The 116,097-nt window shown below is 46.4% G+C and overlaps 1 protein-coding gene across 1 annotated transcript; it reads right to left on the reverse strand.

Moving 5' to 3' along the window:
• Positions 1-3,979: 3,979 nt before the first annotated feature.
• Positions 3,980-68,367, reverse strand: HK2 (hexokinase 2). Its single transcript, XM_045827499.1, is given in 19 exon segments — positions 3,980-6,252; positions 8,019-8,252; positions 9,913-10,068; positions 11,329-11,512; positions 11,612-11,711; positions 12,175-12,270; positions 14,886-15,005; positions 15,253-15,336; positions 15,339-15,403; positions 17,620-17,924; positions 19,278-19,511; positions 20,818-20,973; positions 23,647-23,830; positions 24,119-24,218; positions 25,069-25,164; positions 25,785-25,904; positions 33,038-33,186; positions 51,226-51,388; positions 67,845-68,367. Coding segments are annotated over 19 exon segments (2,754 nt in total). The 5' UTR covers positions 67,908-68,367; the 3' UTR covers positions 3,980-6,107.
• Positions 68,368-116,097: the final 47,730 nt, after the last annotated feature.

Genomic DNA, 116,097 nt, shown 5'->3' on the forward strand with positions numbered 1-116,097 from the left:
CGAAAAGAAGACTTTCCTAGTCAACACAGGCTGCTGCGGACAAAATTAATAGATTGGGAGAAGATACATGCAATATACAATCCCAGCAAGGGGCTGATACCTAGAGCAAGGGACTCTGGAAAGTCAGCAAGGAAAAAGAATTCACTGAAAAATCAGCAAAGAGTATGAACAGGCAATTAACTGAAGAAAACCTAAAAGGCTCAGAAATGTATAGAGATGTTCAAACTCATTGTTACTTAGAGAAATGCACATTATAACAACCATACACAGAGAAAAAGAAAAAGAAGGAAAGAAAAAAAACACACAATCTCACTTTACACCCAGGACATTAACAAAAATTAGAAAGCTAGATGATGCCAGGCACGGCCAGAGATCTGCTGCTGGAGGTGGGGGTTGGGGCAGCCTTTCAGGAGACTCATCTGGCAGGAGGGAGAGGGGTCAGGTTAAGCAAATGCCCAACCCCTGATCCAGCTCTCCCGCCCCTGAGCACATGCTTAGCAAGATTATATCAAAGACAATTAAGGGGCCATGTGCAAAGATGCTCCTGAGGCTATGTTTGTGTAGCCAGAGCTAAGGCAATTCACCTGTCCATCCATGGGAGCATGTGCACAATGGAATATTATGCAGTAACTACAAGCAATGGATTATATGTGCACACAGCAACATCTATGAATCTTTCAAAGCATGATGCTTAATGGGGAAAAAATAACAAGACCTTTAGCCAATAGCATTTTGTAAATTAGAAAACAATATGTAGACAAACAATATATGCCTCACAGAGACACAAATAAATCACACATCAACCCAGCACCATGGCTGCAGATCGTGAATGGAGAATGGGAATGGGAAATGAGGATAAAATGCAATAAGAAAGTAAAAAGGCAAGAACGATCCTTGCAAAAGGTAGAAAATGCCTGAAATTGGGGAGGGGTATGAGTAATTTAGCCTTCTGCACCCCCTGCCCAAACTAAAGAAAACAAAGCAGCAAAGAGAGACTAGAAGGAGCTGAGTGGGCTTGGCAGAAGCTGAAAAAGCTATTTCCAAGATGCAAGCAACTTGGGTGCAGGCTGTCCATTCGTTTGAAGGAAATGGGTCTGCCTTTTGGTGAGGGACCCCACAGAGGTGAGGAATGGGCAGGAAGGTGGCGGCCCAAGGGAGACCCATGAGCACAGGTGGCCCAGAGGCTTTGAGGATCGCTAGTGCAGAAGCTAGTTTAAGTTGTACACTGAGAAAACTCCCTCCAGGGTGTTGTGTCCAACTTGTCCAGTGGTACAACCTGTGGGGCATTAAGCGAAACCAAAGGTCAGGTCTTCATGACTTTGATGAAATTTAGTTTCAAATCTTAGCCCTAGAACACCTACCTCTCTCTCTCAGATACCTACCTAGTCTTTTCCCCCATGTAATCAGCACCCCCTTCCCCCCACCCCTGAAAAAGCAGAAGACAGTAGTTCAAACTGACTAATAAGCACAGGGTCCAGACCTCTGGCAAGTTAAAGATAGCATCTTGACCTAAGTTATGTTTCAGTACCTGAGCCGTAAGGTAGAACCACCCCCTGGCCACTTTCCCACAAGACCAGACAGAGATGCTTGAAAAAAACCTCAGAGCTGTCCTCAAGACCTGAAAAATGATTCATTACCCTTACTTCACCTCCAGCCAACCAGCTCCCGGCACAGCCCAAACCCGTAACCCAGTGTGCTATGATTTTGCCCCATATAATCTGTAACCTGCATGCCATGGGGGTGTCCAGGCTTTTGAGCATTCGCTTCCCATTCTCCTGGATGGTGCATTCATAATAAAATAGCCAGTGTTTCTCCACTGCAATTCTCAGTGTCTAGTGTTGGCTCTGCTGGTGCATGAACCAGCACTAGGTGGATGAACTCTTCTGTTCTGTAACATCAGGGTCTGTGTCCACCAGGGAGCCCCCGTGAGAATGACAGAGCAGCTCTTCCCCAAGGCTCTGCAGTGGTGGCAGCAGTGACCTGGGCGGGCACTACCAAAGCTGCCCCAGACAGCCTCTGGCTGAGGCTGGCAGGCCAGGAGGAGCTGGGTGCTCCAGAGCCCCATGGAGGGTGTCCCACTCCCAGAGGGGACATCTGAAGGGCAGCTGCTGAGGAATGGGGCTGAGGCCATTACCCCCAAGGTGGAGACCTTATTCATGCCCACAGTCCAGGGAAACAGAGGAGACATTCAAGGAAACACATTATACCTCATATGTCATATATTTTAATTAAAAAAAAACCAGGATCATAATATACTGTTCTGTCAGACAGTGTCAGCATGAAGCAGCATGCTTTCTATGATACTAAATATTCTTGGCTTTATAGGATGCCTGCCAATTACTTATTGCTGAGCCCCAGGCCCCTCCCTCCCCTGCTCTGTATCACAAGTACTACCTTTTCCAGGTTCCCTTTGCCAGCTGGCTTCCCACTAGGTTCAGCCAGTGGAGACCCTGCAGAAAACCAGAGGGTGGGGAAGCCAGAGTATTTCAAACCACCCCCCTTCCTGCTCTGTGGTTCCAGCCCCTGCATCCCCTCCCCAGCCTTGGACTTTGGTCCAGCCAGTGGGATAGCAGTGGCTTTTTTGATGTTGCTAATCTCTGGTTTGTTTATCTAGTGTTTGACTTCTCAGCTTTCCCATCACCTGTATAACCAAGCTCCTGTTCTGAAGTGACTGAAGTAACTAGGTGGACCCTGATGCAGGGTGGGCAGACCCATTGTGTAGAGTGCCCCTTTTTTGCTATTATAAGTCATACAGTAGTCAATACCCTTAAAACTAAATCTTAGGCCCCAATTATGTATATTTCTTCTGGATAAATTTCCAGAAATTTATCCAAAACATGCTTTTGATGCATATTGCCTTTTTCCCTCTTAGATGGTTGTACTAATCTGTACTCTCCCCAATAGCATGAGAATGCTCCCACTCTCTCTCCAAATTGGTGTTGGAAAAACAAGGTCCAATTCTAACTTCTTTCACCACTAGTGATGGCGATAGCATTTCGGCTATCTCTAGCCTCCCATGTATAGCCTCCTTGTCAGCTTCCTCCCTGTTATTGTCACTCACGCAGGGCCCTGCCAATGTCAGTGGATATCAGTAGGGACCTGAGAGGAATTAATTTCCCAGGTTTGTGTTTTGCTCATTAAGGAGAGGGGAAAGGCTGGTGGGGAGAGCACAAAGCAAGCGCTTTTTAGATGGGCTTTGTATCTTCAGTGCAAATCACATGTGCCTGCAGAAACCAGCCAGCACCCCCGAGGGTTCTGCTACATCTCAACCAAATTGCTTGAACAGTAGACAGCAGGGCCAGCTGTGGTTCTTCGGTGGCATTTGAAACCCAGGGGCTTAGAAGATGGCCTAGAAAAAGTCGTCTTCCTGTTGCAGTACTGGGTAGCTGGCAAGAGAAGTATCTGGGGTCGAGACATGCCTACGAGGAAAGAGGGAAGAAACTAATTGGAGTCACTAGAGTCAACTACAAAACCACTCGAATCAGAGTGGGCTGAAACGTGAGGAATCAATTTTACATTACTTTCGCCTGAGGACTTAAACTACGGAAATTTTCATCTGTGCATCAATGTCCAGGCGTAATAAATCCTCTGGATAATCCTCAGAGGAAGTTAGGGAAGAATACTCCATTGACCAGAACAATGGGTATCTGGAAAATAACCACCTTGACTCAATCCAGAAGCTAAGAATGAAGAAGTGATTCTTCTAAAAAAATATGCTTTTTATTATAAAAACTCTCAACTTTTTTTCTTCAGAACACTCTAGGTTTTAGGTGTTTGTGTTTTCTGAATTGCAATTCGCTTAAGGCCCTTGAATAAAACTTGTCTTTTACATCTAGTGAAGCCTCCTGACTCACTTGCATAACCGTCAAAGCACACAGTCGAACCGTGGCACCCGCAAACTATTCGCACTGGCCAGGAAGTACGGATGCGCCCAAACCGTGACTGCGCTCTTCACAGTACTCAGGAATCACACGTGGACTATTTTGAAAAATGTTAAAATTTATTAATAGTTAACATCACATAGTTAATTCAACTAGTTCTTTATTGTGTATGACACCACCACTAGACTGAGTGCTCGGGGCTCTGAGATCTGCCATTCAGCACACCCCAGTCCAAGACTGAGATTCCCCGCATCCCATCAGGCAGCGCAGCTTCCGCACAGAGCTGTCAACCGGCGTGGGAACACGGCGGGTCAACTGCGTGCCCGTTCTTCTTCAGAAACCAACAACACGGCATTCACAGCCACACACACAGCTCTACCCTTAAAAAAAAAAATGAGTGATTTCATAGATGGGGCCCCATTGTCAAATCTAAAAAAGTTAAAATTCATCTTTATTTCTTGGGTTTCCTTCAGTTATATACAAATCTAGACACCGTTCTCAGTACAAGTTTGATAAATGTGCAAAAATTGGGTGCTACCGAAGTGTGTCTTCCCATCTTTCTGTTTTGATGCTCGTATCCTACTCAGTCATGTTGCAAGACCATTCCTTCTTTATATTTTAGTGTCCGGGGATGAGATGGGCTTAGGATTCAGAAGTAACTTCATTCCTGAAAAGTAAGGTATGAAAGGTTTTGTGCTGCTTCTCCCCCGCCCTCCCGCCCCGAGCCGTTTAAAATAAATACCGTGTATAAAAATAGCTCAGGCGAGAGGAGCCCTCCACAAGCTTCTTGTAAAACACTTACAAAACCAGTTTTGCTGGGAGGACACAAATCTCTAAAAATGTCCCTGAGGCTTCATTCCTTTGTTTGTTTCATTGTTTTGGTTCACTATCAATGATCACACACATTTTTTAAAAAAATGTTTTTGGTGGCTTCTTTTATCTTGTTAGAGAGCTTTAAAATTATACTGACGGCCTTAAGAATGAAGACTCCTAAGCAATGAGTCCGAGTCCTTTGGTTAACATCCCAGGCCACACTGCCCCAGGAAAGTCTCCACACAGCTCGGCCAGTGGCTGTGGTTTCCTCCACCAACAGGCCCAGCCTCCTTGCCCCTCTCCCCTGCTCTCCGCCTGTCAGAGTCTGCAGGGGAAGAAGGACCTGGGAGGGTGTGCTTGGCCCTTCACTCACCATGAAGAAGCGTCCCTTCGCTTCCCGCAGGCCAGGCGAATGAGGTATTTCTAGTTACCAGTCACCTTCCATCCTTTACCCAGCCTTCCAAAGAAGCCAGGTCTGAGAAGCCCCTGTGCATCTATATACACAACAAACTAACATATAAATACATACACACAACTGATTATGACACACAGTATCCAGATGAAGAAGCACATGTACTTCATGAGCTAAATTTCAAACATAAGTTAAAATGAAAATACAGTGTTTACACTTCTGCAGGAAAAATATTTTAAAAATCAGACCAAAAAGTCCCCCACTCTCTCTTAAAGGTCCAACGCTCTCGATGACTCGTGAGCCCACGAGGAGATGTGACAACTCCACGTGCACGACGTGCCACCTCGTGGCTTTGGTGCTGCGCGCCCAGACCCAGGACGCTTTAATTCCAAGGACAGCGACCCTCCAGGTGATGCGCGTAGATGGGACTGAAGAGGGGCTGCCACACGGCTATCTACGATTTCTCTCCGTCGCCACCCCTCCCCCGCCCCCACGTTCTGCACATGGGAGAATCAGGCTCAAGTTAGCAGAGACCTCTCAGGTCTCTGAGAAACAGCATCAGCCTCCGTGCTGGAGGATGCGTTCCACCTAGAAATGTCACTCCTGAGGTCCAAGGTGAAGAAGCCCAAGTTCAAGGCAAAGCAACTGTATCTTTTCATTAGTGTCCTGCAGGATTATATATGGACATGGAATTCGGCCAGGGGAGTTACTAAAGGTTAACATCTGTTTTAAGTTTTAAGAGAACCAGGGGGAATGGTTGTGATGAGTGTGAACAAATCCTTACTTCGAATTTATCTCAGGAAGGCCGAAGCTTGGGTACCAACATCTACAGTGAGGATACACAGAGACAAAATGCAGCCTGGCAGCGTCCTCTCTGCCAAGGCTCTTCCTTGGCAGAGACTCTTCGAGGGATCCATCTCTGACACAGGGGATGACGTCTTATAATTTAAAAGAGCAGGGAAGAGGGGAACCAGAGGAAGTCCGTCCCAACTTCAGGGGCTCTATCGCTGTCCAGCCTCACGGATGCGACAGGCCACCGCAGTGATGAGAGCCGCCCCCTTCCCGCTGCCGTCCTCTGACTCCAGGAAGGTCACATCACATTTCGGAGCCAGGTCCTTGACCGTCGCTCGCATGACTTTAGCAAAGCTGGAAAAGTTGGGGGGAAGACACAGAATAAAAACTTAGTCATGATCGATTTGTGTCCTCAGAGGTGAGACCCTAAGAAGTGATGCCGGAAACCCAGGAATAATCGAGATGAAGAAAAGAATGACAGCTACCGTGTATTAAACACTTGCTGTGTATTACCTATTAGAAAACGGAGCCTTGGAGCCACTAGCAAAACGCCCAAATTCTATGTCAGAGCAGGTGAGTGGAAAGCTAAGATTCAACTGTCTGAGATGCTGGCAAGTTGTGTTCTTCAAACTCATCAGTGAAAGAGAAGTCCAACAGTCACGCACACCACAGTGTGCCTTGCAGAGTGCACAACCTGGTCACAAACTCTGGGGGGAAGGACCAAGCCCCCACGCGTTCCATTTTCCAGTGGTACTGACTGACATCGACCCAACTGAGTCTAAAATGTCATTAAAGGCAAAAGGAGAAGGCTCCGGGGGTTGCTGTTGGGACATTACAGAGACCAACGTTCCTCATCGGCGAAGCCAAGGACAGAGGCTCCTAACACCAAGCCCCAGTGCTGGCAGCTGGGCTTCTATCCTCTTCCCGATCCTCACCCAGGACTATGGCACCTATTTTCACAGTGATAGTGAACATCAACAAAAGGGACTTGGAACTTCTCAAGGGCCACTCTTTTCACTAACTGCATAAAGTCTGGGCAAGTCTCTCCACTTCTTGAAGCAACCCTGGTGAAAGCAGGGGGCAATGCAATTGACAAGTCTTTCCATCCTCACTCCACCCCACCTACCGTCCTGGCCAAGGGCACTGCTCTATTATTTTAACTTTCAGCTGAAAAGCTTCCAGGGGAGAAGAGCTAGGACATTCCCTGATGTCGAAATAATTTATTCAAAACATATGCAAATGAGTGAGGAAGGGAGGAGAGAAATGGTGATCAGGGTTGAGAAAGCAGGAAATGGAGAAAGACAGGGAAAAGAAAAAATAAAAGGGAAATCAGTGCTTCTATACTTGGAGAGGGTGCAATAGGAAACCTTTCTATAAAGGGTCAGACAGCAGATATACTTTCAGCTCTGTGGGCCATAAGGTCTGTTGTTACTACTCTGCTTTGGTAGCTGAAGGCAGCCACAGAAAAACAATACAAATGAGTGAGAGCGGCTGTGTTCCAATAAAACTTTACTTATAAATAGTCATGGCTGTAGTCTGCCAGCCCCTGCTTTAGACTGTAGAAAAATCTTATACTCCAGAAACCTAGGTTTCAGCACACATGTACTAGAATGTTCACAGCAGCACTGTTTGTGATAGTCAATAGCCCAGTATCCTCTAGCAGTAGAATAGCAACAGTACACTATACAGCTCTGAAATTTAATGAACTACAAAGGTATACTTCGGTGTGGATGCATGGCCAAGCCAGGAACGCTCTGTGGGAAAAGTCAGTCACAAAGGAAGAGATGCCATAGGATGCCCCTACGGCAAGTTCAGACTTAACTAAGACAGTGGAGATGTACACACATAGATACTTACACGGGGAAACGGAAGCAAGGGACTGTGTCGCCACAGCACTGCCCCGGGCTGGACGGGAACTGAGCAACTGGGGAGGGGATCACAGGGGCTTGGGTGGGCAAACTCAGGCTACTTCTGATTATTTATCTTTAATCTATACTATGCACATTACTATGCACATACTATGCACTCTTTGCAATGGCTGGTTGTTTGCTCTAAGGGAAAGCAAGGAAAGAGCAGAGAGAGGGGGAGAAAGATGCACAGGGAGTGTGGAGGTTACTCACTGAGGATGTAGCTTGTAGAGGGTTCCGTCCACACCCACTGTCACTTTCAGAGTGTCCAGCCCACGGTTTTCTCGTATTTTGTCCACCACAGCGGCCATGCCTGCGCCACAGAGCTGGGCCGCCCGCCGTGCCACCACGGTGCACACCTCCTTGACGATGATGCTGTCATCACAGGTGCTCTCAAGCCCCAAGTGGTGCAGGATGGCTCGGACCTGCAGCAGGGCTAGGCAGTCACTGGGGTGGGAGGGAGACAGGAAGTGGTCAGCCATGCACTAAGAGGGGCCAGTGGCCTGTTATTCTAGGAGCCCGGCCACTGGGAGCTGAGTGTAAAGGCCACCGCCCTGCAAGGTGGCTCCTGCTCTGAATGCGGTCCAGGAGCCAGTGCTCATTGCACTGGACCACAGACTCTCCCTGAGTGTGTAGGAGCACGGAGAAACAGCTCCCTACTCCACACCGCCTACGAGAGGTCAGGCAATGCTGATACTCAAAACAAAAGGACATTCACTGTCTAGGTATTCCACTCATTTGGAAATAATAAAGACAAGATATCACTCGTACGTGGCAGTAGTCTTCTGCAAAACTCTCGTGTCTGTTCTCTCAGTGCTGGGCACAGGTCAGCAGGACAAGCACTCGGTCTGTTTCTACTCCCCCACCGGGGGGGTCCGAAACCCATTTGTGGGCTGCTCACGAAACAAATGTAAGTAAAATTGTAGGAAGAAAACAAACCCTATTATAAAGGGCACTGAGAACCCTGGAATCACCTCCTTGCACATAAACAGACACATAAACACGTCCTTTCTATTCACTGGTGCAGACAGCCTCGGGCCCACTCATGTCAGCTCCTGCTTTTCTATTTGCCTGAGAGTAATGACACAGCATTAATTTTTAAAGGGCTCTAAAATTCACCATTCTAATTTGGAGCTGACTTTTCTGCCTTAAGACTGGAGAGGGGAGGCTTCACTTTAATGAGCTGCCTCACGGCATCCTTCTGCATCGCCTGACAAGCTGCCTTCACTCTGTCCTGGTGCCTTATTGCTACAGCCAGCAGTTAGGAAGAACCCTCTGGCCAAGGATGAGTGCTCTAATAGGTTATCTTTCTAACTTTAATATTTTATCTAAAACCCAACATTACTTTGCATGGGCTTATGCCAGTTTAGCATGATTTTTCATGAGACTGTTATATATTTTCCCTTAAAATGACAACTATCTGTAAGATACTTGAAATATACGTGGACGGTAAAGGACAACAAAAAAAGGAATTATTTTCTGGAGGGTGGGCCCCTTGTAGTACAGGTTTCCCCCTCTAGGTTACTATTCTAGGAGCCCGTCTATATCAGTGGACCAGACGCCATTGTTGTGAGAGGCTGAGTTCAGCTTCAGTGAATTTTTTTTTTTGAAGACTCTTTTAATGCGTTTGCCCATTTCACAATGGGTGACTTACAAGCGCACCTGCCCACACAGCAGCTGAGTGGTCAGTAGTTTTTGACCAAAACCAGGCCAATCCTCATGCCCCACCCTCCCTATTCACCTGATCTCACCCTGAGCGACCTTTTTTGTTTTCCCAGTGGAAAAAGTCCTTAAGGGACACATTTTGCCGATGTGGAAGCGGCGAAACAAACCGACGGGCTCTAACACTGTTCTGAGCAGTGGAAAGAAACGTCTCAGTAGATGTGTTGCATCAAGTGGAGAGTACTTCAAAGGTGACTGAAGTTTAAATGTGTAAGAATAAATATACTTTTTTTATCAATTAATACTGGGGTGTTATGGGTCCCCCCTCTTACACCACAGATATGAATGTGTCAGCAACTAAACTGACCTTTGTGTAGGCCACGCCCTGGTCTGACTTGAGCTGAGGAGGACATGGTCCCACCCTCGTCCGGACCTAAATTCTCACCTCTCGATCTGAGACAGGAACTTGGTTTCAAAGATGCCCCTCGTCTTGAGCCTCTCTGAGATGCGGCCGCGGAAGAGCAGCCCACGCTTGGTGAAATCGATGAGAATGTTTCGGACAATCTCGCCCAAGTACATGCCACTGATCATTTTCTCAAACCTGCAGTGTGAGTAACATCCATGGAGATTAAGTAGGAATGTGGTTGGGATGTGTCGAGTCAGCCCCCGCCCCCCCACCCCGGTACACTTGAAAGTAGAAGGCATGCAGAGTCCCCTTGGTGGGAAAGGAAGAGCTACTATGATTCACTTGAGCAGGATCCCTGGTGGTCGGTGATGCCGGCTACAGTGTCCAAGGCCCACACACGGGGTTCCCTGGAACTGACCCCACCTTCTGGGCTCATTTCCAAGGCTTAGTCCTGAGTCCTCGAGAAACAATACCCAAAGCTACCACACTTCCAGGAGAAGGTAGGATTCTTAGTCCTTCACCTCACTAGGCATTTAGCATGCTTTCTCTTAGACCTAATCAGGCACCCAGTCCCAGCCCCCAGAACTGAATGTGACTACTTAGTGACTGAGGGTCTTTTCACCTTCAATAGTGCCTTACAAAAGTCGAAGTCCCCAGTTTCAATCAAGACCCCATCGCTACTCCATCTTGCTTTACCCAAGCCTGTGTCCCTCATTAATGTTGCCTGTGACCTCTATTCTAGACAAATGTTTTATAAAGTATGTTATGCAGTTTTCTGGTCCGAGATTAATTAGTTAAGAAACACTATATCCTCCTAGTGGGAAGCGTGCTGACCTTACACCATTGCCTCTCAGCTCAGACTCCCCCATAGCACAGTGGGGCTTTGTGGGGCCATCCAGTCCCGACCACAGAGGACACTACATCCCAGACAGCGGGAGGAGGAGGAGGAGGAGGAAGCGGTCTGCTCCTGCCCGCCTCACCCCAGCAGTGCTTCTGCTCCTTCACCCTGGTGCCACCCGAGGTTCCCCACCACTGGTGTTCCCCACCGTCCCAGACCTTGGTCCCAACATTCCCTCCTCAGCCTGTCCTGACAGTCCTGGCGTTGGGAGCTGCTCCCTACACACATGAACTCTGTGCTCCTTGTGCCCCCCTTTGTCTTTTCACCCCCCTAGCACCTGTGTGACCAGTCCCCCATGTGAAATTCTCCTTGCAACATACTGTTGTCATTTGTTTTCCCAACCGAGGTTTGAAAGCATCACAGGCCAGCGGGGGGAAAGGACTTGACCCAGAACTTTCCAGATGTATTAGACAAGAAACCCTTTCCAAGGAAATCTCTTCTATTAACATCTCAAGAGAAAGAGTATCGTGGGCTTTGGTGTTATAGAGGATCCGATTACTTGTCATCACCAGTTCTGGGATATGTGCACCGGAGACCACACGCAGCCGGGTGCTCACCTCTGTTTGCCAGGGTTGAGGGAAAGCTCGTCCACAGCCACGTCGAACTCCGTGCGGAAGTCATCCAGGCACCCGTTGTCGCCGAAGGCCCCCCACTCCATGTTGACACACATCCGCCCCTCTTCCCCATCCACCAGCTCCACGTTCCGCATCTCCTCCATGTAGCAGGCGTTGCTGCCCGTGCCTGCCAACCACAGCAACAGCGGGGCCTCACTCAGCACCGTCTCCCGCCACCCACCCGAGGCCGTGTGTCCCCAGGGGGAAGGGCAGCCTAGGTCCTTACCAACAATGAGGCCGACCTCACAGTGAGGGTCTTCATAGCCACAGGTCATCATAGTCCCGACGGTGTCATTCACTACAGCGACCACGTCCAGGTCAAACTCCTGAGAGGGCAAAAGCAGGTCCCCAGGCCACAAGTGAACCACAACATTCTCCCTTCAGGCACTTGCAAGGGAGGTTTACGTGTCTATGAAAGTTGTTCAGCGTGTCTCAGTCACTCTTGTCATTCAGGTCTCTGCGCAAATGTCACCTCCTCAGAGACCTCCCCTGGTTATACTATTTAAAAGAGTGCCCCTTCCCCACCCGGTCTGTCCTTACCCAACTTCACCGTTCTTCACAGCTCCACAGCACTGACATTAGCTCAGGGCTTGGTTCCAAGTGCAGGAGTGTGTTGTGGACATCCCCGAACCCCCAGTGCCCAGGGCAGGGCTCGACACACAGCGGACACCCACGAATTGCTGAAGGACTGAGTTCACGCTCACCCTAACCCACTCAACCCGCTCAACATTGCCCCACTTTCTGAACGCGCAGGCAGGTCATTTCGGGCCCGGGCCGCGCCTCTCCCACCTCACGCCGGTGGATGGCCTCCTTCAGCAGGGTGACCACGTCCTCGCCCTCGCAGCCAGATGCCTTGAAGCCTTTCGTCCACTTGAGGAGGATGCTCTAAAACCACACAGGAGCAGTGATGAGGGTATCAGGAAAGCGTTTCCCTTATTCAGGCCCTACAGGTTCTCTTCAGTACCAATCATCTCACCCACAGTGATTCTAAACTGGCTTCACCCACTTGAATTTCCCGAGTGCCTACAGTGTGCCAGGTAGTAAGCTAAGCACAGCTCATGTGTTACCTCATTTAATCCTCACAGCAACCTTGTGAAGTGTCTCTCATCATCATGCCCATTTTACAGGTAACTGTGGCCCTGAAATAACCTGCCCAAGGCCTGCAGCTTGGAGAAACAGATCAGGACTCACGCCCAAGCCCGCCGACTCCACTGGACGGGCCGCACACAGCACACAACCGCCCCTGGAACTAAGCTCTACATGCTTGTTTCTGTCACTGGGAACGGCAGTTGGCCCTGTCCCCACCCTGTATTTATGTCAGAGGCATCCGTGTGGGTCTCTTAACTTTCAAACTCCAGCGTACAGTGAACAAGGGTCCTGCCCTGAGTTGGGGTGACATCCAGGCTTCACAGCCATCCCTGTGAGGGGAGCAACCTGTTATCCTTGGAGCCCCCCATAAGCCCCCTCACCTTTAATGTGGCCCTTTGCCATGTCACGGGGCCCGCTGGGAGCAGATGACATGGTGGCTTTGAACAAGAGAGACATGTTCAGAAAGAAAGGGTTCCGTTCCCTGGTTCTATCAAAAAACAAAGGTGAAGGACACGCAGGCCCCTCCCACAACGGCCGAATCACAAATGGGGTGTGCGCTCGCCGTGCGCTCCCGCTCGCTGTGCGCAAGGCTCCTCCAGCCTCGCTCGCTTGTCCGTGGTGCCGGTCAGCCGGCACTTCACGGCCCGGGAGTTTGGTGCCGCTAGTCAACCTGAACAGGCCGCACGGCATTCTGATCCGGGGGGCCTTTTCTTAAAAGGATCCTGGGGAACATTTTCTTAAAAAATATATTTTTAGTCTTACCCCCAGTATTTTTCCATACCATTGAAATTTCTCCCAAAAAACTAGTCACTAGCACAAGGTGGTGAATGGCTCATAATTTATTAATTATTTTCTGACCATGGAACAATTAGGTTTCCCATATCTTTGTTATAATAATAAATAATGTTTCATCAAATGTCACAAATATTTATCCACATGTTTGATATTTCCCTTTGCCAAATTAATGCAAATGTGAAGGCTCTGAAAATCCAATGCACTAACACCAAAAAAAAAACAAATGTGTTGACACAAAGACAAAGAAACTGGAAAAGCTAAAAGTAACACTGGAGTAGTTAACACCAGACAGACGTTAACTGTATCGGAGGAAACTGGATTAGGCAGGGCTCTTAATACAAGACGTCCCCAAACCTTAACCATCACAGTGCACATGGTGAATCCAACTCTCAGAGGGGAGCAGTGGGAGGCATTCACAGAACTCGGCTGAGCGACATGAGGGCTGCTGTTCCAGTGACCCTGTGGAGAACGTGGCCTTTCCTTGCCACTGGGCCGAGCTCACTGAACCTGTGGCTATTCCAAACTCCATGCCCTTCTCCACACTGCGGGGCCTGTTTGTCCATCTCCCCTATCGACTCGTTCTTCTGCCAGAGATGATGCAAGGGTCCCTCATGCCCCCACAGATGGGGGGCTCGGAATACGTCACACACCCTCAGGGCTCTCACACTCCACTGGTGCCACATTCCAAAGCAGCTCTGCCTTTTCTGAGCTCACTCCATCAGTCCAGTGTATGTGTGAGAACCTAAAGCAGGAACTGTGCTTTTGGTGCCCTGGCAACCCACCCACAGCACAGTATCCACTTGTGCTCTGCACATAAGCTTCACAACAACAAAGACAAGAACAACTGCTAAATGTCAGTAATGTGACATCTAATGTACCAAGTACGGGCCCTGATCAAGCCCGACAATCACCTACTCAGCTCGGACACCTCTCAGCACACCCACGTCCAGCACATCTGAGAACGCTAGTCTTCGGCACTCACTCCACTCCGTGCATCCCAGGGAACGAACAGCAAAGGTGAGACTAAAGGACAGCGAGGGCATCCCAATGATAGGAGGTGAATGGAAAATGCCCTGAACTTAAAACACAGACCTCAGGAGCAACTGAGCTTAACTGAGAACATGGGCTTAGGTGTTAGAAAACTAGAATTCAAATCACAGCTTAGCCATTCCCGAGCTATCTGAACTGGTCTAGGTCTTGCAACCTAAGAAATGGCAGGTTTTGATAGCTGGCAAATCTCTAAAGGCCTATTTTTCTTTCTGCAAAATGCGTACACAAAACCTACCTTACATGTTGCTGTGAGGTTAAATGAGATAATGCATGGAGGAAGCCTGGCACAGTTATTGGCATAAACTGCTTTAAAATGTTAGCTATTGATTAAAATTTTGGTTAGCATCATCTATGTCATCCCAAAGATTGATCGTTACACTGAGCCAGCCTGTTTAACCTCCACCAGCTCTGACCTAACTCATCCCCACCGAGAGGCCCCTCCTCACAACTGGTCACTTTTGCCCTTCTCTTCCTCCTCTCAGCTCAACTTTCTCACCAGCTCCAAACCCCGGCTGCCATAGAGCCAATAAAGCCCCTACGAGAGCCCTCCAGAAAGGCCCTGTTACCTCATTCAGGCTGTTCTGCTGGCAGGGGAAGGAGAAGGTGAAGCCTAGGGGCAGGGATACGCCCTTCATGCCCATGTACTCGAGGAAGTCGGCGATGCACTGGACGATATGGTCAAAGAGCTGCAGGGAGAAGGTGGGCTCTGAGGGAGGGGGCCCTGACCAGGGCAGGCTTCCCCCAGCAAGGCCTGGGCACAAGTGAGGCCTCCACTCAGGAGAAATACAAGATCAAGTGTAATCCTAAAGCTAGTCCTGGGTCCTGGCCTGCCTAGCCCTCCCCAGGACCATGGTGAGCAGAGAAAGCACTCTTCCCCCAGGCAAAAAGTGGGTGTCTACTGGGGTCCCCTGCCAGGGGCGCCACCTGCCTCACCTCATCCCCTGTGCCATGCATGGCCTCCTGCGGGATGGCGTAGATCTTGTTGTGCATCTCCACCCCACGCCGCTTCCCATTCCCACGACGCGCACCAGCAGGACCCGGAAATTGGTACCCCCGAGGTCCAAGGCCAGGAAATCACCTTTCTCTGGAAAATAAACCCAAGGAGATGATGGCTGGGGCATTACCACTTGACCACATCAGACCGTGACAGGGTCTCAATCACCTTCCCCTAATGGGGAGATCTCCCGGGGGGCCCTAGACAACCTCAGGAGAGATGGGCTGTGAGCTCCACCTAACAGTAAAGAAGATAAGACCCTGGGACCAGAGAGGCCTGCTGGCTCCTTCGTGGCTCTCAAATGAGTTCACGTGGCAGGAACCCAGAAGTCACAGCGAGCTCTGCAGAACAAAGGTCAGGGTAACACAGCACACTCAAAAACATCTAAACCTGCCATTTATTATAAATAAAATGCCACTTTATGTGAGGTTCTAGAATAGAGAAGGAATGGCAGTCCGGCACCTCCTTCACTGGGCAATCACCATGTGCTTCGTGCCTCACACGGTGCTCGGGCAACCATTAGCCAGCCCAGCGGGGGAGGCGCTGCATTCCCCTCTGATGAGGGAGTAACACCTGGCCGAGCTAGGCTGAGTCACTTGCCCAGGGCCACGCAGCCAGAGAGGGCAGAGCTGGGACCAAGTCCCAGACTCTACTGCCTCTGGAACGTGTACCAGTTGCCTTACACTGGCCTGCTCAACGATTGTTTTCTGTGAATTGGACAAAAACTGCCATTTCTTTGGTTGTGTGGCATAGACCCAGAGGTCCGCAATATTTTTCTGTGAAGGGCTGGGTGGTAAACATTTCGGGCCTCAAAAGCGAATCTCTGCTGCAACCACACAGCTCTGCCATGGTAATGCAAAGCAGCCATAAACAATACATAGGCAAACGTGCATGGCTATGTAAAATAAAATTTATTTACAAAAATAGATGGTGGCTGGCTGGCGTAGCTCAGTGGATTGAGCGCGGGCTGGGAACCAAAGTGTCCCAGGTTCGATTCCCAGCCAGGGTACATTCCTGGGTTGCAGGCCATAACCCCCAGCAACTGCACATTGATCGATCTCTCTCTCTCTCTCTCTTTCTCTCTCCCACTCCCTCCCTTCCCTCCCTAAAAATAAATAAATAAAATATTAAAAAAAAAATAGATGGTGGGCCAGATTCAGTCTGTGGGCCTTAGCGTGCCAACCCCTGACCTAGGGCTTAAGAGAACAGGCCCTGGAACCAAAACCCCTGGGATCGAATCAGAGTTCTGCTGTTCTCCAGCCAGGTGAGCCCGGGCAGATTTCTTCATCTCCGTGCCTTCGTTCTGTGTCAGCTGTGACAACTAACCTCTGTTCACAGGCAGAGATTACATGCATTGAAATGTGTTAAATGCTTGGAGAAGTGCTTGGCACTGGGTAAGCATTCAGCAAGTATTTACTATTATCAATGTTCAAATTTTATCAGAGTAAGCTTTGATCAAGCTCCCTCTGATGAATTTCCTGTACACATGGTCCCCAATTTAGGATGGTTTGACTTAATGATTTTTCTTAATCCCCACCTGAGGACATTTTCATTTGCTGTTTTAGAGAGAGGAAGGGAGAGAGAGAAACGTCAATGCGAGAGAAGCAATGATTGGTTGCCTTCATACGCGCGCAGACCGGGGATCTGCGCTGGGCCGGGATCGGAAGCATCCAGAACTGCAAACGCCCATGCCCGGGATGGGGGTGAACTCGCAGCCTAGGCATGTGCCCCGACCTGGGATCATTCCTGCAACCTTTCAGTTACAGGACGATGCTCCAACCACAGAGCCCACGGGCCAGGGCTGACAATGATTTTTTGACTTTGCAAAGGTGTAAAAGCAATTTGCATCCAGTAGAATCCATATCTTGAATTTTTATCTTTTCCTGGGCTAGTGACATATGGTACAATACTCTTGTGACATCAGGAAGCAGTGGTGAGCCCCAGTTCCTAGCGAGCCAGGTGACCACCAAGGTCAACACCCAGCACCCCATGCCGTAATCAATGTGTCTCCGATGATTTTGCCCAGCTCTAGGCTGATGTATGTACGTGTTCTGAGCACATTTAAGGTACGCTAGGTGAAGCTGTGACATTCAGCAGGTTAGGTGTGTTAACTGCATTTTCAACCTATAGTTGAACCCATATTTTATTGGGATGTAACCCTATTAAGCTGAGGAGCATTTGAATTATAGCTGAAGAAATATGTTCTGGAGCAAACATTCGATGCTAAGGCTACAGAGTCCTCCCAGAGAGTCAACACCAGGACAAAGGCCCACAGTGGTGAGCTAGGTGGCAATTCTGCCACGTACCTGTGCCATCAGGGGTGGCGCACACATAGGTGGGTAGCATCTTGACGGTGGCAACGGCATGAGTCTCCTTGCTCAGACCTCGCTCCATCTCTACCTTCATCCTCTTCTTGACTTCCAGCAGCTGCTCTCGGCTCAGCTTCAGAGACTCCAAGATCTTCTGCCGAACTCGGTGCTGGTCAGCCAGCCGGTAGGCCACTGCTGTCACCATGGCTGCCCCCTTGCCACTGCCGTCCTCAGAGCGGAGGAAACGGACGTCACAGTCAGGTACCAGGCGCCGCACGGTCTTGTGAAGACGCTTGGCAAAACTGCAGTCACCGAGATGGAGTGAGAAGTGAGTGTCCACAGCTAGAGTCAATGGCACTAATGGGTGGGGCGTTCGCTCACCACCTCAGTGCAAACACCAAGAGGCGCCTGCAGAAGCAGATGCTGCCCTGAACACCCCCTCCTGTTTCCCAAGGTAGGGGTCACTGTGCAAAAGCTCACATATTCAACTGTGTCCACCCTGGCTGGGTCCTGCCTGGCCTGCTGAAGGGAAAGGACCCTTCTAGGAAGCCATTGCCTCCTGCAGGAAGTCACATGGGCCCCCCCTTCCCACAGGCCACGACTCCTGTGCCCCTTATATCGGCCTCTTTGCTGGAGCAGCACAGTGGAATCAGGTGATTCTGACACCAACTACTATTCATGTATAATCACTAATTTTTCATTAGATGCTGCCTGGGAAAGACCCAAATTGGAAAAAATTGAAATGCCTTTCTGGACTTTGGCCTTTCTTTAGCCAATTCCTGCCAAAGATGCCAACGATGCCTAAGATGCCTGAACAGGTATGCTCAGCAAGAGATTCTTGGGTGGCAGCTGCTCTGAGCCATGGTCTCCAGGACCTCGCCCCTGCGGTCTGTGGGCCCGCAGCACCACTGGGTTGAACCCAGAACTTGTGAATCAGAGCCAGCCTCTCTCCTGGAGAGATGTCCGTGCGATTCGTGCACACTTTAAAGTGTCTGCAGCACTGGACTAGGAGGCCAGGGAGTGGGAGGGCTGAGACCTTCAGCATCAACCAGTTCGGTCAGCGAAGGCCTACTGAGCAGGCAGCCGTAACAGGCGCACGGGATGGGACAAGTGGGCACAACAGAGACAGGTGTCTTCTAGGCCCCAACTGAAATTGGGGCATGTTTGGGCACTTCTGACCTGAGGGATCAGAACGTGAAGGGCAGGGCTGGATCATCCCACACCCAGGTCACCCAGGTCAGCTCAGCCAGGTCACCCACTGGGCTGAGGCGGCCCCTGGCAGAGGACACAGCACCTGAAGGGCCCATCGAGAATCCTGAGTGTCAAAGAAACAAGCAAACACTAACTCCTAAACAAGGGGTGGCAACAAGAGCCCCGAGGGGCCAGGAGAGCTCTGAGTAAACCCCACCCCTGGTGGTCAGGGGGCTTCAGAAATTGCCTCTATTCACGCCAAGAACAACACCCTCCCGCCTCCCACTTCCCGGCTGGGGACTTTCATTCTGCAAAGACGCTCAACTCCACAGCCCATCTCCACCACCCAGAACGCAGAAGGGAGCTGGGCCCCCAGAGCCACCAGGGTCTCCTCTCTCAAGCCTGTCAGGAGCCCCCAAGGGCTCTGGGAGCCCCATCACTATGGATCCCAAACGCTGACTCACTGCGGGTGTTTCTTGTAGACGGAGCCGTCAACCCCAATAGTGGACCGCAGCCGCTCCTCGCCCTTGTTCTCCTTGATGCGCCGGAGCACAGCGGCCAGGGTGGCCGCGCACAGGTTGGCTGAGCGCGTGGACACGATCTGGCAGATCCGGTGAGTGGCTACGCAGTCCTCCTGTGTCGGGTCTACGCCCAGCCGCATCAGGACCTCGCGGGCCTTCCGGATGCCATCCTTGTCCCTAGGAAACAGAAAGACAGGATGTGGGCATGTGTCCAATCCACTGCGGCCACAGTGGGAGAGGGGGGCGTGGACCGACAAGGAAACCCCTCAGCTTCAGCAAACGCCTTCTCTCAGTGAGGGCAGACACCCGCTTCGCTGCTCCGCCCAGTGGGGGAGGGGTGGGGTAAGGGTGGGGGAGGGGTTTGAACAAAGAGGGAGGAAGGAAACCCAAGTAAGGCTCCTCCCCCAGACAGACAGACATACACAACCAGCACTACAGGCGCCTCTCTTTCCTGACCCCATGAGAAAAACTAGTATTTCTCATTCACATACTATGTAAGTCCCTGTTCTCAGGGCTCTATACACAGAGTTGTGTGTGTGCAAGTTTGTGTTTCCTTGTGTCGTGGGGTAGAGAGACTGGTATCCCTGCTGCCCACCACCCCCGACTCTGTGAACCAGCTGTGGAGCCCACCCCACTTTCTAGAAAGCAGTCAGTCTATTGCATTTCACCAGGCAGAGGGCGCGGCTTCAGCTCGTGCTAGTGACTGTGTTGAAGGGCTGTGCTAGGAGAGCGAGTGGCGCTCTTCCTAGGGGAACTATGTGCCTCACAAATTTGAGTACTTTCGTCTCACAACTCCTTCAACAGTTTCCATTTCGGTCATTTGAACTGTTTCACTGCTCCCATGACCCCAAGTCACTCCTCTCCACCGTCTGCCCCTGAACTAACAGGGCCTCCTCAAGCCACTGGTGGGAGTCTCGAGAACAGGAACAAGCCCAGCTCTGGATATTGTTAACCGAAAAACAAAAATTAGGCCACCCTCACTCCCACCCCTGCTGTTCCATGAATTGCAGGCCTCGGCTCAATCCAATGGAACTAGACGGGTATATTTCGGGGCTGACCAAGCAGGGGTCAGGAGCCCTTTCTGAGAATCGCCAATGGAGCTTCAAAGAAGGGAAAGGAAATAGAAGCAAAGCTGTCAGTAAGGACCACTGGGAGCTTCCAGCATTAAGCCAAGCCCCCACTCCCGCCCCAGGCCAAGCAGGAAGGTAAGTGTGATGTCTCCGCATTTGGAGGTCAGTCAGTCGCAGTACCATGAGTCACCCTGGTCAGTACCATGAGTCACCCTGGTTGTCAGGTCAGCACGCTCAAAATAGACAGGAGTGGAGACTATCTGGTAAGTGACATCAAGCCACAGGCCAGCATGGCCCGTGTTGGGCAAGACCCTCTTGCCATCCACATTTGAGGGATCAAGGGCCAGTGCCAAGGGTCATTCTCCAACTTCCTGACCATTCTTCAGTAAACCGCTAGGAACCCAAAAGCTTACCCTTCGATATCCGAAACATCTTTGGTCTCAAAACGGCCCTTGGCGAGGAGTTCGGGGCTGAGCTTCCCCCTGAAAAGCAGCTCCTCCTTGGCCATCTTCACCAGGATCAGCCTCACCAGCTCCCCCATGTACATCCCACTGATCATCTTCTCAAATCTGCAGGAAGACACAGACCAGAAAACAAATGAAGTCCCTGCTGTCCATGAACTCACAAGGTCCCCGTGAAGGCAACTTGCACACATGTAGCACTTCAACGATTATTAGAGGCTGACGCACAATGAAGCACTAACTTGTGTGGCACTGACTGGGAAGGAGATGTGTGAGGTGCCAGCTCGGGACAGGGCTGGAGGAGCTGGGGAGCTCGGGCTGTCTCTGCAGGCAGGTGGCCCTTGAACTATGGGGAAGGATGGGCCATTAGCAGGCATACAAAACATCCCAGAACTATGGGAAATCCTGGAATAGTCTAAATTTTAGGTAAAGTAAGTTACTTGTAATGAGTTCAAAAATTTTTTTTCCTGTAGCAAGGAAGTGTTTTTTGAAAATGAAATTTAATGTAGAATGAACCTCAATATTTATTTATAAGAGAAGTCCACTCTAATTAAATGGGGAGGGGGCTTGTAATGAAGTTACAAGTTACTCATAGCTTGTAGTGAAAGTTACAAATAAATGGCGGTGCAGGCCCAGCAACTCACCACTGCACACTGGCCCTGGCCCCTTGCAGGCGGATTCCCAAGAAAAGTGTGAAAACCACCAGGGGTGGTGGTAGAGGAGGGGTGATGGGGCAAGATTAGAAAGGCAGGTTGGGACAGCTGAGAAGGGGCTCAAAATGTCATGAAGTCTCTCAGGAATATGGGAGTGAGATATGCTGGAAGTTTCTGAGCCAGCAGGTAATAAAATAAAGGCATGTTTAAGAATGGCCAGCCCCAAGCTGAGAGGGCACGCGGGTAATTTATTTCTTCAACACTAGATGGCACTGTTTTCTTTAAAAGACAGTCTTTTCTGTCTCCGAGTTTGTGACAGGAGAAACCAAGTCTTTACCATTCTTTTTGGCAGAGAAGGGTATATCCTTACTTGATATCTCAGAAAGGATCTGGGTCCTGGGGAGACGAGGCCCCCAGGGCCTGCAGACACTAACCAGGCCAGGATTCCTCAAGAAGGCCCACAGCAGGGGTGAGAAAGGGACTCAGTTTTCTCCAGGTGCTATCTGTGAGAAGGGAAGTTGGGCCCTCAGGAAGTGACTTGCTCAAGACCCAAGGTCAAGTATGGCAGAATTAGAGCTAAGTGGAGAGCTGGCTGAACTGCTTGAGCAGAGGGGGCATTTGAAAGGTTCAAGCGCCCACAGCCAGCTAGCTGCCTGGGAGGCAGACCCTTCAATGGCAAGGAACTCGTGCTTCTGTTACAGCGGCTTCTCTGAAATAGGTGGTCCTGTAGGAAGTAGCAGAGGGGTCCAGCAGCGCTCTGAAGTGTGGGCAGTTTTTAAAAGTCTTAATTACAGTTTTTTGGAACACTTTCTTCCTGTCAACATTTGGAAAGTAATTATTTAGAAACATATAAAGAATCAAAAAAGTTCCTACTCAAGCCCCAAAATGTCTTTGGGACTACCACTGGCTTATGTCCCTCCAGCCTTTGATTTGATAGGTGGGTTGCCAAGGCTGGGCTAGCAATTCTGTCTTCTGACACCTCAAAGGGCAAACAGCTTCTTGAAATGGCGTGGGTGTGCCTCATTGATGGAGACAGGCACTGAGGGAGTGACTTTCAGTCCAGAAATTCCTCACCAGCATAGCAGACACAGCCAGTATGTTCCTACAAAAGTTACAAGCAAATGGACTCCCGTTTCCACGTGAGAAAGTTTGTGCCTTAAATAAACCATGTGCCCTTGAGGAAGCAAGGACTGTCTCTGTAAAGAAACAGGAGCCCCTGCCGAGCTGGTTTGTAGGGTTGGGTTTTCCTCTCCAGGCAGAGACCAGCACTGCAAGCTCTTCGCCTAGGCCCAGAAACAAGACCAGAGAGGGCCCGAATTGCTCAAAACATTTTGTAATTGCTCTCAAAGCTTGCAGCAATCCCTATTTCAAGATCTTTAAGGGACATTTAGCAAATGTTTGTGAGAGTGAACCAATGTTTTGTAAGAGCCAAAAGTAACTAAGTACCAAGTCTGGCCAGGGTGGAGAGTATAACATTCAGGGTCCAAATGTTGGAGCCCTTCCTCCAGCTCCTGCCCCCAGGGCCCCAGCTAGGCCATAGGTTCAGGGAAGGAGGCCAAGGAGGCACCTTGGCCAACTTGTCCTTGGGCCTTGGGTCTGGGTACTGCTGGGCTGAGAGGCACTGGGATTCATGGGGTCAGCCCAGCTCCCAGGCAATGCCACTGCTGAGCCAGAGCCTCCGCCAGTCACTGGGGGCTGTCTATCACAGCCTCGGTGTTGTCTGGACCGTGATGGGTGGGAGTTACAAAAGGAGCTTTTGGAGACCCAAATCTCAGCCATCTCCACATTTTCTATGTGGCTCACAAACTGTTTCTAAGGGCAACCTACAAACTACAGGTGGGAAGAAAGAGCAGGGTCATACTTACACTCAGAATATGACCTTCTGAAACTATTGTTCTGAAGGGCAGTCCAAATTATTACCTGGTATGTCTGCTTTTTCTATCTTTCTCAGAGCTTGCTCAGAAATTTGCAGTCACAATGCATGTAATGGGCACAAATCCCCATAACCAACGGGTGCCTTGGCAACCTTTGAGGGGCATAAGTCTATAAAGCAAAAATGAGAACCACCCCCAGCCCTGGTCATGCCCCAACTCAACTCCTGAGCCCACGCCCCAAGCCCTCTGCTCACAGTTGCTTCCCGGGGTTCAGGGAGCCCATGTCGATCTCCTGGTCAAACTCAGTGCGGATGTCATCGAGCACGCCGTCGTCCCCGAAGGCCCCCCACTCCATGTTGATGCACATCCGCCCCTCGTCGCCCTCCACCATGTCAATGTGGCGCATCTCTTCCATGTAGCAGGCGTTGCTGCCCGTGCCTGGCCAAAACAAGGGCTGCTCAGTGCGCACCCACACCGTTCTCTCCCCTTGCCCCCCCATCCTGACACTGCATGGGGTGACTGGGATTCCTCAGAGCAGACTCCTGGGGTATCCACTCTGCTAACACCCCCAACTCCACAAGTACTGGCTTGGTCCTCCAAAGTGACCACACCACTGCCTTCCAATATGAAGTACAAAGGAACACCCGGGCAAGGGACCCTGCTGCCTGTCCAGCCCACGCCCCATGTGCCGACCAGCTCTGGCCCTCACGCCCGGTGCTCACACACCCACAATGAGACCGATCTCGCAGTTCTGGTCATCATAACCACAGGTCATCATGGTCCCAACTGTGTCATTCACCATAGCCACGATATCGATATCAAAGTCCTGCAGGGATAAAAGGAGAGATCTGACCTTCACTATCACACAAAGGTCACAGATGGGAAGATGAAGAGAAAGAGCAGCAAGACACACAGCTCGAGAGTGAAAGGGCTGCCTCCCAACTAGCCCTACTGAAAACCAAGGAAGGTTATTGCTGGAAAGTGGGTCCACAGCCAGTCTAGCAGCTGCGTCTCACTCCCCACCCTGCTTGTCTTCGTCGGGGAGAGCTTCCCAGCAGCAGCCCTGCGCTCCAGCTGATAGTCATCACTGCACTAAGAGCAGCCCATCTTGTCATCATTGTCGTCTTCTCCTGTTTCTTCTTCCTTATCTTTCTCCCCCTGCCCGCCCCCCCGCTCCCTCCCCAAAAGTCATATTCTTCAGTGACCCTTATCTTGTCCTTTCTCCACCCCGTTCCACCCTGATGCCAACAACATCCCAACTTTCTTACTTGAAAATGATATTCAAGTCTTCAGGTTAAGAACTACAGAGTTTTTCTTGAACCAAAGCTAAGAATATTTATTTATCTATCATGATCATCTGGGACCCCAAAAATCTAGTCATTTATAAAATTCTTGGCATAGTAATTATTTTACAATGTATGTGTATCAATTCATTATTCGGTGTATCTTAAACTGATACAGAGCTGTACGTCAATTACATTTCAATAAAACTGTAAAGAATAAATACATTATATTGGGTAAACATAGCAGGGAAGAAGGAAAAAAACACCCCACTTTAAGAACAACAATAGGCCCTCGTGCTGTGTTGAGGACAGACTGGGGAAGACTTCAGAGTGGACCCCAAAGGGCCTCCAGACCCCAAGCTCCTGCCTCCCCACCCGGCCACCCCGACTCACCCCTCTCCTCTGGATGGCCTTCCGGATCAGGGTAACCACGTCTTTGCCTTCCACACCACTGCACTTGAACCCCTTGGTCCATGAGACCAGGAAACTCTGGAAAAGGACCGAGGACTGAACATTAATTCCTCATAAAACTCAGACCACGCTCGTCAAACAACCATAGTGGAGCCCGCTGCCACGGCGCTAAAGTAAAGCCATGATCAAATGTGTATGTTGCTTCCTCACTAGCCCAGGAAGAAGTCCAAGTCCCATCAAAGTCCCAGAAAGGAAGTCAAATGAATGATTTCTTCATGATCAACTGCCCCCAAAAGTGAAAAGGGCAGGCTATAGAGCTGCCAAAATCAGATACTTTAACCTCCGGCTTAACTCCTCAGGTGTCTTTCTTCCGAAGATCTTTGTCATGACACCAGACCAAAGGATTCCTGACTAGTTCCCACTCCTGCTTCCCTGAGAGGGATAAGGGTGACGTGCAACGCATGTGGGGTTGTGTGTCGTCCTTTGAAGGGCGGGGGAGAAAGACCCCCATCTCTGACACTTCCTCACCACCCCCCACACCCACTCCCACAAAAGCACAGAACTCTCAACATTTAAACCTCGTTCACACAACCATCAGAGCCACCTCCGACCCCACAGCAGCAGGCGGCTCAGAGTTCTTCCTCATCCTCCCAGCCCAAACAATGACGAAACGAAAGTGTCTGAAGAACTCATCTTACCTCGTCTAGTTTCGTCTGGATGCAGGGGAACGAGAACGTAAAGCCCAAGGGGAGCTTCTTGTCCTTGATTTGTAGCTTATCCATGAAGTTGGCCAGGCATTCAGTGATGTGGTCAAACAGCTGAGGGCACACAGCACAGGAGGATGAGCAGGGAGGCAGAAGAGGAGAGTGGTTAAGAGCATGGACTTTGGGCTCCGAAAGGAACTGGCTGAATGCATTCGAGGTGTGTTTCCCCTGTGAAGTCCTTATGGGCTCAGTCTATAATGGGGATGCTAATCGTACCTGCCCTCACAGAGTTACCAAAAGTTAAACGAGTCAATATGTATAAAGGCTTAACACTAGTTGGTGCTCATTACATACTGTCTTCCACTTAAACCGTGTGTCCATACCACTATCAAAACATAGCCAGAGCTGAGCAGAAAGTCACTACGTGCCCTAGCAACAGAACCTCCTTTGGTGGCCTTGTTGACATATCCCCACACCGCCCCCCGCACCAACACTGGTGCACAGCTAAAGGGCAGCGCATCTCATGCCACGCAGCATTGTAACAGCCCTGTTTCCTAGGACTGGGGGAGTGGGTGAGACATTCTCTGTTGGCATTCTGTGATTGGACTTAACAAAAACAAGTCACTTCTATATTTTTTCTCCATTCTAGAAAACTAATTGCTTGTGTGTATGTGTGTAAGGGGGTGGGATTCAAAGAAATTATCTTTGCTTTCTAAATTCACAATGGAACACCCAGTGAGTCCATGAAGAGCACTGAAAATGAATAGGATTTTGTGGATGGGCAGCTTCACAACCATGACTATGTTAAGTGGGACTCCCAGGCTTAGGAAAAGTCCTAAACCTAAGAAAAAGCTGTATTCGCACTTGCCCAGGCTTGCGATCAGTCTCAAAGCCCAAGGTTCCACGGCCTTCCTCTCTGAAGCATTCTCAGAAAGAAGTCGGTGGCCTCTCCAGATGCTGAAGGGCTGAGGCCAGGGCTTTCTGGTACAAAAAGTAAGCAGAGACCAAAGAGACCAAGCACATTCCAAGGGCCAGGTTGACCAAATGTCAACATGAAAAGCCCAGGGGCTGAAGCAGAACCATATTCATTTTCTCTCCAGGCAGAAGTGAGGAAAATTCCACTAAACCAGGGGGTCCCAAAGTGTGGTCCTGAACTGGCAGTATCACCACCACCAACACAAATTCTAAGGCCCAAACCAAACCTGCCAAATCGGAAACTGTGGGGGTAGGGCCCTCCAGCCAGTCCTGAAGCCATGGTTAGAAAACCACTGCACTAAACCACAAAGAGCATTTGCATTTATAAAAGAACTGAGAGGCTGGGGAGTGGCAGGCTAGGGAGAGAGGCCCGCTGGCTCCCCAGGTGTCTGGGGCATCTCAGTGGCAGGAATCCCGGAAGACAAGTCCACCCCATCTAGAAGGGGCCAGCTTCCTGCATGGGTCCCATCCCTCTCTCTGTCTGATCACCAGCAAAAGGCACTTCAGCTGATTCTGAAACTCTCAATCTCTAAACCAAAACAATCTCAAGGGCAAAGTCAGGGCCACTTCACCAAAAGATTCACCTGTGCACAAGTGCTAACTCCTTTGAGCATTTTAGTCAAGCATTTTAATATGTAAATAAGGCTTCTAACAGCTATTTAGAAAGTTCTGTTCTCCTGCTGGAAAGTGGATCAGAGACAAAATTTATGATATAGTTAAGCAATCCCCAGCACCTTCTTCCTGGTACTCTAATCAAAATGATCTTAATGCAAATAGTCTTTATCCAAAAAAAAAGTTACAGAGGCTGGGTAGAGGTAAGGTCAATCATCAGAGATGGGGGAGGGGAGCTTTAGAAGAAATCAAAGCAAAACGGCTTCCCCCCACCCAGGCCTGATCACTGCTCCCTTTCCAATTGCTCTGCCAGCAACAGGAGGCAGAAGGAAAAGAGGCAGCGATGAGGCATCAAGTAATGCCCTGCCTGACACAGGAGCCACTGACCATCTGTGACCATTTAGAGTAATTAGAATTCCAAAAATTAAAAATGCACTTCCTCAGTCACACTAGCTACACTTCAAGTGCTCAGTGCCACAAGTGGCTCATGCTACAGTGTTGCACAGGCCGGTAAAGAACAGTCCCACTGCTGCGAAAAGTTCTCTCGGACAGTGCTGGGTTAGGAGAACCTGCCTACACCACTGTGGAAGTGGGAAGGCCGGACCCCGGTGTGGCTCGGTTGTTTGGGCATCGTCCTGCACATGAAAGGTCACCAGGCCGATTCCCGTGAGGGCACGTGACTGGGTTGAGGGCCTGGTCCCTGGTTGGGGTGCATGCGAGAGACAAACACACATTGATGTTTCTCTCCCTTTCTTTCTCCCTCCCTTCCCCCCCACTCTAAAAATAAATAAAGTCTTTTTAAAAAAGTGAAAGTGGTTCACCACTTCTATTCAATATAGTACTGGAAGTTTTAGCCACAGCAATCAAACAAGATAAAGAAATAAAAGGCATCCAAATCGGAAAGGAGGAAACAAAACTGTCACTGTTTGCAGATGACATGATAGTGTACATAGAAAATCCTATAGACTCCACCAAAAAACTGCTTGACCTAATAAATGAATCTGGCAAAACAGCGGGATACAAAGTCAATATCCAGAAATCAAAGGCATTTCTGTATACCAACAATGAAACAGCAGAAGCAGAAATCAAGAAAAAAAAATCCCATTTGAAATAGCAAAAATAAAAATAAAATACCTAGGAATAAACCAAACCAAAGAGGTAAAAGACCTGTATTCAGAAAACTACATAACACTGAGGAAAGAAATCAAGGAAGACACAAACAAATGGAAACATATGCCATGTTCATGGATTGGAAGAATTAATATCATCAAAATGTCCATACTACCCAAAGCAATTTACACATTCAATGCAATTCCCATTAAAGTACCAATGGCTTATTTCACAGACATAGAACAAACACTTCAAAAATTTATATGGAACCATAAACGACCCCAAATAACTGCTGCAATTTTGAGAAAGAAGAGTAAAGCAGGAGGGATCACAATACCTGACACTAAACTATACTACAAGGCCACTATAATCAAAACAGCCTGGTACTGGCATAAAAACAGGCACATGAACCAATGGAACAGAACAGAGAGCCCAGAAATAAACCCAAGTCTATACAGTCAATTAATATTTGACAAAGGAAGCAGCAACATAAAATGGAATAAAAATAGCCTCTTCACAAATGGTGTTGGGAGAACTGGACAGCTACGTGCAAAAAAAATGAAACTCAAGCACCAACTTACACCTTATACAAAAATAAATTCAAGGTGGATAAAAGACTTAAATATAAACCATGACACCATTAAAGTCCTAGAAGAGAACGTAGGTAGGAAAATCTCAGATATTTCACGCAGAAACATTTTTACTGACATGTCTCCTGGAGCAAGGGACATAAAGGAAAGAGTAAACAAATGGGACCTCATCAAAATAAAAAGCTTCTGCACAGCTAAAGAAAACAGTATCAAAATAAAAAGAGAACCAACTGTATGGGAAAACATATTTGCCAATGATACCTCAGACAAGGGTTTAATCTCTAAAATATATAAAGAACTTACACGACTCCACTCTAAAAAGACAAGCAACCCAATTAAAAAATGGGCATAGGACTTGAACAGACACTTCTCCAAGGAGGACATACAGAAGATCCAAAGACACATGAAGCAATGTTCAATATTGCTAGCTATCAGAGAGATGCAAATTAAAACCACAATGAGATACCACTTCACACCAGTCAGAATGGCCATCATAAACAAAGCAACAAACAACAAGTGCTGGTGAGGTTCTGGAGAAAAGGGGACCCTAGTGCACTGTTGGTGGGATTGCAGACTGGTACAACCACTATGGAAAACAGTATGGAACTTCCTCAGAAAACTAAAAATGGATCTGCCTTTTGACCCAGCAATTCCATTGCTGGGACTATATCCTAAGAACACTAAAACACCAATCCAAAAGAACCTTTGCACCCCAATGTTCATAGCAGCACAATTTACAATAGCTAGGTGCTGGAAGCAACCTAGATGCCCATCAGGAAATGAATGGATCAAAAAACTATGGTACATTTACACAATGGAATTCTATGCAGCAGAAAGAAAGAAGGAGCTCCTGCCCTTTGCAACAGCATGGATAGAGCTGGAAAGCATTATGATAAGCAAAACTTGCCAGGCAGTGAAAGACAAATACCATATGATCTCACCTTTAACAGGAAACTAAACAACAAAACAAAGAAAAAGCAAAATATAAGTAAAGTCACTGAAATAGAGGACAGACTGACAGTGACCAGAGGCGAGAGAAGAGGGAATTTCAGGGGAGAATGGGTAGGGTTTAAAGGAACAAATTTAAAGGACACATGGACAAAAACTAGGGGGAGGGTGGTAATGGGAGGGAAGTGGGGAGGGTTGGGTGGGTGGGCTGGAATGGGAGTAAAAGGGAGAAAACTGTACTTGAACAAAGATTAAAATTAAAAAATTTAAAAAAAAGAAAAAGAAAAACTCATGTAATTAAAAAAAAATATGAAAGTGGAAGGAGGGAACATCTGCTTGCTTAATTAAAAGACTATCTCCTCTTTTGTTAGCTGATGACCTAAAGATAAGATCCTGGGAGAAAGAGCCAACACCTTCCTGCCATAAAAAGCTCAAAGGGCATCATTTTATGAAGTTATGAGATGTTTCCTTGTACTTATTGGTCTGAGAATCTGCTCACTTCCCTTCCCATGAGATACACTTAACAAGTCTAAAGTGGCTGCTGTTAGGATTTGTGATTCACTGCTCTCAAGTGGAAGTTCATGCGCTGGAGACAGGCTTTATCCAGGGACCCACACTGCCCAGGTTCACAGATCTTCAGACACCTTTGCAAGTTTTGGGGATGGTGGTTTCATCTTGATTTTGACTAAATTTTGTTTTTAAAACCCATTCGTTTTCCTCCAGTTAAAAGATTGATACCTTCAGTGAAGAGGAGAGGGCACCAGTAATTCCAGCCTTTTCACCACATTGTTTTCTGCAGCTTTTAGACGTATCATTGTCTCCCTTCCTTCAGGTGAAAGAAGCACCGATGCTCTCATTTTCTTTATGTTTCATTTTTTTGTAGCATTTTTCCATTTATGCAAAATGCTTTTCACTTCATAATAGTTTCACAGTTTTTTCCAGGTGGGTCTCACAGATTTTCTTTTTAATTTGGACTAAAACATTGTGTCTATCTATGTCCATTGGACCTAGTGACAACCTCGGTAGCTAAAACGCTCACTGTCCTGGCAGCTCAGCCCCCCTGCCCCAGCCCCAGCATTAAAACAAGGAAAACAGGTTTACCCTCTGGTCACCCCCAAGGACATATTAAGGGTCTAAAAATATCTCCCCCACATGTTCTACTTATAGCCCACAGTTCCTTTCCCAGGAGGTGGCCTGGTGTGGGTAAAACTGGGCACCAGGAGTGAGAAGGTTCCACCTCTTCTGAGCCCCGATTTCACCTCCTCCATTCACTATTTCACTGAGTACACGCAGGCACAAAATACTGCAAGAAGAGCCACCACTCAGGCCAAGAGTGATCCCTATAGCAGTGCCAGTGTGTGGGAATGTCTTCAGTGTTTCCTACCCATGGACAGGGAGCCTCTGGAGAAGGAGCAGAAAAAACATCCCAAGAAGGATTCTGTACAGCAGATGAAAGGGAGGGACACCAGCTTCCCTCGACATTCAGGTGCAGAGAATAATGGCTGGACCTGTGGCTGTCACCCACCATTCAGAAAGATACTTTGGGTGTGGTGGCAGTGAGTGCCCCCTCTGTAAGAGGGCTCTCCTGGGGGAATTCTTGAGGAAGAACCCCCAAAGGGCCTGCCCCACAGGATTTCACGTCTGCAAGGGAACCAGCCCCTTCAGGGGCGCCTCCAGCTCTGGAAGCGCAAGGGGCAGGTAGCCGAGCCCCAGGACCACCGTGTGGCCTAGTTCCACGGAGCGCCCCTCATGTGGACCATGTCAGGCGGCCTACAGAGCAGATGGAGCCACCTGCCACCCCCACCCCCAGAGCTGTGCAAACACAGGCTCTATCATATGGCTCTGGCTTTGTGTCCTGCCTCCAGCCCCTCCCACTTCTGTGATCTAACGCCAGGTCATTCAGTCTTTCGAAGCCCAATCCCAAGTCTATAAAATGGAGATAACAGGCACACCCAGCCTCGTAGGGTTCATCTGAGGATACAATGAGAAGATCCATAAAAGTGTTTTTGCTTAGCCCGATACACATACCAGCTTCTCCCCCTGAGGGTTACTCATCCCCTTCAACACATTATTACTGTTTTCAAGGGGGGACGGGGGGTGCTCCCCTGGTCCAACCAGACTTTAAGCCATGGAACAAAAGAAGCAGGACTTATTTATTTTTAGAGAGAGAGGAAGAGAGGGAGAAAGAGGAGAGAAGTATCAATGTGTAATTACCTCTTGTGTGCCCCCTACTGGGGACCTGGCCTGCAACCCAAGCATGTGCTCTGACTGGGAATCGAACCAACAACCCCAACAACCCTTCCATTCACTTATCTTATTGTGTAGATTCTGAGTACAAAACATGGGCATAGGAGCCACCAAGATATGAGGATGACTAAGCATGATTTGAGGCCAATGTGGAAGCACATAGTGCCCACTGTGATGCCAGGTGGGACAGACTCCCCAAAGCTGGATTTTGATGTTTTCTCAACAGGCTCCTGTCCCTGTGTGCAAAACCCCTTCTGTTTTAGAGCGTCAAGAAGACAGAGCACAAATAACCACAAAGGCAATGAGGCAGGTCTCCTTTTCATACAATACTATGATAACAACTATGAACCAAAGGGGCTACAGAGTGGCCAGTGGCAGTGTCAAACCACAATCAGGGATTCTACTGACTGGCCATTCAGTAGCACCACTAACAACCAGGTGTCCAGGAATGTGGGCCCAGCCTCCCGACAGCGGGCTTTCCTCAATAATCAGCATGTGCAAGCAGACCTCAAAAGAGAGGGCAACTCAAAACTCCTCCTGCTGCTACATGCCCAGACCCCAGCACCTGCTCTCTGGCCCACGTGCATCTCTCCCGATGGAGGCCCCGCCCTCAGCTTCCGGGCATGGCGGGGTTTCACCACACAGAGACAGGTCAGAAAATGCAAGCTTCTGCCGGGGTCCCCTCCCTCCAGACCACAGAGGAGGGGCGGCGCCTACACCTGCAGGGCCCAGACCCCCGAGGCCACTCTGGGATAAGGCTCGGACCTGAGTGCCGCTGCCTCGCATGATGTCCTCGGGGATGGCGTAGATCTGGTTCTCCATCTCGACCTTCTGGAGCCCGTTGTCGGTCACTCTCACCCGGAGCACTCGGAAGTTGGTCCCTCCGAGGTCCAGGGCCAGGAACTCCCCGTGTTCTGCGGACAGGAAGGGCCACTATTAGTTTGGAAAAGACGGGATCAAACTGCTTCACAGAGACCAGGACTGAAAACCCACGAGTCCGGCCATAAGCAAGTCCTTAAAACCCATGAGACCAAAAACAATGGTCGTCTCTGGTAATGGGTGTCCAGTGGGCCTTAATTTCTTCTATGCACATTTACGTGTTGCCTGATTCTTTTTCTTAATGCTAAGCACTTTCATATTACTTTTATAATTCACATAAACAATGAGACAGTTTCACATCCAATGATGGGGCACCCACCCCCTTACAAAACTGTTTCCCAGGGCCTCCCAGCCAAGTCCCCGCCGAGCTCATGGGGCCCGTCCAGCCCCCCACCAGGAGTCCATGCTTCCGTTTTGTTCTTCGTGCCCCCAGGACCCAGCGTGCTGCCACAGGCCTGAAGGCCCCTGGGCCTGCCGCCACATTGTAACCCCTGTATAAAATTCACTTTTAATATTCGCATATAGTGACAGCGATGGGATGGAGTGGACTAGTGTCCAAATGGCTATAAGTTAAGGGGCCTAGCAAATAAACTACACAGGTGCCCCTCAAAAAAAACTTCTAGGCTTATTCAAATGCGGAAGAATGCTGACCCAAGAGTATGTACGACAAGAGTCAGGCCAGTCTCTTCGTTCCTCTCAAACAAGCCCAGAGCTCAGGCAGAGCAAGAGACAGATTCTCCACAGACACAAGCAGATTGAGATCTTCAGGTGCCACCAGGAAGGCAAAGTCCCTTCCCCACAGGAAACAAGCAGTGCAGACAGGAGACATGCAGACTGCAGATGGTAATACAGCTGGCTGCAGGGACAGCTCCGTGCATGCACAGCATGCAAGGGCTGAAGAGACGCCGAGGCCAGAGCCAGGGCTGGGAGAGAAGTTGAGCGCGTCCCCTCAGCAGCCTCCTCCAGTGGCAATGGCTCCGCCAGTCTTCCTCGGCCCTGCTACACATCTACTAGAGGGATACAGGATTATTTCCTTGGGGATTCACTGATTGGCATATTTGTCAACACAGCCCTTCTCCCAATGGTAAACTGTCACTGAAGTGAGGTGAAATGTGTCAGAGAGTCAGGGAAATGCTCTATGTGAATGACATCCAGGGTTCGTTCTGAGCCCAGGTCCCCTCAGCAGCTCCTTCTCAGGCCCTGAGAAAAGCCGTGTCTGCCCGGCTCCCTGAGGGCACTCCCCACACCCGCTAGTCCACAGGGGCAACTTGGGGCGAACGTTGTCCACCCAAGTTTCCGTGGGGACTTGCCTCCATACAACTGTGGGCTGGTGGCCTGACACACAGAGAATGTCAGAACTGGAGCCGACTTTATCTGTGTCAGAACTCTGGCCATGGCAACCTCCTGAGCCTCTGAGCCTCAGCTGCCTCACCTCTAAAATGGGAATGCCATACATTGTGCGGTTGTTGCGAGGAAAAAACTAGGAAACGTGCCTTGGGCACCCAGCCAAGTACTTGAGTTCTCAGTGCCAAGAACTTAGGACACATTCAATAAGTAAAAGAAACTTTCCATCCAGGCTGTAGGCAGACACTGCACGATGCCCACAGTTGAGCCTTCCAGGCCCCATGTTAGGGCTGTCTCTCAGACTGAAAAGCAAAACCAACATCGAGCTCTGGCTGGTGTGGCTTAGTGGATTGAGTGCCGGCTTGCAAACCGAAAGGTTGCTGGTTCAATTCCCGGTGAGGGCACATGTGCCTGGTTTACAGGCCAGGTCCCTATCTGGGGACATGTGAGAAGCAACCAATTAATGTTTCTCTCCTTCTCTTTCTCCTTCCTTTCCCCTCTCTCTGAACATAAACAAAATCTTTTTTCAAAAAAATCAACATTGTTCGGGGGAGACCAAAGAGACCCATCCAAGAAAAGCCTCTGGAATCTACTCCAGTGACTGCAGCATTCCTGTACAGGGACAAACTTTCTGTTCCCTCCCAGGCATCTGGAGACACTCCCCCAACCACCACCACCACCCCGCTCTACTAGCTACAGTTGTTAGAGAGCTGGGACCACCTCAACCCCACCTAGGGTGACTCTGCTCCCCTCATGGTCTTGGGCAACTTTTCCAGGCACTCCAGCTCTGAGGCTCCCCGGATATTGGAACCTCAGCCAGACTGCAGGAAAAGCTATGTGGTGGTTGTCGTAAGGGATTAAAAGGAAAATCAAAGATGAACTGCCTGCATCAGCACTCTGCAGCCCAGGACACATGCAATCCGCTGAATCGGCAGCCACCAGGGACTGAGGCGGCTGAGGCTGCTGCTGGTTCGTCACGATTCCGGGCCAGCCCTGCTCAGTTCACTGGAGAGGCTCAGCTCCATCAAGAATGAAGGTTTTGCAGTAGCATTTCCCAACGGTCTGAAGGGAAACCACAAATAATACACTTCTGCCTATAATTCCGTTCCCAGTATGGAATGTCATCTTTGCTTTTTTCAGACTCCACCAAACAGACATTCCTCTGCACCCCTCCTCCCCAGCACCATCTGCACAAATACATGAGGAACCCCCCAAACCTAATTATCTTCTGGAGGGTGGGCCCCTGGTAGTACAGGCTTCCCCCACTGGGTGAGTGTTCTAGGAACTCATCTGCATCACAGTACCACCTGGCATTGTTGTGAGAGGCTGTGTTTGGCTTCAATGAGTTTCTTTTTTTTTTTGAAGACTCTTTCAATGCATTTGCCTGTTTCATGAAAGGTGATTTACGAGCACACCTGCCCGCACTTCACTGAGTGTTCAGTTTTTGACCAAAAACGGCATGACCCTCAAGCCCCTCCTTATTCACAGGATCTCACACCAGCAACTTTTTTGTTTGTTTTCCCAGATGAAAAAAGTCCTCAAAGGGAAACGTTTTGCCAATGTGGAAGAGGTGAAACAAAAAACAGCAGAAGCACTAAGAGGCATGAAAATCAAAGAGTTCAAAAACTGTTTTGAGCAGTGGGAAAAATGTCTCGAGAGGTGTATTGCATCAAATGGAAAGTACTTTGAAGGTGACTGAAGTTTAAATGTGTAAAGAATAAGTTCACAATTTTTTATAAATAAACCTGGGTTGTGGGGTCCCCACTGGTACACGCGAGCACGACTACCACAGCCAAGAACTGTCTTCTTTCCAAAGTCCATGATCTCTGAGGCAGGCTCAGCACCATGATTCCTGGAATTAAATCTTGAGGTGACTCCTCGGTTCGGTAAACAGATCCCTGCCCTCGTGTTTACCTCCCCGGCACACGTGGAACTGTGGCACACGTGGAACTGTGGCTGCGAGCTGCACCTCAGAGGCTGTGGGGCAGCCTTCGGTTTGAATGCCCGCTCAGCCGCTTCACCCACCCTGTGCTCTCTGAGCACTGTCACCGCACCTGGAGGACGGGGCTCATAATGCTGACCTCTCCTGGGGTCCATGAAGCGTCCGTGAAATACAGAACACGTTACATGTGAATACATGAGTACATCGTAAGTTGTCCATAATTGTCATCATTACTATTCCTTTTCAGGACTATGTAGCTCCCTGTCTAGTTCTTCTCAAACCCTCCAATCCCTACCCACTCCTCCCATCCCTACTCCTGGCTCCAGTGCTGTCTCCCACCCTTCCTGGATACGCCAGGAGCCCAAAGCAGACAGTGAGAGTGTGATGGGGTGTGAAGGAAGATCGCATCTACAGACCCGGGACAGTCACCCTGGACGGGAGGAGCAAGGCTCTGGGGCAGGAAACATGCCTGTAGCAGGTTTCCTAGGAAAGTACAGAGGCACATGGCAGAAAACCCAGGGAGGTCCAGAGAGATCATTCTGCTGAGTGATTACAGTTAGTATTGGAGGACAGTACTAAGAAAACATCTCATATTGCATTTGCTCATTGGCAAACACAATGTAATGCCAATTGTGGGGTTTATATGAGACCCTAAGGTCAGAAGTAAGGTTTCTTCTATCGTTAGCATGCTGCCGGGTTTGGGAAACAATTTTACTTTTAAAAAAATAACAAAATACAAACACCTGATAAGAAAAAGTCTGAATGGTGTGAAGCTGGAAAAAATGAGGCACAAACACCTAGAAAGTAACCACTATTAATGTTTATTGGATATCCTTAGGTATATTTATTTATCAGGACAGGGAAGGCTGTTAACTAATACATTCCAAGAAAAGAGTTTGAATCTCTGGTTCTAAGGATGTGTTTTTAATTTGGAAGATATTATCTTCCAGAAAGTTCTCATCAATTTCCACACAAACCAGCAGGTGGGACTCACTCTCCCCACTGTCCAATGTTAGACAGCACTTCATCTTTGCCAACCTCCTAGGTCAAGTGGTGCCTCCGTTTTTAAACTTGGTTACTTTCTTATTTTCTTTTCTTGTTTTAGATTTATTTATTTATTCCTTTTAAAATTTTTTAGAGAAAGAGGGAAAGGGAAGGAGAAAAAGGGGGAGAGAAACATCAACATGTAAGAGACACATAGGTTGGTTGCCTCTCACATGACCCAACTGGGGACCTGGCTGGCAACCCAGGCATGTGCCCTGACTGGGAATCAAACTGGTGATGCTTTGGTTCACAGGCTAGCATTCAATCCACTGAGCCACACCAGCCAGGGCTGGTTATTTTCTTTCGTATATGGTTAGACATTTTGAATTATTGACTAGCTTTTAAAATCCTTTTTTCTGTGGATTTTCTATTCACAACTTTTGCCTTTAAAAAAGTCATTATTTTCTTAATAACCTAAAAGAGCTCCTTGTATATTAAGGAAAATGGTTTTGTTGGTTGTATATTTGCAATTATTTTTTCTGGTGATATACATCTTTTAATCTTGTTTGTGGTATTTCAGCCATGTAGAAATGTTTAATTTTTACATTATCAAAATATTTATGATTTCTGGGTTTTATGTAGTCTCTCAAGAAATTCTGAAGAATTACATTCATTCAACACTCCCTCGAAATCTCTCTGATTCCTCCTGATGTGGTGGTCACCACCACTGCTAAAATAAAGGATGCAAATTTCACCTTAGGCTTATTTAAAAGATCAAATTCATCTTCTACTTCACGTGACTGTTTTCAAAAACTGAAGCTCGGAATGCTGTCTTCATCTCCCTTGTCTCAGGACAGAGCCAGACTCTTTCAACAGCATCTGGATTCTTGAGATAATTAAACCATGAAGACAGGCAGGTGTGAGGGAGGTTTAGTTAGGGCCCTACACGCAGATTTTAAGGGACGAGAAACTAACATTTGTTAAGTGACGGTCACTTTGTTTATAAACATTATCTCATTAATCTCCAATAACCCTGTTGGGCATTACAATCCCAATTTTATGGGTAAGAAAACCAGTATTCAAATCAAGGTCTGGCTCTCCAGCGACATTGTCCACTGCAGTGAGCAAGGCGGCTGCTAAGTCAAAGTCGTAAACCCTTAAATAAGGGATTCTTGGCTCACGAGGACAAGAGGACAGAACCCAGAGGTTACCAGCAGTCTCCAAGCTGGCCCGGGTGTCAGAGGAAGTCACACTGTGGTTCACTTGTGGTTCACTCAGTTGAGACACTTAGTGAAGGTTATTCAGGGCTCACAACTACTGGCTGACCCCAAACCCCGTGCCTGCCTCTCTGCACCACACCCGCACCTCTCGTGGCCTTGGTTCCTGGAAGCCGAGGGCGGCCTATCGCAGAATCCAGGATGGAAGCAAATAAGCCATAAAGTGGTAAAAGTGAAAACAAAGACACCCTAATCTTTATTGGCAACCACGGCCCATTTGGGTGGCCAAATGCTCCCAGACTTGAGTGGGAGATAGCATACGTACATTCTCTGATTAGAGATGACACGCCCTTCCCAGAGAGATGGACCCAGGACCTACACAAGCTCACTGATGCAAGCTTTTACCATAGTCACAATTAGGTGTCAACTTGTGCAATTTTGCCAAATCTCTGTTCCTGCCTTACTGAAGTCTCCAAGCCCTCTCAGCTGAAGGTCCTTCTAATTAAAAGTATCCCCCTCCAAAAATAGTGAAGAGAAAAAAGGGTGTAAGGAGGATAAATGGCAATGGGAAAAGTACAATAAAAAATAAACTATTAAAAAGAGAGAGAAAAGAAAAAAGGTACCAACTCTTTACTAAAAGGAAACAGGACTCAGAAGGGATGCTGGCCCACAGTGAGGAGGAACTGGCAATAGGAGCATTGCTAGGCCCCCCACCGCCCTCAGGCCACCCAGCAGTTCAGACTCAGGTAGGTAGTTGCTTTGCTGACTCATTTCCCATCCTGATCTACCGCTCTGCCCACTTTCAGTGAGGCTCTTATCAAACCCATAAGGTCAGCAAGATAAAGGGGTTTCCATTTCTCCAGGGAACTCACCTGTCTCTGAGGAAGACTCAAGTGGCATTTGACTGACTGCCTGAACATGACAGTCACCGTCATCTTAGTTGACACAACACCCGTCGTGTATTGGAGCAGGCCACACTCCAGCACCAGCAATATCACTCACTACGAGGTGGCTGGTGCCCAACACTGTGCACAGTTTTTGAAGGGTGAGGGGCAAGGGGCAGTGGAATTTTCTAACAGGGTGTATTTTCAATCATTAGATACTTGCCACTAATTAAAATAGATCTCCACCTGTCCCTCCCATCGGGCACTTGAAGCAGTGTGCCAGCCACGGCTCCAGGAGTGACGTGCGAACAGGTTTGGTTTGGTTTTGTACTTGTCAAGGGCTGGGCCCGTCTGGCGAAGGCAGCTGTGCCCAGAAGGGGCAGTGCTCTGCCTGGCAAAGGTTGGGGCCAGAGCCCAGCCTCTCCCCCCAAGGCTTCTTTAGGTGACTAAATTGACTTCTCCAGAACCACAAGCTCCAGGAGGCTCCTTTTAAATAAGTGGCTTTTATGCAGCATTCCCAGAGTTCTGAGGATCCTTGAAGGTGGTAAGGTCTGCCTTGGTGAAGATCACGGGTGGCCAATTAAGGCACAGCCTCACCTCCCACCTCCTCACTTCCAATCTTATTTCTTTTTCCTGCTCTTAACTATCTTACAGATGGTATTCAACATAAAAGATTTCATTCTGTTTAAAGTTGAGAGTGGAGTTCACTACTTACAAATGTTTTAAAAATCACTATTTTGAGAGTCAAGCACTAATCTGTTCTAGAATGTACCAGCCAAATACTTCCCCCATTCTGTGATTAGTTATTTCGACACTGAGCATTGGAGATAGTTACCTGTCCCTGACTGGACAGGGAGTAAGGGAGCAGTTAGACACACGTGGCAAGTTGAGGAATGGGGGTGTTATAAGAGAGGGCACCCCTCTCCCCCCCAAAAAACAGAATTATCTTCTGGAGGGCGGGCCCCTTGTAGTACAGGCTAACCCCTCTAGGTGAGTATTCTAGGAACCCATCTGTATCAGTGTGCCACCTGGTGTTGTTGTGAGAGGCTGCGTTCAGCTTCAGTGAATTTTTTTTGAAGACTCTTTCAATGCGTTTGCCCATTCCGTGATGGGTGATTTACCAGCACACCTGCTCACACCATGCTGAGTGTTCAGCAGTTTTTGACCAAAAAACAGCATGACCCCTATGCCCCACCCTCCCTATTCACCTGATCTCACCCCAGCAACTTTTTTTTGTTTCCGAGATGAAAAAAGTCTTCAAAGGGAAAGGTTTTACCCATGTGGAAGAGGCGAAACAAAAAATAGCAGAAGCACTGAAAGGCATCAGAATTGATGAGTTCAAACACTGTTTTGAGCAGTGGGAAAAAAGTCTCAATAGGTGTGCTACTTTAAATGGAGAGAACTCTGAAGGTGACTGAAGTTTAAATATGTAAGAATAAATACAAGGTTTTTTATAAATAAATTCCAGAGGTTTGCAGGGGTTCCCCCCTCGTAGAAGGAATGGCTATTTCTGCTCAGATGAGGAAGGCTGCTCTGAGAGCAACAGAGACCGCCAGGCCTTAGTGGATGGGTGTGGAGTTGCCGGAGAGAGAAAAGGAGACACGTACAGGAGTTCGTAGCTTGCTCATGGAATGGCACATCTAGAGTGGCTACAACCCAGAGCTCCTACGACATGGCTACACGGATGCAGTAAATGCCAATGCCAAGGACTTCGGTTTTAAACAGAGGGGCAGGTGTGTGTTTCCAAGCAGACTCCAGTAGCACTGTGGATGGGGGCTATAGAGCCAGGGGCTGGAGGGGGGCTGCCGCGATATAGTCGAGTCAGGCGGTGATGAAGACCAGGCACCCAGGGCTGTGTAGGGTGGCCAACCACTCTGGTGGGCCCCGGATCCACATGGGACTTCAGTGCTGAACTAGGAGACTCCTGGGCAAATTGGATGGCTGGTCACCTGAGAGCCATGTCAGACTCAACCAGCAGGGCATCAGCCCTTCCTTCGCACCCACTGCCCCAGGCATGCAGCCTTGAACTTTGATGTAGGTCAAAGACACACAGCCATCCGTTCAGACTGAGTTCCTGAAGTGACTTTATAAAAACTCAACGTCCCCAAAGGGACCTCCTCCCTATCCTGTAAAATACAAATGTTTCGGTGGGGGCACCAGGAGGCTACAGTGAACATTCTGCTCTTCCTCCACTGGGTGGCTCTGGGTTGAGAGACCTTGTTTATCCTTTAGATTTCCAGTGCCTGCCAGGGCACCTCTATGGACTGTTCTGAGAGTGCACAGCATGGACTCCGATTAAGAGGAGAACTAAAAAAATAAATCTCCTGGTCCTGGGTAGGTAATTCAGCAAAACTAACTTTTCCAGACACAGGTTCCAAGGCACGTGTTTCCCATGCACCTGGACCCGCCATGGTCACTACCACATCTGGCAGCCTCTTCTTAAGCTCCAAGGTCCCCGCTACTTGTTATGATATAATGCCAGTCTCCACTCCATTGTTCAGAAATAAAGTAACTCCATGCTATTAAAGGTATCAAATCGCACAGTCAGTTAATGCTGGCGTCTGCCGCAGTCAAGGAATAGGGAAATCTGATCTTCCCCGTCACTGGTTTCCAAACTATTCTAAGCAACAGGATGCCAAATGCCAAAACGGAGAGAAAGAGACAAACAGAGCTGCTCTGGTTGGAGGAAAGGGCCTGCAGTGCATAAACACGTTGTGAACGCCTCCCCACCCCCTGCCAAAAACATCCACGGCACCATCGGAATGCACCTTCCTGGTACTTCTATATCGGGAAATGTTTCTTAAGCTTAAAATACATGCCAGTCACAGAGAGGTACTTATTCCATTAGCTCCACAGATGTGAAACCATTCTTCAAAGTATTAAAACATGATTATGTTTTAATATTGTGTAGGTGCTGAGTGTGTTAAAATTTTCAGCCAGGCAGAACTGGGTTCAAATCCTGTTTTAACCATATGCTTGGGGTAAGTTATTAGAAATCTAATACACAGATTTCATCATCTGCTAAAAGGGGATAGTAATAACCTAGTCTAGCCAGCACCACCCCCACCACTCCCCAGGACACAGACACACACACACAGACACACACACACACACACACACACACACACACAGAGTTTTTGATCAAGATTCAAGGCAAAGAAAGCATAAGGTGTTTGGCACAATGCCCAGTGCATGTAAATGTTTCATAAACTCTAGCTACTATTATATGGAGGCCATTTATCAATACAATCTCCAGTTCATATTGTAGACACCATATATACCCACTTATTAATTTGTGTGCATGCTACTGATCTATCTCCACTGTCTGGCTGTGGATACAATGCTGAGCGACCGAGATAAGGGCTCCTTTCAGGGTTTTACCAGCATCCACACAATCTATCACCAGGCTAATCTCTCTGTATCCCATCAAGTGCTTGCGTTATGAGACTCATATCACTCTGTAATCACTTTATCTGTGTAGGCCTTATCTTCCCAGCATAATTTTCACTTTTCAAAGGCAAGGCACAAAACAGCTCAGCGCACTGCTGCCACAGAGGACCAGCCTCAGGGGTCTGTACCAAGCAAGCTGAACAGCCAAGACTGCATTACTAAGAGAAAAAGTAATGCCTTGTGTTAGCAGTGGGAGGAAGGGTAGATAAGCTTAAAATACACCACTAGTGGTGTGCCCAAGAGTCCGGGCATTGGCACACAGCTAGCTGGGTTCAAATCCCAACACTTCCTCTTGCTGGCTCTGGGACTTTGGGCAAGTTGCCTAATCCCTCTAAATCTAGTCTTTACATACAATGGGGTTCAAACTGCCTAGTATCGGGTCATTGTGAAAAGTAATGAAATAGCTCAAATGCATTTCTTACCACAGTACCTGGCATTTAAAAAGCCTGCAATTTTCCACTGTCATCACGATCACCATCATCTCTCCCTGCTCCCTAAGCGGGGCTAAGTCCAGCTGGAGGGTGGAGATACACTCACCCGTGAAAATAATTCACAACTGAGGGAACTAGGGAAGTGTCAAATGATTGATACAGCAAAGTCTTCATCTCACTCTTCCTATGAGACATCGTTGTACTTTAAGTGTCAAGACGAGGGTGATAAAGACACTACAAAAAGAATGTATTTCTAAGTTGGAACATGAAGTTAGACTCTTCAAATATTTTCGGTTGGGTTCTTATTACTTGAGCTTATTATAATGGTACGAAGCCAACCCATATTTATGATCTATTTAAAAAGATCATCTGATTTGCTCTAGCAACTCTTGTTCAGCAGCATGAGCCGATGTAAACTACGACTCTTAGGGCCACGGAGTCAGAGCTACCTGTGCTTAAATCTCAACTCTGCCACTAATTGGCCACACATGACCTTGGCACCAACCCTCAATAGCTGTCTCATTGTTAAATTGGGAAATGCCTCTCTTGTAGCTTGCACGGAGGGCAAAACAGATTATTTAGGCAAATAGCCTAGTACAGACATCATGGGTGCTTCTTAAATGGTGTCAAGTATGCCTACATTTCCTCTTAAGATGAAACTGTCCTCTGAAAGCCAGATCCCTGAGCTGTGTGGTGGACCCCTGTGGACTGAGGACTGTGGTTGGGGCTGGCACAACAATCCCATGCACAGCCGTAGCTGAGGTTAGGGCTGCCTAGAGAGAGGTCAGCACAGTGGGATTCCTGGCAAGTACAAAGGAACACTTGACTCAGCCCTGCACTGCCAAAAACAAAAGGGTGGCGGGGTGGGGTGGGAGGGAGCTAGACAACAAATATTGGTGATATGGGGCCAGCGGAACTCTCATACATCATTGGTGGGATTCTAAAATGGTTCAGCCACTTTTGGAAAAGATCTGGAGTTTATTATAAATTAAATATACCCCAAACTCCATGACCCAGCAATTCCACTCCTAGTTGTGGACCCAAGAAAATGAACGCTTGTGTTCACAAAGAGGACATTCTCATGCAAGAATGTTTACAGCGGCTTTAGGCAAAAATTGTATGTCAATATTCATGTCATATAGGATTCCAATCATACTGTGGCATCAGCACCCAACAAAGGAATGAACACACAATCTGGATAAAGCCTAGGTTACAACAGGTAAGTGAAGCCTTCCATAAAGCCAAAATATTGTGTGATTATAGTTACAGAATGTTCTAGGACAAGGAAAGCTAACACGTGGGAAAGCTTAAATAGCGTTTGCTTCTGGGGACAGAGGTTGCTTGGGAAGGGGCAGGAGGGAACTTCCCGGGCTGATGGCAATGTCCTCTTCTATTTAGTGGGGGCGGCATTAAACAGGTCTATGTGTTTGTCAGTTCATCAGATACTTAATATTTGCCATCTCACCATATGCAATTTTGCACCAAAAGAAAAAAAGAGAAAATACTGAACTCTAGTTAATAATGCACATGCTGAAGTTCTAGGGCGGAACTGACTTCTGCAATTACTTTGCAACGGTTCAGACGGAACAACGGAAAGGTGACTAGAAGGATGCAGGAGCGTGAGAAAGCAAGCCTAGTAAATAGTAAACACTAATGTAAAATCTAGGTAGTTTGTATATGGATGTTTGTCACACAGTTCTTCAACATTTTTAAACTTTTTGGTGGGAAAAAAATAGGTATTTTTATTTTATATACATACCCCAGATGACACCAAATTCAGTCATCTGAGTAAGATATTCTTGGACCCTTTATGCATATTTCATTTCCATCGGTACCAACTACATTTGTTCCCACTGAGTGGCCCACACATCTGTGAAGCGTGGGTATTTTGAAATCAGCCCCGACAGGGCTCAGTGGCTGCTGACACTCCCTTCCTTCTCACCAAGAACTCAGCCCATAACAAGGGGTTCATTTTCCTCCAGAGTGATGGAGGCCTCCATCACATACGTGAACAGCCTGACACTTCCTGACGCCTCTCCCACAGGTTCTACCAGGACTTCAATTACCATGAGATGGTTAGGACCTTCCTTCTCACCAGAACTTGAGCCATAACACAGGATTCATTTTCCTTCAGTGTAATGGGCCTGGTCCTCACTCCAAAATGCAGGGTGTCTGGTGATGGGGACGAACCCTCAGACCTGCTCCCTCCAAAAGGACCTCAGGAGGCTCACCGATCCTCTCTCCATAAAACCCATGCTGGGGCGCATCTTGCTGTGGTGAGTGGTGGACAGTTTATATAAAGTCACCTATCTGATTCTCCATTAATTCTCAGTTTAGCCAACCCTCTGATGTTTCCTTTTCACAAATAAGAAAATGGAGGATCAGAGCATAAATGAAATGCTCTAAAGCAGCCAGAATTCAACCCCACCTAAACCTAGAATTCTGATCTTCACCCCGCACCACACGTGGGCCTGAAACCACCTCTCACCCCCGGAAAGAAGTAGCCAATGTTACAGAAGCCCATTCAGGACGAGACTGGGTGGGGCGCACTGAAGGCAGTGACTGGGTAACTGCAAGCTGAAAAACATTTAGTGGGTCATAATTCACAACTTTTCTAAAGACTAGAAGGTAATAGATCTGATTGCATCATATTTAAGAATATATATTGGCCCCTGAAATAAGTACCAGTTGTATACCAGTGTTTAAACATACGCGTTCTTGCTGTGAGTATGTAGTCCAGAAAAGTTAGAGAGCCACTGATTTGAAGATTAGGTCCCTCTAAGATCAGAAATTGAAATCTGAGGTTTAATTTCCCAGATTTAAAAAGTAACGCTGAACAGGAATGGGCTGAGAAAGGTTCTGAGAAAGGCCAGCGTGGAGTCGACATGGGCTGAGCAAGTTCTCCAGCCTTCCTTGGAAGAGAATCTCCAGTGACAGCAGCAGCGCCCAGACTGTGGCTGGGCCAGGAAGCAGGCGACCAGCAAGGCCCACGGGCTGTGTGACCACATCCCGGGGAAAGTCCACGGTTCCCACACACTGTGCTCCTCTCAGCACTTTACCGGAGAACCAACAACAAAAGAGAATTTTTATATTTAAATACAGGATCCCAATATAGAAAACAGATATGAGTGAAGATGTTTTATTAATGGAGGGCACCGGGAAAATCCCTCTCTGGCCCAACTCACAGCCCCAGAGGCACTTCTACTTTATTTGATCTTTCTTTAAGAGCTTTTCAGAATTTTTATTTTTTACAGGCTTTATCTATTGAAGCATCTCTGGTCCTTGATGTCATCTCATAGCTCATCACCCCAGCAAACAAAACAGAAAACTGGAAGCCTTGATGCCGACCACTTTCAGTTACATGCTCTCACGTTCCCCTCCGCAGTTCCCTGTCTCCCCCGAGACGCAACCTCTCTCATGCATCTGGTGTGCGTTTCCCAGTTTAAATAGTCCTATGATGCGTGTATGTCCATGAGCAATGCGTAGCATTGCTCTGAGTGACTTTTTTTCATTGACATTCAACTACCATGCGGTCCGTGGCCTTCTACAATCCATCGCTCCTTGTTTTTGAGATGTGCCCAATTTACACATGCTCACAGATGTGCCATGCTGTATAGCATGCCACCACATGACTCTTCCATAAACTATTCCCAAAATGCTGTCATAAGCAACACCGCTCTGAGCATTCTTGGACACGTCTCCTTGAGTTCGTATGGGAGTCCATTCAAGTTATAGCTGGAATTGCTGAGTTGTCATACACACACATTTCAACTTAACTAGTTATTGCCAGCCTCACATCCCAGGATAACCAGTATCAGTAGTTCAATATACTAGTATCTGCTTGGAACATTATACACCTGTGCACACGCACACGTATACGTGACTCCGCAGAATGTAAATGCAGATAAATCTATCCCATGCCTGGGGGTCAGTTGCAGAGGACTGTTTTCTGCATTAATTGACCAGTGCCTAGTTGGGTTGGACATTCAGGTTTTTCCCTCTTTACAGTATTGCAGAAAACTTTGTGTGTAAATACTCGAGCACTAGTTCTAGTACACGTGCAAGCAGACTGGGTCTGCGGGGTCCACCTCTCACTGTACAAAGGAGAAAAGGTTGAGTCCCAGGGAGTGGAGATAAAGAGCTCAGCCCTGGGCCCTCCCGCCAGTGAAAACCCATGGGGCTGGGTTTCCTGTCATCCAGTCTCCAGTTCTCTAAGGGGCACTTGCTCTGCTTAAGTGAATAAAACATCAATGCACAGTATTCCTTTTACACACCATCTCCATTCGCACTGTAGAATTTGGGATTATAAAGAGGCACTCTGGGTTTCACAAACACCATGTAAAGTCTCACTGTTTCTGCATGGAAAGGTCAGGCAGCCAAATCCTGCCCCAGACCCTTCAACCCCAGACAGACACAGGAGTTGGCCTCTGGCTCCCGTCCTTGATCCAGGCAACTCACGCTCACAGAGGCCAAACGCGTGCCTGCCGCTCCACACTGGGCAGAGGTGGGCACAGATGGGCTCCCGGGACCCCGCCCTGAGACCAGGGAAGGAGACTAATGACCACACAGTGCAGCCACTGGGGCAAACCTCAAGAGACAGAGGTGGGCTCTGCGCCTCCAATCTCAGAAAAGTGACGAGGAGAAAAAAAGCGGGTCCCATACCTTGTTCTCTCCAGCAAACTTATTCACCTGCCTGCACTACAGGTCAGACATTCAAACCCAACCTGATGTGCTGGAGTGCTCTGATCATGCTCATACAACATGATGTCTGACCTTTGACATAGATGAGTTTGAATCTTGACCAGGCCTCTCATTATCTGTGTGGCCTTAGGCAAGTGATTCAAATTCCTCATCTAAAAAAGTATATGTGTGTATGCATGTATATATGTGCGTGTGTGTGTGTGTGCATGTATGTATAAAATTGGTACCCACTTCTTTGTAGGGTTTTGTGAAAGTAAATGAGTGAGTGCATGTTGGAGCTCCAAAAAAGCCCTTACCCATGATATACATTTAGTAAATATTCAGGTACTGGCTTAGTGCTAGGGCATGAAATAAAGACAAGGTCCTTGGCCTTAAGAAACTGGTAGATTTATCAAAATGTCAAATAGAAACAAGCGTGGCCGCCAGTCAGAGGGAGTGGCAGGTACAATAGGTGCCAAACTCCAGGACATACAAGGGACACTGGAGAACTGGGGGAGGCCCCTCACCCCACGGTGCTCTTTGAAGGGCTGAGACACACACGGTCAGAGGACAATCCTGAACAAGGTCACACACGCCCTTGGGTTCAGGCTGGGTCCCAAGTCTTCAACAAACACATACTTACTTTAGGAATCACAGAAAGGTACAAATTCTTGTTAGCCAAACTAGGTCCCTAGCGGCTCTCAGGCAGGTAAGCCTCAAGGACGCAGGCGTGATGGAAATACTGAAGGCGCGTGGCGTGTGAACAAGCCCTGCCCCAGCCCCCACCCCCAGGACTTCTCTGCAGATGCCTCACTAGTGACTGGCTCCTTGGGGCTCTCTCTCCTCCCTCAGGTTCTGGGGCTTCCTGGTTCTTCAGCTGCCCTGGCTCTTGGGCTCCTTCTCCCACCCTCTAGAAGTGGGTGGCTGTCCGACACCCTTCAGCCTTCATGGCCCCACAGCTCCCTCGTCTCCAAAATGCAGGGTGATTGGGAAGGTTAAATGAAACCAGCCGTGTGACACAACTGGCTCCTTTCCCCTCCCTTCCCTCTATCTCTCTCTTAAGATTTTATTTATTTATTTTTTAGAGAGAGGGGGAAAGATGGAGAAAGGGAGAGAAACATCAATGTGTGGTTGTCTCTCAAGCACACCCTACTGAGGACCCGGCCTGCAACCCAAGTGTGTGCCCAGACTGGGACCTGACCCGGTGACACTTTGGTTCACAGGCTGGGACTCAATCCACTGGGCCACACCAGCCAGGTAGACTGTTTCCTTCTCTGAGGATATTGCCACCCCCAGGCAGGCAGCTGGGCTTAACATCCCGGAATCACCATAGAATTCTCTCTCAGCCCTGCCGACCACACACCACCTGGGCCACTGTCCTGTGCTCGTCCACCAGCTGTATCATGCCTCTCCTACTCTGCATATACTGCTGATGATGCCTGTTACACCGAGACAGCTCTCCTCATGACACAGCCACCGACCTGCAGTAACCGCGGAACGCTGTGGATGGCTCGGTGAAACATGAGAAAAACATACACATGGACAAATGAGTCCTGTGGAGAAATAGGGACGGAACAGCCACTCTCTCTAGTGGGGAGCGCCTCAGCACCCTCCCTAGGGGAGAACGTCTCGTTCTCCCACCCAAGCAGGCTTTTATTGGGTTTGTTTGCATAAGAATTCAGGTAAAGCTCATTAAACATTGCCAGGAAGTAAGGGTCAAACAATAAATAATAATGAACTCGGAGGGCCAATTTTGAGTCAGGGTCAGATCTCTAAAGAGCTATAAAACTTTGAGAAACAAACTTACTTCTTGCTTGGACCCTTATCAGGTAATTGAGAGCATTCTAAACAAAGCAGGTTTCACAGGATTTTACATATTCTTTCTTAGACCTTATCACCCGGGGAACCCGATCTTTCCAGCACAGGGCAGCACCACTCTCTGTCATTGTTTCAGACTTAGGTGGAGCAAGGGAAGTAAGGCAGCCAAGAGATTAGGAGATTTCTCGCAGACAATGAGGGGTCAGGCTTGTCAAAGCCGAGGGGCGGGGATCCATCACCCCCTTTTGCTGTAGCCCCCAAAGTCCTTCCTTGGGGGCCTCTCACGTGATCATGCCTGTCTTAGATCATTCCCCCCTTGGGGAATCTTACCCGTCATTGGCTAACTGACCAAGGACTGGGGGCCAGGCAGGGTGAAGTTAAAGGAGCAGAAGCAGTGCTCTTGCCAGGTTGATAAGCTTTTGTCTCTTTAGTGGCTTATGGTCCAAGGTCACTCCCTCAGCCTTAGCCTTGGCGGGGGTTACAGCTTCTGATAACAGGCAGGGCGGTTCCCAACATCCTCATACCCCTCAAAAGCTTTCGGTTATTCGCCAGTGGTTACTGAAGAAAGACTCAAAGTTTTAGGCAGTCATGCAAGGCCTTCTGTGATCTGGCCCCAGTCCACCCTCCAACTTCAGTCTCCACCATGCCCTTTGCTCCATTTTGATTCATCACTTGCCTGGTGGTACACCATGAAATAGGAATGCTGAATCCAAATAATGGGATTAAACAAAGCTTGAAGTTATCGCACAACTTCAGAGCCTTTAATATCTTAATATGCACTGTGATTCTTCGCATTCTCCCAAGTCTATTTGGACATTTAATACTCTTTTTTTTTTTTAATGAGTTCGAGAACAACCTAGGACGATCTGTACCGTACTGTTTCTCCAGTAAGACTATGGAATGTGCTGGTGAGGTGGGCCAGAGGCTGCCATGGCCTGTGGCCATGACCATCTGAGGCACATTTGTTGTTCGTCACCATCACTGAGAGCAATCTCAGCAGAACCGTAAAATCCCAAACTGAGCCAAGCAGCCTTCCTCAGCACAGGAACGGGAACCAGATACCTGACAGCAAGGCCCTGCTCAGCCTGACAAGGATACACTTCTACCTTGACTGCCAACGCAGCCTCTTTGCCAGTCTTCCCGTCTAACCTGCCCCATAGACTTCATTAAATTTAATTCATGCTTAAATTAGCCAGGCTGCAAACCAGAGAACCTTCACTGATATACAGTTCTTTAGGTCCCTGAGCAAAGCCACCCAAGTCTCCCACCAGCAGTGGAGCAGCCAGAGCCATCTCCTCCACCACACTGCCCCACGGTGCAGTACCTGTCCCGTCTGGAGTAGACCTCACAAAGGTGGGCAGCATCTTCACTGAGGCAGTGGGGTGGGTGGTAGCGCCCAGCCCTTTCTCCATCTCCTTGCGAAACCGCTTAGAAATCTCCAGAAGGGTCTCATCAGAAAGACGCATGTGATAGAGATACTGGTCAACCTGCAAAAAGGGGAAAACAAGAGTGGAGGCCTGTAAGTTAAATAAATTATGGTATGTGTCTATATCAGAGAACACCACTCCACCCTTCAAAAGAACAAAATCTGTTATATATAGGTTACATAAGACCATTTAACAAGAATCCATTTGACAAGACTTTGTCGTTTAAAAGAAATTAAGCTAAAAATTAAAATTAGAAAAATAGCCCTGGCTGGTGTAGCTAAGTGGATTGAGTGCCAGCCTTCAAAGGGTAGAGGGTTCAATTCCCAGTCAGGGCACATGCCTGGGTTGCGGGCCAGGTCTCCAGTAGGGGGCGCATGAGGAGAACACACATTGATGTTTCCCTCTCTTTCTCCCTCCCTTCCCTTCTCCAAAAATAAATAAATAAAGCACCTCTGAAAACTTTTGAAAAAGAGGCCTAATTTTAAGACACCCCTTGAACCAAAGTCCATTACTGACCCTCATCTCTTAATCCCTCACATACATCTCACAAGGCCAGTCATGTCAACCCTATTAACCCCTCAACCTACGCCAAGCAGCCGCGACCTCTTACCTGGGCTCACATAGTCCTCAATTCTACTTTTATCTCTTCTACCATTTTCCACCCCCAGCCAGACTCTGCTATTTCCCTGCTTAGAACCTTTCAGTGACTTTCCATTAGAACCAAACCCCTTGGAAATTCTTCCAAGGCCCTGTACTGTCTGGCCTCTCCCCACCTCCTAAACTCAATGTATACTTCTGCGCTTCTATGCAGACTTTACCTTTGGTTCAGTCCCCAACTCACCCAACGCGTCCTTCCACCCCACAGCCTGTTCACAAGGGCCTTACAGCTCCTTACCCCACTCTTCATCTGCCACTGACCACCTGTCATCTGACCTCTTACCAACCCTTCAAGCCTCTCTCCACAGAGGCCTCCCCTGGTCCTTCCCATAAAACAGTCAGTCCTCCTGCTATTCTGAGAACTCAGGCTTTTCCTTCCAAAAAACCATCCACATTTTGGCAATACACATTTATTAGTGTCCAAATATAAGCACCAAGGGTAAAAAGAGCCACGTCTATTTGCTCCCGGCATCCCTGGAGCCTAGCACAGTGCCCGACGCATAACAGAGACCTACACAAACAGTAATGCAACCTATCCTCTCCTCAGAGATGGGGGCAGCTTTCCATAGTTATGTCAGTGATCCTGTTCCCAAAATAAACTTACATCGACTTCTCCCAAACATGATACCAGGAGAAGGAGAAGTATCGGGAGTCCCTCTGAGGCAGTTTCCTCCTTGAAAGTATCCATCTGCCTTGGCCATAAATATTGCCAATTTTCTACTACTAAGAAAAGATCAGATAGCAATCCATCCGAAGAGGCACAGATTTCCCCGTTCTCAACAGCAGTGCCTGTGACAGGGCAGTGTCCATGACAGGGGAGGCTGCTGGTAATGGAGAGTGGGGGTTGAGAGAGTCAGGAGCCTCGGGACCAGGCCCCTGCTGTGCCCTCAAGGTGTGAAGGGACCAGGCCCCTGCTGTGCCCTCAAGGTGTGAAGACCGTGGTCCTCACAGCCCTGTCAGCACACTGAGGGCCCAAAAGGGGCCCTGCTACTCCCAGCTTCAGAACTCCGGGATTTCCAAAGGCAAAGCTCTGCTGATAACCATCGCCACGGTTGTTCCTGAGGGTAACGCAAGTCAGTGCCCACGTGTTCTTTGCCCTTACCGGATTCTGACAAAGAAGTGTACATTTTTATTAGCTTTCCCAGACAAATGTCCTCATTAATATAGCCTATTATATTTTCCAGTCTTTCAGTCAACTCTTATTATATTTTCTTTTAACCAAATGTGTGGCCTAGGATTTCCAAGAAAACAGCAGGAGGAGAATCCCAGTGTCTCCTGCTGTGTCTCCTTCCTCACATCTACTCTCTTCCTGGCTGTGTCCTAACTCTCTGTGGGTTTGGGGCGTGTCCTCTTCGGGCCTATTTCTGCCCCTATAGAATAATGAGATTGGCCCTTTTCAGATCATTTCAAATATCCTGATCAGTACACTCAATCTTTCATCACTCTTGTAAAACCCCAGAAAGTGAAAGATCAGAGTCTGGAGTGAAATGCGGAAAGCAGCTGTGAGCAGGATGGAGTCCGGTGGATCGGCCCAGCCCCCTCCACCACAGCCACATGGTCACCACACAACAAAGCTGGCCACACCATCCACCCACCAGGTGAGGAAGGGGGAGTGGAAGCAGAGAAGTGGTAAAGCCCTAGGCCACTGCTCCTCTGCCCCCACTCCCCGCCAGAGAGACCAGGCTTGCCATGTTGGGTTTCCAATTCACAGAAGTGACGATTTCCCAGAACTCTTTGTTGTCAGCGTTTATTAAAGAGCTTCCCCAGACTGAGCCCACCAGTCTGAAGCAGGAAGAATGAAACAGTCCATTCTGTTTTCTGATTTCAGGTTCCTGGCACCTTACTTGCCTAGAGCCCACCATCTGCCTCAGCCTCCCAGATGGTGGGACACCAAGCCCAGCCCAAGTTGGGTCACTGATGTGGGTTTTCTGCAACATAGGGGGAGCCAGAGTGCTCCCAAGGAGGCCTGGCCTCCCCCACAATGTTGTCTGAGGCTCCCCAAAAGGTCAACAAGTATAGCTTCAGACAAGGCCCCTCTCGGCTGATGCAGTGGGAGACAAATCTCCAGTGACCCCGGCCCAGGGCAACTTTAATCACGGCAGGGGCAGCCTGTTTCAGATCCGAGGACACCTGGGCTGGTCCAAGAAGGCTGCCTCGTGGCTTACGCATCTTGATGTGAATGTACAAAGTCCAGGACCACCAGGCCAGGCTACATCCAGGAATAGCCTGGGATGCCTTGTGGGCAATAGTAATACCAGCAAACCCTCTGTGGCACTGACCTTGTTCTCAAGTTTCACACCCATTAACTCATTTAAATTCTCACAGCAGCCCTGTGAGGCAAGCAGTGTTGTAACCACCTTCTACCAAGAGGGAAAGGAAACGTGCCCCAAAGTCACACAGATACCAAGGACCAAGCCAGGATTAGACTGGACAGCCTGGACCATCTGTGTTCCTGTCCGCTCTGCTAGATGTTCCTGTCCCCTCTTCTGCTGAACAACAGGGTCTATATAGGCCAGATGGCATGGTGGTACACTCAGGTTAGCCATGCCCATCAAAAGGCCATCTTCTCTTCCTGTCAACCCCCAATGCAGACCCGAAGGGCACACTGCGGCAGGCATGGCCCATGGAGCTGACGCGGCAAGGCGTAGGGAAGCAGGGGCAGCAGACATGTCTCTGGCCATCATCATGAGTTTGATACACAGCAAAGTTGAAGCTCCCACGTTACTACTTTTCCAAAGACAGGAGAGGGCTAGAGCCTCACTGCCACCCACTCCCCACTCGGCAGATGGCCCTGAGTGTTGCAAAGAAAGCAGGAAAATACCCACACGGGGCAGCAGAGCCTTCTTAGGAGGTTGTGCCATCACTTCTTGGAGTGTGAGGTCACGTACACGGAAGAGCAAAGGCGGAGTGGAGTGGCCCCAGTTCTGCAGTGGCCATTCTCAGTTTAACTTTGATATTTAAGCTGAGAGAGGCTTGTTGGAAACAATCCAGTTGACAATTCTCATTTTTAACCCTCAAAGATTCTAACAAGTTAAACAGTCGACCTTCACTCTGTCAGATGCCCTTTACCCAATAGATTACAATCATCTTTCAGTGTTCAATGGCAGATGAAAGTGATACTGATAGTTACAGCAGCGAACCTTCTGTCAACCATTTCTTACCTGTAAGACACCAACCTGTGGCTTTACTGACTTCACCCCCACTGTCCTTTCATAACGGGTCACTTGGTGGTGAGGGGTGGAGCTAGAAGGGAGGTGTGTCTGGCTCTAAAGCCAGGCCCTTGGGACCAGCACCCTTGCCTGGCCTTCCAGGTGGGCAGACCTTCCCCACCCTGTGGTTTCTTGGGTGGCCCCAGGGCCTCAGTTTCCTCTCCATCACATGGAACTAAGAGAGGATATGAAATGCAACTCTAGCACCTTGGCCGAAACTTTCTCTCTTACACAGCATAATAGTGTCTCCGCCTTGAGTTTATTAGTGCCATTCAGGAAGGGGTAGTTAATCACCTAATGTCACAAATTCCTAAACACACCACCGGGGCCCCCCACAGCCTTGGCCAGCCCTGCTGTGCTGGGTGAAGGGTGGCCAAGGGAGACAGAAGTCCAAAACGAGAAGCAGCCTCCATACAAAGAAAGTTTTCCTGGAATGGGAAGGAAGTGAATGCACTTTGCAGAATCCTGCCAATTTTACCCACCGTGCCACCAGAGAGAGGGAGGGAAGCCAGGCCCAGAGTCACGGGGGAAAGTCATTTAGGACATGGGACAGTAGGATCATGCCTAAAAATATTCATTCTTAGAAAAGAAAGACCCTTGGGGAAACACACTTAATTCCACTGAACACAGACAACATTCAAGTTTGTCTCTCTCACCGCAATAAGTCATCAGGCCTCAGTTCATTGAATGCTTCCAAGCATGACAGGCTCACTACTTCTCTAAGTTGATTAGCTCCTATTGTTGGTTAGTGCTAGTTGTTAGAAAGCTTTTCTTTAGTCTAAGGTAAAACTATTATTCTGGTAACTTCTGTCTAGTCCCCATTCTGCCCCTCCGGATAAGAGTTACTAACTTGGAGGCACATCAGAATGACATGAGGAATTTTTTTAAGAAAACATTAAGAATTCCAAAGATCCATCCAGACTAATCCAGCTGACACCTTAGGGCAGGGTGATCAAACACCTTCCCCTCTCCTTGGGCTGGTGTCTACCATGCCAACAATGTGATAATGGCGAAAATGTCTGATCAACATTCTTAAAGTCATTTTTACCACTTTCCTGCCTGGGGTCTCTGAAAGTCAATAGTGAAGATATTAGGCTGAGTGTAAAATAATCCTTGGTTGATCCTGGGTGTTGGGAATTGGAAAAACAAACCTTGTACTTAATTGGAAATTATCAAAGCAGAATCATTCAGGCCAATCCTCATTCTGCAGCTGCTAATGGTAAAGGACAGGCTGTGGTACCAGAAAATTCAGTGTTCGAATCCCAGCTCTAGCATTTGCACGGGTGTGTAATAACATCGGATGAATCACTCTGTCTGAGCTCCAGTTTGCTCCCTATGAAACGGGATGAATAGCCCAACACCACAGAGTCATTGGCATAAATGGGGCAATGAAGATAAAGCTCTATAACCCTTCTTTTCTTTGCAGCCCTTCTCTTCTTCTAGGCTGCCCTCTGCCAAGTGACACCCTGGGATTAAGGACATTTCTTAACTCTACTTAGTCACATTCAGGGTTAACAAAACAGAGGCTGTTTCCCCAAATTGTCCCTTCTCTTTCTGCAGCAGGGGAGTAGCCTATCACACTGGGTCACTTCTCTTTAAAAGGGTAAAGGAGGGGTCATTCTAGGCTGGGGAAACACACGCAGGCCAGCAGCAAAGCCTGGGTGAAGTATGGGGAAGCCACCTGCCTGCATGGACAAGAGTGTGTATTAAAGAAAAATAGATAGTAGTTTCAGAGGACACCTATGTAGCAATCTTGAGATTAGAACTTCCTCATTGGGCAATTTTGATCAGTTTCTTTCTCAACACACCACTCAGACATGCCACTTCCTCTACAAAATTATGGGTAGAGGCAGGAGGAGGTCTACAGGGAAATTAACCCCTTACTTTCTATGAAATACAGTAACACCCCAAATGGGAAGCCCATCTCCTTAAGGGTCTACATTTCCCCCCAGACTAGCACTAAAAGGAGAGGAAATCACGTCATAGCAACAATGCAAGGAATGGAGGGAGCAGAGGGTCGCTCTGGTAGAGGGGCTACTTGAAAGTGCACAGTGGACTGGTGGGACAGCCCCAGCCCCAGCCAGGTATGGGGAAGCCCCAAAACGGATGGTCTGGAGGAGAGAGCCGGAAAGGGACCTCAGAGAAACTGAGGCCAGTGAGTAGCCTTGGCCTGGGAGTAGGCCAAGGCCACACACGTGAGACTAGAACTTGGATCCCCAGACACCTTACTCTATTGTCAAAAACAACAAATGGCAATCCCACTACAGGTCGGGAAGGTCCTGTGTCACCTTGCAGTAACTTCTGGTAACTTCCAATTGAATGGCTGGTGGCTACTGCCAAACTAGAGTCCCAGCAGGAGAATGGTCCTGATCAAACTGTTTATGTGTGAGAGAACTATTCCAACTAGACGGTTTGTTATATAAGCACTGCAAGTTCAACCTTGAATATCTTAGGCAGTTTCAAAGGGAAGTGTTAGAAGAACCCTTACATTTCAACATCCAAATCTTATTCATACTATTTAATCCCTGAGTCTCTGACCACTGCTGGGACCCCAGCTTCTCCCATTTTATAGCCTTTATTGAAAACCAGTTTATGCAAAGCACAAACTACGACACAATTTTAAAAGAAATCAATTCTGGAAATGGATAGTGGTGATGGTTGTACAACACACACAATACATCAAAAAAAAAAAAAAAAGAACTAAAGAAATCAAGATTCCTGCTCCCTAGGACTTTGTAAGAGCACAGAAGCCCTGGCTGGCGTAGCTCAGTGGATTGAGCGCAGGCTGCGAACCAAAGCATCACAGGTTCAATTCCCAGTCAGGGCACATGCCTGGGCTGCAGGCCACAGCCCCCAGCAACCACACATTGATGTTTCTCTCTCTCTCTCTCTCTCTCTCTCTCTCTCTCTCTCTCTCTCCTTCCCTTCCCTCTCTAAAAATAAATAAATAAAATCTTAAAAAGAGAAAATATTTCTTAAAAAAAAAAGAGCACAGAACTCAGCTTATACTATTGACCCAATAAATGTCTCTGAGATGAATGGAAAGGATGGGTCTCAGTAGGATCAGAAAGGCAAGCACAATGCCTGGCACCCATGGGAAGTGTCACAAGTGTGAATAAGTGGCCTGTGAGACCAGTATTCAGAGGAACTTGTTTCTGGGCTAAGAACCTATGGTACATATACAAGTCAGGGAATATATGTTAACCTGGAGACATTAGAGAGATCACATGAAAAGGCTCAGGAGGTGTGGGCAAGCCCAAGATCCTGGAAGGAGATTATGAATTCTATGACCAGAAAGCTACTCACCATTGCTACATGACATTACCTCCTAAATGCAGTGCCTTCATAATGAGCATGATTTAATCCTATCGCTTTTAATCAAGGGATCAAGAGAAGGAAGGATAATAAAGATACTCCACTGTCTAAAGTTGCTGCGTTGTTCACTGTTGCTCACCAGTCAATTCTCTGCAGGATTAATGCCAGGAGAAAGTCTGGCTGCCCGGGCGTGCTGTGCTTCCTGCTGCGGGAATTAAAATAACTACTGACTCCAGGAGCGCTGTCCTTTTAGCCTTGGCTGTCAGGAAGCTCAGAGCTCGGTACCCACTCCCATGAACTATCTTTTGTCTTAAATTGTTTGGTAATCATCCCTGCCTGTTCCAAGACTCTTGTCCTAGGGATTATTTCTACCAGAAGCTGAATCATATCACCTAATCCTTTTACTCAGCACACATAAAATACTTGACCGAGCAAACGCTGATTTCTACAGGATACACCCTCCTGGTAGAAGGATGAACTCAAGTGTACTGAGTTCAAAACGGCCAAATCAAATAAGAAAGCAACTCCACAAGTATATAGGCATCAGGGCCAAAGAGACAGAGGCACCACTGAACTTCCTTTCTCCACTCTTTGGGTATCTCTGATTCAATAACTAGAGCCACTCTCCAGGAGGTGCTGGATGAACACTAGCTAATTCCTACCTTTTAGCTTCTTCTAGACCCCAACCAGACCAACTGATTGAATTTCAGTTTTCTCAGTACCCGTGTTCTTGTCCTAAAGATATATATCCAAGCTTCCAACCTAGCTTCCTCAAAATAATTTTAGAAAGCACCATACCCTCTGGTATAGTCTCATCTGCTTTAATTCAACCTGTCAAAACAGGGTTGGAGGTACAGGAAGTACCTGGAGGTACACAGTGATGAGAAGGCATCACTGACCACCACCTGTAACAACATACTTAGGTGAATCTCACAACATAAACTTGTGTGAAAAATCCAGACATGATGGAGACACACCACACTTAAGTCCATTTATATTAAGTACAGAAATAGATCTATGCTGGTACAAGTCAGCATAGTGATTACACTAAGTGATGGTTATTGCTGGTGCTGATTTATTACTGGATCTGGGTGGTGGTTACCTGGTATGTTTGGTTTCCTGCATATATTATACTTCAACTTAAAAATATAGGAAGAAGAAAGGGCAAGGCACTGACTAGGCCCCACTCTGCCCACCATGCACAGTCAGAGAGCCAAAAGAGACCAGAGTTCAAAAGAGGTCAAACCAGAAGGGAGAGCCATAATCTAAATGCCTGCCAGTGACTGGGTGCTCACACCTGCTTGCAACTTAGTTCTGAAAGAATTTCATAGTTTTTGCATTATTCCTTTGCCAGTGTTTTACCACAAATCTTTGATGAGGAAACCAAGGCTTGGAGAAGCTTCCCCAAACCACAAGCCAAGTCCCTGGCAGGACTCACGCATCCGGTGGACGGCTGAATGCCCTAACCTGGAGCACAGGTGTGCCCATCCCAGGAAAGCCAGGTAACTGCTGTCAGTGACTTCATTAATATTAATGCCTTCACAGACTCCTGACAGGACTAAGGCTGTACAAAGAGCAACAAAAGATGCTGGGGAGGAAAAAACAGCAGATCCTGGATTCTTTAAGGCTCTTGTCTTCTGAAACACAGCTAACCAAAGGTAACAGATCTGCCACAACACTTTCTTCAGATGGGACAAGGCAGACCCTGACTGGGGACTAGGGCCCACCAGGCCACCTCAAGGAGATTTCAGCTCTGAAGCACTGTGTACTAACAAGCCTGGGGTGGCAGGTAAGTGTGGGGCTGACAGGCACTCCTCCAGGATCCTGTTGCACCGTTGTGAGTCACAGGGTTTCCTGTTCTTCCAGTTCTTGCTTTCGGCTGCATCAAATTACAGCCAGACAGACCTCAGGCAGCAGGCCTTGTCCGTGGTCCAGAAGATGGGCATTCAGCACACGGGTTCCAGGACCCTCTCATCCTCAAACATTTTGTTCTGTGTGGGGGACAGCAATGCAAAGAACTAATATGTCCCAGATGTGCATGACCCTGGCACAATTCACTTTCCCACACATATTAGATGAAAACTACATTGAATGTGCCAGGGACAGGCACTGAGGATATCGGCATCAAGGAGACCCTGGCCTTGGCCTGCAAAGGGCTCAGTCTATTGGTGGGAGACAAATATGTCAGCAAATCATTCCAAACTGAGGGTAAGGGCAGAGAGCAGGCAGTTTCTTTCACTGTAATAAAATCCTAATTTGTAATAACTAAAATTACACACATCAATACAATTCTGAGGGGTGTTTGTCTTACAAAGGTTAGAAACACGTGTATGTCCTGACCTCATGCCTAGAATGTGCTCTTCCTCTGGCCTAACGAACTCCCACTTGCCTTTTCGGGGCCCAGCACAAATGGTCTCTCCCCGAACGCCTTCCCAAGTGCCCCAGCCATGACGTCAATGCACTTTTGACACCTTGAGTCTCTTCCCTCACTGGTACCAGAGGACTAAAGGCACTGACTGCCTGTTCCCAACTTTGTACGTGTGATGCCAGCAGCTATCTCAGTACTGAGATATAGTAGGTGCTCAAGACAAATTGGTTATGGTTACATACAAGGGGCCACGGAGAGCCAAAGAAAGGAGGAGGGTAACTTGAATGAAGCAGAGGCGCCGGCTGTTCCAGACTGCCCAGGGACTCTGAGCTTGACCTTGTTCTTCAGGGCTGGATCCTTGATGTCCATGATCCTGGCAGCAGCACAGTTTCCTCTCTGTCTACCTGTCTGTCCTGGCCAGTATCCCAGGTCCCCTAGGGATCAGATTCTGCATCCCCTGGACAGCCCCCACTCCTGTCTGGTGCCCACTGTCCACCTGCTGGACCAAATCCCTTTGAGTCTGTGCTTCTGCATCACATTCAGAGTCTGCCCCATCAACCCCATGGTCACGTCCACCACTGGCAGGGCAACCACAGGTCCCGTTTGCCCAAGACAATCTCAGTTTACACTGTCATAGTAGCATAACTAGTAATAGAGCCCCCTTTCACTCTCAAAAGTGGCCGAGTTTGGACAAAAAATTACAGGGTCACCCTAGGTACAGGCCACCAAGCAAACCCTGCCTCTGTTCTCGGGGAGCCCACACCTGAGTGACGGATGAGGAGAGCTCATGCTGCGCCAATGGTGCTGAAAGGAAACGGGATGGGGATCGAGAGACTGGGTTCTTGCTCTGGAGCTGTCCTGTGTAAGCTTCGGCTGGTCCCCAAGGACACAGCACTCAGGGACACTTTTCCTTATCTGTAAAATGAAGGGTTTGGACTAGATAATCCCTAAGGTCTTCCTTCTCAACTGGCACCTGACACATTATTCTGTGAAACTGAAACACAACTGGCCATCTCCGGTTGTCCTGGAGAGCCCCATTTAGGGCCTGGGCTCTGGTGTCAGACAGTCTGGGTGTGAATTCTGACTTGCCCTTGAGTAAGGTGCTGTCACTTTCTGGGTCTTGGTGTCTTCATCTGAATAGCAGGCTAATAATGTCTGCCCTGGAGGGCTGCTCAAGGAGTTATAGGAAAGCCCAGGGACAAGGCCCAGCACTTAGGAAGTAGTTTTAAGATCTTCAGGAAATGCAGGTGAGCGGGGCGGGGGAGGAACTGCTGGGACAAGGCTGGCTGCAGGCTTCATCGGGAAGGGCTGATTCAGGAAAACTAGGGAGGAAGCAGGTAGCTGGAGGGGAAAGTCCCTCAAATGGGAAAAAGAATAAGTGGCAGCTTCAGATGCCCTCACTTAACCCTAATTAAAGCTGCCAGATGGCTTATCTGGCTTCATTCCCTATCAGACAATATGCAGATGCCAGAAGGAAGAGGTTGGGAATGACTTTCAAGAACAGGGACCGCCTCCAGGGAGGGGCTACTGAGCAGAGGGTGCAGAGGGGCAGGAAGGCTGGGTGGGTCAGTGCGTGGGTGCCGTGGGCTCCCGAGGCCAAGTTCTCCGTCCTGATTGAAAGTGCCTTCTAGGAAGCAATGTCAAGGAAATGCCTAGAGATCCACAGGTGAAAGTGCAGAGAGCATAGCCACCACAGAAAGAGGGCAGCGCTCTAGGAGAACGGGGATGCTCTGGCTCCTGTTCCCCAGGGAACAGTCAAGACTCCCGACTTGGTTTGGACAAGACAAGGCTGCACAGGGCTGAGGGGAGTGGGGTGTGGGTTCCACACAAAGGGCCCCCTTGGCTTTGTCAAGAACCCCAGGTATCCCTGATAGGAGGAGCCACAAGGGACAGCCCAGAGCCTCTGTTTGAGGTGCGAACATGTCTCTGCTGAGGCCCAGAATGGCCAGGGACCCTCCACCCAATGTTCCAAAAGAATGTGAGAATGACTGTCCCCTCCAGTGAAACCCTATGGGGTCAGTGAGGCCAAAACCTCCCACAACCTGGACCTGTGACAGCACTGGGCTGCTCAGTCTCTCCCACGGGAAGCCAAACTCTGGGGCAAATGTGAAGAAGAATGAGCCAAGTGTCTCGTTGGCCAACTCCAGCAAAAGTGGCCTCAGCAACTGCCCTGGGAGCCTCTGTCCTTCTGCCCTCTGGGGCAGGTACTGAGGAGGTGACTAGGTTTCTACAGTGAGAAGAGGTTGAACTAATGCTGCAATTCGTCAGTGGAGCTGTGTCTCTCATGGAGGTCGCTTCAGCCTGAGGCACACCAATAACCACTGCATCCCAGAGGCTCCCAGTAGGGGTGGCTAGCTCGTCGGAGGACCAGAAGGAAAGCAGCTGGAGGAAGAGCTCAAAGACAGGTCTCCTCTGTCCACAAAAAAAGGTTTCAGAAATTGAAGGGACAATAAGTACACTTCCTTAATACCTGGGCTTTAGGAACTTTCCACTCTTCCGCCCTCCCTGTCCTCTGCTCCAATCTGGCATCAGAGAGCGTAAATGGGTCAGAACCTCACTCCAATCTGACATCAAACAGTGTAAAATGAGTCACAACCTCTGTGCCCTAAAAGCCCTTGGGAAAAAAGCAGGGTCTCTTTTGCTTCTGCCCCATGAATAGCACAGCAGAGTATCTCAGTATCTTCCTTTATGTACTAATCCTGAACACACAAAGTACTGATCATGTGTCAGGCACAGTCTAAGAGTTTCACATACATTAATGCACTCTTTCATTCTTACACCAACCCCGGTAAGGTGTTATCCAAACACTCTCCATTTTACAAGAGGAAAAAACACGCCTAGAGAGGTTACATTAACCAGCCCAAGTGCACACAGCTGATTCCGCAGTGAGGTAGGATTCAACCCCAGGGAGCCTGGTCTCACACCTCCCCACACAGCCTCTCCCGGTGACTGCTGGACTGTCCTTCACTAGGAATCAGTGGCCCCTCTTTTCTGCTCCCAGCTACGGGAGCTCCTGAGCTCATGTTCATCCAGCACACATGCCTGCCTCGTCAGAAACCTGGCGGATGCCCGGCCTCCATGGAAACACCAGCAACAGCAGGGTGAGACTCTCCTGGGGACAGCTGAGAAGACTTCTCTCCCGCTGGCTTCTTAAAGTGCTTCTGTCGCTCACAATCTTCTGGGTGAGGACAGAAAAACGGTAACCCAGGTAACCCACCCTTCAGCCAGGGGTAATGGACATCCACTGACTGCTGTGGATCTGTAGACCTCACCTTACATTCATCTTCTGTAAAAAGCCACCGTGACTGTCCCATGATGTGGCACACTGAGAGCTACGGTCTGAACTGACCCCTGTAAAACTGAAGGGGAATGGGCCATATTCTTCTAATGCAGTTTCTCAACCTGTACATATTCTGGGCCAGAAAAGTCTGCTGTGGAGGAGCTGCACTATGCACTGCAGGATGTTAGCTGCATCCCTTGCCTCCACTTACTGGATGCAATAACACATCACCACCCACCTACCTTGTGATAACCAAAAATGTCTCCAAATATTATAAATGTCCACTGGGGGGAGGGGAGGATCACTAAGAATTGAAAACTAATTCTCTAAAGGAAGAGTAAAAACAAAAACAAAACAGCTTTTGCCTCTGTAAATTTGGGTCTTTAAGATAGGCTTGGGATAGCCCCTCACATGGGCTAACCCATCCCAAAATGGCAATAGCGCTGAGGTGGAGAGACCTGATTTAGAAGTGAACAGAAACAGCCACTCGTAGTGTAGGGAAGCATGCCCTGTGACCCATGGGGTGTGCTGCTAAGACATAGCCAATGAACTCAGGGATCTGATTTGCCACCGCCCCCCACCCCCACTGCTCTGGGAAGGCAAAGGCAGACAACATACAGTGTTGGAAAACAAACCAAACTTGCTGACTTCAAAACTCAACAATGATAATGAGAAACCCGTTATCAAGAGTTGTCTTTTAAACCAGAAGTATGTGAACAAAGGAAGCCAGTTTTCTGGGGTTCTTGAGTTCTTAGTACATTATATCTCCTTATTCTGACTGCCAGATTTTTCGAGAACACTGTTGTGGTTTGTGTTGTTTTGATTCCCCCTGGAAAAGGGCCCCTAACTGCCCTCAAACTCCTTGGGGTGCTGAAGAAGTTTCACTTTGAAAAATAAAAATGTTTTTTAAAAAAGTTGGCTCTGTCTGAGGAGCCTCTGAGGGAATTTTATTCATTCAGGGTAAAGAAAAAAAAGTGCTTCCCAAGCTGTCTGAAATAGAAGTTCGACAACACAAATCGAATGGTTCGCAAAAGCTACAAAATATTCCTACTACCAACAGTTATATTCTGAGCAGGGAAGAGACAGTGTTAGGATACAAGTTGAACACATGAGACAAATTGTACTTCTTTAACTATGTAATATATCATTTAACTTAAAGTCATAGAGCTTATTATCATTAAGTGAGGACTTGCTATAATCATATCTACTTCAAGGAGCTGTTGGGAATGTTAATGAATTAACGTATGTAAAGAGCTTAAAATAGTTCCTGGTACACAGTAGTTATCATGTGTTTGAGTTTCAAAGTGTCAATGGGCAAAAAGAAACAAATAACCCTTCTTCCTCTTTTAATTGCGCAAAACACTGGGCTTGCACATCAAGAGACAAGTGACTGATGGGGCTAGTTCTGGGCAGGGGAACCTACGCTTTGCACGCCTCAGACTACACCCCAGAAGATGTAAGTGGGGGATTTCTGAAGAAACCAAATCAAGGTCTTTTCAAAAGACTCTAAAATTAAACAGGTGTCTTCCTTCTCTCCTAATTCTTCCTTCTAGCAGCAACGTGAAAAGTTCCAAAATATTCTGATTCTCTTCCTATTTCCTATGTAATTACAGCTGGAATTAGCTGGACTCACCTAAGTCAGGAGACAAAGTCCCAGGTTCTGACACCTGTTGAGCTAAAGGACTGACTCAACTCTGCCCCCATTGGTAATTTGGAGGAAATACACCCAAGTGTCCCCCGTATACTTCACAGAAAGGAAGCTACAAGGGTCAAGAAGCCTATGAGAACACCTTTTCTCATTGCTGTGCTTAATCATCACAACTCCATAAGATGGACAAGGTTGCTACTGTCATCCTTATCCTACAAAAAGAAACCGACAGTCCAAAGAGGCAAAGCGACATGCTCAGGGTCTTGTGTTTTTTGTGTTGTTTTTTTTAAAAGGCCCACAAAACAGAGATTAGAACTCATTTAGAACTCATTTCCAGATACCCTGGCTCATTCTCTTTCCAAAGAGATGGCCCCCTTCCAGGACAAGAGAGTGATACAACTCCACAATTCCCGACCTACCCTCCTTCCTCTGGATTGGGAAAGAGTGAATTTGTAAAATAATAAACTGTCCTGGACCGATACTCACCCAACGGAGAAGACCCTCAGTTTGGATTCAAGATACTATAGTTTTGAATTTGAGAACCTGCCAAGGGATGACAGTCTTCCAAGTGTTAACTCATTTTTTGGGTGGAGAAGCCCAAAGAAGTTGCCAAGATGCTGCCAGCTCAACAGACATGTTCTTAAATAAACTGAAATAAAGTGCACAGCAGGGCTACATCCCAGGAGTGAGAGAGTAACAGCCATGGATAAACAAGAGTAAAAACTGTTCCCTACTCTGAGGCTGGGTAACAAATGCCATGATTCTATCCTTTGCTCTGAGGATCCGCAAAATGGGAGTGCGAGCAGGTTGTCCCACCAAACGAAGCCCAGACATTTTCCGCCAAAAAAAATAAAGTTTCCCAGAAACTTCAAGTATGTAATTGAGCAAAGCTCCGACATTGCCTCACAACACTGGACATCCCCGACCCCTGCCCATCCTCTCTTCTCAAATCCTAGCTGAACCCCGTGGCGGCGCCAATCCCGAAATCCCGAGCTTTTCAGAAAATCCTCCCCAGAGAGAGAGCGCCTCGGGCCCAGCCGGGCCCCACCCCCACCCCATTCCCGGAGGCACAGAGCTAGGCAGCGGGCCGGGCCAGAGGCTCTTTCTTATGTAAATGACCCGGCGGCAGATAGAGCGGGGGCGGGGGGGGGGGGAGAGGAGCTGCTGGAGCGCGGTGGTCACAGACAGGTCAGGGCCAAGGACGTAAAAAGCTCGTTTTCAGAAAGACAAAAATCTCAAGGGAGAAGGGAGGAGCGGGCTTGGGGGGGCGGGGGGGGGGGGGTTGGTCCTGTCCGAGTAACTAGCACGAGTGCCAGAAACCAAATTGCAAATCCGCCCCCCACTTGGAGGCGGTCCCGAGCCCGCGAGGTGGGGGGAGACGAGGTGGGGGGAGACGTACGCCCCTCGCGGAGACTCAGTTCCGGGCACCTCAGTTCCGGGGAGGGGGCGCGGCGGGCGGAGTTTCTCAGTCTCTTTCCCAGCTCCCTCCCAGGTGGGTCTCTCCGCTAGCCCACCTCCGCAAGGCCTGTGGAACTCCACAGGGAACGCACTGCCCCGAAACGCCGTCCTTTAGCGCGGGAACCTCCTCTCCCCACCCCCCGCCCCCACGCGGCAGCGGAGCCTCTTCCCCCAGCCTCCCCACGTGCTCTCTCCGGAACTCGGACGGCTAAGGAGGGGATACTGCCGTGTGGCCCATCAGTCTAAGACTACCAACCAGGTGACCCGCCCCTCAAGGACGCAAGGAAAAAAAAAAAAAAGCGCGAGCGCGCTGGAGTGGCAGGCAGGGAGGGAAAGCGGTGCGGGACTGGAGCCCTAGCGCCTGCACGCGCGCACAAGCCTGCCCCTGCCTAGCGGACGTGGCGCCTCGTACCCACGAGTTTCCCAGCCGCCCAGACTTCTCACCCGTCCTCTCCCCGGAGTGGGGGAGAAGCGTGTCCCCGCTGGGTGAAGGAGAGTTTCGGCTGAGACACAGAGAGAGGGTCAGGGACCACGCCACTTTGTCAGGGGCAAGCCAGCCACCCCGGCCCGCGCTTACTTACCTTCTGCACTTGGTCATGGTTGAGCTCCGTGAAGAAGTAGGCAAGCAGATGAGAGGCGATCATTTTGCCAGGGACCGACGAAGCGGAAACCAAGTTGGGAAACCAAGGCTGGAGCGCGTGTGGGGAAAGGAGGGCGGAGTGGTCAGGCACTTTTTTAACCCGGGTTTGGCGGCGCGACCGGGAGCAGTGAGTCCGAGCGACCCACAAAGAAGTCTAACGGCGATGTTGCGCCCGTCTGAAGGGTCTCGGGTGTCTAGAAACAGGCTTGGGGAGTCACAACTGCCAGAAGGCTCCCAAAAATTACTCCTGGCGACTTGTCGGGTTGCCCGGCTGTCAAGCGCTAACTTCAGCCACAGGATCACTAAGACTCAACTTGGGAACAATCGCAACCAGGCGCCACTTGGGTGATCGGACCTCTCCAGCTCACAGGCACGCTGCTCTCGTCCGCGGATCTTCTGGGTGACTCGTGGTTGCTAGCGGCGGCCGGGGACTCCTGCGCTAGAGTTTCGTGCAACAATGTGGCTTATTGAGGGGCTGCCGGCTCGCGGGCCGCCCAGTCAATGACGCGCGCACACCCATTGGCTGCACGAAGAGGGTGTGTGCGCCCCCGGACCGCCTGCCACCTCAGCTCAGCCAATCAGTGGTCACGGCCCGTGGGCGCGGCGGCTCCGACACCCGAGCCCGCACGCCAGAGGGGCGCGCCCGGGGCTGGGGGCGGGGCGGCAAGGCTGGGATGAGACGTGAGGTCCGTGGCGAGAGGCTAGGGAGGAAAGGCGCATGAGCCGCCGCCGCGTCAGGCTCAGCTATGTATGGGTGGGTGGGGGGGGGGGGGGACGCGTGATTACAGACCCGGTGTGTGGGGCGACTGGAAAGACGGGTCACCGGACCAGCACACGCCCTGTGCGGGGAGAGAGATACTGTCTGACATCTTGCGGTCATGTGAGGGGCCCCACTGGCGGGTCACACTGCTGAAGCATATTAGTTCTCACCTATTGTGACTCAACTATCCTTTCAACGCTGATGCAAAAGGAGACGCCGCAGCTACTGCTTACTTAATTCCAGGCATCGCAAAACGGATAGGATGTGGTTTTACTAACTTCATTTATAGGTGAGGAAACTGAGGCACAGGACCGTTGAGAGATAGGCTTGCCCAAGGTCGCACTGATAATAAGCAGCAGATGGAGGAAAGAACCAGTATACATCTGACTTTGAGGCCCTAATCTTTTCCCTGTTACCCCATCCTGCCACTCTACCAGCCGGGAAAGTAGAAGGAAGGATGAAATGAGCTTTGTCTGCAGCTGTGGAACTGATGCGTGAATGAAACTGGGTGAGTGGTAAGTGGGTAACTGAATGATCCTGGACATGTGTGGGGTGGGGCGGAGTGGCTTACAGATGCTGAGAGTGGCAGGAACCCCAGTCACAGCTACTGCTTGGCACCACACTCCAAATGTTTGCATATGGTGAACGCCAGTAAGAATGAAATAACTGCAGCAGACAAGACATTGGTGCTTGTGAAGAAGAGTGAGCCTGAAGTTGGAGAGTTTGCAGTGGACAGATGAATGTGTGCCTTTTTCTACTAGGAATTTCTCCTTTTCTCATAAGTGCAATGCTATCTGCAATGTGCATGTGATAGAAGTAATAAATGGCCATTGTTGGAAAATAAGAATATAAAAACAGGAAAAGCAAAGGCATCCATGATTCAGCCTCTGAGCAAAACTTCTTGAAAGCTATGTACCCTTGCCAGCTATATTTTCTCACCCCTCCTTCTCTGTACTCCAGTACATTTTGGGTCCCAAAATACTTTTGTCATAGTCACCATAATGACCCACATGCTACCAAATCCTATGTTCTCATCACTTCTCTGCCATTGTCTTCCTCCACCTCTCAGGGTTGCAGTTGACTGCAATCTCCACCTGGACACACCTTCTTCTGTTGGAGCGTGGAAGCTCCACCCTCCTGCTTTCCCTCAAACCTCACTCTCTAGGCACCTCAGCCCAGGTTTTTTCTACTGGTAAGGAGGGCTGTCCTCCACCCTCTTCTCTGATCTAGTTATACTCTCTCCCTGGTAAGTCCTCCCAGCCCCATGACTGTTACATCATCCACACACTGATGACTCACACAGGTGTATCTATAGTGAGGACCTCTCCCAGAGCTCCAAACAAATCTCTCCAACCACCATCTGTCATCTCCACTGAAGTGTCTACCACCTCACACTTAATGTGTCCAAAGTTGAACTCAATTTTTCTTTCCCAAATTCATTCTTTTCCCAATTGTCTCAGCAAAGGGCATCACCATCCACTCTAAGTCATCCTTCCTCCCTGCCACTTACCCTCATATCTAGTCACTGCATCAGCAAGCAGTCAACTTGACCCATAAAATAGATCCTACAATTGGCCACTTTTCTCCATACCCTTGGACACCTCCTAGTCACACTACCGACAGCTCAGCCAGAGCCAATACCACACGGTCCTACCTTGCCCCTTGCATCCATTCATGCCTACTTCTACCCTGACCCCTATAGTCTCTCCTGCATGCAGGAGTCAAAGTGACTCTTTTAGTATATAAACCATTCTATGTCTTTTCCTGACTCAAATTCACTTAATGGTTTCCAATCTTAGAAGAAAACTTAAGCCCCAGACAAGGACCACTAAGTCTTTATATAGAAATTGCCCCTGCCCCATCTTTACCCCATCCCATACTACTTTCCCAGCACTCTGCTTGGCATTCACACTGGCATGTTTTCCTTGAAAATACCAAACTCTTTCTCACCCAAGGGCCTTGACCCTTCATTTTTATTTTTGTCTGAAATGTTATTCTCCAGTTCTGCGTCCAGCTCATTCTCCCTCCTCTCCTAGGTTCAGCTTAAGTAGCACCTCCTCAGAGGACTTTCCCCTGACCAGTTTATCTCAATTAGTTCCCCAAGTCACTATCCCGTGGCCCTGATTGATTGCCTATTGATTTTCTGTATATTCTTTCTCTTCTCAGTAGACTGTGAGCTACAAGAGGGCAGGATCTGTTTCTTTGTTGTCCCCTCACATCTGCAATGCCTAGAATGGTGTCTGTCTCATGGTAGTCTTGCAATATATACTTGTTGGATGAATGAATAGAAAAAAATCTTAGGGATAACCATGTTTCACAGTTTGTTTAATAATACAGAGAGAGTTAGTTTATCATTTTATCTGTTATTTCTCAAGTCTTTTCCTGTTTCTCCATCTACCCTAGTTCACACACCCAACATCTCTCACTTGGCTGCAGCAGCCTCATAACTGGGCTTCCCCCTTTAGCTATAGAAACACCATCAATATATAGATCTAGATATGCAGCAGAGCTCAGAGGAGTGAGGTGATCTTGCTTTTTTTGGAGCAAGAAATGCCTCCATGTGGATGGGAGGAGAAGGTCAGAGACCAGAGGCTGAAGCTATAGGAGAGGACCAGGGCCTGAACCCAGGGGAGGGTGGGATAGGGCATTGGGCTTTGGGTTTAGATATTTTAAAGTATGAGGTAGAATTGATGGCTTTGGTCAGGAATGGTTGATGAAGAAGAGGATTCCTGCTCCCTAATATACTTGGAAACCCAATAGTCCGGTGCTACAACATCTGTTGGACCCAGGAAGGTGGGGCCAAACCAAATAGGTCATGTCAGCTATGATCCCTTCGCCACACAGTAATTTTAGAGTCTCTTCTCCACTTCCTTCTCTGGTCCCATTTCATGTGGACCAGATAATAATCACAATATACTTAAGTGCACATTATGCCTTACAAAGCTCCCAACCCTGTGAGGTGGTTAGAGTCGGTACTGTTTTAGCCCCAATTTACATGTGACAAACTAAGGTGGGTTACTCACACAAGGCTGAGACGTATCCTCAACTTTCCTGGCTCCAAACTTCATGCCTGGAGTTTATTATTTATTGATTCTCAGATCTCTCTCTCTCTCTCTCGTTCTCTCTCTCTTGTTGAAGACTAATGAGACATCCATGCAATTTAGAGTCCACAGCCCCAGGAGAGAAATAAATCAGCAAATATTTATTGAACAAACCCTTACAACATTTAGACAGTCTGCTCAGTACTGTAAAAAATGCAAAAGAAACACAATATGCAGTTCTTGCTCCTCGGGGATTAACTCTTTAATCAGAGATATAAAATCCATACATAAAACAATGATCACAGAATAGAAAAGTCTATCATTGAGAACCAAACTTGTATTTCTCTGTATGTGATGAAGTTTTGCAGGAGGGAAAAACAGAGCCACAGGCCAAAGTCAGCCAAGGATAGTCTGATGAATAAAAATTCTAGCCTTTATACCAGGCTGGGTCCGGCCTCACGTAGGGATGACCTGCACCTGGCAACTAGGCTTCAGGGGGCTGCCCTGGAAAGATGCCTCTTTACTAAGAGACCTCCACCTGCCAAATATTCTTTTTTCTAATTAGGATTTATCAAGTTTGCAGCATCTTATAATTGTGGAATTATGTAGAGAATATGAAGACTAAGGGTGAGCCTACCCTAAATGTAAATACTTAGGACTCCTTACATTATATTGTCTTTAATATTGGGTCTTAATGATCTGCATAATCTCTTGTGCTTCATAGTTTTATTGTATGAATTTCGAAGGATCAGAAAAGAAAGGCATTGAAAAGCAGTTAAAATAGAAAAACAGAAGCCACAGGATAAGGAACAACCTCATTTTATCAGTCAGATTTGCAAATAGAATCCATTCAAGTTGGTTTAAGCAGAAAGGGAGTTTGCTGAAGAATATTTAGTCCTTTTCAGGATCTTCAGGAGAGCCAGAGAATCAGGCTCAGAGGCTAGCTATCCAAGAGTGATGTCTAAATTATACCATTAAACTCCACTAGTGGAAATGCTGGTACTATCGCCACTGGGCTTAGGCATCTCTGCCCACACTCATGATACCGGGCACAGGATTTTATAGCTGGGATATGCTACAGCCTTTAACAGCTGGATTCTGTCTTTGGCATCCTTGCTAGAAGGAATTCTGCACAGCACCTCCTTCTTTATGGTACTTACTTCCCACCTGACATCCTGCAGCTGGTTGTGAGAGGCTGAGCCACATTCTTTTGCCCTAGCTGCAAGGGATGTGGGGACAGCAAGCCCAGGCAACCAGATGTCATACCTTAGAGAAGTCCTCAAATGTAAGAAGGGTGTTCAAAGGTACTGGGCAGGTCAAGAGCTTGACAAACATCTACCACACCCAGTAGTCACTGAATATGCTGCATCAGAAAGTTTAAAGTGCCCTTAGACAAATTGGTTTCCTAAAATTCCAAAATATATCAAAAAGATTTAAAAATAGGACATCTGCCCTCATTGGGAGCTATACTAAAGAGAAAGTAGTCAGTAAGCTAAATGACACCAGGAAAACGTACTATCAATGACTTGACATGGGCTGGATGATTAACCCTCTCCACACACATTCTGCAACCCAGAGCCTGTCCACAGATGTAATCAGTGTCACAGTAAATGAGGAAAACATCACTATGAAATATTGCCAGAAGGCCCCCCTCCAATGCCATTCCAAACACTGAGGGCCATCCTGTCTGATTCTGTCATTCTGGGGGCCACAGGGCCATATAACCCCAAATAGTTTGCTTGAGAAAAGCATTGTGGCATGCTGAGGTTGGCATGGGAACATCGTGTGGCATTGGGCCTTTCTGAGCCCCATTTTCCTCTTCTGCAAAGTGGCGATCATGAGATGAAATACGCAAAACCTTTAGTTCAGAGCCTGGTAGATAATAGACCCTAAATACTAGTTTCCTAAACACTTCATTCATTCATGGGGTCAAGTCTTCTATGCAATAAGAACTCAGTGGTTAAAGAAAATTCCAGGTGTCAGGAAGAGCAAATGCAGAGTCTCAGGGACATGGAAGAGACTGGTTTGTTCCCAATGGCCTACAGTGCTCTGATCTAGAGAGATGATTTCAAGGTAATGGCAGGAGGGAAGATGGGCAGGTAGGCAGGGAAGGCTCAGTGATAAAGAAAGTGACAGAATCACACTAGCACTCACAGGCACAGCGCCTGGGCTGGATGTAATGTGGAGGACAGACTGGTAGGGACTGAGACCAAGTCCTAGAGATGGATGCTGAAGGCCTCTAGTGAAGACTTATGGAAGAAGAACAGAAAAGTGAAAGAAGTGAGGAAAGTAAGAGGTAGCCCACACAGGACTTGTTAAATGTTTGAATGTGAGGGTTGGGGACAGAAAAGACTCCATGACAGTTGTTCTCACCCTTAGCTGTTCTTTGAAAGATTGGTGTACCAAGGGTTAAGGCAGTTGGCCCTGGGTACAAGCTATAAGGAGTGTCTTGCTGTGGAGAAGTTAGAAACAATAATAAAACCTTCAGTTGGCCTGGTTTTTTATTATCACCATGGGCTGGCAATTCTAAACAATGCCAGTGATGAAACAGCCCCTCCTGGACTACAGCCAGAGGTCCTCCCTGCATCCTCCCTTCCTGCCCTTATATATCCACTACGTTAGAATCAGCTGGGAGCTCTCACAAATCCTAGTGCCATATAAACAATCAGGAAATGTTAATGGTATCTTTTCTTCTATTGTAATAGTGAACAAAAAGACAAAATGTCTAGGAACTTAAATGTACAAGGGATCGGATGATGAGAGCAAGTAAGGAGGCTTAACAGTGCTTCACTGAATTTCATTTCTTCTTAGGTAAACCTGTAAGTTTTAAATGTACTCCAACTAAAAATTATGGGTTTAAAAAGGCTGATTCTAACATTAATAGGAAAAGGAAAGACTAGACTATCTTCCCAAATTCTGCAAACCATGGAAAGAACCTGGTTCATTTGCTAAGAAAGACTGAAAACATAAATTTCATAAGAGGCCCATAAAGGAGACTCTATTAAACAAAGTCAAGAGTCAACCTAGACAAAAACATATATCAGATACAAAAGGTTCATTTTCCTACTAGATAAAGAGCTTCTTCAAATTAATAAACAAAAGAAATCAAGGACCCTTCAGTAAGAGATACAGAGAGTTCACAGGAAGAGAACAAATAGCTGTTTCATGTATGGAAAGATGATTAATATCACTCATAACAGTGAAAATGAAAATTTAAAATATACTGACCCAACATTTTTCACTCATGAGCTTGGTAAAATCAAATCATGATAATACACCTTACCTTACCAGGGGGAAAGAAGTACCCTTTCTCCCAGCATATTGTTGATGGAAGAATACAGCCCCCATGAGGTCAGTATGACGCTCTCCATCAATTACAAGTGCACTTGCCTATTGACCCTGAGATCTCATTTTTCTTACAGGTACACCTACGCATCCTGTGTAAGGTGTTCCCTGGGACATTTTTGTCATAGCAAGACTGGGGCCAACCTGAATCCTATCATTTGAGGACTGGTTAAGTAGGGTAAAGCACATCCATACAATGAAATAACTGGGCGGCATGTTTTTTTAAAGCTCTCTAAGTATTAATAGGAAAGATCTGCAAGATACAGTTAAGTCAAAAATGCAAGATATTGAAAAGTGTGCATACAAATCATTATTAGTATATTGACCTGTATCGGTCTTGACATCTAAATCTGACTCTTCTCCTGCTACCAGCTTTCCCCTTGCACTTCTCTGATCTTTGTATCTGTTCCTGGCTCAGCAGCACCTGGTCCTTATTTTTGTAGTGGCCTCCTCCCTCCCCTCTCCACAGCAGGAGCTTGGTTTTCTTTTTCTGACCTTGCCAAAAACCCAACTAACCTTCCTAACCTGCCGGTGATGGGAAATGTATTACAATACTTATAATAAAGAGGGCACTGGTCCTAGCAGGGATGGGGGGGTGGTGCCTGCCTCGCTGTGCCACACTCGCCTGAGGACTTCAGTTCAGAAGGGTTCAGGTGCAAGAAACAGAACACTGCGGCTCCAACAATACAGATAATTGTTGTTTCAAATAAAAAGCTGCCCGGTGGTGGGCCAGGCTCCAGGTTAGGTTCGTCAGGGCTCCGGCCCTACTTTCCTAAGAATCTTCTGGCCCTGCCTTGCTCCTGAGCTGCCTTCATCTTCATGATGATAGTGAGATGGCTAAAACGTGTCTAGATTTCATCCACAAACTATAAGATCCAGAGATAGGAAAAGGAACTACCTCCTCCTGGTTCTCTTCCATAAACAGAAAAAACATTTCCTAAAACTCCCCAGCAGCCTCTTTTCCCTTGATTTCATGTGCCAAATTGTCACTTACCCATTCCAGCAGTTATCTAGAAAGAAGAATGGGATTATCATGGTTGGCTTACACTGTGATTTTCAGCTGGGGGTGATTGCGCCTCCCATGAGACACTTGACAATATCTAGAGACATTTTTGCTTATTTCAAGAGGAGTCAGAGGTGCTACTGGCAGAGATGTGATACAACATCCCATAATACACAAGACACCTCCACAACCAAGAATTATCCAGCCCAAAATGTCAAGAGTGCCAAGGTGGAGACATCCTGCCTTAGACTAATCGCAACTCACTCCTAGGTCTGAGGACAATGTCACCTTCCTCTGGCCATTTGGTGAATCCCAAAAAGTATCAGGTTTTTTTAGGGAGAAGAAGGGATGTGGTAGGCAGCCAACACTGTGCCCTACATTACCGCTTCATGGGAGCTAGGGTCTAGCATCTGCCTCCTGCAGAGTAATCCAGATGGGGCAACTACAAATTGGTAATCCAACCACAATTGATTACATGGATCTATAGTCTCAGATCCCAGTGGGGCTAACATGCTAATTTGATAGTTATATTTCTGCAGGACTAGAAGGCTGGCACTCAAAATGACCATAAGACATTGTTCATTGATCAGTCCAAGAACATTACAAATATGCTTCTCTAAATCTTAATAGAGAGACAAATGTGATATTACTACTGGTAGGATTTTAGCCACCGGGGAAAATGGCAGTTTGGCTGCTCCTGTCTGCAGCATTGGTGGGTCTCTCAAGGATACATGGGAGTTCAGGGAGTGAAGATTAAAGTATCAGCTAAAACATCCAGGAGAACAATATATCCCTGTTCTCTGGTTTTGCTGAGATAACTATTTGCACAATATCTCTTTGGCCTAAAAACAAAACCATTAATTACACAAACCAACTTTTTATGGCAAAAAGCAGGGTCGACATGCCATCCTAGGAACTGCATATCCATAGATTTTCTGGTTACTAGGCCCCTGGGAATATCTTGAAAACCTTCCAGAACATGTACAGATTTTGGTGTCATCAGGACTCAACCCTCCACCTCCCTTGCATGGCAGCTGGTTTCCATGCCAACAGGACTCTGTCCCAGAGTTCCGTGTTAAAATTTAAAGTAGGGTTAATTCACCCTACGGCTCACATTCTTATAAGTTATAGTTACTACTGGTAGTAATCATTAGTTCTAGCCATCAAATATTTCTGGTACTCCTTCTAAGTTCATGGTATGATTGTATAACCCTGTCCCTTTGAATTGAGATGTGGTCATGTGACTCGCTTTGGTCAATGAAAACTCCAGCAAGTATGTACAAACGTTGAGCTTTGGCTGCAGGGAAGCACAGACACAGCCTCTGCAGCCTGGATCCCTAAGTGAGGGTGGCATGGAGCAGAGACTCCATCAACCTGTAACGGACAAGTAGTATAAGCAAGAAATAACCTCTGTAGCAGTTTTAAGCTAAGATTTGGGGGTCATTTATTATAGCAGTATAACGTATTTTATCCTGACTGACACAATTCTCAAACTGCTGGCTTCCCTCCAGTCTTTTGTTTCTTCCCATATCTCCTCCCCATGTTGCTCCAAGTTTGCTCTCCTCCATCTAATTTCCAACTTCTCTTTTCACATCCCAGTATCTACAGTGTGCCTTCTAGAGCCCCAGTTTTGAGTCCAAGAAATTCCCATGCACCATTGGCTTCTCCACAGAACGTGTCCTTCATTCCTGGGCCTTACCTGTGTCCTGGCTCTCCTCTGGAGGTTTCTCCTCCCACTAACCTCCACCCTGACGGCTGGGAGGTGAGACTTGTATGTTCAGGTCAACACTGCTTCTGTCCTTGTGTAAGAGTCCTTTAAGACTCGTGACCTCCATCTGGATCACCCTAGGTCCTTTCTCATTTTACTGACATCTGGTCCCTCCTTCTCTTTCACTGCCCCCGGACACCTGGATCATAGTTTTCCCCTCTTCTTCAAGTCCTGAAGAATCCTGGGCAGCTTCAGTGGCATTGTGGATAACTGCCAAACACCCTGGCCTCACAGCTTCTGAGCCACTCCAAATCCAGTGCCCTTCACCCTCTTTGTACTCTAGCCACTCTCTCTCAGGCTACATCCTAAATCTTGTCACCTTCCCTTCTACAGAACTGCTTCCCTTCTACAGTCAAAGCTATGATAACCACTGTGGAGGGACAATGAGATGGCTGAGTGACCGAACTACACTAGATCCTAAGCAACATTCTACTTCTAAGATTACATATGTCCTAGAGCAGAGGTTCTCAAATTTTAATGATTTATTCTAATCACATGGGGATCTTGTTAAAAGACTGACACTGGTTAGGCAGGTCAGGAGTGAGACCTAGACTCTGCATTTCTAATGGACATGCCTCTAATCCATGGGCTTTACTTTGAATCACAGGAGCTAAGTGTCCATGAGATCTAGCTGCCTTGTGCTTTCTATCGTTCTTATGAGAAGAGCCCACCGCTACCTCTCTGAGTGCTAACCAATCCCCACGGAAGCTGCCCACACCCAGAGTCCTGTCTCAAAGAGTCGAGTGAACTGTGAGTTCTGCCTGGCCTCTTACATTTTGGCATTTAATTGTTTTAAAGGATCTTAGATATAAATGGTTTGCTATTCTTTAATGCATAGCAAATACTCATCCACCCATAAAAGGTCCCTCTACTTGTAGTTTACTTCTTTTCATTTTCATTTTTTAAACCGTTCAACCCTGATTCCTGTACTTTTTTCCTCCCCAGCCCTTGTCATAGGCCAGTGCTCTAATATGTTTGATAAATCTCCTTATATACGCAGGTAGGTATTCACCCTTGTAAAGTGAGGTTTGTATGCTTATGTTTTTAAAGTACATAAATGCTGTGCAATTTGAAAAGAAGAAAAACAAGACCTTCCTATGAGGTCTTGTGTAGCTTCTCTTGACAAGGTGGCTGTGATGCTTGTCTCCTTATTTCTGCAGGAGAACAATGCACCACTTATTATCTGAATCACCCCCAATGAGCCTCTGCTTCTTGCAACCAAAATAACCCAAGGAACTACTCCCTCGTGGGGTGGTTGTGAGGATTAACTGAGAGCAGGATATGGTGTCTAGACGTCTCTGGCCCATTGCTCCATTAAGTGTCAAAACCGCTTTGGTTGTGGTTAGCAAAGGGCTGAATGAAGACTAATATGGGCCAGCATTAAGGATTTAGTCTCCATAATGCCCAGGTCATTTTGCCAGATATCAAGAGCATCCCTAACACTAGCTTAAGATCTTGTGGCAACCCCTTTGACATAATGATAGAAGTTAAAGAGTTTAAAACATGCAGCCAGATTTTACTGGACAGACAGACCAGCAGGCAGAGTAACAGGCTCAGAGACAGACCCAGAGGCACATAGGGGTTTATATACTAAATATGCCAAATGTAGTTTTTCAAACCAGCGAGGAAAAGATGGATTAATAAATGGTGTTGGAACATCAGAGTGGCCACCGAGGAAGAAAAAATAATTTGGATCCTTATCTTATTGCTTATAACAAAATAAACTCCAAATAAGGCAAAACATAATGTGTAAAAGAGTCTAAATTATTTGAAGAAGTCATGGGATACTTTTGGTAATGACCACCAATTAAAGCTTTTTGAAGCATTACACAAAAACCCAGATGACTCCAAGGAAAGATGAATTTAGCTACATTAAAATTTTTTAATTCCTCAAGATAGACCCACCATAAGCAAACTTCCTTAAAACATAACTTTTACAAATCACTAAGAAAAACACCATTGTCCAAATTGGAAAAAAATGGGCAAGAATGTGAAGAGTTCATAGTGAAGAAAATATAAATGCTCTAAACATATAAGAACTCAGAACACCATATAATAAGAAAAATTAAAATTACAATGGCAATACATTGTTCAATTCACAGATGGACAACATTAAAAACCATACTGACAAAAATGTATGGAGACAGGCACTCTCATAAATTTCTCCAGTGGGCAATTGAAAATCTTTATCAAGGGGAAGAGTCATCAAGGAACATGTGTAAAGGACCCACGGACAAAGACAATGCAGGGGAAGGACTGAATGTGGGAGGTGGGGGTGGGTAGTGCAGGGGAGAGTAATGGGGAAAATGGGGACAACTAATTACATAACAATAAAAAATAAATTTAAAATAAACAAGTTAAAAATCTTTTTCAAATTTTAAATGAACATACCATTTGACTTCTAAGAATGTACTCACAAATATATTTAAATATATGTGAAATTACATGTATCATTTCATTAATGTGAATTGTGATGTGTCCAAACAATGCAATACTGTGCAGCTACAAAAAGTTGTAAAGCTTTTAGATTATTGATGCAGAACATATTCAGAGAAAAGAGCTAGATGCAGAACAATGTAAGCTGGGGCCAAAGGACAGTGAAAATGTATGCATGTTTGGAAGTGCCTAGAAGATCTCAGGAAGGTTACACAAGAAACTAACAGAGGGGAAGTGGGGAGAGTGTGGGCATGGGAGGGAGACCTAACATTTCCTGTTTACCTTTTTATACCCATTGAATATTTTAGCATGTACATCATTATGAAGGAGAATAAAAATTTAAATAACAATAATAAATATTATCAAATGCTACCAGTTTTTCTGGCAGAAATGTGATGTCCACTGAGTTATGGTTCTAAATTCTGTTAACTACAAACAAACAAAACAGAAAAGTTTAAAAAAGGAAGTAGAAAGAGACTATAGAGAGAAGGTCTGTTTTCACACAGGGACTTGGTTTTTCTAGGCACTTAGTGATGAAGTAATGCCTGCTTTCTCAAACCACAGGAGCATGAGAAATGGCTCTTCCTCTCTCTTGAGAGAGAGCTACACGCAGCCCTGGAGAGTGGGCATCAGGTCTCCAAGATGACGTACTGATCAGTGAGAGCCAGTGCAGGTTGGGGTCAGGGGCTGGCAGTTGGGGGTCTTTAGCCAAGACAGTCAGCAAGGCCGGGGGAAGGACACGAGCACAGGGGTTGTTGATTCCACAGTCATGTCCCAAGTCAAGGGCCAGAATACCTGAAACCCCTCAGGAACACTGGGACCAAAAAGAAACAGAAGACTTCCAGCATGGAGAAGGGAGCACCCCAAAATAAATGAGGAGCAGAGGCAGAACACATCAGCTTAAAAGGGCAAAGACCAACAGGGTATGGAGTAGGAAAATAAGGGAAGACAGAAAGTCAGCATTTTGGCACGGCTGAGGTAGAGACTACCAGTCTCTCCATATTTTGCCCGTCTGGTAATCACATCAAGAGATAAGGCCTTCAATGAGTACAGCGCAGGTTGAGTTCACATTCAGGGTAATGATAGTGTGTTAATATTTATCCCCACTTAGAGAACACTCAGCACACAGTTCTAAGAGCTTTGACAGATGAGACTTTCAGAGAAACACCCAGCACATCTAGCTTCGATTTTTCTCAATACTGATGCTGTACTACTGTTTAATTCTTCCTTACCCAGCCTTGTATGACCCTGTCCCTTTTTGACATTCATTATTCATTCATTCACTCATTCATTCATTCATTCATTCATTCAATGAGAATTCATGGACTACCTATTATGCCAAGCACCACATCAAGCCCAGAGAGACCGTGGTTAACATGACAGATGTGCAATTCTACTTCCACGGAGCTTATGGTTTAAGGAAAAGACGGATAAAAAGTTATAAATCCAAATAAATATACAATACAAATATGTTTCGTGCTATGAAGGACAAAATCTGCCCTGAGAGTGAGAAGCCAGCAGCTCACTTTAGACCGTGAGGTCAGGAACGAGGGGCACCTCAAGGCACAGCCCCCGGTGCAGGCCTGGCACCCCCAGATGCCAGCCAGGCAGAGTGGGGCTGCAAAGACTTCCAGACGAGGGACAGGCATGCTCAAAGGCACAGGAGTAGGAAACATTTTAGCAAGGAGAAGCCACTGCTAGAAGTACAAACCATAGGCAGCGTAGAGCAAGGGTGAGCGGGGGCGGCAGTGTGAGATGAAGCTCAGATTCCTGGAGAATGTGGAAGGCCGTGAAAGGAAGGTGAGATTTTCATTCTAAATTCAAGGGGAAGATCCAAGTATATTAAGCAGGTGAGTGACATCGTTCAATGTATGCATACATTTAAGACACTGTCTGGAGCATGGATTGGAAGAAGGCAGATTAAGAAGTGGTAACCAGTGAGGAGGCCACTGAGTCAGCCAGGCCAAAAATGAAGGTGGCTTGGCAAATGATGGTGGCTGCAGAAAGAGAAAAAAATGGATGGAGTCAAGACATGTTTGCAGGTAGAACTGACCACAGTTGCTGGTGGATCGGGTGAGAGGGGAGGAATGACTCCAGGTTTCTGGCTTAAGCCAATGGGTAGTAACCTTTATTGGGACAAGGGAATATGGGGAGAACAGATGTCATGGTTAGACCCAGAGTCACATTTTCAACATGCTAAATTGAAATGTTTGTGATAATTTAAGTGCTGATGACAAGTAAACAGCTGGTTCTATGAATTTTTATTGGTATCAGAGATCTGGCTGGAGATAAAATATTGGCGTTGTTGGCATAAGGTTGCATTTAAAGTTCTGGGAAAGGGAGAGGTCCCCAAGTTGTGGGGAGGAGGTGGACAAAGAAGCTTTAGTCTCAAATGTGCCTGACTTTTTTCAGTCTCCACGTGTGTGGACCACACCACACCTCTGTCTCTAGCAGAACAGGCAGCGAAGATAACTTCCCTCTATACCGGCAGATGTTCGTTCGACTAGCTTGGTGTTTGTGGTAGTCCTGGGCCGGAGCAGAACACCTCACTCTCGTGCCCTCGTGGATGTGCAAATCTTTGGTTTATTCTCGACCTCTGATTCTGTGTCTAGGCACGTGTTGATTCAAAGGCCCTTTATTTGTTTCAGGGCATAATAATCTTACACTCTAAATTTCAGGATGGGTTCAGAACAAGGAATGTGAAGACATGCAGGATCTGTTTATTCTTCTTAAGTCTTCAGTTTGTCTGGGTTCCAACATATGCTGGGCTCAAGGAGAACTGAAACACCAACAGTTTTGCTGACTAGGGGTATGCCAGCATCTCTCTGTGGATCTGACATTTGCACTCTTCAGCAGAAAGGATTTGGTTGAGCTTGTTTGTCCCATCCAGTATGGCTCCCCTGTAAGGAGTTAAGTTTTTCCCCAACCCACATCTCAATGGGTTGAACTCCATGATGTCCTATCTATACTTAGCTGCCTTTGGTCTGGATAATGATCCCCTGTTCAGTCAGTCATTGTAATGGAAACAAAGTAAGTTTCACTCAGTGTACAGGCCAGAGACTGTGTGCAACAGGGTGCAGCCTCCTCTGGAGTCCTCTCAGCTCAGAAAGGCTGAGGATACACCCCAACACCCTTAGAGGACTGACTTTGCCTGCTCCCATCTGTGGGGCTGTTACTACAACTTGTCTTCATCTGAAGGTGCCAGAGTGTGAATCTGCAGTCTGGTGAGATTATAAAGTAACAAGACTGGCGACTTAAGAAGGTACCTTCGAGATGTAGAAGCTTACTCTCTTTTACTGCTTCATAAAATCTTTCATCTGAGTATGTCAGCTGCTCTGTTTTATAACTCTTATCTGCAAGCTCTTATATGCATTTTATTTCAAACTTGAGAAAAAATTTTAAGAGAGTTTCTGAACATTCCTCATACATCTCTTAATTATGAGCTCAGCACTTGGGTCCAGTTCAATAAGACTGATCCAGTTTTATAAAATTTCAAGCTAGTAAGGGACCTGAGAACTTTGAGATAAAACAAATCAAAGTAACTTGAAGACCCAGTCAGTGAAGAATCACTAAACCAACCGTGTACACACAAGTCGAACTTCCCTTTAGCACTTTAGATAGCTAGCAGTCAGATTTTTGAGACATTTTTAAAAAGTCAGTATAATAGAAGGTTTGACCTGTTCTATCAGCTGGAGAAGTCACCTGTGCATTAAGGATCCAATGGAGAAAAGAGGGAGTAAAGGAAACTTATCGTCAGAGCCGAGGTCACATTAAGAGGCAATTCTGCACATTTCTTTGGCATATCTTGGAGGCAGACACCACTGTGCCTTTATTCCAGACTACCTTTTCAAGAATGCCATTATAGCAAACAACCTTGGAAGACAGAGATAGTGTATCCCTCCAAATCACTGGCAAGTTTGTTTACTATTTAGTATAATAAAGATAGTGTATCCCTTCAGGCCAAGGTTCATGTAGGCTTACTGAACACTAGAAAAGACTCAAGTTCCCTAAACTTGAGGATTCTCTCTTGTAATGTAACCAACTACTTGTACATGCATTACCTGGCTTTATCTTTGCTTGTTTGTTTTTTAAAGATTTTATTTATTTATTTTTAGAGAGGGCAAGGGAAGAAGAAAGAGAGGGAGGGAAACATCAGTGTGTGGTTGCCTCTTGTGCACTCCTCACTGGGGACCTGACCTGCAACCCAGGCATGAGCCCTGACTGGGAATCAAAAGGATGACCCTTTGTTTGGTTCACCAGCTGGCACTCAGCCCACTGAAGCCACACCAGCCAGGGCACATTACCTGGTTTTTCATGTCACCCCGTGGAAACTGAGGTTTGAGAAACCAATGCAAAAATGATGTCACTCTAACAAAAGTAACATCACTCTGCCATTGGTGTAATAAAGCTGTCCTTTCCCTCCGACACAGGAATCTTGTGTCTTCTGCCAGCATCCATGAGGCAGGGTTACTGGTCTCCAAGTAGGGTAAAAGCTCAAACCCCTCACTATTCTTGACAGTCAAAAACTTCTATAGGTAATTTTAGCTCAGGACTCAAGAGCAGCGGTAGCATTATTAAGAACTGTATTGGAGCTTTCAAACAAAACTAAATTCCCTGATAACCAGATGGAGTTGTTTTACTTCAGATTGTCACATTGTATGAATAAGAGTGTAATATTATAACTTTTATAAGACTAAATTTGGAAGCTTCTTATAGAAGTTCTTCTGCAAAGTCCCAGCACTGAACAAAGTTTCGGGGGACAGGCAGTAATGACCATCTCTGACAATGGCCACACAACCAGACCAGATGTTTTCAAGTTCCTCTCCCTGATGGCAGCCAAAACCCTCACCTCACTACTACTACTGAGAGCTCTCCTTCCTCCCTCCTGACTGAGGTTGAGCTCTTCTCTCCTGTCCCTGTTGTTTCTCCTTCCAAAATCCTTCAAATCTACCTGCTTTCTCATCTCTGTTGTCTCCTCCATAATCCACACACTCCCACCAGCTCTTTCCAACCCTGCTCCCAGCTTCCACCCTCTCCCCTGCTGACCCAGACCCCACACAGCCATCAGAGTGGACAACTTCCTCGTATCCCCAACACTTTCAACAGGGCCTTTTTAAGCCAGGCACACCTGATGGCTGATTTTATCTATTTGCTATACTGGACTTCTGCTAAGATTATTTTGAATGAAGAGTTCTACTGCTTTAAAAGTTTTTTTTTTAATGCTAGCCTGAAGCAAAGCTTTCATTTAAAATGGAAAGGCAGATAAAGTGCTTCTCAGATAAGGTCAAGTTAAAGGAGTTCATCATCACCCAGCCCTTATTATATGAAATGTTAAAGAGATGTATCTAAGAAAAAGAAGATAAAAACTATAAACAATAAAATGACAACAAACTCACAGTTATTAACAACCACTCCTAAAACAAAAACAAAAGCAAACTAAGCAAACAACTAGAACAGGAACAGAACCACAGAGATGGAGATCACATGAGGGTTATCAACAGGGGAGTAGGAGGGGGAGAGAGGGGGTAAAGGTACAGAGAATAAGCAGCATAAATTGTAGGCAGAAAATAGATAGGGGGAGTTTAAGAATAGTATGGGAAATGTAGAAGCCAAAGAATTTATATGTATGACCCACAGACATGAACTAAAGGGGGGAATGTGGGTGGAAGGGGGTGCAGAGCGGATGGGAATAAAAGGGAGGAAATGGGACAGCTGCAATAGCATAATCAATAAAAATACATTTTTTAAAAAACTAAAAAAAAATGCTAGCCTGAAAGATAAATGCCAAGTCTTTAGTTTATCATTCAAAGCCTGCCATAATATTGCCCCAACCACTAATCTCCCCAAGACCCTCAGAAGCTCTACATTTCAGACACTCTTCCTACACCCACACCACCTAAGCCTCATTGCCCACAGGATCAAGTCCAAGTTACTCACCTTTGTGTTCATCGCTCTCCCTGTTTCACACGTCCTAGTCTTCTTCCTGATACACACTGTCCTATCCAGCAAGTTTGGTCTCTTCCTAATGAAACTGGAAACTGGGCCCCCAGGAGCCTTCTCTGAACCTTTGTTTACATTACAGCTGTGCCTTTTTTCTCTGCTGTCCTCCTTCACTCTGGTCTTCCCCTGCCCCAGCACTGCAGACACAGGACACATGTAACTGCACAGGACAATCCCCAGTGTGTGAGCTTGTATGTGTGCGTGTGTGTGTGTCCCAGCCTGTTAACTCTGTGAAGACAAACACACCTCACTGCACCCAGCACTGCACCCTCTCTCCCCTGACACTCACACCCAGGCTTAGAACCTGGCGATAGCAGATTCCCAATGCATACATGTTGCTTTATGGAACTCAAGAATCACTTCTTCTGTCTCCCCTACCTTTCCACTCAATAATATACATTCCTGACATACCACATTGTCTCTGATTCTAAACTAGTGCTATGTGCAACCCCATCAACCTGCTCCCCAACCTGAAATGTCCTGTCCTCTTCTTCCTCTATCACCTACCCAATTCCTGCTTGTTCTTTAAGATGCAGCTCAATTGTTACTTTCTTGTTCAACCCAAGTTGTGTGTCATCCTGCACAACCTCAACCATGTGGTTGACTCATTCTAAGTCTGGACCCAACATTCCTTGATCTTATGGTGGATTTACTAGATTCATATCCAATTTTGTATCTTATAGGCAGATAACACATTGCTTATCATCACTGCAGGCATCACACTGTATCATAAACATCTGCTTTTGTTCCATCTCACTCTGAGGATGGGCTGCTTGGAGGAAAAAAGGGTGGGTTGCATCCATCCTTGTGCTCTCATCACAGAGTCATACTCGGTGTTCACCAAATATTTCCTAAATGGAAAGTTGGGTTTCTCCAGCTGCTCAGCTGTGACATTTAATTTTATGTGTCAATTTGATTAAGCTATGGTCCACAAATATTTGGTCAAATTATTTTTAAAAGTAATATTACACTTGAATCAACAGACTTTGAGTAAATCTCATTACTCTGCCTAATCAATTAAGTGAAGTCCTAAGAGGGAAAACAATGATGTTCTCCTGAGGAGGAAGAATTCTGCCTCTCTGGAGAACCCTGATTAGCCCCTCAGGCACGAGGAAATAGAAGCAAAGACAGAAGCTGGCTAGGCCGATCTGGAGTTGGAGACTGGCAGGACAGTTGAAGCAAAAGGAGAAGGGAAAGGGAGTAGAAATCTGGGGCATAAGAGTGACTGAGGTAATGGATTGCAGAAGCTTCCTCTGGGTGAGAAGGACAGAGAGGGCTGACGGATGGTGAGAAAGTGGCAGGGTGACAGTCCTGGGGCTGTCACTGAGACTGCAGGCACGGGTTTAGACGTAGGTGTGAGAGTCAGAGAGTGGCCTCTGAGGTTCTGTGAGGGCATCGGATTTCAGAGGCAGCGAGGCTCTGACTGGTGACACAGCTCAGATGTGACCACAGATATAGCCAAGTGAAGAATGGAGCAGGAGGGACCTTGTATTTAGTTAGTCAGTGTTCTCCAGGGAAACAGAATCAGTAGGGTGTGTATGTATAAAGTGAGGGATTTATTTTAAGAAATCGGCACAGGCAACAGAAGGGCCGGCAAGTCAGTAACCTGCAGGGCAGGCCAGCAGGCGGCAGACCCAAGGAAGAGTTGATGTTGCATTCCATTGTATTCCATATATACTATGTCAAGTTTTTGCTGTTTTAAGAAGTATTGAAATAAACATCCTCATCTGAATTAGAATCATTTTTTTCTGAGTATTTCACATATATATAACTTTGTATCTTAAAACAATACATTGTCTTTTCTAAAACATGTATCTCTGGACTGTGAGTCAATCAAGTGAATGTTGCAATTGCAGTGCATGATCCCAGGTCTTAGGGTGGAGAGCAAGTCTGCAGGTCATGATGAAGAAAGTCTCACAAAGTTTTTTTTCTTTCTTCTATCTTCTTCCTCTTGACTTGTCATGATGTTTTTAATTTGCTATGGAATGTTGCTCTACATACAGAAAAATCAACATTTTAAATTACTATCAAGGATTTTACTGTTTAATGTTGTACAATGCCAGTTATAAATGCACATAAGAACATTTAACTCATAGGCAGAATCCCTGAAATCACACAGTTTGCATTTTGTAACTGCTATGTGTGTGTGTGTGTGTGTGTGTGTGTGTTTCATTCTTATCATAATAAAACTAATTCGATTGGTTTTTGTTTCACTTCTCTATGCATACACGTGTCTCCCAACACTGTTTGCTGCAGGCTTACTGACGAGTAAGGCAAAACTGAAAGGAAAAGGAGCTATGTCTTGGCCAGTCTTTCCCTTTCCTTCCATGTCATTTTCAGAGTAAGTGGTTGGCTGATACAGTTAGAAAGAATAGGAGAGGCTTCCTTGATTGTTTTTATTTTTTTAATTCCTTCTGCAATTGATACATGTTGTTCACAGAAAAGTGTGGCCTGTGGGGCTACAGATGCCATCACTTATTCAGCCATAGACTTACCACACTTACCTTGTACTGCTTTAAGGTTCACTGAGCTTCTACACAGCATGAGCCCGCCAGAACTCTGGGCTACTGGGCCTCGTAAACGCAGAGCATATGAGGCAGCAAGGAATGGCGGACACACCTGTGGCATGTATCTCCTCTGCTCACAGGCATGCTCCCTTTGTCCCATTGGATTTCTCTTATTAAACCAAGTTCAGGGCTCTTCTGAGTGTGGGCCCCTGTGTGACTACCCAGGTCACATGCCCTTGAACCACAGATGTCAGTGATGAGACCAAGCGGCATCATCAGATGGCATGGTCCTCAAAAGAGTCAGCTTCTGAAAAACAAGAAGCAGTGGAGGAGTGATGTATTAGCAAAGAGTGTTGAGAATAGTGATGACGTCTGCTTCCTGGTAAATATCCCAGGAGTGCTGGAAAATATCGTGTATTCTCTATTTGTAGGACACAAAATTGAATGTAGATCTATTAAATTAATCATGGGATCAGGAAACTCTGAATCCAGGTAAAGAGTGGAGCAGCCTCATGGCTGAAGCTGTCCAGGATAACACAGAACTTGGGCTGGGCAAAAACACTATGATCTGGGTCCTTGGGCATCAGGGACTGGGGAGAAGACCCACAGAGCTTATTGTAAGACGAGCTGGTACTGCCATGAAGGGGAAAGGGTTTTAGAAGAGGGTGGGGAAAACTTGGGGGAAGGAGCAACAAGATGCTACAAGAATTCTGACAACCTTCTCCTACTCCTTAGATGAGAGCTGGTGAATAAACAGCCTAGTGCTCTCCTGAGAGAGCCAAATTTTCTTTGTTTGCTCATTTGTTTTTAAGGAGATTCAGGCTGTAAGGAGGTTTGTTTACTATAACCAGGATTCCAGAGATCTGCTGAAATGGGACTTGAATGCTGAGTGTAACAGGCATTTGAAGTTTTAAATTAGTAGCTTGCATTGTACTGTTCATTTACTTGAAGTTTGGTGGGACTAGCTGGGCTCCGGCCCCAAGGAAGTCTTGCTGTTAGAATTGCCTTGAGACCAGCACAGGCTGAGACTTGGAGATGCTCTGCTGAGACTCTTAGTACTGTCACCTCTACCCCTGCAGGTGCCCCCTAACCAGTTTCCCTACAGTCAGCCCCACTGCACCCCCATCTACCAACTACTCTGCCATCAGTTATTACATTTCCAAAATACAACTCCCGCTGCCTCTGCAGGGCTCACAGGGCCCCTCCAGTGCAGCTGCCCTTCCATCACTCCAGCCTCAGCGCCTACCACTGCCCGGTCAGCCCCTCTCTTGGACAGCCGAGGGCTGGCTTTCCCGAACAAGCCAGGCCCCTCGTGTCAACCTGCCTTGTGTCTTATATTCTCTGCCTAGAATATTCTTCTCTTTCTTCTCTGCCAGGTTAGAATCCACTGACATGCTAGTAAAAGTACACAAATAAGCCCTGATCTGTAGCAGGTGCCAATTTCTACAGTGTGAACACTCCCACCACGGCTGATTTCAAGCAACTGACATAAGGTCACCAAACAGGAAGTTGAGATGAGATGGTCGTAGTCTCCCCTTGGGAGCCAGGACAAACTGCTCCAACACCTGTAAAAATTTCTTTCAGGAAACTGTATATCTAAAGATCACCATTAAATAAAATAAATACCTAAGATAAATCTATGCATTAAAAAACCCTAGAAGGATACCCTAAAGTATTAACCAATGTTTGCTCTAGGTAGCAGAAGCATGGATGATTTATTCTTCTTTCTTTTACCGTCCTATAGTGAGTTGAATAGTGCCCTTCCACAATTCATATCCAGTCGGAACCTCAGAATATGACCTTATTTGAATAAAGGGTCTTTGCAGATGTAATTAAAGATCTTGAGATGAAGCCATCTTGGACTTAGGGTAGGTCCTGAATCCAGTGACCAGTATCCCTATACAAAGAGAAGCCTGCAGCACAGAGTGGAAGGTGGTGCGAAGACATGCAGATATTGGAGTGATGCACCTACAAGCCGAGAAACGCCTCAGACTGCTGGCAGCTGGGAAGCTAGGAGAAGCGAGGAGGGAAGCATCAAATGGTTTCTCCCTCAGACACTCCAAAAGGAACCACTGCCTACGCCTTGATTTTGGACTTCTGGCCTCCTGAGCTACTAGAGAAGAAATCCCTGCTGCTTTAGGCCAGTTTGTGGTTATGTGTTACAGCAGCTCTAGAACTAATATGGTTGCAAGTTTCAAATTTTTCTGTATAAATTATGTGTTGCCATATTTTAACATAAAAGTTGTGTGGCTTTTCTTTTGCCTATGAGTTATTTACTATATTCTTATCTGCCTTCCCAGCCTCACTTCCTACCCCTCCTTACCTCCATGCTTACTCTTACTCTTCTCTAGCAGCAGACCATCTCTCAGTTCCACTAACATCCCACATCTTTACCTGGTCTGTCCCGCAGACCTGGCCTCATGAGTGTGTGACCAGTGCAGTCACACAGGGCTTCACACTCAGAGGGCCCTGTGCTTAGAGTTTAAAATTCTGTGATCACTGTCTTGAAACTCTTCTTTAAAAAACTTTATTTATTTATTTTTAAAGAGAGTGGGTGAGGAAGAAAGGGAAGGAGACAAACATAGATGTTTGGGAGATACATTGATTGGTTGCCTTTCACACGCCCCCAAATGGGGACCTGGTCCACAACTCAGGCATGTGCCCCGACTGGGAATCGAACCAGCAACCTTTTTGTTTGCAGGCTGGCACTTAATCCACTCAGCCACAGCAGCCAGGGCTTGAAATTTTTAATAATTACATATTTGAATCTGCAAGTGAAGTCCAGTGGGACAATGGGTCATGCACTGGGGGCTTGGAGCCTCTGCTCATGTGTGGTCCCACTCCCGCCACCTCCCTGGGCTGAGTTCTTGGCCACCTGCTCCCTGACCTGAGAGTCCAATACCCCTTCCCACTCCATGACAGCTGCTGCCCTCTGCCTCAGTGACAACTGGGTCATTCCTCATTGCCCTCCAGCCCCAGCCAGGACCTGCATGAGTGCGGAGGGTCAGGGTTGGGCAAGCTCCCTATAGGACATGGTGGCAGTCATCCCTGACCTGGGCTGGCACAGTCTTGGTGATGGTCTTCGGCAAGTGACTCAGTGGGGGCTTCTCGCCCACCCCAGTCCATGTCCCTGCACAGAGGTTGCAATCTCTTGGCATCACTCGTCAGACATGGGTTGGGGCAGTGGGCCCGTGGAAAGAGGAGACTGATTTCTTAGCTCCCTAGCCGGGCCTCACATTTCCACTTCACACCAGGCCCCTCAAATTCTGTTCCCTCCTGTTTCCTCAACCTAGGATGCCTTTACCTCTTCTCCCCTGTTTAGCACAAAATAATAACAATGTAAAACTATCATTTATTGAGCTCTGTAGTATATGCTGAGCACTTTAAACTGTAAGGGAGACACGACATACAGGATAGCTGAAATTCCAGGTAGTCTGAGTGTAGGGCACAGGTGGCAAACATGAGGCCCTCAGGCCGAATCCATCCCTCCACTTTGTTTTATCTGCCTCGTGCCTTGTTTCTACCCAATGGCAGTGCCAAGCTCCTTGCCCCCTAGTTAAGGAGTAGTTACATTGATACAGTCCTAAAATGACATTTGGCCCTTTGAAGGTGACCGCGAGGCTGATGTGGCCCCTGGTGAAAATGAGTTTGACACCCCTGGTGTAGAATAAGTGCGGGTGAAGCACAAATGGCTTCTAAGTAAGAGATCTGAGAGTCAGATTCAACGCGCCCTTGGCTTCCTTGTTCTGTGGGATGCCCAGCTGGGAGGCTGTGTCCCTGGATAATGGGAACAAACAGGGACAGCCACAGAGTCAGAAGAACCAGCAGGGCACACTCTGTAACACTCCAGGGCTAGACGCCCCCATGCCTCCTGAGAACCTCTTTTGGATTATTTTCAGATCTTTTTAACCCAGAGAGAAGCAACTAGATTTGAGCCAACACCATGATATCTATCCCTCATAGCCGCTTCTCTGCCTGTAAATAAAATTCCAACTAATCATTGAAGGCAAGTCCTCACCTCACTGCCATTATATCAGAGAGGAGGACTTCTTGTGGGCTTGGAGAACCAGCCCAGTGAACCCCACAGGAGAGGATGGGCTAATAGATAATCGAGGCCCTTTTTTACCAGCTCACTGTGGGCAGAGAGCATTGTCCCAACCTGACAGCACTTTTTTATTATTTTAATTTTTATTTTTAGAGAGAGAGGAAGGGAAGAAGAAAGGGAGAGAAACATCAATTGCCTCTCACATGCACCCTGACCAGGCCCAAACCTGTGACCCAGGCATGTGCCCCAGCTGGTAATCAAACTGATGACCTTTCCTTTGGCAGGACGAAACCCAACCAACTGACCACACTGGTCAGAGCCAACTTGGGAACACTTTAAATCAGTTATTTTCAGGCTTCAATATGCATCAGAGTCACCTGGTGGGCTCATTAAAATAGAGCTGGGCTCTACCCTCCAATTTTCTAATGCAGTATGTCTGGGATAAAATTTTGCATTCCTAACAAGTTCCCAGGTGAGATCAGTGCTGCTGGTCTGGGCACCACACTTTGAGAGCTCAGGCTTTGAACCCAAGCAGAGTGGTTTAATGGCCTTTGATGAAAGGACTCCACAAGCAACACTCCATTATGGCTCTCGTCAAGCTCCTGCCCCATCTCCCACTTCCCCAGGTACCCCACCTTCCAGCAACACCTGACCTCTTCTGGTTTCCCAAACTGTCCCCACTATGTCACGTGTCCATGACTTGGTTATTTTTTTTAATGGAGAACCCTATAAAAATAAACAAGAATCAACTCTAATCTGCTACCTGGAGATAACTGCCACCGACATTTGGATGTGCCTGGTAAGAAAGAATTGACTGAGTTGCCTGCAAGTTACTTTGGAGCAAAGCATGCAAATAAATCTCTCAGGTGTCTGCTTTTAAATGTGCAAGTGTACAACAGCAGCATCCTTCCTCAGGAAGACATTCTCTCATGTTCAAGGATTGCCCCCTTAATGAAAGTTTCCCATTTTCTGTGATAGCATCTTGTTTTTGTGTAGCATTTTACAAAATACCTTGTCATAAACACCTTATTTGAGTTAAATGTTTGCTGAATGAGGGCTCAGGACTTGTTCAAGTTCTAGTAAACAGAATCCTGGGCTTCTGCTGCTGGCTGGCTCTGCTCTTCCAATGCGGTGAGGTTTTCCTACCACAGCCTCGGAGTTGTCACCACGACACGATTGACCACTTCCTGAGGTGGACTCCTGGCCACAGCAATCACACCGTCTACCACTTCTAGCAGCTGTTGTCAAATACTCTGAAGCGGAAACTATAGGGAGCTCAAAATCCTTGCCCCCAGGTCACTCTCTCCAGGTCACCTCTGTTCCCTATTGTCAGTCTGCCTTGCTCCACTGCCCCATTTTTCCCCTCACTCTGAGAGGTGGTCACAAAGGAAATATTCAGAATGAGACTCTTGAATGGCAAAAGGTAGTGGGGTTTTATGGGGCCACCTGGCCCAGAGGAACCTGGAGCTGGAGGCCTGGAAGCCATTCACTTACTCACTGGGTGATTTAGCAAAAAAAACCTGACTTTTTATCTGCGGAATGTGGATGATAATAAGGGTGTGACATGGGGAAGTGAACAGTAGATTTAAGCAACTCTCAGTCTTACAACAGCCAATGAAAACAATGGCAGGCTCCCAAAAGTCCAAGAAGAGATGAGCCTATGGGGCAGGAGAAGCTTTGGTGTCTTAGGGGGTAACTGGCCGAGAAGGAAGTTGGAGCCAAAGAAAATGATTATCAACAATTTTGACAAATGTGTACGATCATGTAAGGACAACCACAATGATACAGAACAGCTCTATCACCACCAGACCCCACACAAAAAAATCATCCAGACTCCTTTATCGTCAATCCCCTTACCTACTCCAGCTCCCGGCAACCACCCGTCTATTTATGTCCTTTTTATATCCAGTTTTATACCCTTTTCTTTGCCTTTCTAAAAATGCCATATAAATAAAAGGAACTTGCGATACATAGCCTTTGGTTTCTAGTTTCTTTCGCTCAGCATAATGCTTTTGAGACTCATCCATGTTGGTGCATGTATCAATAGTTCACTCCTTTTTGCTGCTGAGGACCATTCCATTGTGTAGATGTGCCAAAGCTTGTGCATCCAGTCACCAGGTGAGAGACACTGGGTTGTCTCCAGTTTTGAGATGTTGTTAATAAAGCTGCTATAAACATTCACATACAGGTCTTTCAGTAAATGTTTTTATTTTTCTTGGTTTAATACTTAGAAGTAGAATTGCTAGATCATATGATAAGAGTATATTTAAATCTTATAAGAAACTTCCAAACTGTCTTCCAAAGTGGCTGTATCATTTTGCATTCCCACAAGCAGTGGGTGAGATTTCCATTATTCTGTGTTCCTGTCAACAATTGGTATTGTCAGAGGTTTAAGTAAGCACTATGAAGGCAATAGTTTTTGTCTATTTTGTTCACAGTTGTCTCCACAATGTTAAAATAATGACTGATCCAATAAAGATTTGTTAACTAAGTGAATAAATAATGCAGTAATTTTAGTTCAACAGTTCATTCATTACCCAACTATTTTTTTTCTTTTATTCAGCTATGGCAACTGGTTAAGAATCACAAAGTTGAGCCCTGGCTGGTGTGGCTCAGTGGATTGAGGGCCAGCCTGCGAACCAAAGGGTTGCCAGTTCAATTCCCAGTCAGGGCACATGCCTGTATTGTGGGTCAGGTTCCCAGTAGGGGGCTCTCGAGAGGCAACCACACATTGATGTTTCTCTCCCTCTCTTTCTTCCTCCCTTCCCCCTTCTAAAAATAAATAAATAAAATATTTTAAAAAGAAAAGTCAATCTTTAAAAAAAAGAATCACAAGGTTGAGAGAAATCCCTACATTTCTGTATACCTCGTGCTCTGTTTAAGAAACACTCAGTCTTGAGCAGGCATCCAAATCATGGGAGGGTATGTTAAAACAGATTCCTGAGCCCCACTCCCGGAGTTTCTGATTCAGCGGGTCTGAGCAGGGCCTGAGGTTCCACGTTGCTAACAACCGCCCACGTGGTGCAGACGCTGCCAGACCCAAGGCTGCACTGTAAGTAACAAGTGTCCAGATCAGGAAGATGGACGGTCTAGAAAGCCAGGGCTCTAAATCTCACTGCACAGAGACTACCTGCACTTTCATCACTTTCAGCCCAGGTCACTTTCCATCTTCCCACTGCAGAATCGATTTCACCCTGACCCCACTTAGACCCCTTATTGAGCTTTTCCTGACATGCCCTGGCCAGGCAGGGAGGGCATCAGCAGGTAACAACCAGGTCCTTGGGCCTGCTTTAGTTCCAGCTGAACTGGCTCCCAGATCCTCTGAACAGTGGCTCTTTGCTACTGTCACTGGCCTCTTTAACAGCCTGAGTTACCTCCTAATTCACTCTCCCTCCCTTCCATCTTTTCTTCCTTCCTTCCCCTACCCACTGCTTTTTAGTCACTGGAGTCTTCCTGCCTTCATCACTTACCTGGATTTGCCCAACCAGCTCTTTGGGTCCATGGCTAGTTCAAGTCCAAAGAGCAAGTGGAATAGTCACTGGTCTCAAACAGCCACAGTGAGCACCACTCCAGCCCCACTAAAGAACCAGGAGGCTGGAGGAAGGCTGATGAGCAGCTTCTTTTCAGGGTCCAGTGTGAGCTGAGTCCTGAAGTTCCGAGGCAGGGAAGCAGGGAGTGGGGTGAAAGCACACTAAGGAGAGAAGTGGAAGAGAGAGTCTGTGATGGGGACCAGTGGCATAGAAAGGTTATAGGAGCAAAGAGAGGGTCCGACAGGGCAGGGGATTAAAATGCAAAAGGCAAAGCTTGCCAGTTACAAATGATCCTGTGAGGGACACCAAATTTTCATTTCCAAGACAAGTAGAATACACAATATTGTGTATTTCTGATACATTCCTGACATCTTCCTTATCTTAACCTCTTCCATTTGCTTGGCTCAGAGAGCCCTCTCTCTCTCTCTCTCTCTCATTCCTGCATAGAAGAATCAGGTATTAGAATATACGCTGGCTGCCCTTTCGTATTTGTAGTTTGGAGAGTGTGACTTTTAATTCTGCACAGTCCTATTTTCTATCAATGGTCTGCTTTTCCAGGTCAAGCATAAACTTGTTAAAGGCAAGATCACCTATAACATGACCCAATTTTTTAGCCTAATCTTCTTTTGTTTAATCTTTACAACATCCAATGAATTGCTTAATGAGATTTAAGCTATGAAATCTTAATGTTAAAATAAAATGAAGTGTTTATGGAGGAACTGTTAAATCCTTGTGATATGCTTAGAAGTACTACAAAAAAGTCAAAGGAATATATATAAACAAGAACAGCAAAAATTGGCGGGTGATGAATCTGGGTTCTGGATTCAAAGGAGATTCATTATTCGATTCTCTCTACCTTTTAAATGTTTTTCAATTTCCATAATAAAAAGTTTAAAAAAAGAAAGCCACAATGGAATCAGTCCAGCAGTAATGCTTTGGAATCCCCCACCCATACTCCTTTGAGAGGTTTAAGGGGAATTATTTAAGTGACTCATGTCCACACACAGATTGGCTTTTTATGACATCCTTTAGTCCAGCCCAGTGGTTCTTTTTGGGGGGTGGGGTGAACTATGCGTAACATAAAATTTATCATTTTTAACCATTGTTAAGTGTACAATTCAGGTGCATTCATCCATTACATTTGCAAGGTCATTCTACCACTGTTAGTGGTTCTTTCTATTTTTTTAGTGGCTGTTAAACGTTAAATGTTAGTGTGCAAAAGAACTCCTAAACAGGGTGGCATATGCACAACATGTACTTTGGATCTCATGGGCAAATGCAGGCCATTGAAAGGGATTTTGACAAAAGGGACATTTTACTTTAAGAGATGACACTACTCCCACCCAATCCACCTACCCCACTATGAGACTTCTCTCCTCCCTGGAGTGTCTAGCTCTGAGCTGAGTCCCTGAACTCACCCCACACCCCTCACAATTAGGAGAGGAAGATACTGAAGTGGAAACTGCATTTTTCACTTTGTCTACTAGGCTCTGCCTTCCTGGGGCTTGTCCCATCTTCCCCCTCACTCTCAGCGAGTCCAGGCTAAGCTCACACTGCTGCTAAAACATCTGCTTCCCCACCCATGGACAGCAAGTCTTGGCTTCATAGGGCACCTGCTTTTTACCTCACTTGGCAACTGTCTGGCTTTGGAACCAGGTTAGGTCTGAGCCAAACACAATTTGCAGACCTGTTGGCCCATTAGAACCAGCGGGAAAAAGCACCCCTGCCTGGGCCTACCTAAAATCCACTGAAGCCAAATTGCCAGAGGTGGAGGAACTTTAAAAAGCCAAAGTGGTAGAGTTTGGCAAGCCAGGGGTAAAATGGGACAAGATCACATTAGACTTAGGCAGGGGCTGGATCACTCAGGGTCTTGAAGGCCATGTTCAGGAGCCTGGATTAAATTCTATTCTACTTTCCTCTTTCATAAACTAGGGAGCAGGGGGATAGTCTACACTACCAGCTTGCATATTTATATCAAAGCCACTCTGTGATTGACAATTGTAACAATAATAACAATAACAAGGACAAAAGAACTATTATCATTTACTTCGTTTCAGCCATTAGGTTAAGTGAATTCTCCATCACACCGTAGAGCACACACTTAGAAATAGATTCAGCCCTAGCTGATGTGGTTCAGTGGGTTGAGTGCTGGCCTGTGAACTGAGGGGTCATCGGTTCGATTCCCAGTCAAGGCAACATGCCTGGGTGGTGGACCAGGTCCCTAGCAACTGATGGATGTTTCTCTCTCACACTGATGTTTCTCTCCCTCTCCTTTTCCCTCCCTCACCCTATCTCTAAAAAAGTAAAATAAAAACTTTTACAAGTAAAAGAAACAAATCTTACTTTTTTTAAAAAAAGCAAGAAATAGATTCATTATTTAGCCTTTATTTGACCATATCTTTGCCTCTGAGACTGAAATAGAAAATATTAATGGTCAGGGGCCCTGAGCAGTATTTATTTATTGGGTTGGCCAAAATGTCTATATGTTTTCCATAAAATAAAACACACATTTTTCATTTTCACCAATACATTTATTTACTTGGATATTTTGAGTATGTCAACTAGTTCCTGTGTGGTATAATGTTGATTGTTCTCAATTAATGTCTCAATTTGATCACTATCAACTTCAACTGGTCTACCCGACCATGGAGCATCATCTTCCAGTAAGAAATCTCCAGCACAAAACTTTGCAAGCCATTTTTGATACATTTGATCAATCACAGCACCTTCTCCATACACTGCACAAATCTTTTCTTATAAGTTGCATTTTTACCTTTCTTGAAATAATAAAGCATAATATGCCAAAAATGTTGCATATTTTCTTTCACCTTCTATATTAAAATGGCTACACAAAAATTCACCTATTTTGATAAGTTTTTCTACATGCATGCTAATACGACAGCTGTCACAATACAATCTAACAAAATTGTTTTGAATGAAGTTAAGGACAGTTAAGTGCAAATAGAGCCATCTTACAGAAAAAAAAAAAAGAAACAAAATTTTTGGCCAACCCAGTACTTGGAACCTGTGACTTACAGCCACCTCCAGTGTGAGGGTTGGTAGGAACAATCCAGCACATGGGAGACTAGCTTCAAGCAAGTTAATTCTGGCATAGGTTAGACCCAATATCGTAGACTTTATTTTATTTATGTTAAATCTATTGACATGGGAACACTTTGGGATATGTAGCTGAATAGCCTCCTGCTACTGAGAACTGAAAGGAACATACTCAAGACAGCTATTCTGGTCTATGATGCTGATTGAATGCTACCATCTTTTACCAAAAGAAGTCTTAACAAATCAACCCAACTTCTGCTTGTCAGAAAGCATGACCCAAGACCAGCCACTCTAGAATCAACATAGTCATTAATGGCTTTAAGCCCTGCAATATTTTGTTGGTTTGCTTCAACAGTTTTATTTGGTAAGTTTTATCATTTAATTATTCAATATTTCTTTTTTTAAGTTTTCTTTTTTTAATATTTTATTTATTTATTTTTAGAGAGGGAAGGGAGGGAGATAGAGAGAGAGAGAGAGAAACATCAATGTGCAGTTGCTGGGGGTTATGGCCTGCAACCGAGGAATGTACCCTGGCTGGGAATCTAACCTGGAACACTTTGGTTCCCAGCCTGCACTCAATCCACTGAGCTACACCAGCCAGGGGTTTAATTATTCAATATTTCTTGAGCTAGAACAATTTTGTCCCCCAGGGGACACTTGACAATGTCCAAAAACAATTTTGGTTGTTACAGCTGGCGCAGTGGGGGATAGCGGAGAGGGCAGAGGGTGCTACAGGCATCTGGTGTGTAGACACTGTCTGGGGAAGCTACTAACATCCTGTAACACACAGGAAAGCCCCATGACAGAAAGTTATGTGAGCCACAATATGAAGAGCACCAAGGTTGACACTCTCTGAGTCACCTAGAAATACTTTTCTAAGATGACTGTATTTTTGGAAGGTTCAAGAGGAGCTTATATTGTTTAATACTTTAAGTCTCTTGGATTCTTTGTTGATGATTTTAATGGCCATATTAGGAAATTGGTCACAACTCTTTAAAGTTTTTCTAGACAAAACATGTTACAGTCATGCTTTCGAATGGAGAACACTGAAGCTTTCGCCTGCATGTTGGAGCTGGTACTGGACACACCCAGAGTGGTTTTCAGGGTGGAGTCTTGGCCTTCTGTGTATACTTTGAGTAGCTTTAACTTTCAAAGAAGAATGTCCTCTCCACGCTCAGTGTGGTGCAAGAGCCACCCTTCATCAGCATCATGATCTACACTCAAGTTCTTGCCCAAGAACATCACTGTAGCAGGGACAGCTAGTGAACCCAACATGGACTAACACTCTCTTCCACAGGGGAGCATCATTACCAGACAGTGGCCAGCTCCTGTCTTTCTCAGCAACCCGCCCCCCCCCCATGTACACACACACACTAAACATAGCGGATGGTGTGTGTCACTTCTGGGTTGATAAGGTTGAAAAGTGAGCCCACTATTATCTTGTCCTCCCCCATCTGCTAACTAGAGGTGGAGCCACAAGGTGGCTGGAGCCCAGGTCCTAAGTCACCCTCTGGAGGAGAGTCACCCCACCCATTAAGTAACATCCGTGCTTAGACGTTACACGAGCAGGAATCCACTCACAGCAAGCCACTGAGATTTTGAGGTTTGTCTGTTATAGTAGTTAATGTGACCCAACCTAACCTCAAACACTTCACCTCCCACTTTCTTCATCAGTTATAAAAATCACTGTTTATAGAAGATCCTTTGAAGCAAAGGTCAGCAAACCATGGCATGTGGGCCAAACCCAGCCTGCTGCCTTTTATTGTGTGGCTACAGTCCACAAGCTAAGAGCAGTTTTTACACCTTTAAATGGCTGGAGAAACACAGACTCATAGCCTGACTGGTGTGGCTCAGTGGGTTGGGCATTGTCCCGCAAAGTGAAAGGTCATTGGTTCAATTCCTGGTCAGGGCACGTGCCTGGGCTGTGGAGTTTGGTCCCAGTTTGGGGGCATGTAAGAGGCAATCAGTAGATGTTTCTGATGTTTTTCTCCCTCTCTTTCTCCCTCTCTTCCCCTCTCTCTAAAAATAAATAAAATCTTCTTTAAAAAGACTAATAACATTTTGTGACATAGAAAAGTTGTTAAAAATATTCCAATTTTAGTGTCCCTTAATAAAGTTTTGTTGGACCCCAGCCACACTCACTGGTTTACAGACGTTCTGTGGCTGCCTTTACCCTACAACGACTGCACTGAGTAGTTGTAACAGAGACCTCATGACCCTAACATCCAAAACATTTACTCACTGGCCCTTGAGAGAAAAAGTTTGTCAACCCTGCCTTGAAAGATATGCAGATCATCCATTCATCCAGATATAATGTTTAGAAATTGTCTCCTGCCCCTTTTCTGCCAAGAGAGTCTGGATGGCGCTCATGCTAGGTCTGCTTTGCTTTAACCCCCTGTAGGATAGCTTTCATTGGGCAGTTCCAAGGCACTATTGCAGGGATATTTTTGAGAATCCCAGGAGATATTTCTCTTAGTCCTCTACACCAAGATAATCTGTGCCAATCCTTTGTGACAATCCTTATCACAAAATATTTGCTTGGGGTCCAGAGGTGCTTTACGCCAAATCTATAGCCCTGTCTTCAAATGAACTGGCTCTTAGATGAATTTCTTGAACACTGACACTACCCAGGAATTATTTTATTGCCCTACATTTTTCTCTTTGCCACCATCATTTCCTTTAACAAATCCACTCAAGTCCTAACTGATGTGACTCAGTGTACTGGGCATCGTTCTGCAAACTGCGTGAGAGGCAACTGATTGATGTCTTTCTCTCTCTTTTTCTCCCTTCCTTCACCTCTCTCTAAAAATAAGCAAATAAAATATTTTCTTTAAAAAAATGTACTCAATTGCAAATGTTTCTCCAGGTTGCTTCAGAAATCCTTTTTGAAATGAGGCCAAATGAGAATTAATAAAGATATAAACAGAAAGACTATGAATTGTATTACATCACTATAAATGTGCTCAACTCTTCTATCATCAAACCCTCTATGCTGGGAACTATGCCTCACAAAATCCTCTTGACTGTGTGATTGTGGGTCTCAGAGGGGAAGTTGAATGAGATGAAGGGCAGAGGCAGCAGCCATTGGGCTCCACAGGCCTCCATATGTTAGAGAAGGTGAGAAACTTGCAGAGGTACAGGCAGGTTCTCCTCACGACTAGCTCCTCTTCTTGCCTTTTCCCAATTGCCAGCTCTGTGAACTGGTAGTGATCCCAGGCCCCAATACCAGGTACATTGCTTCAAACCTGCAGAGGCACTAGCCAACTAAACCCTCCACCTTCCACAGACTTCTACACCACTCCCCTGTACAGGGTAACTCCAGCTGCTCCAAAGATGTGCCCATCCCTGCCATTTCCTTGCAAGTTTCAGCTCAATTACCAGCTGTAATGCTGGCTAGTGACCCTTCTGTGATCCTATGAATCCCCTTCTTAGACCTGTGCTCTCCCAGATGCTCCCACAATTGTGTAAGGTATAATTCCACTAAATTCCTTATTCCACAATACTCACAGTGATTCAACTTCCCTGATTGAACCCAGACCAATACAAGTAACATAACATTTTATTACAAGTAGGATTGATAGTGAAGAACACCTCTCTCATCTTAACTTCTGTTATTGGATGCATATGATCTCATTAAATGAAAATGTCCTCATTCCTAGATCCCAACTTGGAGAAGAAGCATTTCTAATTCTGCAAGTTTCATCCAGTGCTGTGAAAATTTCTCAACTCTCAGACCCACAGGAAGGTGCGGGCTGTTAGAGGTGGATGGACTCAGCATCACTTTGCATCACCTGCTCCCTCCCACTCTCCTAAGATGTGGCCATCTCCCAAGTGTTTCTTTTTTTAGCATCTAGAAGGTAGCATTTTTGCTTTGCTGATTGGGACCAAGAACCACCCTCCCTGCTCATGCAATTTTCCTAAATCTTCCCTCAGCCCCAGCACAATAGCAGCTGACCTGAGACATGGGTGACATCGATTGCCTTCTTGGTGTATTTTGAAAGATACTGGAATTCAGTCATTGATGATTTATTCTTTGGTATGTACCCAGTCATAAATGCTTTGTTTGCATTTAGAGTCTCTTTTAAAAGTACAAATGCTTCTCAAAGACACAGTAACAATAGCAAACCACTATATAGCTCTCACTGTGTGCTAGAGACTGTTCTGGACACATCACAGATATTAGCTCATCTAAACCTCCCAACAATCCTTTGAGGGAGTCACTTTTACTATCACCCCCCTTTTTAGGCACAGAAACCAAGGCACAGAATATCTGGGTAGTGGCACAGTGTCCCCCAGCTAGTCAATATCAGATACGAACCCCAACATCTGGTTTGGAGTGTGTTTTTAACCAGCCCATTTTCCTATATCTCTACAGATTTGATTTTACTTACTCATCTATTTAGTCAATAAATATTTATTGAGCATATGCTATGTGCTGGCTAGGTAGCTGGGCCTTGTAGATATGGTGGTGAGTGTATCCCCACTGTCCCTGCCACCATGGATACGGTCCCTGCTACCCTGGCCTCATTTGCATTCTCATATCTACTAAAATTTATATTGTCTGGGATTTTCAGTATACAGAGTGCTTTGAAAAATAATAGTGTGCAAGTGGTAATAATAACTATTATTTATTAAGTGTATCCTGTTGTGCCAAACATTGAGGTTATTTCTGCAAGTTCCCCACTGCCTAATTACCCATGCAGCAACGCCAACCTGCCCCACTCCCCATGCCTCAGCCACCTTCCACAGCTCCCCAAGGGGGCCCTTTAACTGCCTTTCTGAGGCACCCAGGACCTGCTCAGACCCACCCTAAGTTCTGTGTTTGTTCTTGTGCTCGGCTTGGAGGGAGTAGAGGGATTGGGGTAGGACCCCTATTGGTCCTAGAAGATGGAAGTTGTCATTATACTAGAATTAAGTTAGGTGATCCTTTCCTTTATCTGAAAAAAGACTAGAATTTCTTTAAGAAGGATTTTTTAAAGTATTTACTGAGGACTTTTTTAAAAATTAGAATTACCTTTCAATTTTTTTTAAGATTTTGTTTATTTATTTTAAGACAGAAGGAAAGGAAAGGAGAGAGGGAAAGAAACATCAATGTGTGGTTGCCTCTCAAATTCCCCCCTACCCCCCTAACCCCCCACCAGGGACCTGGCCAGAAACCCAGGCCTGTGCCCTGACTGGAAATGGAACTAGCAACCCTTTGTTTCGAGGCCCACGCTCATTACTAAGGACTTTTATGAAGAGACTTTTTAAAAATCTTATTACTATTATTACTAGTTACCTATACCACATCAAAAAAATGTTTACAGGCATCAAAATAAAAGAATCGTTCTATCTCAAATTACCCGTTCACCAAAGAGTGCAGAACTGAAGTCATGACCTCCTTCCCCAAATGCAGTATTACTCCTACATTCTCCATCTTGTTTAATGGTCTCTTCAATCATCACACTGGACCCTGGAGAGCAGCCTCACCTCCTCCCTACCTTTGTCCACCCTTCTCTCCACACTCAGTTAATCCGTGTCTTAGCCTGTCAGTTTGGGGCATTGTAATCAATGGCCAGAGCCTGCTGTGTCCACATGGAGGTCCAGTCTGACCCCATCTGAGACCAGCTCCAAAAGCTACTGCTGAGAGTGTAAGAGGAAAAGATGGTGCTGAAGAAACAAATTCTTCCTTCTGCTTTATCTTCAGCCAATCTGGATCCTGCAGAATCCTGTTCAAAATGCTTGGAGGAAGACAGACAGGCAATTAGGTGTTATCTGTCATCTTAGCTAGATGTTTACAAAACCCACATTAAAATTCTGAGGTGGAATGTATTTACCTTCCAAACAAGGGAAGGCCAGGCCATTCCTGTAGTGTGCTCATCCCTCTCCCCCCAGAGCCCAGTCCTCTTCTGGGTGGTTAATCCCCAGAGGGCTGAAACTGTCCAGTAAAAGCCACTTAGCAACAAGTGAAACCACTGGTCTCTGGGAAGGCCAGAGGCAACTAAGGGCATGACCTGGAATTGGAAGAATGGAGGATGAGGGATAAGAACATTTTTTTAAATAATTAAGTTCACTTCCTCTTTAACTTCCTGTGATGACTTCTGTTCTCACCACTCTCCAGAAATCACCCTCACCAAGTCATGACTGACCACCTATTTACCTCTGATGATCTTTCCTTGCCTCTTATTCCTTGCAACTTGGGCTCCTGAGCTTTCAGGCCCCCTTATTCTTAAACTTCCCTTCTTAACAGGTTCTCCTGGAGACCCCCTTTCACCTCTCCTTTCCCTTCTCTAGATCTGTTGAAGGTTCTACTCTCTCCTCCCATCCTCTAAATGCCAGCATTTGTCAAGGACCAGCCCCTGGGTCTCCACTTGTCTCTCTCCACACCTTCTCCCTCAGAGAGACCACTACCTCTACCCTAACTGACCCCAACACTGTCTCCTCCAGTTGAACTATTCACAGATACTGTCATCACCTCTACCTGTAACAACTCTTCTCAATTGTCTCACCTTTATCAAGAGCTGTGCTATTGTTTTACCATACGAGATTAAAATGGAGCAGTCCTCTCTGTCTCGTCTCTCTTTCTTGTCCTCCTTATTCAGTCAGACCCCAAGTTACACCTCCAAAATGAGACTTCAACACATGCCTACATAAAGACCTATCTCCTAACTGGTCTCCATCATCACAATTCTGATTTGGGGCTCTATGAAAGGGCCGTATTTGGCTCATTTGAGTTCAAATGTCATTTAGAGTCATTCTTATCACTTCTAGTTTGGATTCACAAACTTTTAAGTCAGATACAAAGAATGAACTCACCTTCCATCCATTCCTATCCCAGCGATATATTAGGATATTGGGTTAATCCTCCTGTTGATCATTTTAAACCCTAGCCAAAATATTTTTTTTAAATGTTAAGGCACTGGAAAACATTAATGAGCAGGCAGAAACTGCTTCAATAGATCCATATTTACCCTCTCTACCCCCTAAGCACTGGGTGCTGTGGTGCCTGGGAATAGATCCTTACTGGGCTCAGGAGTCAGAGGTCAGGGTTCAGGAAAGCAGCTGAACATTGAAGGGGTAAATCCCAGAAAAAGAGAGTCACAGAGTAGGGACCCCAAAATCTATGTGCAAACCCCCCTCAGATCCTTGTATGACTTTGAACTGTACATGTTCAGGGAAAGAATCCAAGAAACCCAGCAGAAAGCAATAACTGAGAGGCTAAAGTCTATGCAGATATTGTAAGAGCAGACTGACACTGAGGAGACTGAGTTTTAAATCAAGTTTGAACTTCAAGCTAAAAGAGGCCCTTACTTTTCCAGTGAAATTCCATAAGTGGCATATCTTAGAGGTAAGAAATCTATCCCAAGGCTAAGGGTTAACCCCTAGGATTAAGGGAAAAATAGCCCTGCCGTAACAGAACCAAATGAAGCCTCTGTAATAACTGAGTGATCCACTGGTAATTTAACTACTATCTAGAACAAAATTCAACCCTCTTTGGAGTAAGACACCTAAACCCAGCACCTCTGCAATGTAACGTTCAATACTGAATATATTGGTTGGCCAAAAAGTCCTGCTTACTTTTTTCTGTAAAATAAAAGGCACATTTTTCATTTTCACCAATAATTTTTTTGACTTGGATATTTTGAGTATGTCGGCTCTCTCCCACTATTGGTTTCTAGTGGGTAGAGGCCACGGGTGCTGCTAAACATCTTCCAATGCATGAGATGGCCCCACAGCAAGAATTATTTGGCCAAAACATCAATAGTACCAAGAAACTTCGTAAATGACTTTTGACACATTCAATCTGTCACAGCACCTTCACACACTGCAGAAATGTGTTTTTTTTGCATTTCAGTTGCATTTTTACTTTTCATGAAGTAATAAAGATTAGTATGCCAAAAATGTTGCTATCTTCTTCCAATTTCAAAATTAAAATGGCTGCACAAAAATTCACCATTTTTTAAAATTTTTATTTTTTGCATTTTTAATTTTTTATTATATTTTATTGATTATGCTAATACAGTTGTCCCAATTGTTCCCCCTTTTCTCCTACAAATCTATTGCCCCCCACTCCCTCAGGCAATCCCCCCACCATTATTCATACCCATGGGTCATGCATTTAAAATTCACCAATTTTGATATTTTTTAAATGAATGCTGATATGACATCTGTCACAATACAATCTAAAAAAATGTTTCAAATGAAGTTAAAGATTGCTAAGTACTACAAGGGGCACCACACAGAAAAAAACTCAATGAAATTTTTGGCCAACCCAGTTACAAAAAATTATCAGACTTATGAAGAAGCAGGAAATTGTGACCCACAATCAAAAGAAAACAGTCAATGAACCCAGATATATTAACAACCTATAAGTTGGAATTAAAAGACAGGATTCTGAAATAACAATGATAAATATGTTAAAGCACCTCTGAGTGAATATGGTAGATGAAAGGATGAGAAGTTTAAGGAGAGAAATGAAAATGATATTAAAAAAAGCTAAATGGGGATTATAAAACTGAAAATTCTAACATCTGAAATTATTTTTAAAATTCATTGGATAACATTAAGAGTAGATCAGACAATGTAGAGGAAAAGATTGGTGAACTTAACAATCACTCAATAAAAATTATCTGAACTGCATTGGCTAGTGTGGCTCAGTGGATTGAGCACTGACCTGTGAACCAAAAGGTTTCTGGTTCAATTCCCAGTCAGGGCACATGCCTGGGTTGCAGGCCAGGTCCCCACTATGGGGTGTGCAAGGGGCAACTACACATTGATGCTTCTCTTCTTCCCTTTCCCTCTGTCTAAAAATAAATATTTTTTAAAAATTATCTGAACTAATGCACACATTTAAAGAAACACTAAAAAAGAAAACTTCAATGATTTGTGAGACAGTGAGGCATCTAACACATGGGCAACTGAAATTCCAGAAACATATGAGAGAGAGAGAATTGAGCAGAAAGAATGTTTGAAGAAATATGAACAAAATTTTTTCCCAGTTTTATTAAAAATATCAATTTACAGACCCAAGAAACTCAACAAACCTTAAGCATGATAAATACAAAGAAAACTATCAGTTAAATTTCTGAAAACCACAAAGAAAGAAAAAATCTTAAAAGCTGCAAAAGTGAAGAAAATATTACATAAAAGAGAGAATCAATATTAAGAATGATGAGTTCTTCCTTTCCAGAAAAGATAGAGGCTGGAAGACAATAGAATGGTATCTATGAAGTGCTGAAAGAATAACATGGTCAAACTAGAATTCTATATCCTGTGACAATATCCTTCCAAACTGAAGGTGGAATCAAGATATTTCAGGTGAATAAAAACTAAATTTATCATCAGTAAATCCACATAGGAGAAATGTTCAAGGAAGTTCTTCAGGCAATAGGGAAATTATACCATATGAAAATTCAGATCAACTGGAAAGAATGAAGATCACCAAAAATGCTAAATATATGCAAAAATACTTTTAAATCTTTTTTCTTTTCTTACATTATTAAAATATAATTGACTGTTTAAAGCAAAAATAACAATCTATAATGAGATTCTTACCTTTGTGGAAGTAAAATATCTAACTACATCCAAGTACCTCCTATTTCTTTCCCTTGCACCCTAAGGGATGGGGAAGGGCCCTTCAAACTGGCCACCTCAGAACCCTCAGGTCAACTGCACAACGATCATGAATGTTCTCTCTACTTAGGGAGAAACTTCCTCCCCAAATTCCATCCCCTTTTCAGGCTTCCTGATGTCTCCCAGGGCCTAGCCCTTCTCCCAGTTATGTGAGGTTCCTGAGCTCTTATTCATTCTCCATAGGACAGCCCATTGATTTTATCCAAGAAGCAGGCATCGATAACTTCCTCTCTACAGGACTTTTGCATTTTGGTTCCCCTTCTTGGAATAATTTCCTCCTCTCCTGTCTAGGTAATTTCTTATTTATCCTTCAGATCCCAGCTCAAATATCATCTCCTCAGGGAACCTCTCACTGACCTTCCCTTGACCCCCATCATGCCCCACGTCTGTGTCCATGCCTGGATGTCATGTTCGGTCTCCGAGTTCCTCTGGACAAGGCACCACCATTGTCATTCCTCCAGAACCCCGAGGCTGAGCCCACATGACCACTGCTGCTGCAGGAAATGCATACCTACCTGTCTAGTTCTCACCTGACTACCAGGATATTCATCTCTTCTGAGCTCTTTGGACCTTCTTGATGCCAGCTGACCTCCAGTCCAAACTTCTCATCACAACTGTTAGATTCTTCTCCCCAGGGCCACCTTCTTTTCTTCAATCCATCCAGTTTGCTGGTCATAGCCAACCTCATTCTGCTCCATCCTCCTGCCAATAAATGGCATGTTATGTCCATGTAAAATTGAGACTCAGGGAATGCCCATACTTAGAGGCAGGAGAAGGACAAGAAGATATTTGGGGCCAGCCTGGGTTTGGGTTGGCCCTAGGTACTCCTATGACACCTTCACTGCACTCATGACATTATATTATCATTGGCCTATAACCCTATTCTTCATTGTCTCCCAGTGCCCAGCACAGGGTCTGGTTGCATAGATGCATACTATCAATGTTTGTTGAGTAAATAAATAAAAATTTGAAAAGTCTGGAAAGACCCTTCAAATGGACTTACTAAAGTGAAGGAAGAAAAGTTTCTTCCTTCAAATGGAGTGATCAAAGTGAAGGGAGAAAATATTGTTTTAGGCACTGGTGTGGCAGTTGGTAGGTCACAGTCATCTGGCAGAGCCTGGATGAGTGCCTGTCCAGCCCTGATGCCAAAGCACACCCTTGAAGTCATGCTTGCCTAAGAGGGTTTCAGTGATGGTCATTTTTTCTTGTACTAGAAGACATTACATAATGACATTACTGCCATTAGGCCTGGGATTCATCAGATAACATACTCCTAGTGTATTCTCAGCAATTATCTGAGTGTACTTGACATTTACCTCGAAATCAGTGATTCATAGTCCTGGCGTGACCGTCTCTAATACCTCAAGTAAATCAACAGACTCTCCAAATAAGTTAAATTTATATGCAGCTTAACACAGATTTCCAGGGCCCACCCCAGACATATTTAATAGGACTCCCTAGAGTTGGGCCTAGAAATCTGCATTTTTAATAAAGATTCTCAGATGATTCCAATGCAGCACTCTGGAATCATTGCTCTATTCCAGTCCTCTTGTCTTCTGGATGAGCAAACTGAGCCAGGAAGATGAAAATGACTTGCCTAAGATCACACAGTGCCAGGATTCAAGCCAGAACCCAGGCTTCCTGACTCCAATCCCAATGCTCTCTCAACCGTGGTGTGCAGCCTCAAAGTCCCCAGACACTTGCTCCTAGCTTCTGGGAAACTGAGCAAGCCATAATTACAGTAATCCTTCTTTTTCTGGCCTTGCTTCTAAATGCCATGCAGCCTGAGGGGACAGGAAGAGGGTGGACAGTGGCTGTAGCATAATGTGATCAGCTAGCTCTGAGGGGCTTTTTCAGACACAGTGGCAGAGGCTGAGCTGGCATGTGAGCGACTGTCCCATCAGTTGGCTAGGAGCCCCACCCTCCACCAGCTGTTTTCCTCCTCAGGCTCTACTCGACCTCTCCCCACCCCGTTTGTCAGCAGCTCTCAGAGATGAGAAAAAAGAGAGACAGCTATGCTTGTTTCTCCTTGGAACTAATGGCACAAAGAAAGACACCTAGAGGTTGTGACTGGAAAGGCTGCCTGGGCCGTTTCCATAGTAACGCCATCATCCCTGCCCTAGCAGCTACGTGCTACATGGCATGTGCACTTTCTCGGGTCCTTGGAGGACATTGCTGTCTCTCACTGGCTCAGGGTTCAGGAGTGGGTTGTTAATCCTGGTACTTAGATAACAAGATCCAAATACATATGCGGGACTGTGAGCCAGCTAGAGCTGAGGGCACATGTCTGCAGGCCATCCAGGGAGAGATCCAGAACTTGGGCACCTTTACATGCCTTTTACCACAGGAGCTGGCAGGTGCTTAAATACTCTTGGATGAATAGCTGAACAAATGGGAGACTCTCAGAGGATCTACAATAAGCTCTTTTGCTCATGGAGGTGAGACAAAACCAGAACAGGGTGTGCAGCAGAGTCTGGAGGGGAAGAAGGGTAGGCCCTCTGCTATTATGGAGGACAAGCATTGATCTCCAAATTGCTTCTAAGAGCCTCCCCTCTGCACTCCTCACATACCAAGTGTCTGCTGGCCTCTCTGATTTGCAAGTCACTAGTACTAAAGAGTCAGTAACACAGTGTAAGTCTGCCCAGGGGCATGCTCCCCTCCCTCTACAGAATCCTCCTCCCACAGCCCCACCCCCAAAGGGCACCCACTTTGGGAGAGGTATGCAGCAATGGATCACCAGGAGTGGAATTTCAAGCAGCAGTGATGAAACAGTTTTTAGGAAAGGAGAGGGGACGCTTGGAGTCCTGCAAGTTATTTGTCATCATAATCGTAGCCTGGAGCATATTTAAAAACATAGATCTTCAACATCTTCTTTTGAAAGTGGTTTTCACATAGTTAAGGGAACATTTTATTGCTGTGAGCAGATGAGTATCCCTGAATATGTTTCTTAGGAAAGGCACTAAATACAACCTAGTTCCTTGGAAGTCACATGGTACTCTGCCAATAGCACTGCGTTACTGCATAGCCACTAGCCCTGAGGGGCTCAGTTCTTTGAGAATACATGCAGTTAATTAATTTATTTTAAAAGGTGGTTTTCATATTTGGAAATAGCAACCAAGTCTGGTTAAGAAGTTAAGTAAATAAGCTGGATAAAGCCGTTTGGGATAAAAGACTCCTTACAGCTTTAATCAAGTCATAAAGTCTTTGGGTTTATTTGTTTTGTTTGTGTGGCTTTTGTTTTTGGCAGAGTTGTTGAGTAATTCAGGAAACATTCCAAGGTGTGTCTCCTGATCAGGCACCATCTCCTGTCTGGGGATGGTCAGAAGTGGGCCTGGGATGGGATGGGGCTCCCTGCCCTGGAGGTGAAAGGGGTCAGATCCAGTGGGGAGACAAAGAGGCAGCCACAGGAAATAACCACTTCCCCCCTCCCCACGGGGCCTCAGACCTCATTCCCTCTGAAACCCCCAATCTCCCAGGTCTTTCCCTTCTTTACTGTCTACTCAGTGTCCTTGGGGACTGAAAACTGCTACAGAAATTCAGCCACATGGAGTGCCATCACTGAAGGTCATGGGCCCTCAAAGCTTCCGACTCTTACCTTTTGAGCCTCCCCAGTGCTTGCTTTACTTTCACACAAGAGCTGCTTTCCATTTTAACCACTGTCCTTTCCCACCCCACCCCTTCCCGGCTCCAGGGGCCCAACCACCTTCTCCCTCCCTAGCAGCAGATAACTTATCTCCTAATTTCTGCGGAAAATAGAGGTCACGAGGCTGGAGCTTCAGATTCTCATTCCCTCTGGACAAAGCACCACCCTAGTCAAGGCAGGCTCCAGGGCAGTTAGAACTTCACCTTTCAGAGGTGAAGGACCCGACCTGAGAGAGGCTTTGAAATCGTGGTACAACTCCTTCCAGTGCACACCTCGGGACTCACCTCCAACCCAAAGGCCTTTCTGAAGATCTGGTGTAGATGTCGACCCCAGCCTGCCAGCAGACCCAGATAGACCTGGAAAGGCTCTGGATGGCGGCTGCAGCTGAAAGTAAAGGGAAGCTGCGGCAAAAGTGGACATGATATTCAACTACCCAGGAGCCAATGAACCAGCAGAGTCCACACGACCACTGCTGGGTTCAAGAAATACATACCTACCTGTCTAGTTTTTGCCTGCCTACCAGGATGTTCATCTCTTCTGAGCTCTTTGGGCCCTCTTGCCCCTGTTTTGTCTTTCTAGGGACCAATCTCCCCTTATCTCAAAAGGAGATATGTCCGCTCCTGCCCGAAGCTAAGGCTTCCCTCATGATCCTGATTTCTCTCTGCAAATAACTGACTTCATCAGGCTTTTCCTTCCTTCTGATGTTATCCCTGCATCACCCAAACACACCGGAGTCTTCCCCCAGCTGTTTGAAAACAAAGGCAGACAAAACAAACCCAAAACAAACCCTTTGATTCCCATCTTTCCACCAGATTCCATTTTACAGTGTTCTTTTCTAAGCTTTATTTAAAGAAAAAGAAGGAATTATTTTGAAGAGGTTGAAGATTCACGTTTTCTTTAAAAAACAGTGTTAAGAAAGCACACAGTGAAAAAGGTGATTTTCATATCCCAGTCCTCTTCCCAGAAGCTACTTTTCTTACCATTTTCTTACATGCATAGAATTCTAGCTATTTGATATCCTTTCTCTGTTTTACACTTGTGGTTTTCACATAGTGACAATCATTCCATATAGCATATATTGACCTGCCTTATTTTGTAACATCCTCCAGCGTACTCCAAAGTATAATAGACATATCAAAATTTATTTGACAATTCTTCTATTGCCAAATGACAGATGTTTGGATCTATCTCATGCTATTTCAAAACTACCTACCTTATCCACGTCATTTGTACATAAATATTTAGGTAAAATAAATTTCTAGGTGTGGAATTATGAGATCAAATTGTGTGCACATTGAGAACTTTAATTGATATTGCTCACCATAGAAAATTACCAATATATAGCATATCCTATTGCCACCAGCAATAAAAAAGAGTAACTCTTTCCTAAGGCCCTTATCAACATGTTGTTAGCCAACTATTTTTACCCTTCTCAGTCTAAGTGAAAATGATTTTTCAGTATGGTTTTAATTTTATTTTATCTTATAATTAGTGAGGATGGTCTTTTTTCATATGTTTAAGAATCTTTTGTATTTCATTTTCTATAAACTATCTTTTTATATCTTTTACCCATTTTTACATGGAATTGCTCTTTTTCTTATTGATTTGTGGAAGCTCTTTATATACAAGTTCTTTTCATGATAGGTTGCTTATGTTTTCCAATCTGTTGCTTGTGTTTTGATTGTGCCATGATTGCCTTTGTAATGGTTTTTATTGTGGAAAAATAGATATGACAGGAAACTTACCACGCTAACCAGTGTTAAGCGTGCAGTTCAGTGCATCAAGGGGTCCACACTGCTGTGCGACCATCACTACCACGTCGCTCCAGAACTCACACCTTCCCCAACTAGAACTCCATGACACCGCAGCTCCCCACTACTGAATGTGTCAGCTTTTTCTTTAGACTTTTTTTAGTTTTATGTAATGTATAGAAAAGCTTTCTCTTTTACTAGATTTTTTTTTAATTCTACATATTTTTTTCTTTTGATCAGTGCTTCTCAGCACTGTCTGCATTCTAATCACTGGGGACAGGGGCTTATATAAAATACCAGTGCCTCCACTGCAAACAGAGGTTCTGACTTAAATAGATAATTCCTAAATAAATTCCCCAGGAGATTCTAAAGGCTAGCCAGCATTGAGAACCACTGTTTTTGCATATTTAAGATTCCATCTTTTAGCCCTGGCTGGTGTGGTTTAGTGGACTGAGCACTGGCCTGCAAACCAAAGGGTCGTGGGTTTGATTCTCAGTCAAGGCACATGCCTGGGTTGCAGGCCAGGTCCCCAGTAGGGGGCACATGAGAGGCACCACACACTGGTGTTTCTCTCCCTTTCTTTCTCCATCTTTTCCTCTCTGTCTAAAAATAAAATGAATAAAATCTTTAAAAATATATATATCATCTTTTACATTTAAGTCTTTGATTCATCTGGAATTGATAGTAAGGTACAGTGTGATATGAAACTCAACCCAATTTTTTCCCAGATGGCTATTTCATTATTCCAATACCATGTAATATGTGTAAACTACCAAAACTGACTTTAGAAGAGAGAAAAACTCCTTCTCCCACAAGTTAATACCTGGGTGATTTGGAGCAAGTTATTTAAACTCTCTATGTGTCCATTTTTCATCTGTAAAATAAGAATAATAGTACCTCATAAAGTTATTTTGGGGATTAAAAAGTTCATAAATGTGAAGTGCTTAGAACAGCACCTGGGCCTTGGTAAATACCATGTTAATATTTGCTACCGTATTTGCTATTACTGGTTTTGGCTCAGCAAACAGACATGTGCAGAGCCAACCCAGATGTGACAGAATGTTATACAGTCATTACAAATACACTTCAAAGGACTTTAGTTAAAGTGAAGAGAAATATAAAATTAACTCTTCTGAATGTGAAAGTGTATACATTAACCAAACACTGTAAAAATATGTTAAAATGTTAGCAGTGGTTATATTTGGGTGAAAGGAACTCATGAATTCTTTTTCTTTTCTTCCTTAACCTTTTCTATGTTTCTCAAATTGCCTGCAACAAACAGGTATTGCTTATATTTAGGGGGGAACGAAGAGGTTAAAAGTTGCTACGTAAAGTCTGTTGATCTGGATTCCACCCCCCAGCATACGCGTTGCCCTCCCCAGCTGGTTGCAGGAGCCTGTTCTCCGGGTCGCGTCCACATCATGGAGAGGTCACTGGGGGTGCTGGCCCAGCCTCAGGACTCTGCCTCCGGGCTGGTGTGCACACCATTTTCCGGGCTACTCCAACCTGCTAATTGTCCTTGCATCCAGCCTGCATCGTGCTATCCCTGTATCAGCCGGCTCATTAAAGACCTTATCAAAAACCTTACAAAAGTCTCTGTTTGTTCAGTCAACAAATATGGGTTGAGTCCCTATTATGCTCCAGACTTTGTGTCTTTTGTGTTTCCTTAACAGACGACTCAGAAATAACATTAAGA

Source organism: Phyllostomus hastatus, unplaced genomic scaffold (genome assembly GCF_019186645.2).
Source record: "Phyllostomus hastatus isolate PE091 unplaced genomic scaffold, TTU_PhHast_1.1 phas_scaffold_78, whole genome shotgun sequence".
In the NCBI taxonomy this organism is placed as follows: Eukaryota; Metazoa; Chordata; class Mammalia; order Chiroptera; family Phyllostomidae; genus Phyllostomus; species Phyllostomus hastatus.